Below are 144,179 nucleotides of genomic sequence, written 5' to 3' on the forward strand. Positions count from 1 at the left end.
AACAACTCTCAAATGACCTGAAGACAAAGATTGTTCATCATCATTGTTTAGGGGAAGTATACAGAAAGCTGTCTCAGAGACTTCAGCTGTCTGTTTCCTCAATTAGGAACATATCGTGGAAATGGAAGACCAAAAGCTCAGTTTAAGTTACGGTTTGAAGTGGACCAAGAAAAATCTTGCATAGACAGAAGCGGCAAATGGTGAGAATAGTCAGAGTCAACCCACAGACCAGCATAAAAGACCTACAACGTCATCTTGCTGCATATGGAGTCACTGTGCATCGTTCAACCATTCGGCACACTTTACACAAGGAGATGCTGTATGCAGAGGAAGCCTTTTCTCTGCCCACAGCACAAACAGAGACGTTTGAGGTATGCTAAAGCACATTTGGACAAGCCAGCTTCATTTTGGAATAAGGTGCTGTGGACTGATGAAACTAAAATTGAGTTATTTGGGCATAACAAGAGGTGTTATACATGAAGGAAAAAGAACACAAAATTCCAAGAAAAACACCTGCTACCTAAAGTAAAATATGGTGGTGGTTCCATCATGCTGTGGGGCTGTGTGGCCAGTGCAGGGACTGGGAATCTTGTCAAAGTTGAGGGATGCATGGATTTCACTCAGTATCAGCAGATTCTGGAGACCAATGTCCAGGAATCAGCGACAAAGCTGAAGCGGCACCGGGGCTGGAACTTTCAACAAGACAACGACCCTAAACACTGCTCAAAATCCACTGAAGCATTCATGCAAAGGAACAAGTACAACGTTCTGGAATTGCCCTCTCAGTCCCCAGACCTGAATATAGTTGAAAATCTGTGGTGTGAATTAGAGAGAGCTGTCGATGCTCGGAAGCCATCAAACCTGAATGAACTAGAGATGTTTTGTAAAGAGTAATGGTCCAAAATACCTTCAACCAGAATCCAGACTCTCATTGGAACCTACAGAAAGCGTTTAGAGGTTGTAATTTCTGAAGAAGGAGGCTCTACTAAATATTGATTTCATTTCTTTTTTCCAAATTTATACACCTGCCTAATTTTGTTTAAACAATTACTGCACACTTTCTGTAAATCCAATAAACTTAATTTCACTTCTCAAATATCACTGTGTGTGTCTCCTATATGATATGTTTAAGTGACATTTTTTATCGTAACAACCAACGATTTATAAAGGTAAATCATGACAATTAAAAAGGTTGCCCAAACTTTCGCATCCCACTGTATACTGTATAAGTGCACCTTCATTGGCTAACATTCTCATAGATTTGCAATGCACTGCATGTTCTGCTTTGTAACAATGGACTCAACTGCATCACTGTTCATAGATTTTGAATAAAACTGTATAATGCAAAATAGTGTCCATTACAACACAGCAGTTAGTGTGAACCTTCTTTCAAATTGGTTACTTTGTTTGTTTTTTTTGTTTTGTTTTTTGTTTTGTTTTTTGTGCCAAAGTACACAACCATTCCATAGCGTTCCTAAGATACAAAGGTACATAAGAGTGTCAAAGTTTGCGGCCAATCAGTGGATTTCTACAGATGCTTGAAATTGCCTGCATGTCGCTAACTACTCATACTACACATACAGCCACATCAGAGTACTGTTATGGTTGAAATGTGGTGTAAATTAACCTGTTAGTTTTGTAAATTCGTAGATAGCTGCAATTTTAAATGGAAAGATGATGTTTAATAATGTTGAATTAACGTAAACAGGGACTTGTGCAGCACTGACCTATGCCTATAACAGTTTAATAACAAAAACGTTCAATTCAGGATTGCAATGATTAATGGAAAATGTAATTTTAGATTGCTTAAATACGTATATTGTTATCATGGCCCTTATTCAGTTGACTTTTTCTCCTGAGTTTTCTCCAAGCTTATATTTTCACACTTTATCAATAAATTGCCTTTTAAGCCTCCAGCAAGCAACAAAATACTCAGAATTGACTGTACGTTTTCACCTACTTTCTTGTTATTTCTTTCAATGCAGAGAGCTGAAAAGTTATTTTAAACAGAAGATTAAAAAAAATCATCTCCTAGGAAAAAACTTAGGAGAAAATGTGAATTGAATAATATAAAATTATAGACAACCCCCTTATCCTCTCTGTTAAGAATGCTTACAGTATTTCTTTGTAATGTAGAAAAGTAAGTTGTGCACCAGAAAGATTGTTACCTATGCATGAGGTTAACAAAGTTAAATCAAGTATTTCCCATTTCGGAACATCCCCTACATTCCTAGATTTGCAAATATGGCTCATTGGAATTAATCAAATGGAAGAATTGGATAAAATGATATTTGCCGGCGAAGGTTGGAAACGACCTGTTCATTCAAATTTGCACATAATGGCTGATAATAAGAAGTCAAGTGAATGTAAGAATGAAATTGCCTGAGCTAACTGGTTTGAGATTTTCTTGACAGCTGAAATCTTTGTTGAGGCTCAAGATATTAAATGGCAAAATATCATAAAATGTGTAAGTTGTTGCTCTAACTGTGTTAGTTTCTGATGTATGATCCACTGTATCTGTCCATGTAATTGCGGTGTCCATTGTAACAGACATGTCATAGCTAATATGCCATCTATGACATGTATGTCATGTCTGTGTTCCATGCAGTGTCTGGAAAAGTAGTGCAGCATAGGGACTTTGCCTTCCGGCACTGCAAGGGACGCATTTACAAGGTACATGTCTGGCTCATGACATTGTATAACTGCAAAGTCTGATGAAGCTACTATGAGCTGCTGGGAACTGTTGTCCCACCTTCCCACGCAGCAGGGACACCTCTGGTTCAGCCCCTGCATGATCAGAATCAGAATCAGCTTTATTCGCCAAGTATGCCAGAGACATACCCGGAATTGTTTTTGGAGCACATGGCATGGCATTTGTACATACGGTACATACATAGACTTGCATACATATGGCGTAGTGAGGGCTACATAAACATGAACATCGTGAGGGGCATACAGTCAAGCTGGGGTTATATGCAGAAGGAACAGAAACACAAGTTGTCATGTGGGGTTCGAGTTCAGTTGGAGTACCGTCTGGGGGAAGAAGGTACTCCAGCGTCTGGAGTTTCTGGTGGGGACAGCCCTGTAGCGGCAGCCCAATGGAAGGAGCTTGAAGAACCGACTGCCTGGGTGGGAGGGGTCGGTCGAGATGATTCAATGGCCCTCGTCCTCATTGGCCGTGTGGAGGAGATCGAGGGGTGGCAGTGGCAGTCCGATGATCTTTTCTGCAGTGCTGATTACTCTGTGGAGTTTGTACTTGTCACTAGCAGATGCCCCTGCGTACCAGACGATGAGGGATGAGCAAAGGATGGACTCCACGGTGGCAGTGTAGAAGCTCCTGAGCAGCTCGCGTGGGATGCCAAATTTTTTCAGTTGGCGCAAGAAAAATAACCTCTGCTGAGCCTTTTTCTGGGTAATGGTGGTGTTCTCCCCCCATTTTAGGTCCTTAGTGATGGCTGTACCGAGGAACCGTACGTAGGGGACCCTGGAGACTTCGGTATCCCTTATGAGAATAGGGTGGAGAGGCAGTGGGCGTCTCCTGAAGTCCACAACCAGTTCAACTGTCTTTGCTGCGTTGAGGACTAGGTTATCTGTGCACCAGTTGCATATCCTGTCTATCTCGCTGCGGTAGGCATCCTCATTGTTACCACTGATGAGTCCAATGATTGTGGTGTCATCCGCAAACTTGATGACCTTAACAGAGTCATCAGTTGATGACTGATGCCAGCCACTAAACTGGAAGTAAGGGCTGCCGCAGCCGGACGTTTCTGTGACAGCCAGATTATCTTGACCAGCCCATCTGAATGCTGCCCAGGAGTCGGGACCAACCACAGAAATGAATACTACTGCACCTTTTGAACTGGAACACCTTGGCCAGCACTGCCAGATGCCAAATGTCAGCAATCGGGATTCTCAGCAGTGTCAGCGATCACCGCAGGTTTCTTTCATGAAGAACTGGGCCATCACTGCTGTACTTTTCCCTCCCTCTGTCCCCCTCCACCATATCTCCTTAGGGATGACAGATGATTGCCAAGTGCGACTGATGGCACTGTAGTATGGCAGCCTTGGCTCTTGGCTTTCAGACATAATTCCCCCCCCCCCCCCATCCTTTCAGAACCTGTATGAGCCAAAACCAATTCCGGGTACAACTCCCCATTTGTACTTGGCCAAATAAATGATTCTGATTCTGATTGGTTCCAGCCCCAATAAAGCTTTACCTCTGTCAGTGTGCTCTCACGCGCAATAGTGGATAGTTCGCTAGTGCTATACTGCTGGGTGTGTTCTGGACTATCACTTGTTATGACCCTTGCTTGACCCTTACCTATATTTAGATTGCCACCTGTCTTGAACTCTGCTTTATTTGTCTAATTTTTTGTCTAACCCTTGGATTATTAATTTGGCTGTTGGATTTACCATGTATGATGCCCAGCCTGCCCTTAACCTCAAGTTTACTTGACCCCTGAACTAACAGTCATCTGACCTCCGCTATCGACCTCTTGCCATTTTCTTGGACTTTGTCTCTATTAGACATTCTGGTACTACATTGGTTTCCTCATCCCTCAGATCATATATCTTACACGCAAAAGTCCAAGGAGCAAGTAAAATCAGTAGATGTGTTTAATCTCCCGTTCAAGCGAGTGCTTGACTTTAGGTGAAGAGCATGGTGGCGACCAGCTAGTACAACATACAAATAGCATAACGTTTCACACAGAGGCCCTTTCTCAAGTGCTGTCGACAGCACTTGAGAAAGGGCCTCTGCCCCAAACGTTGTGCTATTTGTATGTTGTATTTCCGCAATATGGAATAAAAACACATTTGTAAATATAAGCTTTCTGGGGTCGAGTTCTATGGACATGTATGCTGACTGTGGACTACTTTTGGAGGAGTGATGGACCTCCCGTTCAATTAGGATTCCCCACGTCATTTATATCCCTGAGGCTGGTGGACTGTGATTGTTTGCTGCTGGAAAACCAGTGGTTGCCAGAGAGGCTTACATGCATATTAAAATAATTGCAGCTGAAAACTTAAAGAAAACCCAAATAAACTGATGAGATAAACAATTGTATCTATCCTACATCTATCTCCTGCACTCAAAAGCTGTTATCTCCCAGGCAAGACATTTTAATGGCTGTATTTCTTTATCAGTGAGGGTTATGTTATAGTCCAACTAGGTCCTGACTGGAGAGAAACTGTCGCTTGCATACCTTAAAGTTGAACTCTTTTAGGCAGAAAAAGAAGAAAAAGAACACAGACTAGTTATTTGTAAACTTGGCACTGTACATTCACATGTCTGTCTCATCTTATCACGTCAATTTGGGTACACTTTAAGCAGTGGCGTAGCTTTGGAGCTGTGGGCCCCGATGCAAGTTTTACATTGGGGCCCCCCAAGCACTCTATACGTAACAATTTATACGGCGCACCAAAACATGCCAAGGACAACTACAGTGTCAGAGGTGCAAGAAGGGGATGGGGAACAGCTTGTTAATGATTACCACTATTCAAAGTGTCTATAGAAGTGATTATTACCAGCACAGGACCAATAGAGAGCTAATACTGCATTCGAGGGAGGGCCCTTTGGGGCCCTTCTGGCCCAAGGGCCCCGATGCGGTCGCTACCGCTGCAACCCCTATTGCTACGCCCCTGACTTTAAGCACAATACGTTGTTAGTAATAGTTACTGATGCAATTCTCATGCAAAGCCCTTTAATTAAACTATTTAATTTCATATTGGGTAAATGAAACATGATTTAGAAGTCTACCTTTAGGTCACAAAAAATAAAACGGATAGCAGCCAAATCCTTTTTATCACTCATTACATTTGTACACGCATTTAACTTATTAAGAATATTTTTGAAACAGGTGTCTTTTAATTATAGTAAGGAATATTGCCTTGAAGGATCTAACACAAATAGCACGCTTTAGCTTATTTAATTCAGCAGGATATTTCAGATATTCAGCTAGTTGTGCTTTCGAACCATTTCCAAAATGCCCTGGCCACATTCCCATGACATTTTCTTTCTTTTTTTCCCACAGTTTCCAGTGACAGGTTTTTCTTGAAGCATATTTATTGTAGCGATGGAAATTAGTTTCAATTATAAAAATGTATACCTTAAAGGATGAATCTTTGTGCCTCTCGCCAAGAATTAATTAGGTATAATTTATAGTATGTTGCTATGCTTCACGACTAATCCTTTAAACAGCATTTTTCTTCCCTCTGGCAAGGTTAATGGCAGCACAGGAGGAATATTTTTCTTGTCGTATTGTTGTGTCCCTGGCATCCAGATTGCACTGCGCCAGGCTCCTGATGTTGCATGTCTGGTGGCATTTCTCCTAGATAAAGTGCTGTGGACAGAATACATTAGGAAAACGGTGCTGCAGCAGGCCATGTACTCGGCATCTAATGCTACATTCTTCTCATGGGATACCCTAACATCAAGCTAATTTGTTTACGATAAAAGACAGTTGGGCTAGTTAAATTGTTAATGTAAACTCAATGAACTAAAAATGTCTTAAAGCCCTGATTAGAGTTGCTATATTGTAGCAGAACACATGGAGAAGTGTGTAGTCTGTTTGATCAGGTGATGGATTTGTGAGGGTCTGATTTGCTGGTCATAATTATGTTTCCTGTGTGGACTCAAGCAGGAAGTGATCACTGCAAACCATAGGAAGCAGGCCAAGACTCGTGAAACGCATTGTCTTAATGTGCATAAATAAATATTTTCCCACATTACACTTGGTTTGTCCTTCTGAGAAGGTAAGACATACACTTCTCACTTATACTTTAGCATATACTTGTTGTTATTCATCAAGGGTGCCTCTATCAGTGTTTTTTAGTATAGACTATACCGTTCTGGGTTAAAATAGTAACAAGGACCTTTTTAGCCTCTAAACTGTTCAAGGAGAGCGACCAACCAGCATCTGCATCAACAAACCTGAGACACCAAGCGGGGATGGTTTAACTCCCTACAGGCTCTAATGTTTCTGCAACCCACCCTTGTGAATATATACACATACACTTATCTCTACCCAGCGATACCGCACAGCTGGGCTCCTAGTTTCTCTCATCTTACAGATACTTGGAGGTTACAGGTAATCATCAAGATTTAGTTAGCTTAGCTTTAGATTTGTAAGCTGGCAAGGGTAGGGCTCTCGCAGCCTTTTGTTTCTTGGCATTTACTATACATTTTAGTTATGACTAGTCGACCTAAGCTCATTTAAAAACAGGCTCTAGGTCTGTCGCCACTGCCGCATGTCAGTGAACTTGCGCGCACGCACACACGACCTCCCACCCGCCCCCCCCTTGCTCGTCTTCGTCCTCTCCCAATGGCTGTCAGTGCTTGACATGCGCAGTAGTGCAAAGCACTGACACAGGGACAGACGCAGGGACACTTGCATTTTATTACATAGGATCATGTTATATCTATCACTTTATTTACTGAGTCTAACAATTCCAGTGTCTGTATTTTGTGTATACCGTAGTCTGTATTATTATGTACCCCATGTTTGTTTCTTACTCTATACAGCACCACAGAATATGTTGGTGCTTTATAAATCTTTATAAATCAATAAAGATAATAATATGAATAATGGTACAATCTTACCACATCTATGTAGTATAAGAGCCAATAGACCCAGATTATCCTGATCGTGGTTAGGCAGGTTCTCATGTAACATGGAAGTGGTACGATTGGTCAATATGGTAGTTAAGATTACACTGTGTGGCAGGTGTCCTATGATGACGTCTTCATTGGGTGGGTCTTGGCAGGAAACGCTAAATAAGCATTGTTAAGTAAAGGGTAATGTTCTTGTTAACAACAAGTTTTAAAAAACACTTTCTATTTTTTCCCTTAAAAACAGGCATTCCCCATTTTTGTTATCCTTTTTACTAAAACCAGATAATCATTTCCAAACTGAGGTCCTCCATCTGGCCAGCCATACACAGGCAGAAGGCTCATCTGTATCAAACGCATGTAAATCTGTGCTATCATTCCTATTTATGCAAAGACATGCTGAGCATATGCTCTTAAATAATTCCTCCCTTTTATACAAGAAAAAGGGATTATCCTGAATGACTGCAGAGATTCCCAGCACGTGGTGACATCTTTGCTACCAATAACATCTTGCTATGCCTGTGCAAGCTTAAAATACTTGACTATTAAAAAGCTGTACTTGGATTGTTGATATTGCTTGTTTGTAGTGGCTTACGTTTGGACAGCAATGGCAATTAATTGCTTCTTCTGCTGTACAACTCAGTAGAGTGAAGTATATTGTACATTATTGCAGGTAAGGCACTGTGGGGAACATTTATCAAGGCGCAAGGAGTACAAAATACAGTGAAGACCTGATTTACTAAGCAAAGCATTGCAAATTGCGATACCTTCAGCTTAGTATGAGTGAATGTAAGTGCTGGGTGGGATGTGATTGCACCCTGCCTCTCTCATGATGCCTCTGCAGAGTCACAACCATTGTCATTAAAATAAAGAGGGATTAGTGAACCTGTATGCATATTTCTCTGCCTGTTGCCCACTGAACAGACAGAGAAATATGTATAAAGCTGCAGTGCATGCTGCTCACATCAGTTATGCAAAAAAGGAAAATGAGGTGGGAATAATGGAATGGAGGGCTTATGATGTTATTTGGTCACTGTCTTAAGGTGCCCAAACACTTATCGCTTTTCCCATTTGATTCCCAACAGATCCAATCACTCTGACATTCCCCCAAATTTCGGATCAATTGAATCACCAAAAATCGCCTGATGGTCGTTCGAGGCAGGATAGGGGGTAGATTGAAGGCCCATAACTTTGCACCGTATCAAACAGTGCAACTCGGCGATTCTATCAGTTTTCAATGTATTATCTGCGAGAAGGTATTCAAAATCGCAAAGCAGCTTATTTCAGTGCTCACTGGCTGCCACGGAGCATGTGATACGGGCGCAGCTATAGATGTGATCCTATAGCTCCACAGCCCACATAAGTGTAATACCGACAATAGTCAGGCCCCAAATTACGTGTTGCTCCAAGTTGCTACAACTCGGAGAGGGGATCGTTTTTTACACCTCCCGGAATTTCAGCAGCAGCAGGGTAAGCCGTTCATTCAACTCACTCTGCGCCCAACTCACTGGGTGATGTAACAATACATACAGCAAAATTGATGTGCTGTGTGTGGTAGGACTCAATCTCTCTCAGAATCCGACTGGATAGGAATCATTTTGCCACATCGAGTGACAATCAATTCGTTTATGGCCAACCTTAATGAGGAGGCATCCCAATAGCCAACCCCACCCATGTGAATATGTAAAAGTGGCCCTAAAATGACCGATTACTTATTCATGAAATATTAAAAAGAAAACTACTACTCAAACATCATGAAAAACTATTTTAATAAAACAAAAACTTACTTTCAAAGTATTTTAATAAAATGAAGAGTCTGTTTTTCTAAAACGTAATTTTTTTTTACTTTTTTTTTCAGGCAGAGAAGGTCGAGGAATAATGTCTGAAATCATTTGATACAAGCAGTAGCTTGATTTGTACTGTTTCAGTTAATAATCCTGCAGTCTTACATGTTAACTGTCCCCCACTATGCCTGTTTTGGAGACATTATAGTGCCTGATGGCACTGGGAGTTGCATCAGGCACAAATAATAAAATGTATCATTGTAGGTGTGTGCAATACTTACCATTCCTTGTCTTCAACGCCTAATGCAGGCCAGAAAACAGACAGCCGACACCCAGATGAACCCATTTTGGCCAAGTACATATAGATTGTTGACCTAAAATACTGTGAATTGAACATTGAATGTTGTATGTTTGCTTTACCACAAGTATTAGGCCCAGTTTACATTAGCATAAAAAATGGTCAGTTTAGCAGAGCTAAACAAACCAAATCCTAATGAAGGTGAATAGATTCGGCCCATTCCATCCAACAGACCGCAAGTTTGGACCAGCTGTGATAATTCCAGAGCAACAGATGCGGCGCATTGACCCACCAGTAATGGAACGGATGGAAAACTGGTACCTTCTAAAATCCATGGATCTGTTTTTCATCCGTGGAGTGTGAATTGGGACTTAGGCTTGCTTGTGTATAGCCCACTGCAGTTCAGTACAAGAAATTAAGAACACTCTCTTTCTCTTCACCTATGAATCGTTGAATATGTGGTAATTAAACAACCTCCAATAGCGATGATGGTGCACCATACATGGAAATAGACTTCACACAGATTGAAAACCCTTCACACATGATGACTCTGGGACTACTCCATATTCACTTGCTTGTGGATGTAATTACCCAGTAAGCCAAAATCTAACATTAGAATTGCAAAAATGTTGCTTGGCTGGTTGACTTAAGACTTTGCCAGGTTTATATTCCAATGAATTCCTCCTTTGTATAAATATCATTGTTGAATAAGCACTCCTGTACATTTTGCCAGGGAGGACATGAATGAAAGTCACGTCTAATGATTTAGTAGTGGGAATTTAGTATACTTGCGCTTGGCTGTCGTATTATATTAATTGAACAGCGTATACTGTATCTGTATAAAATGCAGTGCTAAAAATATTGTCCCTTAAACACGTTTGCAATACAGTGACAGACTACAGTGACAGTTGTGTTTTACAGCTTTGCAATTCTGAGATCAGATTACACTGACTTGTGCTAAATGAAGATGCTGCTTAGGGCTCTTTCACAACTAATAACGCGTGCAGGAGCCATTCTCCACGTCGCAGGCGTTGAATAGCCTGCGACGTGTCGTCGGGATGCTGCAGTGCAACGTAATCAGTGGCAGTAGCGATTAATTCACCCGACGGGAAAACGCCGGCTCCCGACAATTAAAAGCTCCCTGGTGCGTCGAACCGCAACGTACCGAAACGTAGCATAGGGTGTGAAAGGTAAAATGAAAGTCTATGGACTTTCATTTTACCTTGGTTAACGCAAAGTTTTGACTTTGCGTCAAAATGCAGGAAATGGGCTCTGGTGTGAAAGAGCCCTTAGAAAGCTCAGTATCGCTTGCAAATGCAGTAATATGGTGGCACACTCTTATTAACTTTATATTTGTGAAACACACATACATAACAATCTGAACATTCAGATCTACAAATTCAAAATATGTGCAACTATAATTGACCAAAAACAGTATACCTTATATACTCGCATAAAAGCCTAGTTTTTAGCACAAAAAATGTGCTGAAAAGTTACCCCCTTGGCTTATATGTGAGTCAGTGGAGCAGAACGGGTGGTGGAGCATGTTTTGTTACTGGCAGAGGAGTGTAAGGATTGTGCTCTAGTGAACCTGCTCTTGCCATCTGGTTCCCTGCTGTGTCCTTCCGTGCCCCTATCGCCCCCTGCAACATGGTATGCTGCTCAAGACTACCTGTGTCCCCTGGTTTTAGGAGCAGAGCATCCACGCAATGTGTCAGTGGTGCAATGATCGGGCATTCTTGCTGTTTGGCAAGCACTGTGTCTCATATCTATGACCCCATCTAGTGGCGTCTTGAGACACAGCTGTATCATCCTTGGGGCAAATCTGGCTATTGGGAGGGAGGCGTATACACGAGTCCATCAATGTTTCCTAGTTTCTAGGGGAAAAGTGGGTACCTCGGCTTATACGCGGGTCAGTTTGTAAGCGTGTATATGTGGGTAATCCCATGAAACTGAATTTCCAGACCCAATGTTTCTATTTTTTTTTATTGCCGTCTTTATCTTCACTGGCAAACTGCCTTTCATATCGTATTCTCATTGATCTGTCTGAGTTGTGTCAGTGGCCACACAGGCATCTATAAGAATCTCACATTATTATTATTTTTTAAACACAACAACACAGTAAATACAGAACAGTTAACCTATATACAGAATCGGTAAAAAATACAGAATTGGTAAAAAATACAGAATTGGTAATTACAGTGACAAATTGAATATGAATAATGAATAAATGTGTAACAAATTCCAAGACACAGAAGGGTGAGTGAACCCTGCCCTTGCGAGCATACAATGTACTATGGGTTTTTTTTCGTCTTGCTCTCTGTGACCCTTTCGCTGGGACATAAATTAAGGGGAATTCCCCGAACCTAAAACCAAACATTACTAAAGACTTGATTGAGGTTATAATATTACTTCGAACGTGGCAGCTAAGTGACTAGCATTCTTGTCTTGCAGTGATCTTGGCCTGCATGTATAAAATGCAAGTATGAAATCTGTATGTGTTCTCCTTGTGTTTGTATGGATTTTCTCTGGACGCTGCAACATTATACTGATACAGTCCCATATTCCAAAAAATGAAAATGTTGTATAATGTAAATGAAAACAGAATGCAATTATTTGCAAATTAAAATAGCAAAAAGGGCAACATAGCAAATGGTGAAATTGAGAAATAGCTTTTAAAAATTATCTTGAATTTGATGTAAGCGACTCACTTCAAAAAATTTTGGAGCAGGGACGTATTTACCAGTGTATTGCATCACTGCTTCTTTTAAAGACATTCTCAGAATATTTAGGAAACATTAATGTCTCATTCTTACCTAACATAGGAATTCAGCTGCTTGACAGTTTAAGGGTCAACATGGTAGTATTTTTTCAGGTTCATAATGGGCCGAATGTTTTCAGTGGGTGATAGGTCTAGACTGCACCCATACTCTTTTACTGTGGAGCCATGCTGCTGTAATATGTGTAGGATGCACTTTGTTTTGGTCTTTCTTAGATATGTAAGGCCTTTCCTGTGAATTATATAATCTGGCTGGTAGCATTTGTTGCTCCAAAACTTGTACATATTGTTGTTCACCATTGATAGATGAAAAAAAAGGAGGGAGGAGATGTATTTAAATATTTCGTTATAATGTAAATGTGTAAAGAGCCAAATGACCCCACTTATTTCAGAAAAACGGAAATCAGATCAGACCTGTCAGAAATGATTGATTCAACCTCTCGATCTGACAGGAAATTGTAGTCAGGATGGGTGGGAAATGTGATTTTCCATGGAGGGGGAGGTTGGGCTGTGAAAGTGGGCAGGGCAGGGCCTGATGGATATGCCTGTGTGGATGGGAGGGAGATACCCCATTAAATGGGTATAATCTGAAGAGGAGGATCAAATAACTGTTTGCTCTAAAAACCGAATTGCAACACAATGGTGTGAAAAAGTGACATTGACCATTACATGCGCCATGGGATGCAGTGAAGAGTACAGTTAATGAAAATTATGCTTCACAGCAACTGTAAACGTACACATTGGCTTCAATTCACCAGAGAGGATTTACTAAGAGAAAAAAGGTAGGTAGTTTATCTCATGAGGTATTTTAACACTCTGGAGTCAATTCACCAGTGTGAGAGGACAGAGAGAAAAGTGTTCGATAGCAGGGGATAATGGAGAGATATGCATGAGGAAAGTTTGAGAAAGCAGAGAGTTAGGTAATCGGTATTAATGATTTACATGGGATACTTTTCCTCTCTGTAAGCTTGAAAGTGAAGCATTGTAGGTAGGAGGCGGAGTTTTACCACTACCTGACCAGAGTATTCCCGCCTTTTACTGCCGGATCATATCATAAATCATATCACGAGTGAGTCTGAACTTCTTCACCACCTGTGTCTCAGTAAAATTATCAAGAACTGTTCTCTCACGAAAAATACGAGGGGCGATTAAACAGACCCTCCTCCTGCGCCTTCGTCTCTTCATAATAGAAGCAAGCTTTAAGGCCTAGTGCACACCAGAGCGGTTCGGCTGCGTTTTGCGATCCTCTTGCGGCTGCGGATACGCTTGGGTAATGTTTTTCAATGGGCTGGTGCATTTTGCAGAAACGCATACTCCCGGGCTGCTGCAGATTTTGGATTGCGGAGGCGTTTCTGCCTCAATGTTAAGTATAGGAAAAACGCGAACCGCTCTGAAAAACGGCACTTCAGAGCGGTTTGCCAGGCGGTTTTTGTTACAGTAGCTGTTCAGTAACAGCTTTACTGTAACAATACATGAAATCTACTACACCAAAAATGCTTCACAAAACCGCACAATGCTAGCTGAAACGCTGCAGAAAAAGAAGAAAAAGCGTTTCAAAATCTGCTAGCATTTTGCGGATCTGCTAGCGGTTTTTGGTGTGCACCAGGCCTAACAGAGTAAGCTCAAAAGGCTCCATCTTCCACAGCAGCAGCTGCTGTGTGAAAACTACGATATCTCCAGGTTCATTCAGGGGATAAAGAGATGAAAAAATAACGAATGGCCACACCCCCTTTCTTCCCTGGTGAATTGTGATTTGGAGAAAAACTAACTACTAACTATCACTTATTTATCTCATACTTATCTCACATTTATCTCTTGCATTCCTCTCTGTCGATATTTTCCCCTATACTTCTGGAGAATTGATATTTGGAGATATCACAGGAGGTAAATTACCTCCCAAGAGATAAATAGGTTGGTAACCTCTGGTGAATTGACGCCATTGGCCTCAATTCACTAAGCTTATCTCCTGTCTTTAATAACTCTTCTAGAGTTGTTACCATGGTGACAAGGCATGTGGTATTCAGGAAAGATTTTACCTCAGGCAAACCTGAAGTTAACTCTTATGTCTTTAAGTTAACTCTTTAATCCTTAAAATAACTCCAGAGTTAAAGACAGGATGTTCATTAACTGCGTGTAAAAAAAATAACTACAGAGAAGGTAACTTAACTACAGAGGAGGTAAATTTACTACAGAGGAGGTACATTAACTACAGAGGAGGTAAATTAACTACAGAAGAGGTAACGTAAGGAATGAAGAGATAACTCTCTTACTGTGTGGAGGTAAGTTTTCTCTTGCCTTATTATCTCCAGCATGATCTTAGTGAATTGAGGCCATTGGCCTCAGTTCATGTCTTTAATAACTCTTCTAGAGTTGTTACCATGGTGATAAGGCATGTAGTATTCAGGAAACATTTTACCTCAGGCAAACCTAAAGTTAACTCTTCTGTCTTTTAGTTAACTCTTTAATCCTTAAAATAACTCCAGAGTTAAAGACAGGCTGTTCATTAACTGCATGAGAAAATAACTACAGAGGAGGTAACTTAACTACAGAAGAGGTAAATTAACAACAGAAGAGGTAACGTAAGGAATGAAGAGATAAGATAACTCTCTTACTAGTGGAGGTAAGTTTTCTCTTGCCTTATTATCTCCAGCATGATCTTAGTGAATTGAGGCCATTGTCTGGTACCACCTCATGTTATGCAATAGATTCCACTGCACTGCACTGCACTGCTAACATGCCAGTGTGAACGTTACCATCTATATATATAATAGAGTAAGTGCCTCAACCTTCAAGCAAGAAGAAGAATTAGTGCCCTGCCCCCAGGGCCGGTCCAAGCAAGAAGAAGGGGCTGGTCCAAGCAAGAAGAAGAAGTAGTGTCATATCAAACCAAGGGCAAAGAGGGATAATTTGCATATTCAGTAGCAGTGCATTGTGGGTAACCACAAATGTTCACTTATAGCTGAATTATTGCAGATTTGCTTCTGTTTTAAGAAGGAAAATTACACCAAGCTTTGCTTTTTTTAGTAGGAGGGCTTTTTGGTCTCTTTTATCCTCCTATACATTCTTAGTAGTTTGGGTCACCCTGAGCTGCTTGGTTACTCTGTTGTACTGGTCCAAGCCCTATCTCATACAGCCTTATTAATCCCTGCTATGTACTGATGAGGACCAAATGTCTGAAATAGGCTGTCACATGTGGGTTTGATATGACTGTGTAAAACTTAAAGCTATAGGCTAAAGGTGAAAAGGAAAAATGTGCATATTTAGTAGCAGAGCATTGTGGGTAATCACAAATGTTCACTTATAGCTGAATTATTGCAGATTTTCTTCTTTTTTAAGAAGGCAAATTACACCAAGCTTTGAATTTTTTAGTAGAAGATCTTTTTGGTCCTTTATATCCACCTATACATTCCAAGTGGTTTGGGTCACCCTGAGCTGTGTAAAATTTATGCTATACACCAGTGGTTCTGGATGCTTGCTTGGCTTACTAAGGTGAAAAGGAATTATTTGCATATTTAGTAGCAATGCATTCTGAGTGGTTTGGGTCACCTTGAGCTGCTTGGTTCCTCTGTTGTACTGGTCCAAGCCATATCTCATACAGCTGTATCAATTCCTGCCATGTACTGATGAGGACCAAAAGTCTGAAACAGGCTGTCTACATGTGGGTTTGATATGACTGTGTAAAATGTAAAGCTATATGCTTGCTATACACCAGCGGCTCTGGATGCTTGCTTGGTTACCAAGGGGGAAAAGGGGTAATTTGCATATTTAGTAGCAGTGCATTGTGGGTAACCACAAATGTTCACTTATAGCTGAATTATTGCATATTTCCTTCTGTTTCAAAAAGGCAAATTATACCAATAAAGTGTGCGGTATTGCAGGAAGTGACGACAGTGGAACGCACGATGGAACACGGAAGAGGTGAGTCATCCCCGCCCGCTGCCTCTTACTAATAGTGGCGGATGCTACTGTGCTTAAAGGGAAGGTTCAGGGACACCTTGAAAAAAATAAAAATCGATATCCACTTACCTGGGGCTTCCTCCAGCCCGTGGAAGGCAGGAGGTGCCCTCGCCGCCGCTCCAGAGGCTTCCTGGCCAGGTCGGGTCGGCCACCGAAGATGACCGGAAGCCTCTGGAGCGGCGGCGAGGGCACCTCCTGCCTGCCACGGGCTGGAGGAAGCCCCAGGTAGGTGGATATCGATTTTTATTTTTTTCAAGGTGTCCCTGAACCTTCCCTTTAAGCAGGAGGGGGAGCGCACATGGGGGAGCGCACATGGGGGACCCTGGTGAGGGGGTGGGGGTTTCCTGCTGAGCTTAAGCTGGAGGTAGAGCACACATGGGGGACCCTAGTGAGGGGGGGGGGGGGGGTTCCTGCTGAGCTTAAGCTGGAGGTAGAGCACACATGGGGGACCCAGTTGAGGGGGGGTCCAACCCCCCTCCCCGCCGCTGTGCCCAATACCCCCTTTCTGCTCTCTACCCTCTTATGCGGCGTATGCTACGCCGCGGGTCGGCTAGTTACAATATAATTGCATTCCCTTTGCTATTTGATTATATTGTCTGATGCATCGTAATGTGTCAGTGTGACTCCAGCCTTAGCAAATATTTGTTACCGTCAAGGATCATGAGTGCCTGTTGTGCCCATCAGGTATTCAGTACAGTAGGTAACTTTAACTCCTCCCACTTACCCGGCTGCTAAAATGGTTCAGTGGGGCTGGAATAAAAATATCCTTTGGATTTCAAAAACTATTGTGAGGTATCAGTAAGTTTTATTATTTAAAAGTGTTAAAGGATACCCGAGGTGACATGTGACATGATGAGATAGACATGTGTATGTACAGTGTCTAGCATACAAATAACTGTGCTGTGTTCCTTTTTTTCTTTCTCTACCTGAAAGAGTTAATCAGGTATGTAAGTGGCAGTTCCTGTCTGGGTCAGGACTGGGTCAGACTACAGTGTGACCCTCACTGATAAGAAATTACAACTATAAAACACTTTCCTAGCAGAAAAATGGCTTCTGAGAGCAGGAAAGAGATAAAAAGGGTCAATAATTCATAGATTTTAGCTCTGGAATACTTTAATGAATGTGTCATTGAGCAAAAACAATAAAACAGTAAAAACTTTAAAAATAGATTTAAATATAAAATAAAACTCTGGAATATTTTAAAAAGTCATTTTAGGAGAAGGAGGATAGATACAATTGTTTATTTCATTAGTTTATTTTCACCTCGGTGTCCTTTAAAGTGAACCAAATTGGAGGAATGTCAGAAATTTCTATGGGAGATTTTCTAGGCGCCTGGAGTTACTCTTTAACCTTGAACGATGTGTGATCCAAAAGTCAGTTTTACTATGGATGTTATTGTTCTGGCTGTACCTCTTGCTGAAAGTCCTCACACCATCTGCTTCACAGCTTCAAGAAAAGCTGCAAGACACAAGCCGAAGCTGCTAAATCTGATGATGTTTCCATATAAACAATGCCAGAGAGCAGGATCCAGAATATACAACACGCCTCTTTTTTTCCACATCACAGTACACTATATCCCTATTCATTTCCTTTACTATTGTGGATATCCCGTCTAAGCACAATCAGCCACAAGTTTATATAAAGGGTATGTGTAGTAATTTTTCATTTTTGTTTTATTTATTAATTACTGTATACTTTGTACTGAAAACAGATTATTTGCTTTTATTTGCTTTTATTTTGTAATCAAAAATCGGTAATATAACAAATAAAATATATATTTTCTGGTTTAGCATGCTTCTTAAAGGATACCAAATGTCATAAAAAACGAATTTGCAATGGGTAGCAGGGTTACCAGCCTGCTACGTCATTATGCGCGGCCACGGAGGAGCAGAAAGGACATACTGCATATGCGCGGTGCAGTATGTCCGGATTATGAGCAGTAGAGTCGTCTGACTTGCGAGAAGACCGGGATGTATTACAGAAGATCGGCGGCTGACTGAGCGGAATGGAAGGAGTGATAAGTATTAGCTCATACTACCCTACCCACAGCATAATTATTTTCTTTTTTACATAACTTGTATGGTACCCTTTAAGGAAAAAAAAGTCTTGTTTTACTGCTGTGTAGTAAACATACGCGAATAAGGAACAAGAGAATGTGAAATGAAATTACAGTTTTGTTAACGAAAAAAGCAAGCACCTCAGTTAAGTCTATGCATTGTTGCAGAAATTTTTTTCATATTCACATGACTGATAAAACCAGGTGGGTGTATCAGAACTGGCTGATTGCAAATAGTATGTAGGAAAAGCTGTGATGCTTGTTGTCCAGTCAGTTCCTCAAAGAACAGGGAAGACACTGGAGACCCGGTTCACACTGGACGGATCAAAAATGTATCTGTGTAAAAACTGATGCAGGAAACCAGGGAAGGGGGGAATGACCATTCGGGCACTCGAGCATGGACCGAGGGCCTGTGGTCAGTAGGGGCCTGTCCTGTGTAAAAGCAGTGAAGGGGGAGCAGCAGGCACAGCAGCAGGAAAGGGGGGCTGTCTCCTCCCCTTCCCTTGGGGCTCCCCCTTGCTCACTCCCCCCTTCAGAATTTAATATTGTGGGCAGCTGGCAGGGACTTACCTCTTCCTTGTTTCAGACATGGGAGGGAGCTCTGCGTGCCGCTGCTCTGGTCTACTCACTGACTGAGTAGACCAGACCAGCGGCACTCAGAGCTCCCTCTCGTGCCTGGAAGAGAAGAGGTAAATCCTCACCCGCTGCCAGCTGCCCACAATACTAAATTCTGGAGGGGGCAGCGAGGAAGGGGGAGCCCCAAGGTTAGGGAAGGGGGAGATGGCCCCCCTTCCTCGCTGCTGTACCTGCTGCTTCCCCTTCACTGCGCTGCCACCCCTCCTGCTGGGAAGAATATGCTATCTATTCTGGGGACACCTATAGATCTGGCTACCTATTCTGGGGACACCTATAGTGCTGGCTATGTACTGGGGACACCTAAAGACCTGGCTATCTATTCTGGGGACACCTATAGACCTGGCTATCTAAACCGGGCACACTTATAGACCTGGTTACTTATACTGGGGACACCTATAAACCTGGCTATCTATTCTGGGGACACCTATAGACCTGGCTATATAAACTGGGGACACCTATAGACCTGGCTACTTATACTGGGGACACCTATAGACCTGGCTATCTATACTGTGGACAGGGCCAGGCCTAGACTTTTCGCCGCCTGAGGCAAAAAAAAAATTTCCGCCGCCACAGGTGGGGGGGTGCGCTCTGGGGGGCCGCCGAGCTGGAGGGGTAGCTGGCAGGACGGGGGTATTGGGCCTAGCGGCGGGGAGGGGGTCGTACCCCCCCCCTCCCTCGCCTGGGTCCCCCGTCCTCCGCTCCCCTCCAGCCTTACATAGAAGAAGCAGCCGCTATTTGTAAGACGCACGGGCGGGGAGGACTCACCTCTTCCCAGCGTGCGCTCCACTGACATCACTTCCTGCAGCGTTGCAGGAAGTGACGTCAGTGGAGCGCACGCTGGATCGAGGAAGAGGTGAGTCCTCCCCGCCCGTGCCTCTTACAAATAGCGGCTGCTTCTATGTAAGGCTGGAGGGGAGCGGAGGACGGGGGACCCAGGCGAGGGAGGGGGGGGGGTCCGACCCCCCCTCCCCGCCGCTAGGCCCAATACCCCCGTCCTGCCAGCTACCCCTCCAGCTCGGCGGCCGGCTCCCCGCACGGACGGGCGGATGCCGCCCCTGGAAATTTGCCGCCTGAGGCAAAAGTTTCACCCCGCCTCATGAGCGGGCCGGCCCTGACTGTGGACACCTATAGACCTGGATACTTATACTGGGGACACCTATAGACCTGGCTACTTGTACTGGGGACACCTATAGACCTGGCTATTTATACTGGGGACACCTATAGACAGTACAGTATTGTCAGTAAAAAAAAATATCGTTTGTCAGTAAATTTGTATATCTTTGTCAGTAAAAAATAATGTGAAAGGTTGGCAACACTCTTACAGGGCCCCATAATCTCCTATTGCCCGGGGGCCACATGAGTCAGTCCGCCCCTGCATGAAACAGATCAGGTTTTTTTGGCATCAGTTTTTGATCTGTTACTTTGGTCTGTGGTCAATACTACGCATCTGTCGCTCCGGAATTATCGTATCCTCCCCAAACTTGCGGTCCGTTCGGTGGAACGTACCAAACAAATCCACTATAATGGAGCAATGTGAACTGAGTTATTGGTTAACATTGGATCCGTTCGGATCTGTTAGGATCCGGTCCGGTACGGTCCGCTAAACGGACCATTTTGCCTGCTATTGTGAATCGGTCTTTACTGGGTAGTCAGCATGTTAGAGTTTGCATCAAAAAGTACTGATTTTACAGTTAGAAACAAAGTTAGGGATGGTCAATGGGATGCAAATAACTCCAAGTCACTGCTAATTATTATGCTAATTTTATGGAAATGTATGCAGCTTGAAAGTGGACCAATCAAATACAGAATTTTAAGTGCATGTTATTTATATAAGTACATTTGACTCAAAGTAAAAAAGCATTATACTTTTCTTCTATGCTGCTGCCACTTACGTTAGGTAGTAAAAATCTGACAAATCTGGTTTTAGGTTTTAGACTAGTCCATTTCCTCTTAGGACATTCTCAGGGTTTTCTTTATTTTCAAAAGCACTTACTGAGTGGCATTTACTTAGTCCATCTGCTGAAAAAATGTGCATGCAGGTAGATAGGCGGGTTTTGTCGCATTTGTCACTCGTCCCGATATCGCTCGCTGTTACCTCCGCGCACCAAATCGAGCAAGTAGGCCCTACATCTTGCAGCATGTCCAATCGACTAATGCGACCAATTTCAGCCTGAAACTGGTGCATTCTCAGTTGGGCATGCACTTGGCGGTACTGATTTTCATCCGATTTCGATTAATAATCGAGTCGGATGGTCGATCGGCCATCAAGTTTCCTGATGTATGGCCACCTTTACACTATATTACCCATAAATAACAGGAAAGCAGCAATATCCAAAAGTGGCAATGCCTGAAAAGATGTGATCTCTGTGGAAAAGAAAAAAATGCCGTTACAGCAAAGTCCCCGTTATGCGGAACTCAGGCAACCGGAAGTCTAAACTAACTGGCATGCCTGAGGGGATAACAGGGATTGGTTTGTGGGGTTTTTGGGGGGGTTGCAAGCCATAAAATACTAGCCAAACCTCCAGCGAAGTCTTCTAGCCTTCCTGTAGCTACTACTACCTACTGCGCAGGCGCACAACGCTCTTGTCCACGGGAGCGTGATGGAGGAGTGTGTGTAGCTGGGCTTGAGTACCAAGCTGTCCGACAGGAGCAGCCCAGGGAGACGGTGAGGGATGGAGCAGCCTCAAGCGGGCTGGAGGAAACACCAGGTAAGTATAAAACCTGAGACCTCTTTGGCCTTCGGTACTTTAATAACATAGCCATTTATATCATACCAGCAGGTGGCGCTCCTAAACATATGAAACCTTAATTTGTATTTTGTATTTTCCTCTTAAAAAAATAAGAGTTTTTTTGTACTGCTAAACATGACAAGTAAGTAAATAAAATGAATATATTACTGTATAAACATTATACATTCCACTAAAGCTAAATAAGTAATCAAACGGAATAATTATCTCTAAATCTGTAAATGTACCATACATTTTATTTTTCCCTATGACTGTGAAATCTTAATGAGTGATGGTTACCTGTTACTAAGTGTTGTTATCTTGAAAAACCTGTTTATTTATTTTTTGTTGCTTCATCCTTACAGCTTCCTGACGTAAATCCTGATTTTTAAATGCTGCCTTTATCTCAAATGCTAACTGTGCTCTGCATTTTATTGTTGTTCATCCAAGTCACATAAATAGTTTCCAGCATTGGATCACACTGCAAGCACAAACAATGGTTCCAAGGCGGGTCCCCAGGGATCGTGCTGACAATTTTCTCATCGCTGTTTTTACTGCTGTTTTCTATCTTGTCCCCACATCCAAGCTGTCAGTTTCAACTTGAAGGAGAGCTGCTGGAGGAAAGATGATAATTTATAGTTTCACAACACTAATACAAATGTTAAGTGTAGTAAGTTAGCAGCTAGCAGAGATGTTATTATTTTATGACCTCCCTTGCCAGGGCTAGCAGCTCTACATAGAGAACCACATTCGGCTTTGTGTACTCCTTTCTAGTCAAGGGGGGTCCCATTTCTTATGTATAACATTAGATTTTAGGGCTAATGGTTTTTTGTTGTTGTTGTTTTTTTAATTTACTTCTATCACTGTCAACAATGAGCGAACAAAACTGGACGTACAAACACTGGGCAATTATACCAATAATACCATCAGTGGAAGCACTGGTAGATTGAGCAGTCATTGCACTCTGATTTATTACGAGTAGCTTGCTAGCACTCAGTATCTGTAACCACAGTCTGCACAGCAGGAGGCCCTGGCATCTGCTATTTAATCTTCCCACCACAGCCTATATTAGTATTGGCGCCTATGGCAGCACCCAAACTTGGTATCCCATGTGGTATTTGTATACACCTTAGGATGTTTGCCTCTATCTGACCAAATGATAATTTTGTTGAACATGATCTACTATGATCTAATATTTGGAGTATCTTGGTGTATGTTCTTGACTTTGCTTCATAGCCTCTGAGAAAGCAGCCCTGGGCTGTGAAACATGAATCAGGAATTGTTTACCATGTTATGGCAAATTGATAAACACTGGAAGGTTTATGGAGTGGCAATGCATATGAAACTGTTAAAATCTGGACTTTTACACCGTGTGTATCAAATGTGTGTTTTTTTTCAGATAACTGAATTAAAGTGTAACTTTACTGAATGTAACTTAATGATTAAAAGTGGTTATATTTTACATTATCAATTTATAAATGATTTAGTTAATGTTTTCCCATTATAAAACCTTTCTTCTCCCTGATTTACATTCTTAAATCTATCACAGGTATCGACATCTTTACTACTGGCAAGGAGCATCACTGCAAAATGTTTGTTTGTTGTGACTTCCGAAGTAAGCAGAAACAACACTTTGTCTCCCAGAATGCTCTGGGGAGAAGGTTAGATAACTAAATAGCCTAGGCTAGATATTACTGGGAGGGAGGGGGTCACACACCAATATACAGTAATATAAACATATATTTTTCTGATGCTAAAACGAGGATAATTAACGTTCAACTAGGTATCGTGAATGATTTATTACATTCTACTATATGTTGTTGCAGTGTTTCTTTAAGGTTTTAACTTTATTTACATATACAATTTGCATGTCTTATTTTTCTATTATAATCATCTTAAGACATTATTATTAAAGCTGGTGTTTTATTGTTTATGTAATATGTACTCCTGAAGAGCCTTATGTTCTTTTGCTTTGGGACATTTGTTTTTCCCACTTCATGTTTTCATTCTGTAGCCTCTCTGCCTGAATCTGCTTGTTGGAGCCTCACCAGGTTACTTTCCTCACTCATTCCTCTTCTTGTTGGTATAATAACACAGAAAGGAAAAAGCCGGCACCGTCCATTTCTTCTGCTCTTTTATTGCTTACAGCATAGATATACTCCAGCAAATAATTGCAACGTTTCAAGGCTGCACGCCTCTTTGTCAAGCTTAGCTGGGAATTACAATAACACAATGCACATGCTAGGTATTTATACTTATCATGGATGGCAGCAGCCAATGAATTCAAAACATCTTCACACCAATCATAATGGTCCTAAACTCACGGACCTGATGGGTAACTTACATGCTGCTAACCTGATTGATACATCTACTTATCAGAAATTGAAGGGTGATCCATTGATTGAGATTCAGAAACATATAGCTGAGATTATCTCTGTAGCAGTAGAGACCAAAGTCATTGATGAAACGTTGGCTAAATTTCTTATTCAGGAACACTCCATTACTCCTGTACTATTGTAAACTGTTTCAAACAGCCAACTGAAGGAGAACTCCACAAACACCAATGCAGGTTGTAAAATTCAAAAGTTTTATTCAAAATAAAAGATAAAAATACACTTTCTACTCCATGTAACCAATGAGAATTACAAACAACACAATCTCTAATATCACAGTCTTCTTATCATCTTCTGGTCTTCTTTCTATAAAACACTTCCGGAAGCTAGGAGGAAAACAACTGGTTAACAATAACACATAACCTTCCCACCCGGTAAGTATTTTCTCAGCGTTCCCACCCACTTTAATGAAAAATGGACCTTATTTGGATTTCCTAAACCCTGAGTACTAAAGTAATTTCAGTTTAATGCTTCCCTGACAAAACCACTATATAGTACTTTAACCTCTAAGTTTGCTGATCAGCAAAATCTTTCATAACTCAATAGTAAATAGAGTACTCTTGTTTTTTTGTTCTCAGTCTGATCAATTATTCTGGCTATTTTTCTTGTTCAATAGTTCAGCCGTTTCTTAGGAAAAGCCAGAATAATCAATGTATAAGTTAGATGGTTAGAAGTTAATAAATTGGTTGGTTAATAAGTTAATAATAAATAATAAAAGAAATAAAATTGGTTAGTGAATTACTAAATTCTTAGTAAATTAATAAGGTTACTAGAATTAAATAATAAGAAGAAAATAACTCCGTCACTTGTTCCTATGAGCAAAACTACTCAATATGCTTGCCCAAAAAAACAGCAAAAAAATAAAAACACAACAGTTTCTTTATAAATCTCAGCTTCTGCCGCTCCTGTATGTAATCTCTTCTGTTCTTTTGCAGGACCAGTCTATTGCCAGAGAAACAGTCTATTAACAGGTACTTCTTCTATATCTTTCAACACTACTGGTAAATGGACATATTAATCATTTCTCCTTTCTTTTACAGGAATCCAGTCGGACCACTCTTCCCATAGGTAAGTATTTCTTCCAATATAACTTCGCACTATCTTGTGCACCACACATAAAATAACCAAAACAAAATGGCTTCTTGCATTTATTACTTTGGTAAAGTCAGAAAGCTATAAGAGGTTAAGATAGGCCTCTAGCAGACAGGACAGTAGTTCATTTCCTTAAGCAGATTCACTTTCCTCACAATCTCACTATCTCTTAGTCTCAGGCCTAGTATATGGGTAATATGCAGTTTCTGTCTTCCATAACACAACTGTTTTCCCATTACAGCAACCATTCAGGCCACTTATAAAAATCAAAACAAAATACAAGTGAGATTATATTCATCACAGTAGGGAGGATAATTCTGAATTCTCAGCCTCCTAACACTACGCTTCAGAAGTGGGGGATATTACCAGAGCCAAATTTACTGTAATTAAAAATGTTTAAAAATCTTTCTTGTGGCATGCTGATTTATCAGCACATTGATCACATTTCATACGTGTCATCTTAAACGATTTCTTTTCCAACACTTCAGTGTCAAGAATCACTGGCTATCTTCTGTCTGGCTCTCTTTCCTGGCTTTCCCACTCCTTGTCAGCTTTACAGGACTGATGGCTGGCTTATCTTATGGAGGATTGAAGAATCATCATGGCTCAGTAATTTTCTCCCAAAATGTCAGCTATCGCATCGTCTGGCCTGCTGCATCTTTCCCCTTCTCCTGTCTGCTCCAACTGCCAACTCATCCCCTAAAAAAGCTGTTATATCTTCCCTAATGGCTCCCCTGCTTGTGTGTCTGGTTGCTTAGCAACCTTCCCTCAGCCATCAGCTCTGCCTACCCACACATTACACATTACAACTAAGGGAAAAATGCCCTTACTTAACAAACCTGCGTCAGCAGCGCCTCTATTTAAAGCTGCTGACCAGGTAATAATATAAAAATAAATAGATCCCCCCTCTTTCTACCTGCTACAATTTATGTCTGCCCTAAAATTCACAAGCGGTTAGACAACCCCCCTGGCCGCCTGATTGTGGCAGGGGTAGAGTCAGTGTTTTCCCCAGTGGCTAAATATCTGGATCAGGTTTTGAGGCCCTATGTAGCAGGGCTAAAGTCCTATTTAAGAGATACTCAAATGTTTCTGAATATTGTTCGTAATATGGAACCCCTAGGGGGACCCTGTTTGTTGGTTACGCTGGATGTGGAGAGCCTCTACACCTCCATCCCACATGATGGGGGTGTAGAGGCTTTACAATATATAATTGAAACCGCATCAGACTTCACAGGTCCACAGATCAGATTTGTTTGTGATTTGTTGAAAATCGTTCTGCAGTTTACTTATTTCCGTTTTGATGAGATTTTTTATCTACAGGTCAGGGCCACAGCTATGGGGTCAAATGTGGCCCATCCTATGCAAACATCTTTATGGGGGTATACGAAGAAATGTTCGTGTACACCAGTGAATTATTTAAGAAATACGCCAAACAGTGGCATAGATATATAGATGATGTTTTTTGCGTGTGGGCGGGGCCACATTAGACCCTGGTGACCTTTGTTGATGAGTTGATGAGTAAGTGTCCACATATTCGACTTACCATTCACTCCTCTGAGAAAAGAGGTGAGCTTTTTAGATGCAATGATTTTTCGGTGTGGAGACAAGTTGTGTACCGACCTCTATGTAAAGCCCACGGATGTCAACTCCCTTCTCCATTACGGGAGTTTTCATCCGAGGGCTACTAGGGGTTCGGTACCGATTAGCCAATTTCAAAGGATACAGCAAATTGTTGAGGATGAGGAAGTGCGGGTGAGGAGACTTGATGAGATGCAGCATAAATTTGAGAATCGTGGATACCCGACAGATGTTCTTTGTAAAGCACGTACTAGAGCCTTAGGACCACGTGAGGGACAGAGAAATAGACAACAGATGCACAATCGTATCCCTTTTGTTACTAAGTATAATACACATAGCCAGAGCATATCTAGGATTATAAGACGACATTGGCACCTACTGACTGATAGCTTCCCCGATATAGAGCAGTTTAGGAACCCCCCACTAATATCATACAAAAGACCACCCACGCTTAGAGATCGTTTGGTGCATGCTGATACCGGCATAGACGTTGGATCAGCACGCACCAATAGGAAGGGGACTTTCCCCTGCCTTAACTGTGTCCACTGTAGCTCAGTTATTAAGGGCCCTTACTTATTACATCCCCACCAGGGCACAAAAATTACAATTAAGGGATGGCATACATGTGATTCAGATTATGTAGTTTATGCTTTGAAGTGCCCATGTGGCCTATTGTATATTGGTCAGACCACTCAGAAATTAAAGAAACGACTGTCATCCCACAAACATGCTATCAGAGAACGACTAATAGATCAGGCAGTGGCATACCACTTTGTACATGCAGGTCATCATGTTAGTCAACTTAGATTTATAGTTTTAGAGCAAGTGACGCCGCTAAGGAGAGGGGGCGACCGATTAAAAAAATTGCTCTGGAGGGAGGAGTATTGGATTAAAAGGCTGGACACAATGGAGCCGAGGGAACTCAACAGAGAATTGGATCTGTTGCCCTTCTTATAGACAGCTCCATTGTGCCCAGCCTTTACAATACATGTGGTACTGATTGGCTCTGAAAGTATATGGATTTGTATTAATATATATGTGCATCTAGTCCTTTGGGCTAGTACCCTCAATAGGTGGTGCGCCACCATGTCATCTATGCTGCCACTGGGTATTAGATTTTGGGGTACTTCCCCCCCCCCCCCCTTTTTCTTCTTGTATGATGTTCTTTTTTATGATTTTTTATTTTTATTTTTATCTTTCTAGTTTCTTTCTTTTTCCTCTTCTCTCCTTCTATTTTCCCTTTTGTTTCTCTCCCCTTCCTTCTTACTCCTATCATCTATTTTAAGCATATCTATTGCACTATAGATGGCCACATCTATATGAAAGATTGTAATGTCTATGTATATCTATGCAGATCAGCCATGTGTTATGTGATGCTGCGGTTTAGCAGTGTTGGTATATGTCCTATGCGGCGTATATGCAGCATACGTATGGGGATGCCCTGATTGGCCGGCGACTCGGGTCCTCCCAGTTTCCATCTGGTGACGTCAAGCGGCCTTCACCCCGCTAACGTCCCCACAGTATCCACCTCCACGCGCTGATGCGGCGCTGCTTGGCGCCGCCCACGGCGTGATGACATGCAGGGCTCCCATCAGGTCCGCCGTACGTGGAGGAGATGGCGTCACTGCAATGGGAGGCGGGCAAAGGAGGATCTGGGTCGTCTGGCGAGGAGGGGCAAGCTAGATGGGATGTTCTAGGACTTTGCGTCCAATCAGGTTAGCAGCATGTAAGTTACCCATCAGGTCCGTGAGTTTAGGATCATTATGATTGGTGTGAAGATGTTTTGAATTCATTGGCTGCTGCCATCCATGATAAGTATAAATACCTAGCAAGTGCATTGTGTTATTGTAATTCCCAGCTAAGCTTGACAAAGAGGCGTGCAGCCTTGAAACGTTGCAATTATTTGCTGGAATATATCAATGCTGTAAGCTATAAAAGAGCAGAAGAAATAGACGGTGCCGGCTTTTTCCTTTCTGTATTGCTGATTGATCCGGAGTGCTGTTGGATCGTTGGCCGGGCACGTCGATTTAAAGCTACTAACAGAGAGTGCAGTCACATTACTACTAATTTTGTTGGTATAATAACCAAATGAATTACTATGCCATCATGTTTAGAAGAGCATTCCGATGTCCTGACAAAGAGTCTTTCCACTGGAAAGCTTCCAGTAACAAAGCTGCACGACAACACAGATCACACTGTTTACCATTCAGTTTCAGCATAACATTTCTGTATCTAACATTACCAACCAGAAGTTATGAAAGTGTATTCAGCAATGACATTTATATTTCCTGAAGTACTCATGGAAAAATTTACCCTCTTGAGTCTGCTCTACATAATAGTCTAAAGGCAAAATATAAATACACTCAAGCTTAATTCCAGGATTCATTTCATTTTAGCCTTGAATCATGCGGAAAGGAGTTGGAAACGCTTGAGTCTGGTTTCACACCGCTAACGGGTATTAATAAAGCGGTGCAGTGGGATGAATGCATCCAGCCTTCGGGGATTACGAATGCATGGCAATCCCCCTTCTGACTGCAAGCCAAGCAGGAAATGGGGTCTCTAGTGCTCACTTCCTGTGGCCGAAATTCGAATTCCACAGAAGTGTATTGAAAAAATACCCTTCCCTGCATGCGCACTGCAACGCACACGCCAAATAACATTTAATAAGCTGTGTCGCCATAGACTTACATGACTTCTAGTTTGCTGCATGTCGCCACTCATGTTGCCCTACAACGCCCTGTTTTGGTGAATCAGGCACTTCTGGCAAATTGCGTCGCACCTCGCAAGGTATGAAATGCCCCATAGACTTTCATTGATGTAGCGTTACCCTGCGGAAAAACAGGGTAACGCAATGCACCCGTGTGAAAGGGGCCTGAAGTTTTTATTGCCACTAGAGAGGCTTTCCCGCCTCTTCCTTTCCCAGGGACCACTATGGATCTTTGTGGCTATAATGTGAAAGCTGGAAGTTTCAGGGATGGAGGATCAGAGCAGTAAAATCTGGTCAGAGAGTCTAACCTTTCCCTACACACTCACAAACAAATGTGTTTGCCATTGTGGCCTGGCTCTGGGTTGTAGCTCTCCTGTTTCTATGCCATTATTTGTATTAAATGGTATGTCCGTTTGTTGCTCCCTTGTTAAATTGGTAGCTGAATGAAATGTATGTTCTCTTTGAGTAAAGGTTAAGAACTACAAGTATGCTCCCAAAAGAGGTATGATGCCAACATTTCTGCTTGCATGCCATGTAATGTCAGTTACTGAAGGGACTGCTTCCAAGCAGTGTCGGACTGGGAGGTGGAAAAGCTGAGGAAATCAACCTGCTGGCCAAGCAGCAGAAACCATGTGTAATCACTTCCAATAGAAGCCTGGAGCAAGTCTTTGCTGTGAGCAGTAACACATGATTATTGCTGCTTGGCCAGCAAGTGGATATCCTCAGCTTTACCACATCCCAGTAGCAGTTCCAAGGAGGAATGTTGATGATGACTTAAAGCATTATACTGTAGTGCATTGTTAACTAATGTCCTCCATTCCCAACACTTTTAGAGGTTTTTATATTTCTCTGTTTCTCTTGTTGCCCGGTTGCAGGCAGTTGACGATTGTAAGAAAACCTGAGCAGACCCTGTTGTCAAACAGGAGATACTTCCTAATAGGCTTCCTGGGTCCTCCTTGCTACTGTTGCCTCTTGCCAGGACCATCCAGAAGATCTGGGCCACATTCCTCTTCAAGCATGAGCACGCTGCTGGTTGGTGGGTGAAGAAATGAGGGCGTAGGGGGAGGGGTTATTGAGGAACCACTCATCACCTAGCATTTTTATCCGAATCACACAGTACGGCTATGCTCATGCTTGAAGAGGAGCGCGGCCCTGTACAGATTCCGATAAGCCATTGTCAGAAATATTTGGGGATCCACAAGCGTTAATGAGGAACACTGAAGGAAGCCTCTACAGGATCCAGAGGCTTCTATCTTCCTAGGTATTTCCTTTTTCACACAAGCTTCAGCTTGAGTACAGTTTAATTGATGACAGCTTTCAGTTCAGCATACTGACTAGACCACTCAGTGCTATTCTTCTGCAGAACGTATGCTGGGGTTATATGACGTCACCACAAAGACCACCTGACCTCATTCTTGAGACACCATTATAAAATATCAAATACAATACTCTTCTATGTGCAGCACTTTGTGCCACACTGTTCACACCTGATAAATAAAAAGTTTGGCTGTATATAAGTGTGTTCTCTCTAAGTCAATTTAATTCAATCCTTTTCATTTATATTACATTCTACAGCTGTCTTTGTTCACTTTTGGAATCAGTTTTCATTTAATGGCAGATGAAAAAAAAAATCAAAAAACTGATAATGGTGTTTTATATGTTACGCTATTATCATTTTTTTTTTATACCACGCAGCACACTAAAAATGCTAGGTGATGAGTGGTTCCTCAATAACCCCTCCCCCCACCCCCTCATTTCTTCCCCCACCAACCTACCACTGTTATGTGCACAAAGTGTTTTTATATTGGCAAAAATAATGCACATTACAGTCCACATATATCATATCATGGACATGTGATCAGTTACAGACATTAAATATACTTGTACAATTTTAAATATAACACTGTTCTTCTACCCCCATGGGCAATTTGCATATTCAGCAGTAATGCATTGTGGGACATCTCACATGCTCACCCCAACCTGAATAATTATAATAATTATTATTATTATTATTTATTTATGAAGCGCCAACATATTCCGTGGCGCTGTACAATGTAAGAAAACAAACAAGGGGTACATAATGATATACATCAAATATGAACACTGATACAAGATACAGCACTGCTGATTACAATTTGATTTATCTGTATATACTCGAGTATAAGTTATTATTATTATTATTTATTTATTTATAAAGCGCCAACATATTCCGTGGCGCTGTACAATGTAAGAAAACAAACAAGGGATACATAATGATACAGACAATGATATACATGGAAATATGAACACTGATACAAGATACAGCACTGCTGATTACAATTTGATTTAACAGGATGACTAAAATGTATAAATTTCTAACAGTGTGCAAGCAATTGAATTAATAACATTCCATGACACAAAAGGGTGAGAGCCCTGCCCTTGCGAGCTTACAATCTAAAGGAATGGGGTGGAAACAAGAGGTGGGGGAAGTATACAGTATATGTACAGGCAGTGCGTAATTAGGTTATTTAGTGGGTGCATGGCCTAAGCTAGAGAATATGCTTGTCGGAAAAGGTGGGTTTTGAGGGAGCGTTTAAAGATTTCAAAGGTGGGAGAGTGGCGGATGTGTTGTGGAAGGGCATTCCAGAGGAGGGGTGAGGCACGTGAGAAGTCTTGTACACGTGAATGTGAGGAGGTGATTGTAGAAGAGGATAGAAGAAGCTCATGTGCAGATCTGAGATTGCGGTTGGGTTGGTATCTGGAGACTAGTGAGGAGATGTACAGGGGAGAGAGATTGTGGAGAGCTTTGTAGGTTATGGTTAAGAGTTTGAACTGAATCCTCTCATTAATTGGTAGCCAGTGAAGAGCTTGACAGAGAGGGTCAGCAGAGGAAGAGCGAGAGGAGAGATGAATGAGTCGAGCAGCAGAGTTCAGTACAGAATTGAGCGGTGATAGTCGGTTAGTTGGAAGTCCACCAAGCAATATATTGCAATAGTCCAATCGAGATATAATAAGAGCATGTACTAACATTTTGGTTGTGTCATGGGAGAGAAAAGGTCGGATACGTGCTATGTTTTTCAGTTGGAAATGGCAGGAGCTGGTTAGGGAGTTAATGTGAGGAGTAAATGAGAGAGAAGAATCAAATATTACCCCCAGGCACCGTGCTTTGGGAACTGATGTTATAGACGTGTTGTTAACATTTATTGTAATATCAGGCAAAGGGGTGGACAGGGATGGTGGAAAGAGTATTAGTTCAGTTTTATTCATATTGAGTTTTAAGAAGCGAGAGGACATGAAAGAGGAGATAGCGGACAGGCAGTCGGGAACCCGTGTGAGGAGGGAGTTAAGGTCTGGGGCCGAGAGGTACAGTTGTGTATCGTCTGCATATAGGTGGTATTGGAAACCGAATGAGCTGATTAAGTTACCAAGACCGTGCATGTAGATGGAGAAGAGGAGGGGACCGAGGACAGAGCCTTGAGGTACCCCTACAGACAGAGGATGTGAAGAGGAGGCCTGATCTGAATAGGAAACAGTGAAAGACCTTCCAGACAGGTAGGAAGATATCCAGGAGAGAGAGAGGTCCTTTATTCCTATAGATGAAAGGATCTGTAGGAGTAGAGTGTGGTCGACAGTGTCGAATGCTGATGACAGATCTAGAAGGATGAGTATGGAATAATAGCCTTTGGATTTAGCTGTGAGGAGATCATTAGCTACTTTGGTGAGTGCTGTTTCTGTGGAGTGGTTTGGCCGGAAGCCAGATTGGAACTGATCGAGCAAGGAATTTGCAGATAAATACTGACTTAGTTCAGCATGGATGTGGCGTTCAAGTAATTTAGATGCAAATGGAAGAAGTGACACTGGGCGGTAGTTAGCAAGTTCGGTGGGGTCTAGAGATGGTTTTTTAAGTAGTGGTGTTACAACAGCCCTCTTGAGTGAGGATGGAAAAATTCCGGAGGAGAGGGATAGGTTAAACAGCGATGTTAGGGCAGGGATGAGGGATGTGGATAGCTGTGGAATGAGATGTGATGGGATAGGATCCAAAGAACAGGTGGTTAGATGGGATTTGGAGATAAGGGAAGAGAGCGAATGTTCAGAGAGTGGAGAGAAACTGGAAAGAGAGCAGTCAACAAGAGGAGTGGAGATGGAGTTTGATGTCTGCGTGGAAAACACACTACGGATTTTTGCAATTTTATCTGTAAAGTATGTTGCAAATTTTTCAGCTGATAAGCATGAAGAAGGAGGAGGAGGGGGTGGACGGAGAAGGGAGTTGAAAGTACTGAACAGGCGCTTTGGATTGTGCAAGTGGGAGGATATGAGGGAGGAGAAGTATGATTGTTTTGCAGAAGAGAGAGCGGTTTTAAACTTGTTCAACTCTTTTTTGTAAGTAATGAAATCCTCATTAGTATTAGTTTTTCTCCAACGGCGTTCAGCTACCCTAGAGCACCCCTTTAGCTGGTTAGTAGCTTTGGTCAGCCAGGGTTGGCGACTGACACGGTGCGGGCGGACATTGGTGAGGGGTGCGATTTCATCCATGACTTGCGTGATTGAGCAATGATAGTGTGCAGCTGCTGAGTCAGGGTCAGTGAATGGTTGTGTGAGGAGAGGTGCCAAGGCATCAGAGACAGATTGCATGTCTATGTTGCGGTAGTTCCTGCGTGTATATGAGCGTGCTTGAGGCAGGGTGGTAGGAAGAGAGGAGGAGAGAGAGAAGTTTAGTAGGTTATGATCAGAGAGCGGGAGAGGAGAATTAGTGAAATCAGTGATAGAACAGAGACGAGTGAATATGAGGTCAAGTGTATGACCATTAGAGTGAGTTGGAGCAGTGGACCACTGAGATAGGCCGTAGGAGGAAGTAAGTGACAGAAGTTTAGTGGCGGCAGAATTGTTGGTGTCAACATGAATGTTAAAGTCGCCCATAATGATGGTAGGGATATCGGAGGACAGGAACTGGAGGAGCCATGCAGAGAAGTGATCTAGGAAGAAGGAAGGAGGGCCAGGAGGGCGGTAGATTATTGCGATCTGGAGGTTAGAGGGAGAGTATAGACGGACTGCATGGACTTCAAAGGAAGGTAGAGAAAGAGAAGGAATGGGGGTGAGTGGCTTGAAGGAGCATCTATCAGAGAAAAGAATGCCCACACCACCGCCATGTTTATTCCCACTTCTAGGCGTGTGACTAAAGTGGAATCCCCCATAAGAGAGGGCGGCAGGTGAGACCGTGTCAGAAGGCGTCAGCCATGTTTCTGTGACCCCAAAGAAGGTGAAGGCGTTGGAATTGAAAAGGTCATGGATGAAAGGAAGTTTGTTGCAGACTGAGCGGGCATTCCAGAGAGCAGCAGAGATAGGTGGGGGAGGAGGGGGGAGAAGAGGAATATTAATAAGGTTGTGGCAGTTTCGGTGTGCATGTGGTTGGCTGTTAGCAGTGCGATTAGTGTGCAAGAGTGAGGAGCGAACCGGCAGAGAGGGTCCGGGGTTTGGTGAAATGTCACCTGCAGCAAGGAGTAATAGGAGGCAGAGAGAGCGAAGGATAGGGTGGGATTTAGATTTATGGGTAGTTGGAGTATGAAATAGTCTAAAAATGTAGGTCTGTTTCACTTCATAAAAGTATAGGGGTCGACTTATACATGAGTCACAGGCAACTCTGACCACACCAAGTTATGTGTGTACTAATAGTGACGTTCCCATTTTCAGCAATTTACCCTGTAGTAAGTGATACTTTGAGGAAAGGAAATGCACAGAAAACACAGGTCTGAAAGTCCTAGCTACAACAATTAACAAGGAAAGGGGCAGGGGAGAAATACTGGGCTGCATTAGAGTGAATAATTGCAGCATTTGGGGAGCCTGGATGAGGTATTGGCTGCATTTAAGGGACAGGAGGGGTTAATGACTGAAATACTGTAAGCAGTGCAGCCATTAACCCCTCCTGAGCCCCAAGTGCAGCCATTAACTTTGCTGGGTAGACTTATACTTGAGTCAATAAAAAATTCCGGCTTAAGAGGGTTGAATATTGGAGTCGACTTATACACGGGATCGACTTGTACTCGAGTATATACGGTAACATGATGACTAAAATGTATAAATGTCTAACAGTGTGCAAGCAATTAAATTAATAACATTCCATGACACAAAAGGGTGAGAGCCCTGCCCTTGCGAGCTTACAATCTGAAGGAATGGGGTGGAAACAAGAGGTGGGGGAAGTATACAGTATATGTACAGGCAGTGCGTAATTAGGTTATTTAGTGGGTGCATGGCCTAAGCTAGAGAATATGCTTGTCGGAAAAGGTGGGTTTTGAGGGAGCGTTTAAAGATTTCAAAGGTGGAAGAGTGGCGGATGTGTTGTGGAAGGGCATTCCAGAGGAGGGGTGAGGCACGTGAGAAGTCTTGTACACGTGAATGTGAGGAGGTAATTGTAGAAGAGGATAGAAGAAGCTCGTGTGCAGATCTGAGATTGCGGTTGGGTTGGTATCTGGAGACTAGTGAGGAGATGTACAGGGGAGAGAGATTGTGGAAAACTTTGTAGGTTAGAGTTAAGAGTTTGAACTGAATCTTCTCATTAATTGGTAGCCAGTGAAGAGCTTGACAGAGAGGGTCAGCAGAGGAAGAGCGAGAGGAGAGATCAGAGTTCAGTACAGAATTGAGCGGTGCTAGTCGGTTAGTTGGAAGTCCACCAAGCAATATATTGCAATAGTCCAATCGAGATATAATAAGAGCATGTACTAACATTTTGGTTGTGTCATGGGAGAGAAACGGTCAGATACGTGCTATGTTTTTCAGTTGGAAATGGCAGGAGCTGGTTAGGGAGTTAATGTGAGGAGTAAATGAGAGAGAAGAATCAAATATTACCCCCCAGCACCGTGCTTTGGGAACTGATGATATAGAAGTGTTGTTAAGATTTATTGTAATATCAGGCAAAGGGGTGGACAGGGATGGTGGAAAGACTATTATTTCAGTTTTATTCATATTAAGTTTTAAGAAGCGAGAGGACATGAAAGAGGAAATAGCGGACAGGCAGTTGGGAACCCGTGTGAGGAGGGAGTTAAGGTCTGGGGCCGAGAGGTACAATTGTGTATCATCTGCATATAGGTGGTATTGGAAACCAAATGATCTGATTAAGTTACCAAGACCGTGCATGTAGAATAATCACAAAAACCTTCTGGTTTATAATGGAACATTTTGAGTTTCCTCCACGGAGATAATTTTTCATCTTAAGCATAACTTTTTGGCACTTTGCAATTAAAAAAGCTCCAAAAAGTAGATGGAGGAGTAGCATCAAAACTATCAAAAGTACTTTCTTGCTTGCTGGTGATGTAAAAGGAAATATCACTTAGGAGAAAACTCAGGAGAAAAAGTCAATTGCATACGGGCCCAAGTGCAGGACTGAACACTTTCATTTTGGCGTACGCCTAATAAGTAGAGATGTCCCGAACTGTTCGCCAGCTAACGGTTCCCGGCGAATTTCGGTGGTTCGCGTTCGTGGTAAACCGCGAACTTTTCCTGAAGTTCGGTTCGCCCCCATAGTGCATCATTAGGGTCAACTTTGGCCCTCTACATCACAGTCAGCAGGCACATTGTAGCCAATCAGGCTACACTCCGTCCTGGAGCCCCACCCCGCCTTATAATAGGCAGGCAGCATCAGGCATTGGACTCACTCGTGTGCCTGCAGTAATTAGAGAAGGGAGAGCTGCTGTGCAGAGACCTATAGGGAAAGCTTAGTTAGGCTCTTGTAGGCTTCTTAGCTTGCTCCTTGCTGATTCTTATTGCTAAAAAAGCACCCCTCAACAGCTCTTTTGAGAGCTAATCTTGTTCTTCTGATCTTTGGTGTGTGTGTGTGTGTGTGTGTGTGTGTGTGTGTGTGTGTGTGTGTCCCACAGACACTTGTGTTGCATAGACAGCCTTGGTAATTCCTACTGTGTGTGCCACTGCCAGGCCCAGCACATTCAGTGGCTACCTGTATGTGTCACAGGTGCACATTGTAATACCCATCACTGCATATACCTACCTGTTGTTCACTTCAGTACACCCAACTACTTACGTGAGCGCACGCAGTGTCACTGTGCCTGTCCGGTACCTGTCTGTGTGTGACAGGTGCACATTATAATACCCATCACTGCATATACCTACCTGTTTTTCACAGTGCACCCACCTACCTACGTGAGCGCACGCAGTGTCACTGTGCCTATCCGGTACCTGTCTGTGTGTGACAGGTGCACATTGTAATACCCATCACTGCATATACCTACCTGTTGTGTTCAGTGCACCCATCTACCTACGTGAGTGCACGCAGTGTCATATACCCCTCAGTGCATACCTGTTAACTGCACCTGCGTGACTGCACATTGTATTAGTCAATGCTACCTTACGAAGGCACATGATTACAAAGCAAAAACTGCAATGGGATGGCCACCTGAGGAAAAGCAGCACACAAAAGCAAAGCCACACTCCGCAGTGGAAGATACCAGGCCGCAATTTTTTCTCAAAAAAGGCGATACCTAAACTGTACCTTGATGTTGAAAGGCAAGTGGTGACATCTCTGGCACACAGCGTTGGGTCAAGGGTCCATCTGACCACGGATGCCTGGTTTGCAAAGCACGCTCAGGCCTGCCTGAAGACTAAGTCAGTCGCTCCCCACACAGCATCTCTGCCCTCAGGCCGGTTGACTGCCTTCTCCGCCACCACCAACAGGGTCCAGGACTCCAGGTGGATTCCTGAATTTTTCAGGCCGTTGCTAGCAGCGGCCGTTATAATAATTTTTCTGGTGCGTGTACATGCCTGCCTAATTTTTCTGGCTGCACTGCAGCTGCAACAACAAAAGAAAAGGCATGTACATGTGCAAATTCCCCTTCGTGATCATTACCTTGCCGCGGTGGAAGGGGCTTGCATATCACAATGAAGCAATGACCGACGGCTATATGAGTGTCTTGGGGGGGGCACACCCAAGATAATAAGGTCGTTGCTTCATTGTGGACAGACCAAATTCGATCAGCTGGACAGTCACTGTTGTTCTATCATTGAGCTACCACAGCCCGGCGACCATATGGGCTTGAAAACTGCAACGGCCTACACTCTGGCCATGGTGTGCACCAGTCCAGCATGGCCGTCACAACACAAACAGCTGTTTGCGGTGCGTTACACAGTGAGTTTGGTGTGTCAATGTGAAGCAGTACTCTAATTACACTCCCTGATTGATGTATACACATGCAAGATGTTTTAAAGCACTTTAGGCCTGCAATTTAGCATTCAATGTGATTTCTACCATTAAAACGCTGCTTTGCGTCAAATCCAGATTTTTCCCCGGGACTTTTGGCGTCTATCCCACTCATCCATGCAAAAACTCAGATGTTAGACTCCTTGAAACATCTTTTACATCACTTTTGTGGCCAGCATATGTGTTTCTAGTTTTCAAAGTTCGCCTCCCCATTGAAGTCTAATGCGGTTTGCGAAAGTTCGCGCGAACCGGACTTGTGCGGAAGTTCGCAAACCCGGTTCGCGAACCTAAAATTGGAAATTCAGGCCATCTCTACTAATAAACATAAAGCAGGGTCTAACACTGTCCCATTCTGTTATGTAAGAACTGCACAGTTGCCTCTAGTAGAGATGTCGCGATCATAGAATTTTCCATTCGCAAATATCGAATGCGAACTTCCACAAATGGTCGCAAACATGCGAACCGCCATAGACTTCAGTGGGCAGGTAAACTGTAAATCCCACAAAGATTGTTTCAGGCCACAAAAGTGATGGAAAAGTTGTTTCAAGGGGTCTAACACCTGGACAGTGACATGCCAGAGGGGGATCCATGCCAAAAGTCCCACTAAAAATTACGGAGTTGACGCAAAGTTGGATTTTAATCCCTAAAGGGCAGAAATCACATTATGCACAGCTCCGGGTCTCAGTGGGCTGTGAAGTGTCACACACAGAGAAATGCCATAGTACTATCAGAATACAGTGAAATAGTAATGTACTGGAGTGGTACTGTGTGTGCAACTTAATGTAGCAACAGCAGTAGTGTGCACACAGCTCTGGATGTCAGTGGGCTGTTGAGTGTCACACACAGGATACCGATGTGGTAGCCCTCAAAAGGGCTGTTTGGGGTGCTTTCACAGCAAGTGAGGAACAAGAATACAGGCCTAGCTAATGCTTTCCCTACCTATCTGCAGCAAGTCTAACCCTGCTTTCACTAATAGTCAGCAGCCAGCAGAGAATGAATCCAATATGGCCACTGCATCTGCTTTTTAATAGGGGGGTGGGGGTCCAGGAGGGGTTGCTAGCTGATTGACTGCCATGTGTCTGCTGCCGAGAACGCGAACAGCAGGAATTCACTGGGAACTGTCCGCCAGCGAACTGTTCGGGCCATCTCTCTAGCCTCTGATAGTGTGTCACTGGTGTGCAACTCCAGATGAAATGAAAAACATGGCGCTTGGACTATTGCATCCAGAGCAATTTAGGCTTGCCATTCTGATTATATCTCACTACTATGGTTGGTATTAAATAAGACTGATGCAGGAAATACAATTGTATAGCAAGATTCTGTATGCACTGGGGTACTTTTTGACAGCTGATGATGCCTCCTCCCTGTCCCCACTGTTTGGACTCCTGCTTGTTCCTATTTCAAATTAGATATCTCTACGCCCTGCGCTGCCTTGTATGATATCAGCTCCCTGTAGGCTAGACCTATGATTGGTCTCACAGGTCCGTCTTTAATAAGTTTAAGTTTTGGGGAAATATTAAGGTATATCACAGCCTGACCTGTGGCTTGAACTCTGTTCATGTATTTAATAGTTAAACTGAGTGAACTTACCGTAATTGTATATTTATTCAGTTTTGTTAGGGTCAGTAGATCACCAGCAGATTTGCTCTACTGACTACTGTGATGTTTTAACCTGCCATAGCATTCAAAGCTTTGAAAAAAACATGACTTTGTTTTAAAGGATTTTTATCGGTTTCTTTTTCTCAACACTGAAATTAAAATGAAATTCTAATTCTAGAAAGAAGAGAAAGTTATCAGTATAAAGAAGTTTAGACAGTTCTTTTTTAAGCTGTCTTAATAAGTATGATGTATGGGTGATATAAGCGCAGAAACAAATTTATCACACCGGACTTTATAGCAGCTATTTTCTATTGCAATAAGGAAAAGAGGTAAAAGTGTGGATTAAGGATTTGTTCACACCATTACTGCATGCGACAGCACAGCCACATTTAACTGAATGGGGCTGCATATCACATCCCTAGGAAATGTTGACATGTTTAGCTTCCCAGTGTTGGTGTGAATGTGTGGCAATGTCCTGATGGTTACATTTCGGATGCCAAGTGATGTGATAAGCCCTCAGTATTTAGTTTTTAGATTAAAGCAGCACTTTCTTAACAGTTACTGTTCCTCCACTACCATTTCAAGTGCCGGCGGTACAGGATGTATTACCCTTGTAGGTTCGTTATTTTATGTCTGCTTCATAAACAGTGTACATCTCAATACACAATGAAACCAGAAAGCTGTTGTGGTACTTTCACAGATTTTCAAATCTTCATTTTCATGGTAATTTGGTGGAGATTGCTCAGAGCCTGGTAATCGCTCCCTGTCTCTTACATGTTTACTCATGCACTGTCCTATCCTGCACTGCTGTGTCCTCCGGTGTCACCCTCCAAACACTGCATGCATGGCCCCATTGCTGCACTCCTCTTCCAACGCACTCCTGTTAGGTTGCTACCATTTCTGCTGACCATGATGCCCCCAGAGATAGCACCACCTGGAGCATTTCTGCTGACCATGATGCCCCCAGAGATAGCACCACCTGGAACATTTCTGCTGACCATGATCCCCCAGAGATAGCACCACCTGGAACATTTCTGCTGACCATGATGCCCCCAGAGATAGCACCATCTGGAACATTTCTACTGACCATGATGCCCCCAGACATTGCACCACCTGGAACATTTCTGCTGGCCATGATGTCCCAAAAGATAGCACCACTGTAACGATCGGTGTCAGCACACAGAGAATCTGATTATTGGTGATCTGCAGTATCACCAAGAATACAGATTATACCTGATTATTGATGATCTGCAGAATCACCGATAATCCAAGTATAACTAACCTCTGGACACCTATAAAGTGTGAGTGTTTGGTGCAACAGTAATGACTTTGAGTAAGACCACTCGAGGAGCTGGTGGTCTTTGGCAGTATGGGCAATACTGCCCTCTGGGAAGAGCAACAGCCTTCCAGCAGCCTGATACCTCCAAAGGGGTGGGGCCCCAGGCTGCAAGTAGGAAGGACCTGAGAGTGGGTGACACCTGAAGGTGGATGTCACTAGCAAGACTGGAGACTATCTCTTCAATGGAGAGAGATAGCTCTCAAGGCCGGGAAAGTCAGGTCGGCAACACATGGACAGACAAGGTACAGAGACAGAAGGCTGATTCGGTATCCAAAAGCAAGCAGGGTTGGCAACAGATAATCAGATATACGTAGGTACCAAATCAGAAAGCAGAGGGATAGTCAGAAATGCAATAGGTCATAACAGATATCAAAACAATGCCTAGTCTTGGGTGTGAGGTCCATGGTCTCAACACCCTGGAACTAGTCTGGAGTATAATATGATGGTACAGAGTATCCCTAGACTTGGGTGTGAGGTTCGTGGTCTCGACACCCTGGAACTAGTCTGGAGTATAGCACAAGGATAACACAGAGTCCCTAATCTTGGGTGTGAGGTCCGTGGTCTCGACACCCTGGAACTAGTCTGGAGTATAACACAATAATAACACAGAGTCCCTAATCTTGGGTGTGAGGTCCGTGGTCTCGACACCCTGGAACTAGTCTGAAATATAACAGAATGATAACACAGAGTCCCTAATCTTGGGTGTAAGGTCCGTGGTCTCGACACCCTGGAACTAGTCTGAAATATAACAGAATGATAACACAGAGTCCCTAATCTTGGGTGTGAGGTCCGTGGTCTCAACACCATGGAACTAGTCTGAAGTATAACACAATAATACACAGAAGTAATCTGGCTCAGTGTGAATTCCCAGGTCCTCCTGGTTCTAACACACTGTAGGATCTGACTAAGGTCTGAGTGCTTCCACGTAAGTGTTCGCAACGGCAGACAACCTGAGACTGACCAGCAGTAACTATATATAGAGAGGCGCTCTCTGGCGCCACCCATCTGTGATCAACCAATAGTCACTTGCTCTTGAGGTCAGCAGACCAACCTGGTTAGCTGATCCCTCCTTGGTTGTCATAAAGGTTCTGCCTCTCAGCGCGCGTGCGCGTATTCCTCAATCAGTGTGAACTAACAGACCCAGCCACACCAGACGCACGCTGCTGCGTGCAAACCGCCGCGCTGAACGCGGAATTGCTGTCAGTACATGCGGCGGCTTTTCCTCATTCCATTACAACCACCTGGAACATTTCTGCTGACCATGATATCCCCAGAGATAGCACCACCTGGAACATTTCTGCTGACCATGATGCCCCCAGAGATAGCACCACCTGGAACATTTCTGCTGGCCATGATGCCCCCATAGCACCACCTGGAACATTTCTGCTGATCATGATGCCCCCATAGCACCACCTGGAACATTTCTGCTGACCATGATGTCCCCAGAGATAGCACCACCTGGAACATTTCTGCTGACCATGATGTCCCCAGAGATAGCACCACCTAAAACATATCTGCTGACCATGATGCCCCCAGAGATAGCACCACCTGTAACATTTCTCCTGACCATGATGCCCCCAGAGATAGCACCATCTGGAACATTTCTGCTGACCATGATGCCCCCAAAGATAGCACCACCTGGAACATTTCTGCTGACCATGATGTCCCCAGAGATAGCAACACCTGGAACATTTCTGCTGACCATGATGCCCCCAGAGATAGCACCACCTGGAACATTTCTGCTGACCAGGATGCCCCAAGAGATAGCACCACCTGGAACATATTCTACTGATCATGATGCTCCCAGAGATAGCACCACCTGGAACATTTCTGCTGACCACGATGCCCCCAGAGATAGCACCACCTGGAACATTTCTGCTGACCATGATGCCCCCAGAGATAGCACCACCTGGAACATTTCTACTGATCATGATGCCCCCAGAGATAGCACCACCTGGAACATTTCTGCTGACTATGATCCACCAGAGATAGCACCACCTGGAACATTTCAGCTGACCATGATGCCCCCAGAGATAGCACCACCTGGAACATTTCTGCTGCCCATGATCCCCCAGAGATAGCACCACCTGGAACATTTCTGCTGACCATGATGTCCCCAGAGATAGCACCATCTGGAACATTTCTGCTGACCATGATTCTCAGAAAAGATAGCACCACCTGGAACATATTCTGCTGACCATGATGTCCCCAGAGATAGCAACACCTGGAACATTTCTGCTGACCATGATGCCCCCAGAGATAGCACCACCTGGAACGTTTCTGCTGACCATGATCCCCCAGAGATAGCACCACCTGGAACATTTCTGCTGACCATGATGCCCCCAGAGATAACACCACCTGGAACATTTCTCCTGACCATGATGCCCCCAGAGATAGCACCATCTGGAACGTTTCTCCTGACCATGATCCCCCAGAGATAGCACCACCTGGAATATTACTGCTGACCATGATCCCCCAGAGATAGCACTACCTGGAATATTACTGCTGACCATGATCCCCCAGAGATAGCACTACCTGGAACATTTCTGCTGACCACGATCCCCTGCCCCCTCCCCATATAGCTTTTCCACAACTATTGCAATAGGCTTACCCTGCTTTGCCTATAGCTCTGGGCTGTTCTAAGGGTCATAATGACTCTTGTCAATCTTCCAAACCCAACCCACCTCCCCTCAATCACAATAATGCTTATGTGTCTGTATTAACAGTACACTATCATCCCAGTTCCCTTACAGGTAATGCAATTTCTATATTTATCAATGTAGTTAGCAGCCATTTTATAAAAGGAAACATGAATTTCAAGATGTAGTGGTACGTTACACAATGAGTCCCCAGGCTCCATTGTGATTTACTATAAGATTTAATGATAATTAGGTTGACATTCTCCTTTAATTGTTACAAAGATATTCTTCACAATGTGCCATTTGTATTTTCCTGTTTTCATGTGTTATAATTGGGCTGCCAAAATTCTAGTGGCACAAACTGCCAAAGCTATTCTGGCTGAGGGGCTGTGTGATTGATCTCGCAGCTGTCACTATGATCACATCACTGATCTCTCGCTCCATTACCCTGAATGGAAGGAAATGGTTCTCTTTTGCATTGCCAGAATAAAACATAGTGCTGTGCGTGAGACAAATATTACTAATTTGAAAAATGTTCTTTTAAGTGCTGGCCACAGTTTGGAGATATTAATCTGAGGGCTTTTCATGCCAGTTATCAAGTTTGATGAATTATCTGCACTGAGTATATTTCATGGGGACATTGTTTTTTAATAAACAAGTTTTTTTCTTGCTGTGGGTCTTCCATATAGGTCTCTTATGGTAGCTAAGTGATTAGGACTCTGTCCTGGCAGCACTAGAGCTTTGATTGGGTGACTAGTATCACCATGGAGTTTATTTGCTGTACTTGTGTTTGTCTGAGTTTTCACCTACATCTCAGAAACATACTAGTAGGGTAATTGCTTAATTGGTTAATTGCAGCATAAGATTGTGAACTCAGTTGAGGTTCTGTTAAGGTGCTTACATCCAGTAGGGGCAATTATTGTCACCCGTAGCTATCAGGATGTGATAGCTAGAGCAACAGTTTAAAAGAGGAACTTCAGTGAAAATAATGTAATAAAAAAAATGCTTCATTTTTACAATAATTATGTATTAATTATTTAGTTAGTTTTTTCTCTATTGTAAAATCTTTCCTCTCCCTGATTTACATTCTGACATTTATCACGTGGTGACATTTTTACTGCTGGCAGGTGATGTCAGTGGAAGTAGCTGCTGCTTGCTTTTTTGGCAGTTGGAAACAGATGTAAACAGCTGTTATTTCCCATGCAAGCAATGCAACAAGGTTCCCACAGTGTGATGTCAGAACCATGGTCCTGACATCAGACTGTGGGAGGTGTTTCACCACAATATCAGCCATACAGAGCCCCTGTTTGTGAAAAGGAAAAGATTGGGGTTATCAGCTACTGATTGGGATGAAGGTCAATTCTTGGCTATGAGTGTATATAGGCCAGTGGTTTGCAAACCCATTCATCAAAAAAGCCAAAAATCAGCAGTTCAACGATTAAGATTTCTTTGATAGCCAAAAGTCGGTACAGGTACACCTTCAACCTTATATAATAAGAACAGATAGGAACTGTAAAATAAACCATGTAGATCCCTGCTAGTTCTTGTCCCATGCAAGCTGAATAATGGTGACTGTCCAACCGTTCGGCAGTGTACTAGTTATGATGGAACCTGAAGCCCCTAGTAGTGCCCCGCCGCTTACATCCAACACATTAAGAGCTACAGTATATGTACAGACAGCAGCAGCCCGGGTAGCGTGCCATTACATCTCACTGCTGCTGATTCTGCTGGCCGCTGGCGGAGTTTGGGACTGGTCTGGAGGAGGCACTGAACAAGGCTGTGCACTGCAAAGTATGCACAGTGCAGTACAGCCTGGATCACACTTGGGTGGCTAAACACACTTGACTTTACACTCATAGTCACACCGAGCCACTGTGGTTTAGGCCCAGAGGGGAGGAGATAGAGGGTTTTGCAGGGCTCGGCTGCACCAACTGGCAACTACAAGAAGGGGTATGGAGCAGAATGGCAGGTTAGTCCCAGCTGTTAGCAGAGCCATACTAAAGTGTCTAAAGAGCCACATATGGCTCTAGAGCCACAGATTCTGACCCCTGATATAGGCAGATCACTTAGCTACAGCCAAGTGACAAGGAATTATGCTGCTGTGTATCTTTTAGAGCAGAGAGGAAGTTCTGAGTTCAGGTCCGCTTTAACCTGGTTAAAACAACACTGCACTTGTGGCTACCTAAGGGCCCATTTCCACTACATGTGGTGTGATGCGGCTACATAGACGCATCGCACTGCGGCCGAACTGAAGCCATTGCACACTGGTTATGCGGAGCGGTGCGATCCAAAAATGTGCAGCATGCTGCTGATTCTCACATGGCCGTATCCGCCTGCCCTCTCCTCCTCGGGAGATGCGTAAGTGACGTGAACTGGAGCAGAAATGATGCGATGAGACACAGTAGTCGCATCGTATCCCTTCTGCTATTCGAAAGGGGTCCAAAGCCGGATACCATGTAGTTTTAATGTCGCCCACTTCTATGTTTTACCTATTTCCTAATGCCTCCATGGCAGCACCTACGGGTAGTTGCTCCGCCCACTCACCCCCTATAGGACCAGTAACTAGATAAATTAAAGCCACCCCCCTTGCTACCTGTCTGGTTTTTTCGTCCTCACCTCGGACAACAGTAACAAAGGTGCACCCTGCCGGCCGTCTATGGATGGTTTTCTTCCCAGGTTCAGCCTCTCCTGGTGAGCTCCGTGTGTTCCAATGGTTCACCTGTAGCAGACCTCCATTCTGCTTGGTCTTAGGGGGTCACTGGTATGGCTGCTGACGGGGCTGTCAGGTAAAAGCTAATAGCTTTTTTTTTTCTTGCATCATGCTAATCTGTATATACGCGGTTAGGACTAATAGTCCAGAGCGGTGCGGGTCACAGGAACGCGGGCTACGTTCCACACTCTCTCCTCCTCCTCCAGTCCCCTCTAATCCCCTTCCGGATTACGCTGGCCCGATGCGCTCCACCAGCCACTTCCGCAACGTCACTTCCGCCGGCAACGTGATAGGCGCGAGGTGACTGGGGAATGCCCAAGGGGAGACGCCTGGCCGCATATACGGAAGCAAACTCCGGCTTCCGCGTCCTCATAGATCGCAGTGTGCGGTTGATACAGGACGCGACAAGGCAAACTAAGGACTTACGATTAAGGTAGGAATCGTTGTTAACAGATGTGGCAGAGGGTGGCGCGGGCAAAAGACTCTAGCTAGGTAGTTAACCATAGCCATTGTTATGTTTACATACACATAGATGGAGGAGGAAAGAGAGGAAGCTACCTCACAAGGTGAGGAGGCGGAGGACCAAGACGCACAGTTAAAAGACCAGCAATATGTAGAAAGGTAAGAGTGCACTAGGTAAGTATTTAGTATCGGTCTAGAAAAGAGTGCAGAAACTAAAGGACATTTTTTTTGTCCCCTGACAGCCCCAGAAGACAGAATAAGGTCAAGACTACTACAGAAAGAATCGATCACCCGAAAGATCACGTTCATATTACTATGAATATAGATCAAGAAGCAGATCGCCAAGAGATTATGAACGTTATCGATATCACCATCATAGATCCTCAAAACACTGCTGGGCATGTGGAAGGACACCCTTGCCGGGGAAACTTGTATGTCATAGATGCTTTTCACAAATGTCGGCAGAACAGCAGCAACCGATGGAAGTGTCAGAACTGATTAAAAAGGCAGTCCAAGATTCTATGGCAAGCTATGTGGCTAGTATTCCTCACACATCCCAGACAGAGCAAACCCCTTCTACGTCACAGCAGGAATTTGAAGAAGAAGAGGAAGGAGTGACAGGATTTGACTTCGCACTCGTGGAACCTTACATTAAGGCAGTGAGACAGGCCATAGAATGGGAAGAGGAGGAAGAAAACCCAGAGGCCAAGCAGAAAAAAACTTATTACGATCATTTAAAAAAGAGTAGCACATTCTTCCCTTTCATAGAGGAGATCGGAGATATCATCCAGGAAGAATGGAGCAAGGTGGATAGGAAACCCAATATGAACAATCGTCTGAATAAATTATACCCATTACCGGTAGAGAAAGTTAAAAACTTGGAGGAGGTCCCGACAGTAGATGCCTCAGTCATGAGACTGGCTAAACACGTCACGCTGCCAACTGAGGACGCAGTTTCCTTCAAAGACCCTAATGACAGAAAGATGGATAGCGACTTAAAGAAAGTTTACGCGATTACAGGAGGAGCCTTAAAACCAGCGGTAGCGCTAACGTCAGTAAGCAGAGCAGTAAAGGCTTGGACAGAAAATCTACAGACGGCCATAGCAGCAGATACGGATAAGGAAACGCTAATAAAGTCACTTCAGGAATTCAATCTAACAGCCGATTTTATAGGTGAGGCCGCCATTGATATTGTAAGAAGTTCAGCAAGAACAATGATGTATGCAGTCACAGCACGCAGGGCCCTATGGCTCAGATCATGGTCAGCAGATTCCACCTCCAAACAAAATTGGTGTAGGATTCCGTTCGATGGGAAGACGCTATTTGGGGATAAGATGGACTCCGCAATTTCTAAAGTAACAGGGGGAAGATCAGGCCTTATTCCCCAGGATCGGAAGACAAGGAGGTTCTTTCCAGGGCAACAATACAGGTCTCAGCAGGTTAGATTCCGAAATTCAAAATCTTACAAACCTGGCAAAGAATTCAGGAGGAACTGGCAAGGAGGCCAAGCCACACTTCAAAGGCTGAACAAACAAAGATCAACAGCACCTACACCAAGCACATCGAAGAGCTTTTGATGGTGTCTCCGTCCAGCTGTGCCCAGTTGGAGGAAGACTCCGCCACTTCGGACACAGATGGGCGGAACACACCCACAACCCTTGGGTTGTAAACACCATAATCAGGGGTCATCGGTGGAGTTTCAAATCAGATCCACCGGAAGATCTATTTGTTCCAACAAAGATACCATCCTCACAGGACAAACAGGAGATATTGAGAGCGTACATAGAAGATTTAATCTTGAAAAGAGCGGTAGTGCCTGTCCCGCACGAAGAACGAGGAAAAGGCCTATATTCACCCCTATTTTTTGTGAGGAAAAAGACAGGAGACCTAAGACCAGTCCTGGACCTTCGAGAACTGAACAAACACATAAGATTACACAAGTTCAAGATGGAATCACTACATTCAATAATAACATCAATGAAGCGTGCAGATTGGATATTATCAGTCGACCTGGAGGACGCATACCTCCATATACCCATTCATCACAAATTTCAACGTTTCCTAAGATTTTGTGTAGGAGAACTACATCTACAATTTGTATGCCTACCATTCGGTATAAATACGGCTCCTTGAACCTTTACCAAGGTCCTAGTACAAATTATAGCCCTACTACGATTAAGAGGGCTGAGAATACACCATTACTTGGACGACATCACTCTGTTGGCCCAGGACAAGAAGATCATAATACACCAGAGACAAATCCTGCTGGACACTCTGCAGACGTTTGGCTGGATGATAAGCTGGCGAAAGAGTCAACTGATCCCATCACAGGACGCAATATTCCTAGGAGCAAGATTCCAGACTCTCCGCAACTTAGTAGGACTACCAGAGGTCAAAAAAGATACTGTAATACAAAGAGTACGGGAAGCCAAACGAATATATCGATGTCAGGCGAGACAATGTCTGAGCCTGTTGGGAGTCCTAACCTCCACCATCTTCATGGTCCCATGGGCTCAATGGCATACGAGGAGGTTCCAATGGGAATTTCTCACACAATGGGACGGAACCAGCATGAATCAACAAATTCAGATCACGGACAGCATGAAGGCCAGCCTAGACTGGTGGGAGATGAGACACAATCTCTCCAGAACACAGCCCATTGCCCAGGAAACTCCCTTAATCATAACAACAGATGCCAGCACCAGAGGATGGGGGGCTTTTCTTGGTTCCAAAACAGCACAAGGTTACTGGAGTCAGGAGTTCTCCAGACAACCCTCAAATATTCTGGAACTGAGAGCAGCCAGTCAAGCGCTGCAACAGTTTTTACCGAATGTGAAAGGCAGGGCGGTACTTCTCAGAATGGACAACAGGACAGCGGTTGCGTACATCAACAGGCAAGGAGGAACAAGGAGCTTGAGATTACTCCAGGAGACAGCACACATAATGAGATTGGCGGAGGAACACCTTATCAGTCTTCAATCTACTTATATACCAGGAAATCAGAACTTGAAAGCGGACTTTTTGAGTCGCAATCGCTTATCCAACAACGAGTGGGCACTCAACCAGGAGATCTTCAACGACATATGCAAACGATGGGGCCACCCACAGGTAGACCTCATGGCAACGTCCCAGAATTCGAAATGCCACAGATTTTTCTCGAGACATCCGGACCCCTTAGCGGAGGCCACGGATGCAGTAACGACGAAATGGGACTTTCGATTGGGGTATGTTTTTCCCCCTACTCCGATGATCAGCAGAATCCTCGACAGGATATCATCAGAGAGGATAACAGTCATAGCGATAGTGCCATTCTGGCCACATCGACCCTGGTTTCCCCTGTTATGGAATCTAAAGGTGGAGCCTCCCTGGCCACTCCCAGCGACCGACAACATACTTCACCAGGGACCAATATTACACCCGAGTCCACGGAAATTGAATTTGATGGCCTGGTTATTGAAGGGGAAAAGTTAAAGACAGTAGGGTGTTCAGATAAGGTTATAGATACACTGCTAAGAGCCCGTAAGCCATCAACAAACAGAACCTATCACAACATTTGGAACAAATTCATAGAGTTTGCAAGGTTAAAACAATTTGACTCAGCCCATCCACAGGTCCATCAGGTTTTAGATTTTTTACAATCAGGGCTAGATAAGCACTTGAGCTACTCTGCTCTCAAGGTACAGGTTACAGCTATTTCAGCTCTGACAAGTCAAACATGGGCAAAGAACCCTCTCGTTATCCAATTCCTAAGGGGAGCAATGAAGATCAAACCACCTAGGAAAAACATTTTTCCCAAATGGGATCTCCCTGTAGTGCTAGATGCATTAACAAAGGCACCATATGAACCATTGGACGCCTGCTCTCTATGGAATCTGACTCTCAGAACAACCTTTCTCCTAGCAGTGTCATCCGCAAGAAGAGTGTCAGAGATACAGGCCATCGGAATAAAGGAACCTTCGCTAACATTCTTCCCTGATAGGGTAGTCATAAGACCTGTGCAACACTTCTTACCAAAGGTGTCTACCTCATTCCATTTTAACCAGGATTGGACACTACCTACTTTTCATGAAAAGGACTCAGAGGTACTTCACAAACTTGATATGGGTCGTTTACTGAGACACTACTTACAGGTCACCGAGCCTTTCAGGAAATCCGAAAAACTATTAGTAATACCAGCAGGTTACAGGAAAGGTGAACCGGCATCATCAAGGTCCATATCATCCTGGATAATTAAGGCCATCCAATCAGCTTATAGAGAGTCTGGTTTGGAGCCACCCCGAGAAATCTCGGCACACTCCACCAGATCCGTCGCCACATCTTGGGCGGCATATGCAGGAGTCTCAGCAGACAAAATATGTCAGGCTGCCAACTGGAAAACTGTACATACCTTTATGCATCACTATAAGGTAGACCCTGCTGCCAATTCTTCTGTTGAATTTGGGAGAACAGTCTTATCATTGCAAAATTTGCATAAAAATGATTAATTTACTGGCTGTAATGACTATAATTTCTGTCTATTAAAGATTGTGTTTATGCACCGGCAATTTGACCCACCCTTTTATTTCTTGAAGGGGATATTCCTAGTTAGATCCCGTAGATGCTGCCATGGAGGCATTAGGAAAATGGAAAATTGTATACTTACTTATCGGTAATTTTCCTTTCCTGATGCATCCATGGCAGCACATAGGACCCACCCTACTGCTCGGTGAGGTCGAAAAGGAGTAGACAGGTAGCAAGGGGGGTGGCTTTAATTTATCTAGTTACTGGTCCTATAGGGGGTGAGTGGGCGGAGCAACTACCCGTAGGTGCTGCCATGGATGCATCAGGAAAGGAAAATTACCGATAGGTAAGTATACAATTTTCCGTTATTGTAAACAATGCCTTTATACAGTAAATATTTCTTCAAATATATATTGACACTGACTATAAAAATAATAGCATGAGCGATTCAGTTTTTAAAGATGTCAATGCTCAAATTAGTTTATTGAACATAATCCTTGCTTTTGTAATTCCCTTATTTATGACTATGTCTTCATCATTACAACTGCATGTGACAGAGTGAAATAAGCATCAGCGGAAGCATTTGGTACCTTAGGCTGACACATACAATTTATCAGCTCTTGATCTCTGACATTGACTAAAGTAGAAAGGTATGATTGGCAGGGAGCATTCCAGCATGTAACCGCGTGGAGGAACAGTAATTCACCCTCTGGCCTGAAACCCTGTTTTGACACAGTTCACAACCGCTAGAGACTTGCTGCGGCTCTTCCGCTGACATTAAGCTTCTCTTCTGTTACCATGAGTGATGGACTGTCAGGTGAACACTGCCACATCACTACGGGAGCCATGTGAGGAGGAAGACACTGCCTGCCAGGAAAGAAAACACATCACATGCAAGAAGAAAGAAAGTCGATACACACCCTCCCCCAATGACACAACGGTCAGTGTCACTAATGGATTACACTAACAATGTAAGCGTCAGACAGGGAGCTTTAAATTGGTTGTTATTGCTTTTATTGGCATATACATTATATACTATCGATAACTGAGGCTTAGGATTAATACGGATTCAAATACATGAAACAATGCCAGCCAGCTCACAATGTACAAGAAAGGAAAACGTGTACATTTCATTATTTCCTCTTTCTTTTTTGCAGTAAACCTATGAAAGCAACACTAAAATTTTAAGGGACTCTTTCTGTTTCTTTTTAGCATTAATAGTAAACACAGATTTGTGTGACACAAAATTCTGTTTTGTGTTGGATTCAGTTTTCTTGCTCAGTGGTTCAGAAAATGTTATAACAGAGGTAATGGATATAAATCAGTGGCTTAGCAATAGGGGGTGCAGAGGTTGCGACCGCATCGGGGCCCTTGGGCCAGAGGGGCTCACCCTCAACCGCAGTATTAGCTCTTTGTTTGGTCCTTTACTGGTAATTATCAGTTCCATAGATGCTTTGATTAGTAGTGATTATTAATAAACTGTTCCCCATCCCCTTCTTGCACCTCTGACACTATGGTTGTCCTTGGCAGGTTTTGATGAGCCGTATCAATTGTTATGTATGGAATGCTTGGGGGGCCCAATGTAAAACTTGTACTGGGGCCCAGAGCTCCTTAGCTACGCCACTGATATAAATCCATATTAGAAGATGGAAGATATATATTCCAAGGGATGGACAACAACCCCCTTCTACACTATGTGCTCACAATTGGAAAATACAATAGTAGAGCAAAAGAAGAGTGAGAAGCTGATAAGTGTCAGTGCCAGAAGACTAATACAGTTGGATCTCAGTTATCTGACCCAATAGGGGATTACCAGATGCCGGATATGTGTAAATTCCAGTTGCTTGAGAGTTCCATAGGCTTCCATGTGTCACCTGGCCAACAGCTCACATTCACACATCAGAAGCCTACAGAAGATGCTGCAGAACATCTGGAAGCTGTAAGAAGTGAATAGGACGGCACCGGAAGCTCTGGTGTTTTCAGCTGCACACTGCTTTGCATTAGTTGGAGAGAAGCGCGCCCCCAGGGTCCCTGTAAGTGTCGGTTAGTTGAGAATCGCAGGTGCCTGAGTACACATGCACGTTTCTAGGGGCAAGCGGAGGGATGGGGGGAGAGCAGAGGCAAGGTTGAGCTCATGCAGAGTGCGCTCTGTGGCTACCGAAAGAAAGTGGGCTCTCTGGCTACCTAAAGGGAGGGGCTCTCTGGCTACCTAAAGTAAGGGTGTTCTCTGGCTACCTAAAGGAGGGGGAGCCTCTCTGACTACCTAAAGGAGGGGGGATCCCTGACCACCTACATGGGGAGGGGTCTCTCTGGTTAACTACCCTTGGGGTATGGGCTCTCTGACTACCTGTACAGTAGGGGACATCTTACACAGGAGAGTGGGGCTGCATTTGGCTGCCTAATACTGGGGCTCTTGTGGCTACCTATACTGGGAGGGGGGGGGCTGCATCCAACTTCCTAATACTGAGGGCTCCTGTTGCTACCTATGCTGGGGAGGGTTTGCATCTGTTTAATACTGGGGGCTCCTCTGGCTAGTCATACAGGGTGTGGGGGGCTACATCTAGCTAACTAATACCGTGGCCTCTGGTTAGCTATATTGGGGGCTACCTAATACTGTTACGCATTTCTGGCTCCTGCATAGCAATAGTGTGTCAGAGTCTATGGAGGGGGCACACTTGATACACCTTTGCCCTGGGAGCTCTATGGCTTAGAAACTGCCCTCCTTTACTGTATATAGAAATTTGCCTCCCCAGTTCCTCTAGGCAATCACTGGATAATACTTTCCATTGTAACTCCAGTCATGGAAATTAGTGAGTATTGCTTTTATTTTGGCCTGAATGAAATCCAGTAGCTTGTTATCATTACAAATTGTTTTCATTAAATACTGCAATGGCAGTTTACAAACTGTTAGAAGATGGGTTGTATTCTCCCGTCTTTGCTCTATCCTCACTTGGAGAGCTACAATAGCGGTGCACTCCCTCAGGCAGGTTCACCACCCCTGCGCCACAACATGACAACAATAGTATATAAAAGGAGGCACTCCACAGGCTGGAACTTTTGTTCTCGCTCTCTGTAGTTTATAGAAGGAGGCACTCCACAGGCTGGAACTTTTGTTCTCGTTCTCTGTAGTTTATAGAAGGAGGCACTCCACAGGCTGGAACTTTTGTTCTCGTTCTCTGTAGTTTATAGAAGGAGGCACTCCACAGGCTGGAACTTTTGTTCTCGTTCTCTGTAGTTTATAGAAGGAGGCACTCCACAGGCTGGAACTTTTGTTCTCGTTCTCTGTAGTTTATAGAAGGAGGCACTCTACAGGCTGGAACTTTTGTTCTCATTCTCTGTAGTTTATAGAAGGAGGCACTCCACAGGCTGGAACTTTTGTTCTCGTTCTCTGTAGTTTATAGAAGGAGGCACTCTACAGGCTGGAACTTTTGTTCTCATTCTCTGTAGTTTATAGAAGGAGGCACTCCACAGGCTGGAACTTTTGTTCTCGTTCTCTGTAGTTTATAGAAGGAGGCACTCCACAGGCTGGAACTTTCGTTCTCATTAATTGGCAATGTCTGTTCACTACATGTTTCGGGCTCTGCCCTTCATCAGGTGACACTGATGAAGGGCTGAGCCCGAAACATGTTGTGTGCAGACATTGCCAATTAATGAGAATGAAAGTTTCAGCCTGTGGAGTGCCTCCTTCTATATACTAGTTTACAAACTGCTTTACTTAAATGGTTTCCTGTGCTGTCTGACCCTGATTCCTGTATGCATATCAAGTAAATGGAACCAGTCAGAGGAAAGGGTTTTTACCTCTGAATGTCTTATCTCCAGTGAGTTCAGTGTGATATCTTTTCTGAGTTTGATTGCATGGCTGTCCTCTGAATAGAAAGAAAATGGCAACAATCCACAAGGAGTGGGAAAATTGAGTTATGAAGCATCCTCTCAACTAAGTGTAATGTTGTGGTGATTGGTGCATACACTTCAGAGTTTTCTGATTATTAGTGATCCGCAGTATCACTAGTAATACAGATATATTTGATTATATGGTGATCTGCGGCATCACCAATAATACAAATATTTATGCGTACTCTGGAAAACACAAGGAACAGATAACTTGTGGAAAACCCACCACACTGACGTTAACTCAGAGGGAAGGTGACCTCTGGAAGGAAGGGCAGTGTGTGCGATTCTGCGACTAGGATAAGAACGCAGAATTGCGTTCCTCAACAGTAATGATATGCTGAGGAGTTACTGAGTTCCCCGCAAGAAGAACTCAGCAAAGTAAACCCTTTAGTGGAAAACCCACAAAAGGGGGCAAAGTCAAACGGAAAACGGTTCGGTATCAGAACTGGCAGAGAAGTACCGAATCGTCAGACAGAAATCAAGATCAGAGGTCAAGCCAAGGTCAGCAACGGGAAATCAGATGAGCAGAGGTACAGAATCGAGAAACACAAGAGTAGTCAGAAGCCAAGCCAATAGTCGGTAACGGTACGGGCTGGCGAAGTACAAAATCAGGAGACAAGAGAATAAAGAGGTAACAGGCAAAAGGTCATACACAATATACAATGCAATTAGTACTTTAGGCTATCAACAGAATCTGGCTAAGTGTGGATCCCCAGCTCCATCTGGTTCTAGCACACTTTGGGATCTGACTAGGGTCTGAGTGCTAACACACAAGTATTCGCTGACTGCAGACAACTTGCAACTGACAGAATGCCTGCTTTTATACTGTGCTGGACTCAAACAGCCCGCCCAGCCATTCAACCAATCACAACGTGGCTCAAGGACCTTGCAGCACAGCTCAAGGACCTTGCTGAGGTCAGCTGACCAGCTGGTCAGCTGACTCTCTTTCTAAGAGTATAAAAGGCTCTACTGCACACGCGCGCGGCCCCTACGGGGTCCAGACTGTCATGAGAGGTGTCTCGGCGAGCAGCATGCCATGAGGCCTGTGAAGGTGTTCCAGGAGTGCAGCCTCGACGTGGAGTACGCCGAGAGGTCTGCGACTGAACGGTGGATCGTGCTACCGCTGCGGACGTGGACGTTTCTCCGCGTTCCGCATGCGACCATGCGGGCGGTTGCGCTGCTGATGCGGACGCGAACAAACGTCCGCGTTCAGCCTGCTGCTGCCTCATTACACTAAGGAAGAGCTCTGCTGACCTAACATAACAACAGTTGTGAGCGAAAAATAGAATGTGGGAGGTATTTTTTTCATATTTTATGGTCTAAAGGAGGAGTGTGTGGGGAACTGGAAATATATTGTACAGTAATGTAGGTATTACAGTCAGGCTTATATAACATTTGAGTTTTACAAACCTGGGTTTACCTCATTATTTCAGCTGGTTAAAGGTTTACTTTAATCACAAGCGGGTTTATGTAAAGCAGTTTAGCTGGTACTCATGCCAGGGGAAAGTCTGCCGAGGGTCCTTTGGCTGCAGCAATAAAGCCCATCTGTCACGGTGCAATCGGTTTCAATTAGATTCAGTCAATCTGAATTCAGACATTACAACTGTAATGTGCAAAAGAAACAGATTCTCCGTCCTGTTCCACACTTCACAGTCACTGGTCACAAAATTAAGTAAATGTAAATCTGGCCTGAAGGTCCCAAGCAATACAAATGTATATATAGTACATATGTTTTACTATGTAACTGCTATTAATTATAGGTTTGCCCTACTTGTTGATAATCATCATGTATGGTAAACGCACCTGATTTTTTTTTGTTGTTGCAGTTATTTTTATTACTGTTTCGAACAGGTAATCACTGAATCAGAGCTGTTTCTTATGATTTCACCTGGCCCTGGTAACATTTTAGAAAGCCCACTTCCTAGAGTAATTTACGTGTAAAACTTTCCCAGCATGCTCAGTTAGGTAAAAGGGTGAAAGGCACCAACCAATAGAATGTAATTTGATGATATTATCTCAGAATACCCAACATCTTCACTACTGTATAAGACTCAGGCCCATATGCAATACATTTTTTCACCTAGGGGATAATTTTCATCTTCTCTGTAAACTAAATTTTCAGCATTTTACAACTGAAAAAGTACCAAAAAGTTGTTGTTTCTATCAAAATTATTTTGAGCATTTTCATGCTTGCTGGTGGATTAAATAGCATTTTATGACAACTTATGAAAATATCACCTAGGAGAAAACTCAGATGAAAAAGTAAATTGCATATGGGCCTCAGTCTCTGATTTTGGTACCTACACTGTTCAGGGCCAGTTCACACTAGAGTGGATGCAAAATGGACACGTTAAGCACGGCTAGCAGATGTGTTCCGTCCTTTTTTGCATCCACTTGCAGCAATTTCACCGTCTGCTCCATGTCCGCCTTTACCACTTCGACCACATGTCTTGAATTGTTCACATCTGCATCGCCACTCACAAGTCTGCCACCGCTTGGTCCCTCAGTACACAGCCCAGAGGCCAGCAGGAGCATGGGGCTCTCCATAGGCTGCAACAGACCAATTCTCCCTAGCAACAGGTAGAATTTTTATTTTGATTGGTCCACCATGAACCAATGAGAATCATCCCTGTTGTTGAGGATTCCCATTGGTCTTTTGCAACCTAGTGGAGATGCCATGCTTCTGGTTTTCAGCTATCCAGTATGGGATAGAGAGCCCAGTGGGAGCTCTTTTTTATGGTATTATTTTAAAATGAAGCAAGATTACATATATTGAGTTTGGAAAAAAGTATGAAACAAGACTGTAAGTGTGGATACAGCAGTTTAAGGATGTAATAACAAGGTAATAATAGTCTGGCCATCATTAGTAATCAGAGAGGTGATTTAGGGGCTAGCACTGGCGACTTAGTGGCTAGCACTGGTGTCCCAAGTTCAAATTTGGGCCAGGACATTATCTGCATGTACTACGTTCTGCCAGTATTTCTGGGCACTCTGGTCATGGGTGTTTTTAGGCATAGGCAAACTAGGCAGATGCCTAGAGTGACACCTGCATGAAGCACACTGTACTTTATGGAATTCATATACACTACTAGTTTCATTAAGAAAGGGATGGATTGTAACTGGACACCTAAATGGGTACTGCTTATTAACATTATAACAGAGATCGAACTAGCATAACAATGATATGGTAGATGCTATTAATTGCTAATTAAGCTGTAATTGTTTAGATTCAGTCTATTGATTATTGCATTTCCTCAGGATTTCCAGGATAATATTTTGGCCTGTAAAGACTATACAAAAGCAGTATTTGTATATATGTTATTTTTAAGTGAGCACCCACATCACATAACAGTTATAGAAAGAGTGTGGGTTTTGTGAGTTTGGCCTGTTAATACATGTGGCTATGGTCCAAATTAGATTGTGTAGTTAAATGATTATTGTCTATGGACTGTGTAGGTACATAAATAACATGAACTAATTCACTAACTGCTAATTCACTAACCGTTTGGCAACCCTCGATGTAACCCAATTTAAGGGAGAAATGTAAATACATACAACCTAACAGTAGTCAAAGCTATTTATTCAGTAGTTTTTTTTTATTATTAAAGTCTAAACATGTAACAGTATAGGTTGTAAACAATCCCTTGCAGGGAGGAACAAACATAATTTTACACTGTGTAAATCACAGTGATTGATTGGGTGATTTAGGTAATTAAAGCATAAAAGAATGCTTGAAATGCATTCACATACAATTATGGAGTACTTTTAACAAATGTGCATACTTCAAGTGGTACTTGAGATATTGTTATTAGTAGGAGGATCTTGGCAAACACTGTCTTTCACTAAAGGTACATGCTTTAATACTATTAAGAAACACTGGTTTAAAATCTTTATCTTTCTCATGAAAATAGTTTTTCATCACTAATGCTGGGCATACACGGCACTAGAAGTAATATCCGACAGGTCCGATGACCTGCCGAATAGATTTCCTGCTGAAGCGGGAATCGATCCATGCGCACGCGCGGATGAGCAGGGACGCGGCGGGGGTCGATCCAGCGGCTAATCGGCCGCCAGATCGACCCGTGTATGCCCAGCATTAGGCTGTGTTCCCGCTAGAGCGGAGAATGGACATTTTTTTGTCCATTCTCCGCTCATTGCTAAGAGGACAGTGAATGGCTCCTATGTTGTATATAGGAGCTGTTCACACTTGTCACGCTGCAACGGATCTGTGGGATTTATTGTAGTAAGAGGACCGCACTTCTATGCAATCGGCGATAATCCCGGTTAAGCAGATGCGTCTGCATCTGTCCTGGGCTACCAAATCGCCGCAGATCGATCCCTGTATACAGGGTGGAAGCATGGGGATCCCCACTGACCTGCAAAAGGCCAATACAAATCTTGAGCAACAGTGAGAATTCTCAATTATATTAGAAACAGACTTATTCTAGGCTGAAAATAAATGTGCAAATTAAACACCATGGACATCATACCAGCAAAAAAAAAAAAAAAATGTGTGATCCTTGTTCAAACCTCTATCTACAGTTTTGAACCAATGTATAAATTCCATTTCTCCTATTAGTTTTTGAAGCCACCCATTGGTACAGTAAACAGAAGGTCCCTTAACCAATTAAGGATAACAGGCCCTGACTCCTTTAAAGGGAAGGTTCGGGCAGCATGTAAAAAAATAAAAATCCAAATCCACTTACCTGGGGCTTCCTCCAGCCCGTGGCAGCCAGGATGTGCCGTCGGCGCCGCTCCGCAGGCTCCCGGTGGTCTCCGGTGGTGAGCCCGACCAGGCCGGCTGCCAGGTCGGGCTTCTTCTGCGCTCCAACGTGCGGGTCACTGGTGCGCGCTGACGCCATCGGACGTCCTCCGGGTTGTACTGCGCAGGTGCAGTAGTTCTGCGCCTGCACAGTACAGCCTGGAAGACATCGGATGACATCAATGCGCCCCCGTGATGCGCATTTTGGAGTGCAGAAGAAGCCTGACCTAGCAGCCGGCCTGCAAGGTCGGGCTCGCCACCGGAGACCACCGGGAGCCTGCGGAGCGGCGCCGACGTCACATCCTGTCTGCCACGGGCTGGAGGAAGCCCCAGGTAAGTGGATTTGGATTTTTATTTTTTTTACATGCTGCCTGAACCTTCCCTTTAACCACTTGAGGACCACAGTCTTTTCGCCCCTTAAAGAAAACCTGAACTGAAGATTAAAAGTCAAAATAAACATACACAAGTCATACTTACCTCCTGTGTAGTCTACTCCTCAATCTCTTTCTCCTCTCCTGCGTCCTGTGTGTCCACTGTGATTAATGGGATTCTCCGTCCTCCATTTTGAAAATGGCTAGTACCCCATAACAGCTTCCTGGTCAGCACACTGTTAAACTGTAACATCGCCCACTTGAGCCATAGCGAAACATGGACACATCAGTTCTCCTGTCAGCTGTTACTGACAGCAACTGATATATAACTGACAGCAACTGATATATTTCAGTTCTGACAAAATGTTGTCAGAACTGGAAGGGATCACTGTAAGAAGAAAATGGTGAGCTTCTGAGAGGAACTGATGGCAAGGTAACTATGTAATGTTCATTTGAAGTTACCTCATGTGTTTATTTTAAATAATTTTACTCAGTACAGGTTCTCTTTAAGGACCAGAGCCTTTTTTTCCATTCAGACCACTGCAGCTTTCACGGTTTATTGCTCGGTCATACAACCTACCACCTAAATGAATTTTACCTCCTTTTCTTGTCACTAATACAGCTTTCTTTTAGTGCTATTTGATTGCTGCTGCGAGTTTTAGTTTTTATTATATTCATCAAAAAAGACATGAATTTTGTCAAAAAAATGACTTTTTTAACTTTCTGTGCTGTCATTTTTCAAATAAAGTAAAATTTCCTATACATTTGAGCACGAAAGTTATTCTGCCACATGTCTTTGATAAAAAAAAAAAACATTCAGTGTATATTTATTGGATTGGGTAAAAGTTATAGCGTTTACAAACTATGGTGCCAAAAGTGAATTTTCCTATTTTCAAGCATCTCTGACTATTCTGACCCCCTGGAGAAAAGGGGCAGTAGGTACTACCCTCTGGTGCGATCAGACCCCTATAGATGCGCTCAGCTGCTCCCAGAAAAACCGCTGTGGAAAAACATAAGAAGAGAAGGGGCGCTATGAGCCTTCTATACAAGACAATATCCTCATCTGCTGGGCAGGTCTCACCTGTTTGTAGTGTGGCTGGTACAGCGTACACAGCCTCGGTGTGCCTGCGTCCCGCTTGGCCGAGCTGGGGACCGAGCTCTCAGCGTGGGGGCGGATGTGACGTCACGTCCCAGGCTCCTCTGTGGTAGGTAGTGATAGCAACCAGGACGCTCACTCTCTAGAGCGGTGGGGAGAAGTCCTGTCCTATCCAGGAAGCGCAGCCGTGAGTGGAACACACGGCTGTGTATATGATAAAGGAGTAGGGCTAAAATTGTACTGGCAAAGTACAAATTTATTAAAATCAAACAACGCGTTTCGCAGAGGTACGCCCTCCGCTTTTTCAAGTTAATTATATAAACTTTAAAAAACTCCTTCCTTAAATACTCAGTATACACTTTCTAACAGCCAATAGGCTTAACATGGGCAGGGATGTCATTACCATAGTCCACCTAAAAGGTGGTTGATATATATCTCCTATTAAAGGAGCAATACCAATATAATTCGCTATATATATTTAGTAGTTTGCTGTGCACACTTAGAATAATTAGTTACAATTAATATTGAATTTAATAATTAGGCTGCAAAGACACCCTACTGTATGTTAGACCCATAGGCCTCACAAACGGCAATATCCCCCCCATAAACCACCCACAAACCCTACATATACAGTTTTCCCAGATGGCAATAAAATCCACATGAATGGCAAAAAGGAAATAATAAAATACACTAAGGGGAAAGAGGTTATGGCAGAACAAATATATATATATATATATATATATGCTCGAGGATACGCGCGCATCGGCACACGAGCGCGTGCGGGCGAGCACCAGGGTCCATGCCCAGGTACCGCACGCACCCACTCGCGTAGCCCCACCCACGCCATCCCCACAAACGAGCCCCCTGTCAGAACTATCGTACAACCGGCTGGAGGTGGCTCATTTCCTCCAGACACTTGTTGAGGCCCTCTGGCTCCAGGGTCCCTAGCTTTAAAATCCAAAATGACTCACGTCTACATAGGACACGATACCTTTCATATTTATTATGGTGTACTATCTGTTCCATGAGAGTGGCCCTCAAAAGTTTGAAGTCCCTATCATGAACAAGATTGAAGTGTTTAGATACCCCATGGTTTAATTCACCATTTTTAATATTAGACCTGTGTTTGTTCAATCGCGTCTGGAACTTTTGGGTGGTACGCCCCACATAAGAGAGGCCACAAGGGCAGCTTAATAAATAAATTACATAGGTGCTATGACATGTTAAATAGCTTCCTATACTATATTCGATGGAGGAGCTAGTTTTAAATGTGCGCGCCCCGTCATTCAATGTCTTACAAGTTAAGCATCGTGTAGATTTGCATGAGAAGCACCCCAGTCTGCCGCCGCCTCTATTCTGCACTTTCATCTTATCTATATATATATAGCGAATTATATTGGTATTGCTCCTTTAATAGGAGATATATATCAACCACCTTTTAGGTGGACTATGGTAATGACATCCCTGCCCATGTTAAGCCTATTGGCTGTTAGAAAGTGTATACTGAGTATTTAAGGAAGGAGTTTTTTAAAGTTTATATAATTAACTTGAAAAAGCGGAGGGCGTACCTCTGCGAAACGCGTTGTTTGATTTTAATAAATTTGTACTTTGCCAGTACAATTTTAGCCCTACTCCTTTATCATATACACAGCCGTGTGTTCCACTCACGGCTGCGCTTCCTGGATAGGACAGGACTTCTCCCCACCGCTCTAGAGAGTGAGCGTCCTGGTTGCTATCACTACCTACCACAGAGGAGCCTGGGACGTGACGTCACATCCGCCCCCACGCTGAGAGCTCGGTCCCCAGCTCGGCCAAGCGGGACGCAGGCACACCGAGGCTGTGTACGCTGTACCAGCCACACTACAAACAGGTGAGACCTGCCCAGCAGATGAGGATATTGTCTTGTATAGAAGGCTCATAGCGCCCCTTCTCTTCTTATGTTATTCTGACCCCCTGTCATGTTTCATGAGGTGCTAAAATTCCAGGATAGTATAAATACCCCCCAAATGACCCCATTTTGGAAAGAAGACATCCCAAAGTATTCAGTGAGAGGCATGGTGAGTTCATAGAAGATTTTATTTTTTGTCACAAGTTAGCGGAAAATGACACTTTGTGACTAAAAAAAATAAAAATAAATAAATTTCCATTTATTCTAACTTGCGACAAAAAAAAAAAATACAATCTGCCACAGACTCACTATGCTCCTCTCTGAATACCTTGAAGTGTCTACTTTCCAAAATGGGGTCATTTGTGGGGTGTGTTCACTGTCCTGGCATTTTGGGGGGTGCCTAATTGTAAGCACCCCTGTAAAGCCTAAAGATGTTCATTGGACTTTGGGCCCCTTAGCGCAGTTAGGCTGTAAAAAAGTGCCACACATGTGGTATTGCCGTACTCAGGAGAAGTAGTATAATGTGTTTTGGGGTGTATTTTTACACATACCCATGCTGGGTGGGAGAAATATCTCCGTAAATGACAATTTTTTTATTTTTTTTTACACACAATTGTCTATTTACAGAGATATTTCTCCCACTCAGCATGGGTATGTGTAAAAATACACCTCAAAACACATTATGCTACTTCTCCTGAGTACGGCGATACCACATGTGTGGCACTTTTTTGCACCCTAACTGCGCTAAGGGGCCCAAAGTCCAATGAGTACCTTTAGGATTTCACAGGTCATTTTGCGACATTTGGTTTCAAGACTACTCCTCACGGTTTAGGGCCCCTAAAATGCCAGGGCAGTATAGGAACTCCACAAATGACCCCATTTTAGAAAGAAGACACCCCAAGGTATTCCGTTAGGAGTATGGTGAGTTCATAGAAGTTTTTTTTTTGTCACAAGTTAGCGGAAATTAATTTTAATTGTGTTTTTTTCACAAAGTGTCATTTTCCGCTAACTTGTGACAAAAAATAAAATCTTCTATGAACTCACCATACTCCTAACAGAATACCTTGGGGTGTCTTCTTTCTAAAATGGGGTCATTTGTGGGGTTCCTATACTGCCCTGGCATTTTAGGGGCCCTAAACCGTGAGGAGTAGTCTTGAAACCAAATGTCGCAAAATGACCTGTGAAATCCTAAAGGTACTCATTGGACTTTGGGACCCTTAGCGCACTTAGGGTGCAAAAAAATGCCACACATGTGGTACCGCCGTACTCAGGAGAAGTAGTATAATGTGTTTTGTGGTGTATTTTTACACATACCCATGCTGAGTGGGAGAAATATCTCTGTAAATGACAATTGTTTGATTTTTTTTACACACAATTGTCCATTTACAGAGAGATTTCTCCCACCCAGCATGGGTATGTATAAAAATACACCCCAAAACACATTATACTACTTCTTCTGAGTACGGCGATACCACATGTGTGACACTTTTTTACAACCTAGGTGCGCTAAGGGGCCTAACGTCCTATTCACAGGTCATTTTGAGGCATTTGGATTCTAGACTACTCCTCACGGTTTAGGGCCCCTAAAATGCCAGGGCAGTATAGGAACCCTACAAGTGACCCCATTTTAGAAAGAAGACACCCCAAGGTATTCTGTTAGGAGTATGGTGAGTTCATAGAAGATTTTTTTTTTCTCACAAGTTAGCGGAAAATGACACTTTGTGAAAAACAAAAATACAAATCAATTTCCGCTAACTTGTGACAAAAAATAAAATCTTCTATGAACTCATCATACACCTAACAGAATACCTTGGGGTGTCTTCTTTCTAAAATGGGGTCACTTGTGGGGTTCCTATACTGCCCTGGCATTTTAGGGGCCCTAAACCGTGAGGAGTAGTCTGGAAACCAAATGCCGCAAAATGACCCTTGAAATCCTAAAGGACTTTGGGCCCCTTAGCGCAGTTAGGGTGCAAAAAAGTGTCACACATGTGGTATCGCCGTACTCAGGAGAAGTAGTATAATGTGTTTTGTGGTGTATTTTTACATATAACCATGCTGGGTGGGAGAAATATCTCTGTAAATGACACATTTTTGATTTTTTTTAAACACAATTGTCCATTTACAGAGAGATTTCTCCCACCCAGCATGGGTATGTGTAAAAATACACCACAAAACACATTATACTACTTCTCCTGAGTACGGCGATACCACATGCATACCGCATTTGTTTTCTAGACTACTCCTCACGGTTTAGGGCCCCTAAAATGCCAGGGCAGTTTAGGAACCCCACAAGTGACCCCATTTTAGAAAGAAGACACCCCAAGGTAATCCGTTAGGTGTATGGTGAGTTCATAGAAGATTTTATTTTTCAAACCAATTTCCGCTAACTGCTGACAAAAAATAAAATCTTCTATGAACTCGTCATACACCTAACAGAATACCTTGGGGTGTCTTTTTTCTAAAATGGGGTCACTTGTGGGGTTCCTATACTGCCCTGGCATTTTACGGGCCCAAAACCGTGAGTAGTCGGGAAACCAAATTTCTCAAAATGACTGTTCAGGGGTATAAGCATCTGCAAATTTTGATGACAGGTGGTCTATGAGGGGGCAAATTTTGTGGAACCAGTCATAAGCAGGGTGGCCTCTTAGATGACAGGTTGTATTGGGCCTGATCTGATGGATAGGAGTGCTAGGGGGGTGACAGGAGGTGATTGATGGGTGTCTCAGGGGGTGGTTAGAGGGGAAAATAGATACAATCAATGCACTGGGGAGGTGATCGGAAGGGGATCTGAGGGTTTGGCCGAGTGATCAAGAGCCCATACGGGGCAAATTAGGGCCTGATCTGATGGGTAGGTGTGCTAGGGGGTGACAGGTGGTGACAGGAGGTGATTGATGGGTGTCTCAAGGTGTGATTAGAGGGGGGAAATAGATGCAAGCAATGCCCTGGCGAGGTGATCAGGGCTGGGGTCTAAGGGCGTTCTGAGGGTGTGGGCGGGTGATTGGGTGCCCTAGGGGCAGATTACAGGGGGTGATTGATGGGTAATTAGTGGGTGTTTAGGGTAGAGAACAGATGTAAACACTGCACTTGGGAGGTGATCTGACATCGGATCTGCGGGCGATCTATTGGTGTGGGTGGGTGATCAGATTGCCCGCAAGGGGCAGGTTAGGGGCTGATTGATGGGTGGCAGTGACAGGGGGTGATTGATGGGTGGCAGTGACAGGGGGTGACAGTGACAGGGGGTGCTTGATGGGTGATTGACAGATAATCAGTGGGTTATTACAGGGAAGAAGAGATGTAAATATTGCACTGGCGAATTGATAAGGGGGGGGGGGGGGGTCTGAGGGCAATCTGAGCGTGTAGGCGGGTGATTGGGTGCCCGCAAGGGGCAGATTAGGGTCTGATCTGATGGGTAACAGTGACAGGTGGTGATAGGGGGTGATTGATGGGTGATTGATGGGTGATTGATGGGTAATTAGTGGGTGTTTAGAGGAGAGAACAAATGTAAACACTGCACTTGGGAGGTGATCTGATGTCGGATCTGCGGGCGATCTATTGGTGTGGGTGGGTGATCAGATTGCCCGCAAGGGGCAGGTTAGGGGCTGATTGATGGGTGGCAGTGACAGGGGGTGATTGATGGGTGGCAGTGACAGGGGGTGATTGATGGGTGATTGACAGGTGATCAGTGGGTTATTACAGGGAAGAAGAGATGTAAATATTGCACTGGAGAATTGATAAGGGGGGTCTGAGGGCAATCTGAGCGTGTAGGCGGGTGATTGGGTGCCCGCAAGGGGCAGATTAGGGACTAATCTGATGGGTAACAGTGAAAGGTGGTGATAGGGGGTGATTGATGGGTGATTGATGGGTAATTAGTGGGTGTTTAGAGGAGAGAACAGATGTAAACACTGCACTTGGGAGGTGATCTGATGTCGGATCTGCGGGCGATCTATTGGTGTGGGTGGGTGATCATATTGCCCGCAAGGGGCAGGTTAGGGGCTGATTGATGGGTGGCAGTGACAGGGGGTGATTGATGGGTGGCAGTGACAGGGTGTGATTGATGGGTGATTGACAGGTGATTGACAGGTGATCAGTGGGTTATTACAGGGAAGAAGAGATGTAAATATTGCACTGGTGAATTAATAAGGGGGGTCTGAGGGCAATCTGAGCGTGTAGGCGGGTGACTGGGTGCCCGCAAGGGGCAGATTAGGGTCTGATCTGATGGGTAACAGTGAGAGGTGGTGATAGGGGTTGATTGATGGGTAATTAGTGGGTGTTTAAAAGAGAGAACAGATGTAAACACTGCACTTGGGAGGTGATCTGATGTCGGATCTGCGGGCGATCTATTGGTGTGGGTGGGTGATCAGATTGCCCGCAAGGGGCAGGTTAGGGGCTGATTGATGGGTGGCAGTGACAGGGGGTGATTGATGGGTGGCAGTGACAGGGGGTGATTGATGGGTGATTGACAGGTGATTGACAGGTGATCAGTGGGTTATTACAGGGAAGAAGAGATGTAAATATTGCACTGGAGAATTGATAAGGGGGGGGTCTGAGGGCAGTCTGAGCGTGTAGGCGGGTGATTGGGTGCCCGCAAGGGGCAGATTAGGGTCTGATCTGATGAGTAACAGTGACAGGTGGTGATAGGGGGTGATTGATGGGTGATTGATGGGTAATTAGTGGATGTTTAGAGGAGAGAACAGATGTAAACACTGCACTTGGGAGGTGATCTGATGTCGGATCTGTGGGCGATCTATTAGTGTGGGTGGGTGATCAGATTGCCCGCAAGGGGCAGGTTAGGGGCTGATTGATGGGTGGCAGTGACAGGGGGTGATTGATGGGTGATTGATGGGTGATTGACAGGTGATTGACAGGTGATTGGCAGGTGATCAGGGGGGGTAGATGCATACAGTACACAGGGGGGGGGGGGGGGGTTGGGGGGGGGGGTCTGGGGAGAATCTGAGGGGTGGGGGGGTGATCAGGAGGGAGCAGGGGGCAGTTTAGGGTTAAAAAAAATAGCGCTTTTAGATAGTGACAGGGAGTGATTGATGGGTGATTAGGGGGGTGATTGGGTGCAAACAGGGGTCTGGGAGGTGGGCAGGGGGGGGGTCTGAGGGGTGCTGTGGGCGATCAGAGGGAAGGGGGGGCAGGATCAGTGTGCTTGGTGCAGATTAGGGTGGCTGCAGCCTGCCCTGGTGGTCCCTCGGACACTGGGACCACCAGGGCAGGAGGCAGCCAGTATAATAGGCTTTGTATACATTACAAAGCCTATTATACACTATCCGTGCAGCGATCCGGGTGCTAGTAACCCGCCGGCGTTTCCGAACGGCCGGCGGGTTACAGCGCGGGGGGGGCGGAGCCAGTCGCCGGCGGCTGATCGCGTCACAAATGACGCGATCGCCGCATAACCACGCCCGCCGCCGCCACCACCGATGGGCGTATTGCGGTCGTTTGGGCCCAGCCCTTGCCGCCGCCCATCAGCTTAAGGCGGTCGGCAAGTGATTAAGGCAGCAATATACATGGCTGGGGCTCACGATGTATTGCCAGATAAATCAATTTATTAATAATACAATAACTGCACAAATAAGCTTAATTGCATGCAAAAATTAGCCATTTAAAAAAAACAATTTAAAATATTTCTGGAGAATCTATGAGTCACGTATATATATATATATATATATATATATATATATATATATATATATATATATATATATATACTGTATATATATATATATATATATATATGGCAAGACCAGTATCCACCTAATTTAAGCCGGCAAAACACACACTCTACCGCACTCACACACAGCCAGGGCGCCCGCGCATACTTCAGTGGCCACAGTCCAATGTATTTTGAACTTAGACAGCAGTTGCGCACCCCATAGGGGGCAAACAGGGTCCACCTGCGTAGCAGCGATAACGATAGGAGCTTAATGCATAGATCTGGACTTCCAAACCATAACTGGCAAAGCTGTGATTAACATGCATAGAAAGAGGAATAGCCAATCATCCGCATTTCATCTCATCACCTCACCACCTCCGTCGTATGCTCTTCTTCCAGTGGGTACCCACGCTTTTTGCAAGTTGTCAGTTGGGCTCGCTGAATTGGCAGCTTAGAGTCTAACCCCTTTAAGGACCAGAGCCTTTTTTTTTCATTTTGCTCTCTGTGATCACTGTGAGTTGCTCACAGCGATCACCTGATAAGGATCATCAGGGGGCTTTGAATGGATGATATTGTGGTGAAACCACCTAGGTGCTGAAATCACACTGTGGGAGCCTTGTTGCATTGTGGGAAATAACAGCTCAAAAACAAACAGCATCTCCTTCCACAGACAAGACCTGCCAGCAGTAAAGATGTCACCATGGGATACATTTCAGAACGTAAATCAGGGAGAGGAAAGATTTTACAATGGCAAAACACTGACGAAATCATTTATAAATAATTATTGTAAAAATTAGGAACTTTTTTTCATTACATTATTTTCACTGCAGTTCCTTTTTAAGCTTAAGCATGCACCAAAATAAAGGAAAGTAACTGAAGCCATTAAAATGGCCATAGGTGAGGTACAATGATATCTGTATACTGCTGTAGTTCTAGTCCTGAGCTTTAGATGGCCAGTCACTGGGATATCCCCCATCAGTTTACACTGCCTGACAATGTCCAGCAACCTTTGGTTACTTAGTGGTCCAGTAGAAATGGGAGGAGCCTAACAGTCATGGTTACTCCTCTTCCAAAAAGCCACTGAGCAGCGTTGCATCATCACCTTGAGATGCACCAACCCATCTCCAGTGTCAAAAGAAGGAAGAGAGCAGCCTGGGAAAAAAAGTATCTCATCATCCCTTAGGGCCTGCGCCCAATGCTAGTTTTTAAAAACGCATTGGGCTCAGGCCTTGAGGATGAGGAACCTCAACTCTCTCACTAAAGATCTCTTGGCAACCCCCTTCCTAACAGAACTGGTCTTTGCACTGTATGCCACATTTCAGCTTTCATATTCAGTGTCAGACAACAAGAAGCAAGCAAAATTACCCAAAATGCCATAGTTCATTTACAAACTCTGTTTTTCAAATGCTTATTAGTAACAGGTACTCTTTAACCATGACCTTCATGAATGGTCTGTGAAACAATGCCGCAATAGAACATCCTCTGGGTCCAAGCAGCAGGGGGAAAGTAATGGCCTAAGCAGTAAAGTGTCCATCATTGAAGAATTCAAAAAATGGCCCTGGGAAATATTTAATTCTCATTTACCTGCTTATCAGAAATGAGTTCATCTTTAAGATCAGGTTGCAGTTATGATAAACAAGAAATATAAACAGAGGTTTCAGAAGTAGACATGTATAGGCAATGCCTATATGTTAAGTTTGTTTACATTCTTACAGTCTCTTTAGTTGTAATGCATGAATTACCGCCACATATATGTGTAACTGAGGTTTGTTGCTTGAGGGGAAAAAATAATTATACGAACAATCCAGAAAGCCTGTGCCGTGCCCTCCATGTTTCAGATAAAACTCTTCACATTAGACACACTGTAAAATCAGCTTTAATGGCTATTAAATACTAATCCCACAGTGTCGATCCTGACAGAATTAGGGCATGCGTCTAAAATATGTTATTTGTCAAATATCAACTCTGCTATAACTATTGATCCAGACAGGGGAAAATGACATTTCCAGATTGTGTCAGCTACCGACACACTCAGCAAAAAGAAAAAAAAAACACATAAAAACAAGACTTTGTTGATGAGATGAAAGCCAAGAATATTGCTGAGGTAATCGGGAAATGGCAAGAAAAGTTTATTCTCTAAGTGACAAACTCAAAGAAGGTTATTGCAGCAACTATAAACATATATTAAGCACAATTCTCTTGTCCATAAGAACTGTCCCCTCTCTTATTTTTTAAGGACAGCTACAAAGGGATTTATAGACTTCATAGAGGTCAGTTGGATGAAAGAGTAAAATAAGTAACTCTGGAGTTAAAAAAGAGACATTTTCTGTAGACAAAGATCATCTGAAAATAATAAAACAGACATCAAATGGGCATTTGTGATAGTTTAAAGAGAAACCGTGACCAAAAATTGAACTTCATTCCAATCAGTAGCTGATACCCCATTTTACATGAGAAATCTATTCCTTTTCACAAACGGATCATCAGAGGGCTCTGTATGGCTGATATTGTGGTGAAACCCCTCCCACAGGAAACTGTGAGGACCATGGTCCTGGCAATTTCCTGTCTGTGAACCTCGTTGCATTGTGGGAAATAGCTGTTTACAGCTGTTTCCAAGTACTGCCAAAAAAGCAAGCAACAGCTACTTCCGGTGACATCACCTGCCAGCAGTAAAGATGTCACCATGGGATAAATGTCAGAATGTAAATCAGGGAGAGGTAAGATTTTACAATGGGCAAACACTGACGAAACCATTTATACATAATTATTGTAAAAATGAAGCACTTTTTTTTATAACATTATTTTTACTGGAGTTCCTCTTTAACCCTCCTGGCAGTTTATTAAAATCTGCCAGGGGGCAGCAAAGCGTTTTGTTTTTTTTGTTTTTTTCATGTAGCGAGACAAGGTCAGCGGCATCCCCCCAGCCCTCAAAGAACGGGATCTCCTGGAGGGCTTCCCCCGTCGCCATGGTGACAGGCGGGAGGACGTCACCGACGTCCTTGACGTCGTGACGTCAAAGGGGACTCCGATCCACCCCTCAGCGCTGCCTGGCACTGATTGGCCAGGCAGCGCACAGGGTCTTGGGGGGGCGGCTGCGGCGCGACGGATAGCGGCGGATCGGCGGGTAGCGGCGGAGATCAGATTGCACACGCAGCTAGCACTTTGCTTGCTTAGCAAAAAAGAAATTATGCAAATCGGCCCAGCGGGGCCTAAGCGGTGCCTTCCGGCGGCATAGCCCGAGTTCAGCTCGGGCTTACCACCAGGAAGGTTAAATCCCCATAATTTAAAGAGTGTAAATGTAATTATCAGGGTCATTTGTAGGCATAGGCAAGCAGGCAGATGCCTAAGTTGGCACCTGTACAGAGGGGCACCACAGAGCTATGCTTATGCTTTATAGAATTGTATACACATCGTTCCATTAGGAAAGGGATGGACAGTAATCTTAAAACCTAAATTGACCCTGCTGATTAGCATAACAGTGATATGGAAGGTGAGATTAATGTACTAACTAAGCTGTAATTGTTTTCGATTTAGGGCTTGTTTCCACTAGCCACCGCGCGCGGCTTCGAGGCATGTGGCGGCACTTTGAATCCCAGAAGCAGTGCCATGCAGGGCTATGGGATTCGCTGCCTCCCGCATTAAAAAAATGCTGCAATGTCGTCCGAATCACTAAGGCAAGTGATTCGGACGGCGGCAGCATTATCCCCTAAGGCAGAGTCTCCCCGCGCGATTTGCTTGCGGGGAAACTGTGGGTTTGGCCCGATTTCCGCTGCAGTGGAAACTGGCCCTGACTCTGTACTGATTGTTAAAACTGTGTTGCAAATCAATTTATTATTAGTGCCTACAAAATGAATTAAAGTAGGCAACAATCTTCCTATTCACAAGATTGAGAAAGGTAAAATGTGACTTGCCTGGAGCAACAAAATGACCAGAAACAGCTCTGGTGGTCAGACGATCTCTGTTTGTTAGAGAAGTCAACCCTTGATGGGGTTAATTTTTATACAAATATAACGCTGAATTTGTTTGTAACTTGAGTCATATGTTAAACATAGTGAAATGTGGATAAATGATTTACTTTCGGGCAACTATTTGGACTTAAAGTATTAACAATGTTCTCTTATCCAACACTGTAACATGCAACAACAAAATATGTGATATAAACAATACAGTACATTTTGTACTTGAAGACAACTTTGTGTGTATGAAATGTAAGTTTGTAAGTAGGGGACTGTCTTTATTAAAGTGGGATAAAACTGACATAACATTCAATAAAATGAGTTTTCCTACTTTTTATTACCCATGCAGTAATCATATTTGCTTTTGTGCACAAATAATATTTTCTGGCTACAAATTACAAATTCCCAAAGTACAGTTTATCTGCTCTGAAAGCTGCCATTGCATTGTATTGCATAGCTGCTGCATTTATACATTAAAATATATCTAGTGATCACTTCTCAGCTCTTTCTGCTGTATGTTACATGAAGCTATCATGGGTTGCTATCTGTTGCAAGAGACTGTCATAAGGTGCTGTTTGTTAGTGGAGTCTGTCATGGGTTACTGTCTGTTACAGGAAACTGTCATGAGGTGCTGTCTGTTGCAAGAGACTGTCATGAGATGCTGTCTGTTACAGGGGACTGTCATAGAATGTGGTCTGTTACTGGAATCAGTCATAGGGTAGCACAGGCAGCACGGTGGCATAGTGGTTAGTGCTCTTGCCTTGCAGCGCTGGGTTCCCGGTTTGAATCCCAGCCAGGTTAACACCTGAAAGGAGTTTGTATGTTCTCTCCCTGTCTGTGTAGGTTTCCTCCAGGCACTCTGGTTTCCTCCCACATCCCAAAAACATACAGATAAGTTAAGTGGCTTCCCCTAAATTGGCCCTAGACTATGATACGTACACTATACATAGACATACAATTATGGTAGGGACTAGATTGTGAGCCCCTCTGAGGGACAGTTAGTGACAAGACAATATACTGTGCACAGCGCTGCATAATATATCGGTGCTATATAAATACATAAGTAAATAGGGTGCTCTTACTGGAGACTTCATTGTGATGCTGTCTGTTTTTGGAAATTATTGGCATGGGGTGCTGTCTGTTATAGGGTACAGAATGGGATGTGAGGGAAAATGTCATGAGGCGCTGTCTGTTACTGGAGTCTGTCATGAGGTGCTGTCTGCTGCAGGAGACTGTCATTAGGTACTGCCTATTACAGGGGACTGACATAGAATGTTGTCTGTTACAGGGGATTGTCATGTGGTGCTGTCTGTCACTGGAGACTTTAATGTGATGCTGTCTGTTACAGGGGGCTGGTGTGGGGTGATGTCTGTTACAGGGGGCTGGTGTGGGGTGATGTCTGTTACAGGGGGCTGGTGTGGAGTGATGTCTGTTACAGGGGGCTGTTGTGGGGTGATGTATATTACAGGGGGCTGGTGTGGGGTGATGTCTGTTACAGGGGGCTGGTGTGGGGTGATGTCTGTTACAGGGGGCTGGTGTGGAGTGATGTCTGATACAGGGGACTGGTGTGGGGTGATGTCTGTTACAGGGGGCTGGTGTGCGGTGATGTCTGTTACAGGGGGCTGGCGTGGGGTGATGTCTGTTACAGGGGACTGGTGTGGGGTGATATCTGTTACAGGGGGCTGGTGTGGAGTGATGTCTGTTACAGGGGGCTGGTGTGGGGCGATGTCTGTTACAGGGGGCTGGTGTGGGGTGATGTCTGTTACAGGGGGCTGGTGTGGGGTGATGTCTGTTACAGGGGACTGGTGTGGGGTGATGTCTGTTACAGGGGGCTGGTGTGGGGTGATGTCTGTTACAGAGGGCTGTTGTGGGGTGATGTATATTACAGGGGACTGGTGTGGGGTGATATCTGTTACAGGGGGCTGGTGTGGGGTGATGTCTGTTACAGGGGGCTGGTGTGGAGTGATGTCTGTTACAGGGGGCTGGTGTGGGGTGATGTCTGTTACAGGGGGCTGGTGTGGAGTGATGTCTGTTACAGGGGGCTGGTGTGGGGCGATGTCTATTACAGGAGGCTGGTGTGGAGTGATGTCTGATACAGGGGACTGGTGTGGGGTGATGTCTGTTACAGGAGGCTGGTGTGGAGTGATGTCTGATACAGGGGACTGGTGTGGGGTGATGTCTGTTACAGGGGACTGGTGTGGGGTGATGTCTGTTACAGGGGGCTGGTGTGGAGTGATGTCTGTTACAGGTGGCTGGTGTGGAGTGATGTCTGATACAGGGGACTGGTGTGGGGTGATGTCTGTTACAGGAGGCTGGTGTGGAGTGATGTCTGATACAGGGGACTGGTGTGGGGTGATATCTGTTACAGGGGACTGGTGTGGGGTGATATCTGTTACAGGGGACTGGTGTAGGGTGATGTCTGTTACAGGGGGCTGGTGTGGGGTGATGTCTGTTTCAGGGGACTGGTGTGCTGTGATATCTGTTACAGGGGGCTGGTGTGGAGTGATGTCTGTTACAGGGGACTAGTGTGGGGTGATGTCTGTTACAGGGGACTGGTGTGGGGTGATGTCTGTTACAGGGGACTGGTGTGGGGTGATGTCTGTTACAGGGGGCTGTTGTGGGGTGATGTCTATTACAGGGAGCTGGTGTGGGGTGATGTCTATTACAGGGGGCTGGTGTGGGGTGATGTCTGTTACAGGGGACTGGTGTGGGGTGATGTCTGATACAGGGGGCTGGTGTGGGGTGATGTCTATTACAGGGGGCTGGTGTGGAGTAATGTCTGATACAGGGGACTGGTGTGGGGTGATGTCTATTACAGGGGGCTGGTGTGGGGTGATTTCTGTTACAGGGGGCTGGTGTGGGGTAATGTCTGTTACAGGGGGCTGGTGTGGGGTGATGTCTGTTACAGGGGGCTGGTGTGGGGTGATGTCTGTTACAGGGGGCTGGTGTGGGTTGATGTCTGCTACAGGGGGCTGGTGTGGGGTGATGTCTGTTACAGGGGGCTGGTGTGGGGTCTGTTACAGAGGACTGGTGTGGGGTGATGTCTGTTACAGGGGGCTGGTGTGGGGTGATGTCTGTTACAGGGGGCTGGTGTGGAGTGATGTCTGTTACAGGGGGCTGGTGTGGGGTCTGTTACTGAGGACTGGTGTGGGGTGATGTCTATTACAGAGGGCTGGTGTGGGGTGATGTCTGTTACAGGGGGCTGGTGTGGGTTGATGTCTGCTACAGGGGGCTGGTGTGGGGTGATGTCTGTTACAGGGGGCTGGTGTGGGGTGATGTCTGTTACAGGGGACTGGTGTGGGGTGATGTCTGTTACAAGGGGCTGGTGTGGGGAGATTTCTGTTACAGGGGGCTGGTGTGGGGTGAGGTCTGTTACAGGGGGCTGGTGTGGAGTGATGTCTGTTACAGGGGGCTGGTGTGGGGTGATGTCTGTTACAGGGGGCTGGTGTGGGGTGATGTCTGTTACAGGGGACTGGTGTGGGGTGATGTCTGTTACAGGGGGCTGGTGTGGAGTGATGTCTGTTACAGGGGGCTGGTGTGGAGTGATGTCTGTTACAGGGGGCTGGTGTGGGGTGATGTCTGTTACAGGGGGCTGGTGTGGGGTGATGTCTGTTACAGGGGGCTGGTGTGGAGTGATGTCTGTTACAGGGGACTGGTGTGGGGTGATGTCTGTTACAGAGGGCTGGTGTGGAGTGATGTCTGTTACAGGGGGCTGGTGTGGGGTGATGTCTGTTACAGGGGGCTGGTGTGGGGCGATGTCTATTACAGGAGACTGGTGTGGAGTGATGTCTGATACAGGGGACTGGTGTGGGGTGATGTCTGTTACAGGAGGCTGGTGTGGAGTGATGTCTGATACAGGGGACTGGTGTGGGGTGATGTCTGTTACAGGGGACTGGTGTAGGGTGATGTCTGTTACAGGGGGCTGGTGTGGGGTGATGTATGTTACAGGGGACTGGTGTGCTGTGATGTCTGTTACAGGGGGCTGGTGTGGAGTGATGTCTGTTACAGATGGCTGGTGTGGAGTGATGTCTGATACAGGGGACTGGTGTGGGGTGATGTCTGTTACAGGGGACTGGTGTAGGGTGATGTCTGTTACAGGGGGCTGGTGTGGGGTGATGTCTGTTTCAGGGGACTGGTGTGCTGTGATGTCTGTTGCAGGGAGGGGGCTGGTGTGGAGTGATGTCTGTTACAGGGGACTAGTGTGGGGTGATGTCTGTTACAGGAGACTGGTGTGGGGTGATGTCTGTTACAGGGGACTGGTGTGGGGTGATGTCTGTTACAGGGGGCTGTTGTGGGGTGATGTCTATTACAGGGGGCTGGTGTGGGGTGATGTCTATTACAGGGGGCTGGTGTGGGGTGATGTCTGTTACAGGGGACTGGTGTGGGGTGATGTCTGATACAGGGGGCTGGTGTGGGGTGATGTCTATTACAGGGGGCTGGTGTGGAGTAATGTCTGATACAGGGGACTGGTGTGGGGTGATGTCTATTACAGGGGGCTGGTGTGGGGTGATGTCTGTTACAGGGGACTGGTGTGGGGTGATGTCTGTTACAGGGGGCTGTTGTGGGGTGATGTCTATTACAGGGGGCTGGTGTGGGGTGATGTCTGTTACAGGGGACTGGTGTGGAGTGATGTCTGATACAGGGGACTGGTGTGGGGTGATGTCTGTTACAGGGGGCTGGTGTGGGGTGATGTATGTTACAGGGGACTGGTGTGCTGTGATGTCTGTTACAGGGGGCTGGTGTGGAGTGATGTCTGTTACAGATGGCTGGTGTGGAGTGATGTCTGATACAGGGGACTGGTGTGGGGTGATGTCTGTTACAGGGGACTGGTGTAGGGTGATGTCTGTTACAGGGGGCTGGTGTGGGGTGATGTCTGTTTCAGGGGACTGGTGTGCTGTGATGTCTGTTGCAGGGAGGGGGCTGGTGTGGAGTGATGTCTGTTACAGGGGACTAGTGTGGGGTGATGTCTGTTACAGGGGACTGGTGTGGGGTGATGTCTGTTACAGGGGACTGGTGTGGGGTGATGTCTGTTACAGGGGGCTGTTGTGGGGTGATGTCTATTACAGGGGGCTGGTGTGGGGTGATGTCTATTACAGGGGGCTGGTGTGGGGTGATGTCTGTTACAGGGGACTGGTGTGGGGTGATGTCTGATACAGGGGGCTGGTGTGGGGTGATGTCTATTACAGGGGGCTGGTGTGGAGTAATGTCTGATACAGGGGACTGGTGTGGGGTGATGTCTATTACAGGGGGCTGGTGTGGGGTGATGTCTGTTACAGGGGGCTGGTGTGGGGTAATGTCTGTTACAGGGGGCTGGTGTGGGGTGATGTCTGTTACAGGGGGCTGGTGTGGGGTGATGTCTGTTACAGGGGACTGGTGTGGGGTGATTTCTGATACAGGGGGCTGGTGTGGGGTGATGTCTATTACAGGGGGCTGGTGTGGAGTAATGTCTGATACAGGGGGCTGGTGTGGGGTGATGTCTGTTACAGGGGGCTGGTGTGGGGTGATGTCTGTTACAGGGGGCTGGTGTGGGGTGATGTCTGTTACAGGGGGCTGGTGTGGGGTGATGTCTGTTACAGGGGGCTGGTGTGGGTTGATGTCTGCTACAGGGGGCTGGTGTGGAGTGATGTCTGTTACAGGGGGCTGGTGTGGGGTCTGTTACAGGGGACTGGTGTGGGGTGATGTCTATTACAGGGGGCTGGTGTGGGGTGATGTCTGTTACAGGGGGCTGGTGTGGGTTGATGTCTGCTACAGGGGGCTGGTGTGGGGTGATGTCTGTTACAGGGGGCTGGTGTGGGGTGATGTCTGTTACAGGGGACTGGTGTGGGGTGATGTCTGTTACAAGGGGCTGGTGTGGAGTGATGTCTGTTACAGGGGGCTGGTGTGGGGTCTGTTACAGGGGACTGGTGTGGGGTGATGTCTATTACAGGGGGCTGGTGTGGGGTGATGTCTGTTACAGGGGGCTGGTGTGGGTTGATGTCTGCTACAGGGGGCTGGTGTGGGGTGATGTCTGTTACAGGGGGCTGGTGTGGGGTGATGTCTGTTACAGGGGACTGGTGTGGGGTGATGTCTGTTACAAGGGGCTGGTGTGGGGTTATTTCCGTTACAGGGGGCTGGTGTTAGGTGAGGTCTGTTACAGGGGGCTGGTGTGGAGTGATGTCTGTTACAGGGGGCTGGTGTGGGGTGATGTCTGTTACAGGGGACTGGTGTGGAGTGATGTCTGTTACAGGGGACTGGTGTGGGGTGATGTCTATTACAGGGGGCTGGTGTGGGGTGATGTCTGTTACAGGGGGCTGGTGTGGGTTGATGTCTGCTACAGGGGGCTGGTGTGGGGTGATGTCTGTTACAGGGGGCTGGTGTGGGGTGATGTCTGTTACAGGGGACTGGTGTGGGGTGATGTCTGTTACAAGGGGCTGGTGTGGGGTTATTTCTGTTACAGGGGGCTGGTGTGAGGTGAGGTCTGTTACAGGGGGCTGGTGTGGAGTGATGTCTGTTACAGGGGGCTGGTGTGGGGTGATGTCTGTTACAGGGGGCTGGTGTGGAGTGATGTCTGATACAGGGGACTGGTGTGGGGTGATGTCTGTTACAGGGGACTGGTGTGGGGTGATGTATGTTACAGGGGGCTGGTGTGGGGTGCTGTTACAGGGGGATTATCATAGGCTGCTGCTTGCTATTGAAGTCTGTGACGGGGGTCTGGTCTTTCACTGGAATAGGCTACCTACTAATTGAGACATGCTACTTGGATGTTATTTGGGGGATATTTTGTTGCCTGTGTACCCTAAGGGCATGTTCACACAGACATTTGGCGGCGTTTACTGCCAAGCGTTCGGGACTTGTCGGCTAAATGCTCCCATTCAAGTGAATGGTAGCATTTAGCATCGCGTGGCTACAGGCGATTACCATTGATTGCGCAAACGCGGCGTTCCGATCCCGATCTAACGTGTCATTTTGGCCGGCCCTTGAAGCCGCATGCGACGTCCAGGGTCGCCTAGCTGCCGCGGCTTCCTGTCCCAAATCGATGTACCGCTGCCCCCGAACGAGACGTCACAGGACGACGCGGCTTCCGGCCGCCCCAACGCCGCCGGCAGTCTGTGTGAACCAGACCTAACCTAATAACATATTACGGTATGGCTAACCTATGATGAACTACTGGCACACCCCAATTTTACTGGTTATGCACCCCTAGATGCTATTTTCCCTAGATGCACCACTGTGCTCACTTTAAATCAAACTATTTTTTTTTATTAAGAAATACAGAATTTGTTAAATAAAAGTGTTCCCTGCATAATACCAGTTTCTGCAACTAATTTGAATATCTATTTTCCCTTGTTTATAATTAATAGCAGGCTTTCTTGCTGCTCCTGTGTGTCATGTCTTCAGTTTAAATACATTTTAGGAAATTGTTTAATACTTCCTCCTGTGATAAGCAGTTTTTTCCAGGGATTACCCAATCATTCTACCTTCTTGGAAAACAACACTGTTATTCCTCTCTGCTTATCTCTGACTCATTCCAATAGCTGTTGGGCAGCTGTCTACAGAGGAATGTTAAAACTTCATAGCTCACAACTTTTGAAAGACAAAAAATATTTTAAAAGTATAAAGTTACAAATGATTTTCCTATTTAATGCCCAATCCAGTGACACTACTCAAGGTTCTCCTTTAACTACTTACCACACAAGGGTGTTGATTCATCAAAAGCCAATAATACTGCACATTACACTTCTGTACACATAGCGCATGGCAATATCACCTTCACTTTCACCTGCACATACTGCGAGTTACACGATTAGCACACATTAGATGCGGACCAGCTATTGCCGAAGAAAGCTTAAAGGGAACGTGAGGTGACAGCGATATGGAGGCTGCCATACGTATTTAATTGTAAATAATGTATTTTCCGGCATATAAGAAGCACTTTTTCTCCCCTGAAAATGGGGAGAAAAAGTCCCTGCGTCTAATACGGCAAAAGCAGGGAATCCCCAACTTGCAAAGCCCACCAATACGAACCACCGACCCACCACCATGTCGAGGATTCTCTGCCTTTGAGCGCCTGCTCCCCCGCATGCCTTCCTCCCTCCCTCCCCCTTGTATCTCCTGCCCCCCCCCCAGCTTACCTTTGCCATGCTCCTGCACTGATCGCAGACCTCCGCTCCCCCCCCCCCCCCCCGCTAGCCTCCTCCCCCTCCCCCATGTGTCTCCAGACCCTGGAACAAGCATATGGCTAATCCAGTAAAACCTGAGTCAGCTGAGTCAGAGTCCTTGATCTGCTGCATGCCTTTTCAGGGTCTACGGCTAAAAGTAATAGAGACACAGGGTCCGGAGGACTGCCAGGCAACTGGTATTGTTTAAAAGGAAATAAATATGGCAGCCCCCATATCCCTCTCACCTCGGGTATCCTTTAACGGGCCGGAGATGGCGCGCATGTGTGAGTTGCCGAAAAACAGACTTTTGGGGGTCCAAATGCTAGAACGAGAATGCGGAGGAGGACATGGGGAGCCTCTTCAGGATTCAGATGCTTCCCCCTCCCGAGGTGAGTACCCCATAGTAACCCCATAGCACTAATATATTAACATTAAACCTTTCAAAATATCAACCAAGATTCCCCTCCCCATTTTATACACTTTGTAATCGCTCCCTGTACCCTTCCCATTATACTTCTACTACTTGCGCTCAATCCCACTTACAGTTTAGATCCACCACTCACACTGTAAATCTGCTACTCCCCCTCCCTTCATCCCACTCACATTACATATCCATCTCATTCCTTTCCTTGCCTTACTCCTATTGTACTCCTGCTTCCCCATGCATTCCCCTACTGAAAAAAGAAATCACTTTTTAACCATTGGGTCAAAAGCCCATTTGCCAATCATGTCCTGCGCTGAGCTTCAGGCTGTGATCTTCCCAGACAGCTCTCTCTGTTCCTCACCTCTTGACTACACAACCTGCCATTACTGCCTTCCTGCAAGCAAACCGAATGAAGAAGTCAAAGTAAACATACGCAAATCATACATACCTCCAATGTAATCTACTTATCAATCTCTTTCTTCTCTACCACGTCCCTTTTGTTGACTGTGATCGATGGAATTCTCCATACTCTATTTTAAAAATGGCGATAACCCTGTAACAGCTTTTGGGTCAGCACACTGGTAAACTGTATTATCACCCACATGAGCCATGGGAAAACATGGACATTGCCTTGCACATCAGTTGTCCTTTCAGTTATTACTGACAGCAACGGATATATAACTGACAGCAACTGAGATATTTCAGTTCTGACAAATAGCTCTGACAGTAATATTCATCTGTAGGTACAGCATGTGTTTATTTTAAATAATTTTACTCGGTTCAGGTTCCTATTCATTTTGGCCACTTTAAAGAGAGTCTGAAGCGAGAATAAATCTCGCTTCAGACCTCATAGATAAGCAGGGGCATGTGTGCCCCTGCTAAAACGCCACTATCCCGCGGCTTAACGGGGGTCCCTTCACCCCCAAATCCCCTCCGTTATGCGGGGGAGCGCTTCCTGGTTGGGGCAGGGCTAACCACCGCAGCCCTGCCCCACACGCGTCTGTCAGCGCGTATCTCCACCTCTCCCCCGCCCCTCTCAGTCTTCCTTCACTGAGAGGGGCGGGGGAGAGGCGGCGATGCGCCGCTGATAGACGCGACTGGAGGCAGGGCTGCAGCCGTTAGCCCTGCCTCCAGGAGCGACCAAATCTACGACCAAGTCTTGCAGGGGGGGATTTGAGGGTGAAGGGACCCCCCTTTAGCGGCGCGATAGCGGCGGTTTAGCAGGGGTACACATGCCCCTGCTAACTATGAGCTCTGAAGCGAGATTTATTCTCGCTTCAGAGTCTCTTTAAGTCATGAGCCCATTTTTTTCAGCTGAGATCTTTATCAGAAAATATTTATTGACACAAAATGTAACATGTTGTGGGCAGTCTGCCTACTAGGCAGTCAGATGGTATATCCTGATGGTATATCCTGGAGTTAGGCTGTGCTTTATACTTGGCAATGAGGATGCAGTACACTACGACTGTGACATTTTATTCTGCGCTATTGTTTCATGTTATTACCTGCTGCTGGCTTCCGCTGTTCACATTTTACATTTTTTAACAGAAAAAATTCGAAAAATGTGCTGTGCAGAAAAAAAAGGAAGTCGTTTGAAGTGCCCCAAATCTAATTACAATAGCATACTCAGTGTGTTATTTCACAGCTCCGAAAATCAATCAGCAAAGTACATGCTTAAACGCAAATGTGTATTTTTATCAAAAAGAAAATCCAGGTGTCTAGAATTCTATTCCCAGCTGGGATCTTTCTCAGGGATATTTTTATACACTTGCTGTGGTCTAAAATAGACTTTGGCCTTTTGGCCATCTGTTTTGTGAAACCTTAGAAAAAACTGGCCTGTATGCCAGTGTATTAAACTGATTGAAAGCCTAGCACAATGTGGGCGGATACTGTTACTGTATATAGTTAACATAATTAAACGTAACAAATGAAAGGCTTTGCTAAATTAGTGAGGCCCTGTTTGTGCTGCTGCTATGAAGCCAAGAAATGATAACCCTGTCCACAGCCATACTCAGGTTTTCTGGAAGTGACAGTTAATGTCACTTATTATAACACAGATCACGGAGACATTTGTGAAGAATGGTATAATGGGGTGATGATGTACAAAGGATATGTACAGAGAAAAGCAGTGGGCATGCAATGTTTTTTCTTTGCAGGTCTAACTACTGTGTTTCCCCGAAAATAAGACACTGTCTTATATTAATTTCAGCCCCAAATATCATGCTAGGTCTTATTTTCGGGGAGGGCTTACAATTTTTTTCCTAGTGGCAGCAACCAGCCCAGTAAAGCCATTCCCTCCCTCCCTCCCTGATGTGCTGCTGGTACATAGCCGAGGGGACCTTGTCCAGAACGGCAACGGCAGCCCAGTAAAGCCCTTCCCTCCCTCCCTCATGTGCTGCCCTGGACTACCGTAGGTCCCCTCGGCCGCAGAATGGCAGCCCCAGCCCAGTAAAGCCCTTCCCTCCCTCCTTCCCTCTGCAGAGTGGCGAGCGGGCATTACAGCGCAGGATACTCACTGGCTTCCGACGTGCCCGCGTTAGCGTCTTTCCTCAGCAGTGTCCAGCTTCCACTCCCTGGCAACGGCTGCTCACGTCATGTGACGCGGATGTGCGTGCGTCACATGACTAGAGCCGTCGTTGCCAGGGAGAGGAAGCTGGACGCTACTGAGGAAAGACGCTAACGCGGGCACGTCGGAAGCCGGTGAGTTCCTTCTGCTGTAATACGGTAATGCTCCGCTCGCGACTCTGCCAATGGAGGGAGCGAAGGGGACGGGGACACATTGTGCGGCCGAACTAGGCCTTATATTCGGAGAATGTCTTATATTTCAAGCTTGCTTGAAATATAAGACCTGTCTTATTTTCGGGGGATGTTTTATTTTAGGGGAAAGACGGTAGGTGCTACAGAATTAAAAATGAAACAAACTTTATTACTTTATTGGTTATCTCCTTTACCAAAGTGCCCCTTGTACATTTCAGGTATCACTGTAGGGCTGGTTCACACAGGTGATTTACGCAATCACTGGCAATCATTTAGATGAATGCTGCCATTCACCTCAATGCTACCCTGACGTTATACAACAAGGAGGTACGCCGGCAACCATCTGTCTGAGCCATGCCTGTGGATTTGCTGCACACTTATTCACATGGCAATGCATTCGTTGGGCCATTTTACATTAGATGCAAAATTCGAATCCAGGAAAAATCTGGACAGCAGTGCTACAATTCTTTGGACGCCGTCTGCTGTTTTCGCATGCATTTTTGTGTGCATTTTCATGTATGTCAATAGCAACAAAAAACAAAGAATAAACAGCTAAAAAAACAAAATGTGATTGTGCGTGTGAATTCAAATTTGCGCGAGATTGTGCATCTGGAAAATAGCATGCAAATTCACATGCTTCTAGGGCTTGTTCACATTAAGGGCGCTTTTGACTTTTTTTAAGCACCGGCGATTTTCAAAATTGCCCTAAGGGCCCATTCACACTAGATCGTTTTGCCGGCGATTTCGGCAAAATGCTCAAGCGCCAACACTTTTTAAAGTGCTAGTGCAATAATACCATAGGGGTCTGTTCTCACTTGGGCGATTTGCGTTAATCGCCGGCGATTAACGCAAAGTGCCAAACGTAAACGTGTAGCCTGCACTATTTTCAGGCGATTTTCCAGTGATCGCGATTAGTGCTATAGGAGCGCTAAACGCGAATGAGAAAAAAATCGCCAAGTGTGAATGGCGATTTTTTAACATTAATTGCCAAAAAACGCTAGCGTTTTTCATTTTGCAAGAGCGAATGGGCCCTTAAAGCGCTTGTGCAATTATTCCCTATGAGAGTGTTCGCATACAGCGGTTCAATGCCGATCCGCTTACCAAAGCGCTACCTGTACCATTTTGGGGGCGATTTGCCTCAATGGCAGGTATAGGGAAATAGCAAAAGGGTTGAAAAAGCGCTTTTAAGAATAAATACATTGTATTTATTCTTTTCTGGGTCAAAGAGTTCACTTCCTGACTTGCTTCAGGAAGTGAAAAAAACGAATCGCTCTGCAAAAGTGCTTAGAAAAGCGCTTAACAAAAAATCACAATGCGCAGGTAAGCGCCGGTAAGTGCTAAAAATACTCGCGCACAAAATCGCAAAACGCTGCCATCATCGATTTCGATTTTAGATGTGAACAAGGCCTAATGGTGGCCATACATGGTACAATTTTTTCATCCAATCTTACCATTTCTATGTAGTATAAGGGTAAATTAAGTGAATATATTGAAAGGATAATTTAGGCAGTTCCCTTATATTACATAGAAATGGTAAGATTGGATGAAAAAATTGTACCATGTATGGCCACCATAAGTCACTAGAGATTCTCAATGAATAGTATATACTGTATAATGCAAACTATGTGCAGCTTGCAGTTGGGCCAAGTGAGGTTCTAATTAATTTTGTTTGTCTCATTTCTAAGTTGCACACCATTTGCATGAAATGTGCAGGCAAGACAGAATTGTCTGTCTATATCGGGTAAATCAAACTCCTCTGATTAATTATATTTTTTAGGGGATTAGGGGGAGGGGCTACCTAATTATGTTTGGGGATTGGGGAGGGGAACTTTGCCTTATTCTCAGTGGGGGTTTAAGGGGCACTCTTCTAACTGTGATGTTTGCTGCATAGAGATGGCCCAAATGGTTCGAGCGCAAACCGATTCGTGCGAACATCGGTGGTTCGCGTTTGCGGTGAACCGCGAACTATATGCGAGTTCGACCCGCCCACTATACTACATCATTAGGCTCAACTTTGACCCTCTACATCACAGTCACCAGACCCAGGGCAGCCAATCAGGCTACACTCCCTCCTGGAGCCCCCCCCCCCCCTTCCCCCTTTTATATAAGGCAGCTGCGTCGGCCATTTCCCTCACTCAGTGTGGCTGCAGAACTAAGAGAAGGGAGAGGAACCTGCTGTAGACATAGGGAAATCTTAGTTAGGCTCTTGTTAGGCTTGTTAGCTTGCTCCTTGCTCATACTTATTGCTAAAAAGCACCCCACAATAGCTCTTTTGAGAGCTAATGTTGTTCTTGTGATCTGTTGTTTTTTTTTGTGTGTGTGGCCCACTGACATTTGCATATACAGCCCTGTCAGTCAGTCGCAGCTGGTCCTTGGTAATTCCTGTGCCACTGCCAGGCCCAGCACATTTAGTGCCTACCTTTTCACTGCACATGTGTGACAGCTGCACATTTGTAATACCAGTCACTGCATACCTGTTAAGGGTACCTGTGTGTGTGACAGGCAGCTGCACATTGTATTGATACCAGTCACTGCATACCTGTTCAGTGCACCTGCATGACCGCACTCAATGTTATATTATATATCAGTCACTGCATATCTGTTCACGGTACCTGTGTGTGTGACATCCCATATGCTTTCTTCCTGGAGCATGCCGTGCGTAGAGTGGTGGATCAAACTGTGGAGGAGCATGAACAGGAACAGGAGGAAGAGTTGTGGGATCAATTATCAGCAGAACCAGATGTTTCCTCAACACCTGCGGCAGCACAGAGGGGGGAGGAGGAGGAAGAGTCATGTGGGGAAGAGGAGTCAGATGATGAGGAAGGTGGGGGGTTTTTTTTGAGGAGGAGGCGGAAGAACAACTGCAGCAGGCGTCGCAGGTGGATTGTGCTGCTCACCTTTCCTGTGGTATTGCTCGTGGCTGGGGGCAGGAGGAGAACTTACCTGACTTCACTGAGGAAGAGCAAGAGGAGATGGATAGTACATCTGCATCCAAATTTTTGCAGATGGCAGCTTTCATGCTGTCCAGCCTGTTGAGGGACCCCCGTATAAAAAACTCAAGGGGAATGACCTGTACTGGGTGACCACGCTACTAGACCCTCGGTATAAGCACAAAGTGGCGGAGATGTTACCAACTCACCAGAAGGCAGAAAGGATGCAGCACTTGCAGAACAAGCTGGCAACTATGCTTTACAGTGTGTTTAAGGGTGATGTCACAGCACAACGGAATAAAGGTACCACTGCCAGTAATCCTTCTCCCACGTCCACACAGACAAGGACAGACAAGCCTCAGCGATCTCATGGTGATGTTGGACAAGCGGACATTCTTTAGTCCAACGCCTCGCCTTAGCACTTCCGGATCCACCCTTCACCAATGCCTCGACCTTCAGGTAGCCGACTACCTGGCTTTAAGTGTGGATGTAGACACTGTGAGCAGCGATGAACCCATGGAGTACTGGGTGCGCAGGCTTGACCTGTGGGCAGAGCTGTCACAATTTGCCATCCAACTTCTGTTTTGCCCTGCCTCAAGTGCCCTGTCAGAAAGAACCTTCAGCACAGCTGGAGGCATTGTCATTGAGAAGAGAAGTCGGCTAGGTCAAAAAAGTGTTCAGTACCTCACCTTTATCAAAATGAATGAGGCATGGATCCCGGGGGCTACTGCCTGCCCGAAGACTAAGTCAGTCCCCACACACAGCATTTCTGCCTGCACGCTGTAACGATCTGCTAGTGTGTGCAAGCATTAGCAGACAGACAAATATCAGACGTTCCCTAAAAGGGAAATGTCTTACAGACAGTGTCAGTAGAAGGCAGTATAAACACTGAGTACAGATCAAGAGAATGGTCAAACAAATCAGGTCGGCAACAGATCAGATTGGTAAGGTACAAAATCAGCAGGCAAAATCAATGTGAGTAATCAGGCAGAGGTTGGCAACAGATTAGATTGGCAAAGGTACAGAATCGGCAGGCAAAATCAAAGTGAGTAATCAGGCAGAGGTCGGCAACAGATCAGATTGGCAGAGGTACAGAATCGGTAGGCAAAGAGAAGTCATAGAAACAGGCAGAAGTCAAACACAGTATAATCAATATATAATAAGCTGAGCTAGTATGGAATCCCCGGGGTCCTGCCAGTTCAAGCCACACACGGACTGACTAAGGTCTGAAGCCTTCACTGCGAAGTGTTAGCTAGAGCAGACAGTGAGCAAGTGTCAGAAAAGCGCTTAAGAAGCCCGAATAAGCAGGAGAACACGCCCCCAAGCCGCTTGGCCAATCCGGAGGTGGAGCCATGCTGACACGCTTCCTTAGAGCATAAGAGGAGCGACGATGACAGCGCATGTGTCCGCCCTAATTTACAGTCTGAGTATCATGCGGCCAGATCCCCGCAGGAACCCCGCTGACACCATCCCTGCCAATGCGGCCGTCCGCACCGGAAGTCCCAGATGCGCTGCCAGTGGTGGCAGCCGCAACTGACATGGTAAGCGCAGGATTACTGACACGACATGTGACTGCCTGCCCCAAGACTAGAGTTGGTCCCCACACAGCTTCTCTGCCTGCAGGCCGCTTGACTGCCTTCTCCGCCACCACCAACAGGGTCCAGGACTCTGTGAAGGGGCTTGTGTATCACAATGAAGCAATGACCGCCAGCTATATGAGTGTCTCGGGGGGGGGGGGGGCACACCCAAGAAAACAAGGTTGTTGCTTCATTGTGGACAGACCAAATTCGATCAGCTGGACAGTAACTGTTGTTCTGTCATTGAGCTACCTCAGCCCGACCATATGGGCTGGAAAGCCGCCATCACCTGCACTCTCACCATCGTGCGCACCAGTCCAGCACAGCCATCACTACACAAACAGCTGTTTGAAGTCACTGCATACCTTTCACTGTATCTGTGTGACTGCACATTGTATTATTATACCAGTCAGTGCATACCTTTCACTGCATCTGTGACTGCACATTGTATTATACCTGGCAGTCGGTGCATACCTTTCACTTGAATGGATGGCAGACTTGCCCTCCATAACAGATTGTCGTTAAAGGATTTAAAATGGATTCGTCTCATATACAGCAGGGCCTCGAAAGAGTCCTCCTGTATTGTTATTTTTTGTCACTACCTCCCTGAGTCGGGACTTGCGTGCCGTGCCTGCTGCCTTTCATGGATGTGTGGTGGTAGCCGTTCCTGCTCCTTTGCCCACAGCAGCAGCCAGGTGTCTGTTAAGGAAATCTTTGAGTGGAAGAAGCCAATGTCTGCCAGTCACCCCCTTGCCCGGCGTCTGACAGCTGGCTTGGCAGAACTGTTAGCTCGCCAGCTGTTACCATACCAGCTGGTGGACTCTGAGGCCTTCCGAAAATTTATGGCGTTTGGGACACCGCAGTAGAAGATACCAGGCCGCAATTATTTTTCTAAAAAGGCGATACCCAAACTGTACCGTGATGTTAAAAGGCAAATGGTGTCATCTCTGGCATACAGCGTTGGTTCAAGGGTCCATCTGACCACGGATGCCTGGTCTGCAAATCACGGTCAGGGCAGGCACATTACTTATACGGCACATTTGGGTCCTTCCTTGGGTGTGTGGTGGTAGCCGTTTCTCAGGCTCCCACTCCGGCCCGGAATCGAACCCGGATTCCCCGGCCATTACCCGTGGTCACCATGGTACTTAGTGATAAAGTAATATGGAAAGTTTATCAGTCACACATTTGAATGAATGTCAGATTTGACCACCATAACAAATTCTCGTTAAAGGTACTGAACAGCCAGCAGAAAAAGTAATTTAAAAAAATAGAAAGAACCATCGAAAGTTGATAAGGCAGTCAGACATTACCTGACATCACTGACAAAGAGCAATCTCGCCATGGTGCACACCAGTCCAGCACGCCCATCACTACACAAACAGCTGTTTGCGGTGCGTTACGCAGTGAGTTTGGTCTGTCAGTGTGAAGCAGTACACTAATTACACTACCTGATTGATATATACACATGCAAGATGTTTTAAAGCACTTTAGGCCTCCAATTTAGCAATAAAATGTGATTTCTGCCCTTAAACCCTGCTGTGCGTAAAATCCGGATTTTCCCCCGGGACTTTTGGCGTGTATCCCACTCCGCCATGCCCCCCTCCAGGTGTTAGACCCCTTGAAACATCTTTTCCATCACTTTTATGGCCAGTTTTCAAAGTTCGCCTCCCCATTGAGGTCTACGGCGGGTTCGAAAGGTCGCACAAACCCGAACTTTTGCGGAAGTTCGCGTTCGAGGTTCGCGAACCTAAAACCGGCGGTACGAGCCATCTCTATTGCTGCATACACTCTCTGTGTTTTGGGGTAACATGCTGCCTAATTGTTATGTGGGATATCTACCTACTTGATTATAATCAAAGAAGTGGATGTTGTGGAACATGTCTATTTTGTTACATCGGATATGGCTATTTGTATGGTTAATATAGTTTTTGTGCTAGCAGGAAGGTTTGCTAGGAAATTGGATGGAATAGTATTTTACATGAAATTAACTAGGAGTCAGTGAGCCTCAAGAAAATATCACTGTTCCTCACCCAACACTGTCACACATGCTCCTAAAAAAAAGCCAAAAACGTTTTTCAAGCTTCGTACACATGCTAGACTATCATCAGCTGAAGCAATCAATCAATCAATCGTTTGGCATGTGTATAGCTGACATCCACATGTTGCTTAGCGATATTACAGCATGTAGAAAAATTATTAATCACTGTTGCATTACCTACTCTCATATACCAAGGAGAGTAGCAGATGGGGCACCAATCCACTTTGCTTCAGAATATGTATTCAGCATCAGCAACCATCACTGGATTGGTGCCCTGTCTGCTACTCTCCTTAATTTATGTGAATATTTGGTTTAACGGGTGCACACCACAAGAACCGCTACTGTCACAGAGGTCCTGCAGTGCATTTAGTGCCGACGCAGGTTCTCTTCATAAACTGCATTATCTACTCTGTATTGTATTTCAGGATCTCCTTAACCTGCTGAGCGGTCTGGACGAGCTCAGCTCGTCCAACACCGCCAGAGGCTGCCGCTCAGGCCCTGCTGGGCCGATTTTTGTCAAATAAAAAGCAGCACACGCAGCCGGCACTTTGCCAGCCGCGTGTGCTGCCTGATCGCCGCCGCTCTGCGGCGATTCGCCGCGAGCAGCGGCGAAAGAGGGCCCCCCTAGCCGCCTGAGCCCTGCGCAGCCGGAACAAAAAGTTCCGGCCAGCGCTAAGGGCTGGATCGGAGGCGGCTGACGTCAGGACGTCGGCTGACGTCGATGACGTCACTCCGCTCGTCGCTATGGCGACGATATAAGCAAAACAAGGAAGGCCGCTCATTGCGGCCTTCCTTGTTTATTCTGGGCGCCGGAGGCGATCGGAAGATCGCCTCCGGAGCGCCCTCTAGTGGGCTTTCATGCAGCCAACTTTCAGTTGGCTGCATGAAATAGTTTTTTTTTTATTTTAAAAAAACCCTCCCGCAGCCACCCTGGCGATTTAATCAGAACGCCAGGGTGGTTAACGCCATGTGATGTTGTTGTTCTTGGCATTTTATGCTGATAACTGCCTGCCCAATCTCATCTAATAAACACTATAAGAAAAAAAAAACAAATATAGCATTACTGCATTTAAAGCGTTTTATGCCAAAAGTGCATATAAAAATATACAATAACACAATGGCCTCAATTCACTAAGCAGTTTAGACTAGTCTACTGATGGTTTTTAGTCTACTGATGGTTTGGTCAGTTGCATCAAAGAGGAATTCACTATTACCAAATGTTTTAGACCTGTTTTTAGACCTGGTCTAAAACATTTGGTAATCGGTAAAGCAGGGGAAATTATCAAAAGATGCAGTTCACAAATTAGTAGCTATGACTGACATCCTTCTCTTGTGATGAGCTCTCCTCTGCACACAAACTCCTGCATAATTGATTCAAAAGGTCCCATCCTCACATCTAAAATACCTCACAGAATTACTTTACCGATAGAAATCAGATGGTCTAATCTCTGTCAGAAAAGTGGGCGTGGTTACTCCTTGTTTGCCTTTGTGAATTGTGTAATTACTGAATGTTAGACCAGGTCTAAAAACAGGTCTAAAACATTACACCAAACCATCAGTAGACTAAAAACCATCTGTAAACTAGTCTAAACTGCTTAGTTAATTGAGGCCTAATAGTGGAAAATCCATAGTACTATTTATAGTGGCAGTGAGAGAGCTGGTGGCTTCCTATGAGTTTGGTGATCTAACCAATGAAATGTTGATTGACAAAACTCAGAAACCCTGCAAAGTAGATAGATCGCACCTAGCACACAGGTTAATGGCTGGAATACTACATGTCAGACAGATGTGCACCAAGTTACACATTCTGATTTTTGACTTCCACAAACAAAGCCAGCAAGTAAGGTGTACACCAATTAGAAAAAGGGCCAGATGCAATACACTGCGTAAAGGTGCTGTGCATAGGGAGTGCACATCAATTTTACCATTACTAAAGGCTCATACACACATCAGACCATGGTCTTTGGAAAATGAAAGATCACAGACCAGTTTTACCCCCTTCCATGTAGTATGAGAGCCATACTCTACACAGTCTATTCTATGGAGCTGAACTCCCCATCAGAAAAAAAACTTTGCAAGATGCTGCACACAAAGATGCTGTACAGACACAAAAGATCAGTAGCTGCAAAAGATCTGTTCCTGCCAAAAATCCAACCCTGCAAATTGCAATGATAGTCTATGAGATCTGCAGATCATCATACACACATGATTTAACTGACAGATCTGCAGATCTGAAAATCCAACCTGGTGGATCTGATCTGCAGATGAATGTCAGTTAAATCATGTGTGTACGATGATCTGCAGTTCTCATAGACTATCATTGCAATTTGCAGGGTTGGATTTTTGGCAGGAACAGATCTTTTGCAGCTACAGATCTTTTGTGTCTGTACAGCATCTGTGTGTGCAGCATCTTGCAAAGTTTTTTTTCTGATGGGGAGTTCAGCTCCATAGAATAGACTGTGTAGAGTATGGCTCTCATACTACATGGAAGGGGGTAAAACAGATCTGTGATCTTTCATTTTCAAAAGACTATGGTCTGATGTGTGTATGAGCCTTTAGCCTGTGGAGCACTGGCCGTTAAAGGAACACTAAAATGACAATGTACAAATAATGTCTAAGTAGCTGTGTAAACATTTTCCTACTTTTCATGTTTAATATCAGAGGCAAAAGCTGTAATTCATTGTGTGAAGATTTTGGAATGTTTCATTTGCAAAGTAAAACTCTGTTTCAATATGACACTGTTTTTTGCATGTCAGACTGCAGAGTTACTGTATATGAAAAGCCTTTGGTGTCAGGTTTCACACACAATTACAAATGTAAACGTTGAACATAAGAAAAATGTCCTCTGCTCTCTGCAGACCGCTCAGTCAGAGATACAGGCAACTGCCAGTGAGAGCTTTCTCAAACACAGGGTTAACAGATGTAGTGTGAGGGAATCCTCGTCTCCTCATGATTAAGTAGGCCGTCAGAGTTGGTCAGACTTTCCGTCAATGAAGTGTGAAAGGACTTTGATAACAGTAAACAAACAGATAAGCATTTAAATGTATACACCCGCACTTAGCAGCACTTTCCAAACAATTCCTATCTCAATTGAAAAAACATGTTAATCGATAGTGTTCCCTTAAAGAGGAGCTGTCAGCTATACTATCTCAAAAAAAAACAACACATAAATAAGTAGATAAATACTTGCTCTACGCACATAACTTATGTATTGCACTGTCCACATTTTGTTTTCAGTGAATTGTATGTAGTAAATAAAGAGAATTCTGTTTCAGGCATTTGCCATCTTAATTCCCTCTGTCTGAAGCCAATACTGATGTCATTTCCTACCTTACTCTGGGAGGAGGGCGTCCAATGCAAACACAGACAGTCTTTAGATACTCTCACCCAGCTCTACAATAGAAAGTGCATTGTTATTGTGTGACTCTGTAGCTTGAGAATCATGAGAAATATTTTCCAATCAGAGAGGCACAGAAGTGTGGGAAGGGAAAACAGGAGGGAAAGAGGCTTCAACCAATCAGGTTGCATTAGTTAAGTCTGAGGGGATACTAAAGAAGCAAAAAAAGACAACCCAGCATGCCCTGCAACTTCCTTTGTGTGGCAGATGTACCAAATGAGAGCCAGGGAAACTGGGGAAAGATGTTTTATGGAGAAGAAAAATAAGAGTGATTTTAAAATTTTGGATTGTCTGGTTAGCATCTTTATTACTTGTTTGCCAGATAAAAATAAAGAATTGATATTTGATTTTATGCCCGACAGTTACACTTTAACCTGTTAGCGCCACGGGCACGGTAACGTATGCTTTGCTATGGTAATGGGCAGTGCTCCACAGGCTGTAGTAATGATAAAATTGCCACAGTTACGCAGTGCATTGCATCTGGCCCATGGTGTGGAAAGACATACATTTTCAGCCTAGATCTCTGGTTAATGTTAACACATGTGACTTGCTGAAACAGGGACAATTTAACTGTACTACTTCACAAAGCACAAGGCCCCTACAAACATAAACTGTCTGATGGACACATGGAATACTATTCACCTTGCTTCTGTTGGGAAGGACACTTTCAGGAAATATTCCTCCCTACTTACAGTATGATATTCACAACATTAGAGCAGCGATGCGTCGATCACTTTGGCGTCAGCGCTGCGTGCCTGATTTCGGTGCCGCACAAATTAAAGGGTAATCAATAGCTGGTGCCCAAGTTACATGTCCCCCTGAGTTGCTATAACTCAGAAGTGGAATAGTAGCAGCATGGGTCCACAGTTTGTGCAGGAGCAGGGTGAGCCCTTTTTTTTACTTTATATTGCACCTGTCTCGATAAAGTTCTACTGCCTTATATTAATGCTTGATAATAATAATGTCTTGCATTAATGGCCCGCACTGATAATGAATGGACTGTAGAACCTGAAACTATGGTGCTCAGAGAATCAAAAATCCCCTGTGTAGTCGAAATGTCTACGTCAGGCTTTCTCAACCAGGGTTCCTTGAGTACTCTGCAGGGGTTACTTGGCATTTTCCCCCATCGTGGGGGAGAAGTATAATAGAGCACATTATAATAGGGAGTACTGTAAAAATAAGCACTAAATTGTACTAAATGAGTGGCACTGTAATAGGGGGTAGTGAATTAAACAGTCACACATACATTTAAAGACTATGCTTCCTGCAAAATAAATGCAGGGGTTCCTCGAGATCAAAAAATAGTTTGCAGGGGTTCCTTAACCCTCCTGGCGGTCTAATAAATTCTGCCAGGAGGCAGCGCAGCATTTTTTTTTTTTTTTAAATCATGTAGCGAGCCCAAAGAACGGGATTTCCTGGAGGGCTTCCCCCGTCGCCATGGCGACGGGGCGGGATGACGTCACCGACGTCACCGACGTAGTGATGTCATTGGGAGTCCCGATCCACCCCTCAGCGCTGCCTGGTACAGATTGGCCAGGCAGCGCACGGGGTCGGGGGGGGGGGGGGGCGGCGCGGCGTGACGAATAGCGGCGATCGAGCGTGGGGCGGCGGCGATCGGTGTGCTGACGCAGCTAGCAAAGTGCTAGCTGCGTGCAGCAAAAAAAAAATTAAGGCTACGTTCGGGGTTACCGCCAGGAAGGTTAAGATCCAAAAGTTATTTGCAGGGTTCCTCCAGGGTACAAAGGTTGAGAAAGGCTGGTCTATGTTATAAACGTAAGGCATAGTATTGTTTCTTGTTTTATCATCCTGTAGATTATTGCTATTTGTTATAGTGTTGCTTGCAGACTTAAAAAAAAAAAAATTGTACCAGAGAGGATATGTGTGTTCCTCCCTTTGGCCTGTGGTGTCACTGTAGCATTATCTGCATTATACTGTACAATATATCAGGTTCTCTTCTATGTAAGTACAGCTGTAAGTACAGCTACCCTTGAATGCACAGCCTGTGTATATTCAGGGGCAATTCTGGCAATCAGTATCCTGGGAGTGATATATAATTATAGTAGATTCCTCCTCTTCTAGTCAACTTTGACTTTTCGTGATCATATGTACATTTTCATACCAGAGGTATCTGTCAATCACTGCTTCTTTCAGCTGTTTCATAGGCATGTTCATCGCTTCACATATACTGTCCATCCATCTTAGCCTCTGCCATCCTCCTCTTCTTTTGCCCTCCATTTTTCAAAGCATCAAGGATTTCTTAAAGTAGCATACTTCTAGATAAATACAAAAGGTGGACTATTATCATATGAAGCAGCCTTGGTGTTAGGGCTGGTTCAGACGGGCGTTTTTGTGGCGTTTAACGCAGCGTTTCAGACGCAGCGTTTTTTGGGATCTACTGCCATCCCATGCAAGTGAATGGGAGCGTTTAGAGCTGGCTTTTGCAGGCTTTCATGAAAGCCTGGCAGTAGATCCCAGCGTTGCGTCTAGTCTCAAAAGCAACATGCTGCTTTCAGAGGCGGTAAACGCGAGGAAACAATAGCAGACACCAGAACAAAAGCCTTCAAAAGCTAGCTTTTAAACGCTGGCGTTTAAACGCTGGCGTTTGAACGTAATGCCAAGCAAAAGCTCAGCAGACGCCCGTGTGAACCAGCCCTTACTGTAGTCTCCCTGAGCCCTGGTAGTTCCCAAAACAAACAGGGAGTTCATGAGTTTCAACAGCCCCCTGCCACAAATGACCTTGCCCAGACTCCACATCAATACACGTTTGATTTATAGCTGTAGAAAAATAATCCATAAAAAATTTGATGGGAATCCTGTGGGTACATTTTTTTTTTCAATCAGCTCTAACAAAAGACTGGCTATCTCTGGAGAACAATTTGATTTGGATTGTTTAGCTTCCACTTTAATGGCAGGGCGTGATTATTCCTGGAAAGCAAGAGATAGTCACCCTTGATCTCTGTTTTTCAAGTATCAGTAAATGAAACACACGCTCTGTGATCTATAATGACTTGTCTGTCAGACAGCTATTGAACTAAGACAAGGAAACATCATTTGAGAGGAATCATGGCAATTTCCGATACATCATTTGGCATAAGAAGCAATTGTATCTGGATATATAACAATTATACATGCAACATATGTGCAGTATGCTAGAGAATCAACCTTATGCATTCCCTGTAAAATGTAACAATGTAAGCTAGAGGAGAAAAGGCCCTTTATGCAGTTAATTGTAATAGACTGGAATCAATATCTAAATCTAACATAAAACCACCAGTAAAATAACACTTTTCAGCCTGCTGCATTTAGCTGAAGATTACTCCATCTGGACAGATGGATATCAATATTTCAATCAACAGAAGCAGAAAATTGACTTAATCAACGATTCTGGACTCATCCTGCATCCTAATAAATGTCTTAGTTGTATTTCTCCTACAGGAAGGATTTGGCTGAAGATTTACTGTAATCAGTCATTTCTTTCCTTCTTTACAGGACAGATTGGTTTATTTTCTCTGTTACCAAAATACAACAGTGGCTAATACAGGAGCAAAGAAATCTGGGACAACTATGCAGACATCTGTTGCAACCAATCAGATTTCAGATGTAGAATGAAACATTGATTGGTTCTTTTAAAGTACACCTTAATTAAGAGGGGGGGGGGGAGGGGGGAGAGATTTACTTATCTTGGGCTTCTACTGGCCCCCTGCAGACGTCCTGTGCCCACAATCCTCAGGTCCCCTGCATTGAGCCAGTTTCGTTTCCGGAGACTGGCCAGTCATCGAGCCACTGTGAGAAAATCTCATACTGCGCATGTGCAGGACGGAGACAGGAGCGTGATCAAGGATGCACCCAGCCAGGGCCGTGCAGTGACCACCGACTGACCAGAAATGAAACTAGCTCCCTGCAGGGGACCGGAGAATCGGTTTGTCCCGGAGTGGGCTCAGGACATCTGCAGGGGGGCGGTAGAAACTCTTTTTTCCCCCTCAGTTAATGTTCCCTTTAACCACTTACCCACTCCCGGGCAGAGGATCTACGTCCCTGCAAAACATCACTACACACTGCAGGGACATAGATACTAGTCTCTTGCCGTGCACTCCCGCTCGCTCCCGCGTGCGCTCCAGTGCTCAATCTCGTTGCCGATCACAGTTCCCATTCATTAATCTAAGTCCCCGTGTCAATTATAGCTGGCATCAATGAGATGCCTGCGGTCATTGTAACTACCAAAGTAACAGAGCCACGCTGCAATAAACGGAACAACGTTGCAATAAACGGGACAAATGGGCAAATAAATGTGTGGGTTTTATCCACAGTAGAATGTTTTATTTTAAAGCTATAATGGCAGAAAACGGAGAAATAATGCATTTTTTTCCATTTTTTTGGGGAACAATTGGACAGCACTGGAGCTGAAAAGTCACACTGCCACGGTGCAACCCAGGAAGACAAAAATAAATAACATAGAACTCATGGAATTGCTACAGTAACGCAGTGCAGCTTCTGTCTTACCCGGAACACTTCTTTCGCACCACAAGCAGTGTGTCATGTTTCATTGACTGTAATGGCCATTGTGACAGCAACGCAGTAGGTGTTAGCAGTTTTACAATGTATTTAAAGCCAGACTAAAATAAAAACGGAGAAATCAGTGGATGAACACTGTCCATATACAGTGCTTTGGATTCATTGTGTAACCCTTTTGTTTGTTAACTGAAACTTTAATGTATGCTGTATTTGTCACCTAATCCTTGGTTTCCTGTTATTCAGACCTCAGTGAACCACCATTGATTCTGTTAAGAAGTAGTTTTAAAGGACAGCTGTAGTGAGAAGACTGTGGAGGCTTCCATATTTATTTCCAAGTTGCCTGGCAGCCCTGCTGATCTATTTGGCTGCAGTAGTGTCTGAATCACACCAGAAAAAAAACATGCAGCTAATTTTGTCAGATCTGACAATATTGTCAGAAACACCTGATCTGCTGCATGCTTGTTCAGGGCCTATGGCTAAGAGTAGTAGAGTCAGATGATCAGCAGGACAGCCAGGTAACTGTTATTGCTTAAAAGGAAATAAATATGGTAACCTCCATATCACTCTCAGTTAATTTGTCTTTTAACATGAGGACTACAATGTTACACTTTTAGTCAGTTATGATTTGAAGCCACATCCACTATAGTATAAACATAGTTGATAAGGTGGACAGAAAAAGAGCTTATCTTTGTGTGTTAAGACTGAGCCACACTGCTTAGCGCTTTGCGGTGCCATTTTTCCACAATGTTAATGCAAGTCATGGAAGCACTTTTTACAAAACCCAAATACAGCGCGGATGAATCGCCAAACTCTCAGCAGTGTGGCTCAGCTCTAAATAAGCATTGGGTGTATCTGGTGACGTTGTGCCAAAGATATGAGTATAGGCAGTCCCCTACTTGCAATAGCAAACAGGTTCTGGTAGGTTGGTTGTAAGTCAAGTTATATATGCTGGAATTAGTGGGTAAGGGATTTACTTTCAGACACCTCTGTATGGACATACAGTATAGAGAAGATTTTGTGGTTGTTTTCGAGGTGCTTTAATGGGTTTAAACTACTTACAACAATCTATATAATACTGTAACAACAGAATTATATGATAAACAAAAACAGTACAATATATTTTATACATGAGGACATCTTTGTATGCATGAGAAGTTTGTACCTCCCAAAAACTTTCCTCTCTCTGATTTACATTCTGACAATTATCAAATGGTGACATTTTTACTGCTGGCAGGTGATGTCAGTGGAGGGAGATGGTGCTTGCTTTTTTGGTAGTTGGAAACAGCTATAAACCGCTGTTTCCCACAATGCAATGAGATTCAGAGACAGGAAACTGTCAGGACCATAATTCTGAAATCACACTGTGGGAGGGGCTTCACCACAATATTAGCATACAGAGCCCCCCGATTATCCATTTGAGAAAAGGAAAAGATTTCTTATGAGAAAGGGGGTATCAGCTACTGATTGGGATGAAGTTCAATTATTGGTTACAGTCTCTCTTTAGGTGGCCACACACCATACAATTTTTTTTAATTTTGGTTCGATATGAGCATTCCGATCCAATTTTCTAATTGATCACAAGTTTTGATCAGAATCTTCGAGGTACAACACGCATATTTTCGAGATTGCTGCAATTTCGGGATAAATGATTGTACACTCTGAAAAAATTGGTTGGTTAGAAAAATCAAGAGAGAAATGTGAGAAAAGTTTCGTATGTACTGACTAGTTACATACAATCTTTTTCTGGTTGAATACAATTTCGCAATCCATCACTCACCATACAATTCTTGATAATATTAGTCTGGATTTTCCAACATGTCCAATCTCAAAATATAAAAAAAGAAAACAAATGGTAATCCAAAAACAATAAAGGCTTTAGATTTTTCGGGACAACTGATCGTATTTATCAAATTGGTGTAAAATTGGATCTTTTAATTGTATGCTGTGTGGCTACCTTAATGGCTTGTTTGCATAGAGATAACAACTGGAGTTTCTCAACTCTTCCTGTACTGGAAACAATTACACTGATGTATCTGATTAGCTGTGCTACACCTACAAATCATAATATCATCATTTTTTTCGCTTCAGTGTCTCTTTAAGCCTCACATTTTTAAAATGTATGTCTCACAAAAACCCAAGAAGTAATTTACATAATACTTCCAAAATAACATACCGTATTTTTGGAATATAAGATGCACTTTTTTTTCCCCCAAACGGGGAAAAGTGGGTGCATCCTAAATATGACCCCAGCGTGATCCCAGTGGTGCATGTGCTCTGTTATCGCGCATGACATGTGCCGCTGGGGTCACGTAGAATCAGGGAACCACTAATCAGGAAGTATGCAGCACAGACTACCTGCGTAGAAATTTTGCAACAAGATTTTAGTTCCACTTAAAGTACTCATGAGGCGACATTAAAAAGCAATTTCTACTTACCTGGGGCTTCGTCCAGCCCCTAAATGTCTTCTGAGTACCTTGCCGCAGCTTCAGTGGTCCCTGCTGTCCCGCTGGCTGCCCATAAAGCTCACCAACCTGCCAGCAGGTCAGTGCTTCTGCGCATGTACGGGCGCGCGGCTGGCATCGGTGACGTGGGCGCGCTCGCAAGATGCTGGCAGTGTGCCTGCACCTGCGCAGAAGCGCCGACCTGCTGGCGGGTCGGCAAGCTTCATGGGTGGACAGTGGGAAGCTGTGGCGATATCTTGGGCTGGAAGAAGCCCCAGGTAAGTAAAAATTGCTTTTTAATGTCGCCTCGTGAGACCTTTAAAGAAAACCTGTGACATTAATGGAGGGACAAGTTAGATACTTACCCTGGTAGATGGAAGCCTCTGGATCCTATGTTCTCCTCCAGCAGGGGCGTAGCAATAGAGGTTGCAGAGGTTGCGACCGCATTGGGGCCCTTGGGCCAGAGGGGCCCCGGGGGGCCCACCACCCAAACACAGAATTAGCTCTCTATTGTTCCTGTGCTCATAATAATCACTTCTATAAATGCTTTGTATAGTGGTAATCATTAACAAGCTGTTCCCCATCCCCTTCTTGCACATCTGACACTGTAGTTGCCATTGGCAGATTTTGGTATGCCGAATCAATTGTTATGTATAGAGTGCTTGGGGGGCCCCAATGTAAAACTTGCATCAGGGCCCACAGCTCCTTAGCTACGGCACTGTCCTCCAGGCCACCACTTCTTGGCGGGACCCTCTGAAAGCCACGCTCCCATATGTGAATGGGCACAAAGTGCAGGTGCAGGATGGTTCACTCCTACACAGTAGCACAGAGTTTCCTGGGCTTGGCAGAAAAAGCCGAGGCGTGCCTGTGCAGTGCGCCTGTGCTTTGTCCACAAGCCCTAAGGGCTCTTTCACATTAGGGCAGATTTTCTGCGTTTCAACGCAAAGGGTAAAGTTTGCGTTAACCAAGGTGAAATGAAAGTCCATAGACTTTCATTTTAGCTTTCACATATAACGCAGCCTTTTTGTGCGTTGCGTTACACTGCACCCAGGCGCAGTTTTTCGGCCGACGCTAGCTTTATGCGTTACAATGTTAGTCAATGTAAAACGCACACTATGCGCGTTTTTAATCCGTTAACGCAGCCAATCAGTCCCAGAATGCAACAGAGGAACAATGTAGAAAGTTGAAAGCTAAAAGAAAAAAAAACTACCTGCGTTTTTCTATGTGCAGTAACGCATTGAAAACGGATTAAAAACGCACACTCACTGCAGTGCAATGCATATCAAAACGCATTAAAACGCATACAACAAAACTTATGCTTTGAGCGTTCTCCAACGCAAGCTCTGATGTGAAAGAGCCCTTATTGATGAAGTCCGAGGGAACCCTGCACTGGAATGGCCAGATGGAGGGAGATGAGGGAAGCCTATGCATTATCCAGGGACTTCCCGCTACTGAGGTGTTTAAATTAGCACCTTTTTCCTACAGGTAGACTTTAACCGCTTGCCGCCCGCGTCACGCCAGTAGGCGTGGCCGCGGCGGCAGCCCCAGGACCAGCTAACGCCAATTGGCGTAAAGTCCTGGGGCAGCAGTTTACGGGAGATCGCGCGCACGATGCGCGCGCATCTCCCGCTTGGTGGGCGGAGCCGAGCTCCGCCTTCAGTCTCCGAGCGGCGATTGCCGCTCGGGAGACTGTTACACGGCGAAACCGCCGTGTATTTACATGTGCAGCGCTGCGATCAGCAGCAGCGCTGCACTGGGGACAGCCGTGTGACACGGCTGTCCCCATGGGGGACAAGAGAGCGATCGGCTCTCATAGGCAGAAGCCTATGACAGCCGATCGCCGTGATTGGCCGGCTGGGGGGAGGGAGGGGATTTAGAAAAAAAAAATAAAAGAAAATGTCCAAAAATATTTAAAAAACAAACAAACAAATATTTATTTTAAAAAAATAAACACAGGGGGGGCGATCAGACCTCACCAACAGAGAGCTCTGTTGGTGGGGAGAAAAGGGGGGGGAGATCACTTGTGTGCAGAGGTATACGGCCCTGCAGCTTGGCCTTAAAGCTGCAGTGGCCAATTAATGTAAAATTAGGCTGGTCACTAGGGGGGTTTACCACCATGGTCCTCAAGAGGTTAAACTGCATCTCCAGTAGCTAATATAGCTAATTGAATTATTGAAAATATTCAGAAAGCTGTTTATCCCCCTTTTTGTTCAATACACTTTTGCCACGTTACATAAACATTGCTGCAGTCCCATCTGTGCCCCCTCCTCCTCCATTACACTGACCCCCATTACACTGATGGCACTGGCATTGTGCAATCCAATTCATCCTGATGGGCTCAGATTGTAGAGCCTCCCGCTCACTATTGTTTTATGCTGCGGAAGGCATTATATGAGGTTAAATAGATTTCAGGTAACCACACTAGCAGCTTTTAAAATACATTTAATGATTTTGAATTAATTCTTGTTCTGACTAATGGGTGTTTTTTCTGGTTAAATTAATGCAGGAAATGGTTGTACATTCATGACCCCTATAGGTAAATCAACGCAACAGCAGACTTTAAATAAAATAAAGTATGTAAATCATTTTGGAGGAGAAAATATTTCTCATAGAGCCAACAAGAGAAATGACCATTTAGTATGAATCAGTTTCAGCACTATATTACCCATTTACCTTTTAGTTAAAGCTAAACTACATGGAAACATCTAGTTTACTTTTTGATAGTGCGGAAAGTGTTTAAATACAGTAAAAGCCCCATTATACGGCACCAACGGGGATTGGCTGATGCTGGATAAGTGTAGTTTCTGGTTGCTTGAGAGTCAATGTTAAAAATAGGCCTAGCTAAAAAACAGTAATATATCTATATATATAATAGAGTAAGTGCCTCAACCTTCAAGCAAGAAGAAGAAGTAGCGCCCTGCCCCTAGGGCCGGTCCAAGCAAGAAGAAGGGGCTGGTCCAAGCAAGAAGAAGAAGTAGTGTCCTATCAAACCAAGGGCAAAGAGGGATAATTTGCATATTCAGTAGCAGTGCATTGTGGGTAACCACAAATGTTCACTTATAGCTGAATTATTGCAGATTTGCTTCTGTTTTAAGAAGGAAAATTACACCAAGCTTTGTTTTTTTAGTAGGAGGGCTTTTTGGTCTCTTTTATCCTCCTATACATTCTTAGTAGTTTGGGTCACCCTGAGCTGCTTGGTTACTCTGTTGTACTGGTCCAAGCCCTATCTCATACAGCCATAGCAACCTCTGCTATGTACTGATGAGGATTAAATGTCTGAAATAGGCTGTCACATGTGGGTTTGATATGACTGTGTAAAACTTAAAGCTATAGGCTTGCTTGACTTCCCAAGAATGTAGTGGTGCATTGTGGGTAATCACAAATGTTCACTTATAGCTGAATTCTTATTAAGAAGACAATTTACACCAAGCTTTGATTTTTTTAGTAGAAGGTCTTTTTGATCCCTTTTATCCACCTATACATTCCGAGTGGTTTGGGTCACCCTGAGCTGCTTGGTTACTCTGTTGTACTGGTCCAAGCCCTATCTCATACAGCCGTATCAATCCTTGCCAAGTACAGATGAGGACCAAAAGTCTGAAACAGGCTGCCATATGTGGGTTTAATATGGCTGTGTAAAATTTAAAGCTATAGGCTTGCTATACACCAGTGGTTCTGGATGCTTGCTTGGCTTACTAAGGGTGAAAAGGAATTATTTGCATATTTAGTAGAGATGCGAAGTTCTGATCTTTTCAATGATCCGGATGATTTGAATCGGATCATTGAAAAGATCCGGATCTTTGATCCGAATCTCGGATCATTTTACAAGGGAAGCATTCGAGGGTGACATGACTAGCAGGACAGGAGAAGGGGAGGGAGGTGGACACACAGAGAAGGGGAGAAGATGGACAGAGGGCAGGGAGTAGACAGAGAAGGGAGGAGATACGAGCAGAGAGCAGAAATGTTTGTTTGCACACAATACCCACATGCTGCAACCATATGCTTTACATATATTTCCCCTATATGTTCATCTGTATACTCCCAACTCCCATTCCCCAAAGCATTCCCAGAAGTGAAGTGCAGCTGTTTAGTGCGGAGTGCAGGAGGATCATATTGCCCTGCAATCACAGTACCTGCCCTGTCCTAGCCCAGCACACTGCCTGTAACGTTACTGAGCTGTGCCAAAAGTTTCCAATGTGTTCACTATGCACAACTGGAACAGACAGCCTATAATGAGCAGCACATTTCAGCCAGTATGTGTGCTCTACACATATCTGGCAGTGGCACCGATGTCCCCTCTCTCTCATCTACCTGTCCCTGCAAGGCTGCCTCCCCTTCAACAGAGCGATCCATCTCTGCTCTGCTTCCAGGACCCCGCTGCCCGCTGAGAGGGGGGCGTGTCGCTCCTGGCCCCGCCCCCTTTGCGATCCGAATCACTCATTTTGATGATTCGGATGATTCGACTCACAAAATAGATTCGGATCAAAGATCCGAATCGTTCATGATCCGGACAACACTAATATTTAGTAGCAGTGCATTGTGGGTAACCACAAATGTTCACTTATAGCTGAATTATTGCAGATTTCCTTCTGTTTTAGGAAGGCAAATTACACCAAGCTTTGCTTTTTTCAGTAGGAGGTCTTTTTGGTCCCTTTTATCCCCCTATAAATTCCGAGTGGTTTGGGTCACCCTGAGCTGCTTGGTTACTCTGTTGTACTGGTCCAAGCCCTATCTCAAACAGCCATATCAATCCTTGCCATGTACAGATGAGGACCAAAAGTCTGAAACAGACTCTCTATATGTGGATTTGATATGACTGTGTAAAATGTAAAGCTATATGCTTGCTATGCACCAGCAGCTCTGGATGCTTGATTGGCATACCAAGGGCTAAAAGGGGTAATTTGCATATTTAGTAGCAGTGCATTGTGGGTAACCACAAATGTTCACTTATAGCTGAATTATTGCAGATTTTCTTCTGTTTTAAAAAGGCGAATTACACCAATACAGTGTGCAGCATTGCAGGAAGTGACGACAGTGAAACGCACGATGGAACACGGAAGAGGTGAGTCATCCCCGCCCGCTGCCTCTTACTAATAGTGGCAGCTGCTACTGTGCTTAAGCAGGAGGGGGAGCGCACATGGGGGACCCAGGTGAGGGGGGTTCCTGCTGAGCTTAAGCTGGAGGGGGAGTGCACATGGGGGACCCAGGTAAGGGGGGGGGGGTCCTGCTGAGCTTAAGCTGGAGGTAGAGCACACATGGGGGACCCAGTTGAGGGGGGGGGGTCCAACCCCCTCCCCGCCACTGTGCCCAATACCCCCTTCCTGCCCTCCAACCTCTTATGCGGCGTATGCTACGCCGCGGGTCAGCTAGTACTGTATATTTACCATACACTCTGTATTAATAATGAAATACAGTCATTAAAAACAAATTAGGACAAAGGACAGAGTTAATGTAACAAGGGTTTATCACTGTATAAAGATTTATGCATCCTGCAAGGCCAGAATTGTTTCTGGTTGCTTGAGGCTTCTGGTTAAAGGAATACTATTGATTAAATAACTTTTTCTTTTTAATACTGTATGTTAGGGCACATATTACCACAAGTACTAGGAGCAATTTCCTTCCTCACATATCTCTGCCTCTCTGCTGTAAAATCCTCTGTCAGGTTTAGATACAAAAGTGTCGGGCTCTTAAGGTGCTGTCACACTCACCACTCTGGGGTCCTACGACGCTCCCGCGGCCGTCCTGGGGTGCGCACGCACAGGGGGTCCTTAGGGCTGGTGTGTGGGCTTCCTGGTTGGCGGCGCGCGGCATTGGGCGGTGCGCGCATGCGCGCAGGCTGCGGTGCGCGCGCGTGCACGGAGTCTTGTGCGCGCGTCTGCTCGCGATTGTGCGCGCTGCTGCGCGTGCGCGCGCAGGCGCGGTGCGCTGTGCGCGCACTGCGCATGCGCAGGGCGGTAATTTGGCGCCCAAGATCCTGTATAAAAGCAGCACTGGCCATTACTCCAGTGCTGCTCGTTCTGACAGCTTGGCGTAGTCCGTAGGAACTTTGTTACTCTGATCTCTGATTGACTCCTGGAATTGACCCTTGGCTTGTGACCCCGACTCCTGCTGTTTGCCGCCTGCCCCGACTCTTGGATTGTGACCTCGTTTCTGCCTGCCTGCCGCCTGCCCCGACTCTTGGATTGTGACCTCGTTTCTGCCTGCCTGCCGCCTGCCCCGACCTTTTGCCTGTGACCTAACCACGCTGCTCTCTCCTGTCCTGGACCTCTGGAAACTGCCTGACCACGTCTGCTTCTCATCACACATTAGCGTCGCTGTTCTCCTGACCACTTGCTGAGGTTATCCCAGTAGTGACCTGGCTGGGCACTAGGCAGCTAAATCCTGCACTCCCCTCAAGGGAGTGTGGGCGAAGACCCGTGGTCGCTTAGATCCACTACTGGGTAACGCCTCTTCCTTCAGTGGGAAGGTCAACAGTGTCCGAAGACTTCAGGAAGAAGTTAACAGTAACGAGCAGCCAGTATGGACGCTAGTGATAGTCGCTCACCAGTGGAGATTCTTTATGAACTTGTCACACAGCTACGCTTATCGGTGGATGAAGTACAAAAAGGTTATATGGAGATCCGAGACCAACTACGGCCTCCCGCTACTCCGCCTGCAGGACCCGCTGGGCTTGTTCCTGCTGCTGCTCCTGCCCTTGCTCCTCCCGTCAATCCTGATCCCGTTCCAGCGCAAGGTGCTGTGGGTCCGGCACCTGAACCAAGGTTGCCTCTTCCTGAGCGGTTTTCTGGTGACCGCACGAAGTTCCGCTGGTTTCAGAGTGCCTGCCGACTTCACTTCTCTTTACTCCCAAGGACCTATTCCAATGAGGAGATTAAGGTGGGCGCCGTCATCTCTCTGCTACAAGGAGAACCACAGGCCTGGGCACTTCGTATGGTGGAACAGCAGCATCCTGCGTTGAGCAACTTGAATACCTTCTTTACTACCATGGCGGAACTATATGATGACCCAGGAAGAGCCTCATCTGCGGAGTTGGTTCTGGAGACCCTACGGCAGGGAAGAAGGCCAGTAGAGGAGTACGTCACGGATTTTAGACGTTGGGAAGCCGATGTCTCATGGAATGACTCTGCATTAAAGTTCCGGTTTCGGCAAGGCCTGTCGGAGGCAATCAAGGACGAACTCGCCAGGGTGGGAGTTCCGGACACCCTAAAGGAACTCATTCGTCTTGCCATCCAAATAGACAGACGTCTTAGAGAGAGACGAGCAGAGAAGTCCGGAGGTACTCGTCCCTTAGGAAGTCTTCCCACTCCTCCTAGTTCCTTTGGTCCGGTCTTTGACTCTGCTTCCGCGAGCGAAGAGCCTGAACCAATGCAATTGGGGTTGGCCCGACCCGCTATCTCTCCTGAGGAAAGACAACGAAGGAGGGCATCCAACTTGTGCCTATACTGTGGAGCATCTGGCCACTTCCGGTTGAACTGCCCTGTTCGTCCTTCGGGTGAGCCTGATTCTACTGTCTGTATCAGCAGAGTTCCCTGTCTTCCGCCTGCATCTACTCATGTTCCCCTTATGCTCTCGTTGCAGGGTCCCAAAGGAAGGACAATCGAAGTTAGAGCCATCATTGACTCTGGTGCCTGTTCCTGCTTTCTGGACTTGTCTGTGGCCCAAAGACTCCAGCTCCCTACGCGTCCCAGACGCCAACCACTTACCATTCAACTGGCCGACGGATCCAGTCTTGGGTCTGGTCCTATCATCTCTGAGACCTTACCCTTACTCGTGACCATTCAAGGGGAGCATCAGGAGTATCTAACTTTCGATTTGCTCCCATCACCTCTGTTCCCTGTAATTCTGGGCATGCCCTGGCTACGTACCCATGACCCTGCTATCAGTTGGACTACTGGAAAAGTATCCTTCCTCTCCAGATACTGCCTACAATATTGTTTTCCCCGAGCCGGGGCTTTGTTTTGTTTGAGTTCTCCCAAGAAGGACATTATCCCTGCTGTGTACCATGACTTCTTGGATGTCTTTGATAAAGCTGGGGCTGATTCTCTTCCACCTCATCGGCCATACAACTGTCCCATTGATCTTCAGCCAGGGGCGCCCATTCCTTTTGGGCGGACCTATCCTCTCTCGGAACCGGAGACTATGGCCCTAAAGGAGTATATTGAAGAGAACCTCCAAAAAGGCTTTATTCGTCCTTCTACTTCTCCTGCGGGAGCAGGGATTTTCTTTGTGGAGAAGAAGGATGGGTCTCTCCGCCCTTGTGTGGACTATCGGGAACTCAACAACATCACCGTGAAGAACCGTTATCCTCTTCCTCTCATGCCCGACCTGTTCCGCAGACTCCATTCGGCCTGCATCTTCTCCAAGTTGGATCTGCGAGGGGCTTACAATCTGATCCGGATCCGGAAAGGAGATGAATGGAAAACGGCCTTTCGTTCCCGGTTCGGCCACTACGAGTATCTGGTCATGCCGTTTGGTCTCTGCAACGCTCCTGCCACGTTCCAGCACTTCGTGAACGATATCTTCAGGGATTTCATTGACGACTTCCTAGTAGTGTATCTTGACGATATCCTTATCTTCTCTGCCTCTGAGGAAGAACATCATGGGCATGTGAGGAGAGTCCTCGCCCGGCTACGCACTCACAGACTTTATGCTAAACCCGAAAAATGTGAATTCAATAAAGAGAACATTCAGTTCCTAGGCTTGAAAATTTCTCCAGCTGGTGTAGAGATGGACTCTCAGAAGGTCTCTGCCATTCAGGAATGGCCAGTACCCACTGATCGGAAGGCCATCCAGAGATTTGTTGGGTTCGCTAACTTTTATAGAAGATTTATAAAGAACTTCTCATTGATTGTGGCTCCCATCACTCGGTTAACGAGTACCCGCACTCCATTCCGATGGACTCCACAGGCTGAAGAGGCTTTCGAGAGGCTTAAGACCAGTTTCATTTCTGCACCCATCCTCAAACATGCTGAGCCTTCCAAGTCTTTCATCTTAGAGGTGGATGCTTCCGAGATAGCTATCGGGGCTATCCTTTCCCAGCGTTTTGGCCCCAGCTCCATCCTTCATCCAGTGGCCTTTTTCTCCAGGAAACTGAACTCAGCGGAGAGAAACTATGATGTGGCCGATAGGGAATTGTTGGCCATCAAAGCTGCACTGGAGGAATGGCGGTATCTCCTGGAAGGGGCGGAGCATCCCATACTCATACTCACCGATCACAAGAACCTTGAGTACCTTCGTTCAGCAAAAAGACTTAGACCACGACAAGCACGATGGTCCCTCTTTTTCTCCCGTTTTAATTTTCATTTAACCTACCGGCCGGGGTCCAAGAATGTCAAGCCTGATGCCTTGTCCCGGATGTTCCAGTCAGAGAGAACCCCTAGCCCCGAAACAGATAACATCCTGTCGCCTCAGCACTTTCTTGTTCTCCAATCTGATTTCTTGAATTCCCTAAAGCAGTCCGAGGTACCCCAGGATCTGCTCCCAGACCTAACTAATCAAGATGGACTGTACTATTTCCAAGGCAAGTTGTTTGTACCTCCCGAGAAACGCCTCCTTGTCCTTCAGTCCTGTCACGATAATAGACTGGCAGGTCACTTTGGTGGAGACAGGACCCTTGACCTGCTCCGAAGGAACTTCTGGTGGCCTGAAATGTCCAAGGACTGCAGACAGTTTGTGGCCTCATGTGAGGTGTGTGCCCGCTCTAAGACTCCTCGTACAAAACCTTGGGGGCTCCTGAACCCTTTGCCAATACCTGAGAAGCCCTGGGAAAACATTGCCATGGACTTTGTGGTCGAGTTGCCTGCCTCTCAGGGGTTTACCACCATCCTAGTGGTCGTAGACCGCTTCTCAAAAATGGCTCACTTTCTCCCTTGCAAGGGGGTTCCATCTGCCGCTGAGACAGCTGATCTGTTCCTCAGAGAGATTGTAAGGCTACACGGCTTACCCTTGGATGTGGTGTCTGATCGTGGAGTACAATTCACGTCCCGCTTCTGGCAAGAACTTTGCAAATGTCTTGGAATTCATTCCTCATTATCTTCTGGGTATCACCCTCAATCAAATGGTCAGACAGAGAGGACCAACCAGACCCTCGAACAGTACTTAAGGTGTTTCATCTCGGCCTCACAAGATGACTGGGTCCCTCTGTTGGCTACGGCTGAGTTTGCCTATAACAACTCTATCCATTCAGCTACCCACCAATCTCCCTTCTTTGTGAATTATGGATTCCATCCCTCCTTCTTACCTGGCATTAACTTTATGGTCACTGTTCCTGGAGTACAAGAAAGAGTGACGGCGATCAAGGACAACTTCAGCACGGTCCAGAAGATTCTCAAACAGACTTTGGAGAGGGGGAAGAGAGCCGCTGACCGGTTAAGAAGTGAGGGTCCTGAGCTACATCCTGGAGATCTGGTCTGGCTATCTACTGCCAACCTAAGATTACACTGCCCTTCCAAGAAATTAGGGCCCAAATTCATTGGCCCTTTTTCCATACTGACCCGAATTAATCATGTGGCCTTCAAGCTTTCTCTTCCTTCCTCACTGCGAATTCACCCTGTATTTCATATTTCCTGTCTGAAGAAGGTAGTTCCCAGCGATTTCCCTGACCGTACAGTTGCTCCTCCCCCACCAATTGTAGTGGATGGGGCCGAAGAATTTGAAGTTGAAAGAATATTAGACAGCAGAAGAATCAGGAATTCTGTTCAGTACCTGGTAAAATGGAAGGGGTACGGTATGGAGGAGAACACTTGGGAACCTACCCAGAATATTCATGCCCCGAGACTGATCAGACAGTTCCACCAGAGGTTCCCTGAGAAGCCAGCTCCTAGGGGCACCCGGAGGTTGCCCTTAGGGGGGGGGCAATGTCACACTCACCACTCTGGGGTCCTACGACGCTCCCGCGGCCGTCCTGGGGTGCGCACGCACAGGGGGTCCTTAGGGCTGGTGTGTGGGCTTCCTGGTTGGCGGCGTGCGGCATTGGGCGGTGCGCGCATGCGCGCAGGCTGCGGTGCGCGCGCGTGCACGGAGTCTTGTGCGCGCGCGCGTCTGCTCGCGATTGTGCGCGCTGCTGCGCGTGCGCGCGCAGGCGCGGTGCGCTGTGCGCGCACTGCGCATGCGCAGGGCGGTAATTTGGCACCCAAGATCCTGTATAAAAGCAGCACTGGCCATTACTCCAGTGCTGCTCGTTCTGACAGCTTGGCGTAGTCCGTAGGAACTTTGTTACTCTGATCTCTGATTGACTCCTGGAATTGACCCTTGGCTTGTGACCCCGACTCCTGCTGTTTGCCGCCTGCCCCAACTCTTGGATTGTGACCTCGTTTCTGCCTGCCTGCCGCCTGCCCCGACCTTTTGCCTGTGACCTAACCACGCTGCTCTCTCCTGTCCTGGACCTCTGGAAACTGCCTGACCACGTCTGCTTCTCATCACACATTAGCGTCGCTGTTCTCCTGACCACTTGCTGAGGTTATCCCAGTAGTGACCTGGCTGGGCACTAGGCAGCTAAATCCTGCACTCCCCTCAAGGGAGTGTGGGCGAAGACCCGTGGTCGCTTAGATCCACTACTGGGTAACGCCTCTTCCTTCAGTGGGAAGGTCAACAGTGTCCGAAGACTTCAGGAAGAAGTTAACAGGTGCGTACACACACACTACTTCCGCCAATGACGAGTCCTTCAGACCCTCCCGCTGGGCGGACGTTCAGCCGCCAGTAGCCTGTCGGTTGACTGATAAGGCTGTTTCTGAATGATCCGCTGAGCGTACACACGTGCTACTTTTGGCTGAACGTCCACCCAGCGGGAGGGTCTGAAGGACCCAGCGTTGGCGGCGGTAGTGCGTGTGTACGCACCTTTACAGGGGTAGACCATGTTCCTGCACAGGGGGCTTGCTATCAACTCCTCAGTTATAGTTTAATAATCACCTTGCTGAAAGAATCTTATTCAGATGGTGGTAAGGGGTTAAAGCAATGTGTGTTTATTATCTTTGCTTCTCTGACTGATAAAGATCCTAATAATGTCTTTGTAAGCAGCGCCTCTCCCTCTCAGCACTGCACCACATGATAGCAGCCTACAAAGTAGATGCAGCCTGAAGTGAAAAGCCACAAGCTAGTCAGTCAGGAATAGTGTATACACATCTCCATGCTAGTTACATTACAGCAATATTACAGCACATCTAGCTACATGTTACCTCCTCAGATCAGCCTCCCCATGTCACCTGCATGCTGTGACACAGTGAAGTATATTTGTGAGCTGTGTGAGGAATGAAGGATGATTTTAAGCAGGGAGAGAGGGTGGTAATGTGTAACCTAATATAGAGTATTAAAAAAAGTTGTTTTAATTGATAGTGTTCCTTTAACTGAGTTCTGGATAATAGGATTTTACTGTGTTCAGTGTTTAATAGCTGTCTCTGTCCCCATATGGGAGAACTTCCACAGTAACTAAAGAATCCTCTTTGGTGCTGTAGAGGCTCACACACATTTTCTGCTTAGGTCACCCAAAATGATCCCTTATGATTGTCTTGGGTGCCTTTTCCAAGTGTGTCCACGTGCCCCCAACTGCTTGTGAGCAACTAGTTGCTGCTGTAAATCATGCCAGATAGCTATTATTTCGTGCCAGCAGCCCGTTCTTGTGGCAAACCTGTAACATCATTATGCTGTGTCTTCTACAGATTGGTGGTTCTGTAATGCATCATGTTTGTTTTGTGTTTTGTTTAAATGTCACATCAGATTCTAACATCAGATAGATCCCTCTCTGATCAAAATCTGATCAGAGGGGTATCTATTGCTGCTTCCGCCTCTCAAGGACCCCCAGGTCTTCCCCATTTATGTGTAACTGATGGACTGTGCAGAGTGTTACAGGCTCACCTGCACCTCCTCCTGTGTCCTGCATCTTTCTCCATTGCCGCCATGACCCTGCTGCCTGCGGGACAGGTTAGCCTGCAACACTCTGCACAGCTCGGGAAGGGGCGGGGGGGAGGCATGGGGTACAGATTTTACAGGGGGAGAGGGACTTGCCAGGGCCCCGTTGGTTGTCAGGAACTCAAAAGCCACTACCGCTGCCCATACGAGGGAGATTTTTCTAGCATGCCAGATCGATTTTTTTTTGTTATCGGACATAAATTGATCAAAATTACAATCAGGTGGCCACATTGCAGCATTGATCTCTGGCAGATTTGATAGTTACGATCGAATCTGCCAGATATTGATTTCTCAAATCGAGTAATGCATGGACACCTTTACCCGGACTGCTGCCTGCTCGATCTCCCACAGAACAGCCTTTCCCAATCATTGTTCAATCAACAAAGCAGGAGAAGATTGATGGAGATTCCTCCAGTGGGTATTTTCACATTAAATCTGGATGCTAACCCGCTGCTATAGGCTAATAAGACAATTATACAAGGAAAATATGTTCTCTCTGCTTCAGCCAGCAGTATTTTCAACACGATTTCATCTCTAATTGTGAATTCCATCGATCCTCATAAGATGATGGTTGATAGAGTATTACATGAATAATTGTATAAATCATTTTATGAGCATCATTTTTTAGGTGCATAACATTCTGCAGATGCAACTCACTGTGGTGAGAAAACCATAGCAACATAAATTACTATATGAGACACATAATATACACACTACCCTGACAATTCCAGAACATAAATAAAGCTGTCATATTCACATCAGCAATATAGGAACACTATACAGTATACATACCGATGCTTGTATTTCTTCTCCTTGTTATATTTTCACAGAATAAAGAGAGTATTGTCAAAATGCTCTTTTTTATGTTGGAGAAAAAAAACCTCTGTGTGTCACTCATGTTACTTGTGGATGAGACAGAACAGAATAAAAAACATAAGATCAGATTCTTGTGACTTAAAACAACATTTTGCTGATACTCGCCAGGTATTTCTGTATATTATAGAGAAAATAAACAGGACAAGATAATCACAGCTTATACTCCCCCCAATACATATGAACTATACCAGACATACTTGAGAATAAATGAGTTCCCTCAAAATAGGGTTTAATGGAGTAACTCATAATCAGCTACAATTATATAAAATGTAATATTTATTCATGTTCCCTTAGGAAGGTATGCAATGCATCAGTCCATTAAGACATCTTGTAAAAGTAATTCCAACAGACTTTAAAAAACATCAATTTACATTACAGCCACGGTAAAGCAGATGTAATCTTGGCCTAAGGCGCGTTTCGCGGGTTATAGGGCCACTTCATCAGAAGCTAATAATATAGCAATCATTGTTTTGTGAAACCGGATGCATTCATCATATAAATTGTACCATTAGGAAATGAACTAGAATTAATTCATGTAACCATAAAATTCAAAAGCAGGTTGGTAGCTGCTGACAAACAACTCCTATGTGTGACCCATAGATACAAAGCGATAGATAGATAGATAGATAGATAGATAGATAGATAGATACTAGGTATGCAACATAGACTTAAAGACAGCCCAAGGTGGGCGCATATAATTAAAAAAAAAACAGGCTACCTGATCCAGGGGCTGGGCAGATCAGGTAGCCGCCATCCATGCCGCTCTCCACAGCTCCTGAGGCTTGCTATGGCCCACTTTTACTTTCGTGACCTCTGGGTTACGATGCTGGAAGGAGAGAGATCTCTCTCTCTGCATGCAGGGAGGTGGGGGAGCTGCAGTGGGTGTGACCAGGGAGAGCGAGCTGCCCAATGGCAGCTCTGGAAAGCCTGCAGGAACGCCCCTAGTGGATGTTTGAGCAGGGAATCCCTCTCCCATTACCTTCCAAAATAGCGATAAATACTATCGCTAATTTCGGGGGGGGGGGGGCTATAATGCGGCGGTGGGGGCGCTATGGCGCAGTGGTGGGGGGCAGAGAGTGGTGGGGGGGGGGGACACAGAGGCATGCCATAAAGCAGGGAACATGCCTCTGTGTCCCATCTCCCCCCCCCCCCCTCCGCCACCGCACCGCCTCATGCTCACTTTAAGCTACATACACTTACAGATTGCAACCCAATGTGGAAAAGCTATTGATCCCTCTCTGATCTGAATCCAATCAAAGAAAGACTGATTCCTACCAACCACATACAGCACACTTCAATAGACTTCAAAAGGTAATTTATTGAAAATTTGAACCTGAGCATTGCAAGTTCCGATGCAATGCAATGCTATGGCCCATCAGTCAATCATTGTTCCTGCCCTTCTCTACAGAAATGTTCCATCCTGTCCAATACATACATTTGATCAATTTTAGGTAAAAAACAATCAAAATTCCATCGATCAGATCAAGGTTAATAGATTTCTGGCAGATTCGATAAGGGTGATCAAATCTGCAGGGAATTGAATGGGAAAGCGCATGACCAGCCTTATACAACAATTCAATAAGGTGACTTATAGACATTTCTCTATGTGTGTAGGAAGAAGAAGATTTCCTGCTTGGCCCAACTAATTACTCATGTAGGTTAAAGTATTTTGGAAGAGTTCTGAATGCCAAACAGCGTCTTGTTGCCATATTTGCAAAGGAGTGACATTTGAAAACTGGGAATTTACAAAATTGCTTGTGCATACCTCCCAACTTTTTGAGATTCAAAAAAGGGAGACCTTTAAGACATGCCCCTGCCACACCTCTAATCACGCCCCATCACACCTGTACATACTCGTTTACGCATACCACAATGAAGTCATAAGCTAAAAGAATTTGTTTCATAATTCAAACCACACCGGTCCTTTCTGTCATAATTACTTTTCCTTCATATTATACTTTAAGAATAATCAACGTAAGGGACAGAAGTAAAGTTTAGAGTCAATAAAGCACATTTTACAGTAGAAAGATACATATACCGTATATTCTGGCGTATAAGACGACTGGGTGTATAAGACGACCCCCCAACTTTTCCAGTTAAAATATAGCGTTTGGGATATACTTGCCATATAAGACTACCCCTCTTCCAACGCACACCAAATAAAAATAAAAAAATCATATACTGCTGCTATGTATGAACAGATACTGGTGCTGTACTGTATGTGTTACCCAGTATATTACCAGATATAGTCAATTGACTTGTTGCATTGGTCAACTCTCCTTAAGCGGATTTGTCAGCTCTCCTTGTCTACCTGTTTATTAGAGCATTAGAGCGGTATGGAAGAATAGATTGTACTCCCTCAGCAGGGAGATCTGAGAGGCATTAACAGGATAGACCATTCACCCGACTTCAATGACACCCGGCGTATAAGACGACCCCCAACTTTTCAGAAGATTTTCATGGGTTAAAAAGTAGTCTTATACGCAGGAATATACAGTAATTGCATAGATCTGTACATCAGTTTTGAAAGAAGGACTAATGAGGAAGAAAGAGGGACATCAAACCAACAAATGTTGATTCAGCTAATACCATAATGACTAACCGTACATAGTTCATTGCAAGCCTTCAAAACGTATTTTTTTTCTTCAGGCATGATACAGAACTAGATCAGAATCGAAGAAGAAATGTAAAGTTTTACATTTTGAAAACTTGCAGTATACCATGTAGTTAGTCATTAAATTACCTAAATGGATGTTTGTTTGCTTCACCACTAACACCGGACCATACTTCAAGTGATAGATTTGTAAGCCTTTGATTGGCTGGACACAATCAAGTGCCAGTTTTGTTTCCAGTATTGACTAAAAAGGACCTCAAGTCTACTTTTACATGAGCTGCCTGTAATCCTCATTCTCCTGCAGAGCAGTAACAGATAGAGTGTACTAGCATTGCGAGGCAATTAGGATCTATTACAGTAAACAGTGCTGTTCAGTGCTAGTCCACTTGCACACAGCAGAGGTAAGGAAAATGTTTCCAGACAGCCCAACTTCTCTCAAGGGTTTGTCATTGGCTAGCTGCACTATATATAGAATTGCTGCACTCTGCCGAGTGTCTCGTTCTGGAATGCACTCAGGAGAGACACCAGAAGCTCAAGGAGGAAACCGTAGTGACCAAACAAGCCCATCCAGTCTGTACCTTTCCAATTCAACAACACTTGACCACTGCCAAAGCTGTCTGCAGCTAAGGTTGTTGATGTCTGGCTTGAAATGTGAATCCACTGCCCCACTCAGTCAAAGGCCTGTATTTGTTGCCCATCTGTCTGAAAATGCCCAGACAGCCTCATCCAGGGTCGGACTGAGCCTGCGGGAGGTCGAGGAATTTCCCGGTGGGCCTAGGTGCTGGTATGCCCCGCCCACATGCTGTTTTGTTTCAGTGTGGTGGTGAGGAGTTACTGTGAGCAGCATGTGTGCACAGTATATCTCCCCACAGCCGTTCATCTGTCTGGGACACTGAGTGAGTGGTTGATAGCAAAAGCTCTGCCCCTTATTGGTGTAGCCCCGCCCCTGGCAGCCAAAGTCCTGCCCCCCACATGGGACACTGAAGCTAGAGTTTCTGGCTACTGTAATCTGTCCCGCCTAGCTCACTAAGGAGCGTGTCTGGCAGGCAGGAGGAAGACACATCTCCTGTCTAGAGCAATCTCATTGTCTCATCTGTCAGGAGAAGTGCAGTAGCGGTAGAGAGTAGAGGCTGCAGAGGCTGCAATCACATCTAGGCCCTCACTTTAAGCAAACCTGAAGAAACCTGAAATAAAACTTGGATACTCACCTAGGAAGAGGCTTTGGATCCAATAGGATATAGCTGGTTCTTTCTCTCTTGCTGTCCCCCGTTCAAAATCTGCACCTTCGGGACCCCTCAAAGGGCTTCAGAAGCATTTGCATCCCCAAGGAATTCTGCATCCATACTCCGCTCGTCTTTGGAAGTACTTGGGGGCATGAATACTTCTGATGGCTGCCTGAGGATTGCCAAATACATATTTGACCTGCAGGGTGAATAATCTCACTGTGAGGACAGTGCTGGACCAAGGACATGATGAGAGGACCAGGATCCCTCTTTGGGATCCAGAGCCTTCCCTCTCCATCGCTTCAGGGTCAATTTAAAGGATACATTCAGGCTCCAAAAAAACAAAGAAAATCTACTTACCTGGGGCTTCCTCCAGCCCCTGGCAGCCGTCCTGTGCCCTCGCCGCAGCTCCGGTGGCTCCCGTTGTCCTGCGCTGCAGAAGCCTGGTCGGCTTCTTCTGCGTTCCATGGCGCGGGTCACGTGGTCCGGCTGACGTCATCAGGATTGTACTGTGCAGGCGCAGAACTACTTCACCTGCGCAGTACAATCTTGATGATGTCTGCTGAACCACGTGACCCACGCTGTGGAATGCAGAAGAAGCCAACCTGGCGAGATCGGCTTCTGCAGCGCAGGACAACGGGAGCCACTGAACAATTGTATTTATCCTCCTACTCCTAAAAATTACCTTTTTAGATATCCCATGGTTTTATTTTATTTTCCACATTTACAGTAGATTGAATGTTTTGTTGCCTCTGCTCAGTAGCAGCCTAATAAGTTTCCCAGAGTTAGAAAAAGGTCAATAGTTCATGTATTTTATCGCCCTCTGCTCTAGAAAGTTGCATTCTGCCAGGAAAACTTTATGGCTGTAATCAGTGATGTTTACTAAATTTCGGACAAGGTACTAACAAGACAGAAGCTGTCATTTCCATGCCTAGAAATTAACTCTTTCAGGCAGCAAAATAAAACAAGGAAAATAGCCTGGTTATTATTAATATGTTTTGTACTGTACATACACATGTTTATCATGATGTCACACATCGCCTCAGATGCACTTTAATAATCTCTTCCCCACTCCATGCTCAGGCCCTTCTCACTGTGACTGTCCTTGGGATGGAGGTTGTGGGAGGTAGAAATGAAGAGCAGTGCTGGGGGTCTCCAGTGTAAACTTCTGCTCTTCTGACTACCTCCCTGTGTGACATGATATATTGTGCCGGCAGCACAGCCTGCAAGTCTCAGGTCTCATCACCGAGCAGCTTATTTCCAGCATCACAAAGGCAAAATCTGGATGTTTACTAATATGAATCCATCATGTCCATTCAGTTGCATAAAAGTAAGCAAAAGTAGTTGATGGTACTATAAAAGGAGACGCATTTCATTCGGGAACATGGCCACGGTATATTTTTAGGCCATCGCACTGATTGATTAATGTGAGCCACTGTGTGTAATCCTTACAGTGAGAAGCCTGGAAACAAGCTTTATAAATATGCTTCGTCTACAGATATTTCTGCCTTTGAGGTTTGTCCTTTTCATAGAAAGATGTATAATTCTGGCAATTCCCCCGTGAAATATCACTGTCATAGTTACCTAGATGGTACAGTTATTATTCTAGGCATTTTCCTAACTGAATGACCGCAGTAAGAACAGGACGAGCTAAGCCTGTTGTAGGATTTTGTTTCCTTGTAGGCTTTTAGTGAGCTAAGGTGAGCAGTAAAGCACAGTCACTAGGCTGTACTTTTAAAGGACAACTATAGTAAGAGGTATATGGAGGCTGCCATATTATTTCCTTTTAAGCAATACCAGTTGCCTGGCAGTCCTGCTGGTCTATCAGGCTGCAGTATCAGCAGGCTGCACTATCTTGATCTGACAATAATGTCAGATCTGCTGCATGCTTGTTCGGGGGCTAAGGCTAAAAGTATTAGAGGCAGAAGAACACCAGGACAGCCAGGTAACTGGTATTGCTTTAAAGGAACTAAATATGGCAGCCTCCACATAACTCCCACTACAGTTGTCCTTTAAAGAGACTCTGTAACAAAATTTTCATCATTATTTCTTCTATCCTATAAGTTCCTATGCCTGTTCTAATGTGGTCTGGCTTACTGCAACCTTTCCTACTTGCACAGTGACTGTATTATCTCTGTTATATGATCTAATCTTCTCTCCTCTGTCGGCTCTGTCGGGCTGAGGCACTCAGACTGGAATGTGCTGTGCTGCTTGTGATTGGATAGAAGCTATACACACCCACTCCATGCCCCCTGCAGTCAATGTATGACTCACACACTCTGCTTATGTGAGCCTATCACAAGCTGGTTAGTTTGTTTGTAAACACTGCCTAAAACTGGCATTTACAAGCCAGCTTTGCAGCAGAGAGTGGCAGAAACAGCACAGAGGGGCCCAGGAGAACCTAATGAATAGAATGGTATGCTTTTTGTTGTAAGAATTTTAGAGTACAGATTCTCTTTAAGATACAATAAATAAATATGGCAGCCTATGTGGGTATCTATCATTGCTAAACAGAGATTAATGAATTAGTAAACTGACTTGAGAATTAGCCCGGACTAGGAAAATGTGTACTCATGGGAAGGTATAATGTATATTTATAAGATGCTATTTCTTAAAGGCAACCTGAAGTGAGAGGGATATGGAGGCTGCCATATATATTTCCTTTTAAACAATACCAGTTGCCTGGCTGCCCTGTTGATCCTCTTCTTCTAATACTTTTAGCCATAGACCCTGAACAAGCATACAGATCATATGTTTCTGACAAAAATCTGACAAAATTAGACACATGCTTGTTCCAGGTTTATTATTCAGACACAACTGATCTGAAAGATCAGCATGATTGCCTGGCAACTGGTGTAGCTTTAACTTCAGGTGCCCTTTAAGTATTTCTCAGATGCTTAAACCCTCCTCTGGAATTCCCTTCCAAAACACATCCGTTACTCTCCAAACCCTCCAACCTTCAAGTGTACCCTTAGAATGCACCTTTAAAATCAAGCATACACTCTAACCTAGGCCATTCTACTTTCAGCCTTTAGCCAAGCTGCAAGAGGCTGTGAAGATTTTACAGGAGAGTGACCATTGCCATGATACTAAGGTGGAGTAGCCACTACCAATTGAGAGATGCTGAATTATTTGCTCAATAATTGGAAAGCAGACCTAAGAGAGAAACTAATCCTTTTTTATCTATTACTAACCACTACAGTTTTTGAAACAACTAAATCAGCAGGGCAAGTGCCATTACCTCGGAGCCCGGCCAGGCCCCTGCTTCAGAAGCCGAGAGGCAGGGCTTTATCTCTTATTTTACCCCTGTGTTTTTGTACTATCAGCTCTAAGTTGTATAACTGAGCCACCAATAAATGATTGAGGGAAATTTACATTAGGAAGGGAATTATGACTAGGCCATATTTATATTTGCAGATCTTATGTCCCAAAAGTAAGACTGTAATGCATTCGATTGGAACAGTGAGCAAGCCATGCAAACCATTCCTTTTTTTTGCCAAGCATATAGATATATCTTGGTGCCGTGCCAGCAAATACCTAACTGAAACCTCAATATGACCCTCCCCCCACATGACACCTAACTCTAAACCTTATTGATGCCCCTTTTCTGACACTTATCTCCAGCCTTCCTCAAAAAGTTACCCCCCTTAAAGCCTAACACTTACCTCCCTCGCAATATTATCACCCTATTTGATAAACAATTCTCACCTTCACCCTCTGCTCCCAATGCAAACATAAGGGGGAAAGGATATCAGTATCTGGATAGTGTACTGGTTAAGGGCTCTGCCTTTGACATAGGAGAATAGGGTTTGAATCCTGGCTAGGGGTCAGTACCTATTCATTAAGAAGTCTTTGGGCAAGACTCCCTAACACTGCAGGGTGGCCTCCTGAGCGCGTCCAAGTGACTGCAGCTCTTAAGTGCTTTGAGTCCAACAGGAGAAAAGCGCTATACAAATGTTAGGATTATTATTTTTATTATATCTTCTATATCTGACACTTGAGTTGTAGAATAGCCAAAGGCCTGTACCTAAATGAATGAACTCCTCCTTCCTGGGCATAAACAATGGTTTTCTTCATCTACTTTTAGCAGTAGAGTATTGTACCGTGCCAACTATCAGTAAAAGCAAGACCTTTTTACTCAGGATGATACCATTTATTGGTTAACTTAGCAGTAAAGAAGCAAGCTTACTCCTTTACTTCCAAGTTAGCCAATAAATGGAATCATCCCGATTAAAAGATTCTTGCTGTTTCATCTACTTTTAGGATTTGTTTAAAAATCAGATGGTGTTTTTAGGTGACATTCATATACGAATATACGCACAAGATTCACAAATATTCAAGTACCTCAGTACATCCGAACAACAAAAGTGAATCGCAGACAGGTCACAGAAGGAAACAGTGCTACCAGCTGGCGGGCTGTTCTGAGTATCCTGACGGGCAGGTGGGGCCTGCAGGTAACAAGTTGGCCAGCTCCAATGCAGTGTTACATAAAAAAGCAAAACAATAGTTTTTTATTTCTGTCACAGAAATGAGATATCCTCTGATTTGGAAGCTCAGAAAGGCAGGGACCTCCTCCTATTGTATCTTATTTTGCTGTAGTTTACCATATCAACGTGTACTAACTTTAGTGATATTTCAATCCACACATTAACTATGTATGTATGTATGTATTTGTACTTGTATTACTGGATGTCATGATGACTGTACAGTGTCTTGGACTTCTCATTCTCACCAATATTTATTTTGTACTATGTACAGAGCTATGGAAGATGTTGGCACTATATAAATAAAAAAATAATAATAATGTCTTCTAATAACATGAATACAGCTAGCAAAGGCCCAATGAAAAGATAAGTGACAGTTTTAACAATCAGGAAGTGGCGAAAGTGTGCAAAGGGGGATCTAAGCAGTTTGTTTTTTCTGTACACTTTTGTTTTCACATTGTAACACACGTTGCTAATAGCAACCTCTCAGATCCTTGTAGATATTCTTCTGGTGACTGTTGGAATGAACCATAACTTTCTGCAATGTGATAGGGAAGGAAGGAGAGTTTTCCTTTGCACACCTTATCCGTGCTCGTCTAGGGGAAAAAAGACATCTTATTTTGTTTCTATAAACACCAAATACCTGCTTGTATCATTAGGGAAGCTGCAATCCACTTTTATTGGTAAAACTTTGCAGGAGAAAAGGCTTTTCTTTAGCACACAGTTATAAATTCAGCGTGCGGCTTGTTGCTTGGGATTAGACATTTCTTTAATTCTAAATACCTTCGCTATGCCCAGATATTAAATTGCTGATGCACGCGGAGATACAATGAGCTTTCGCCATATTGCAGAATGTAGAACACAGCATGTGAAATCCTTGATGAATTGTTCATGCATTCTTACTGGTGTAAAGACCATGCAGTTCCAAGCTCCACCAAGTTCTTTTCAATCAGATCTGTGCAGATTAATTTATGATAATCAATTACAGCAATTTAATTCTAGGTTCTATGAAATGCAAGAATAGGTACAACATGCGGCACAAACACACAAATCCCATTCTAAAGGCAGCACTGCCATCTTCTGGTAGACTGTTGGAATTGCATCTAGTAGTTAAATGACATCTTTTTTTTTCCTGCTTTGGTAATAGCACTTCTAGGGCTTTTGTGATGGAAATTATTGGATGGAGAGTTGCAAAGATTAAAAAAGGATGGGAGTTATTATTCAGCTGAATATATCATCAGAGAACTGTACACGTAGAGAAAAGGCAACACTTCAGCCATGAATCAGATATAAGGCTACAATGTAGAATATTCCATTGCAGAGGAGTAGGAATTTACAAAGGCGCTAACGTGTACTGTACGTGTCACAGCTTTCCATATAGGCAGGCACATTCTCAATTATTGCAGCAGGCCTGGATGTAAGAAAATGCTATTTGAAAATGATCCCATTACATTTCTGCGTGACTAACTACATTGTATTTCAAGGAAATAATTTCTCCTGTCTTCATTTTTTTCTGTTTTTCTTTTCTTGTGCTAAGTCTGTGCGCCAGGCAGCATCCAGCCTTCTCATTAAATTTCATTTTCACACCTAAGTTCATAGGGATTTGGGAGAGGTGAGGAAAAAAAGCAATTTACAAAATAGTAATCCTTGATGAAAACCTCATTAGAGGTTCCCACTGTGTTTGTACTGTATATTTCTACACTCTAATATTAATTTTTAAAGGGGGTTAACGGAACAAAACGTGAAAACGCTCTCAGGAGATTGATAATAGTACTGCTTGAGATGTTGAACAAAATGATACTTACAAACTTTCATTTGCAGCAGAACTTTTTTTCCAAAATGATGGTAATAAGTACAAATTTCAAGATGGAACATTAGGCAATCCGCTAATGACTAAAAGTGAAATGACTTAAAGTGACCAATTGACTTAAAGTGAAATTAAACTGATGAGATAAACAATTGTATTTATCACCTCAGGGGCATAACAATAGACTCTGCAAGGGGTGCAGATGTAGTGGGGCCCAAATGCCAAAGGGGGATTAGGTAGTTTATTTTCCCTGTCCTGAGAGACTGACAACTAAAGGCACGGAGAGAAAAAACTTTCTGTTCTCTGCACAATTGGTCTAATGACTGTATCTGCTCAGCCACTGATAAGGAATCATACAAAGTTTTGCAGACAAATATTTGTAGGCAATCCCTATCCAGTGTGCAGCAGGGTCTTGTGTACAGCCCCCAGCCCCCAACCTCTCTACCCCTTCCCAAGTGCTCTGTACTGTAGTGATGCTGGAGAAGTCTGCAGAGCCAGTTCTGCTCCATCAGAGATGGACAGAGTGAGTGTAATAAGCTGAAGCTGGGATCACACTCGTCTGTCAGTTTTCTGTATGCGTTTTCTGCACACCGTGTGTGTCTGTATGTGTGAAACATGCACGGCTTATCACGGAAGCTAATGTAATTGGTAGAGAAAGTGCGGGTAGTGCTTCACTGCTGACTGTTTTTATCTGCATGAGGGAAACACATTCAAGTGTGCACCAGCCAATTAAATAACATTGGTTCTCAGTTTACCTTTGCAGAAAGCAAGGGGGGGGGGGGGGGGGGGCATCCAAAGTTTCACAGGGGGGGGGGGGCAGTGATTTCTAGTTATGCCGCTGTATCACCTTATAGAATGACCTTTTTTAGTTATCCCATAATTTTATTTTATATTTAAACAGTTAGAAAGTGTATTGAATGTTTTGTTGTCTTTGCTTAGTGGCAGCCTGTTAAGTGCCCCCAATTAAAATACATGAACTATTGACCTTTTTCTATCTCTCTCTGCTCTCAGTTGTATTCTGCCAGGGAAACTTTTATGGCTGTAATTTGCTTGTCAGTGATGTTTATTATGTTCCCAATAAGGTACAGACAAGACAGCAGTGACTTGCATGCCTAAAAATTAACTCTTTCAGGCAGCAACATAAAACAAGAAAAACAGCCTGGATATTGAAATGTTTTGCACTGTACATACACATGTTTCTCCTCATGTTACGTGTCGCCTCAGGTACACTTTAAAGGAAAAGATGTTGAGCCACCTTCAAACAAATCACAGGGTCAACGAAAGCCCAAAAGGTGTAGTATTAAATGTAGGTTAAAAAAAAAAGGTACTCACAAGGATGGGTTACTTCGTTAGCAACCTCTGGTCATGCATATGGAGAATTCCCATCTCCACTCGGGTAGCATGGTTCTGCTATAGGTGTGGTCACTCTTAGGTTAAAAAAAGATCAGCAGTTGATGGACAGGGTGCTGATGGCCACCCTCTTAGGGAGGGTAATCAGTTAAATGGGAAGTGGACAAAAAAGGAACCCAGAAAATATAATATGATTAAAAATAATAAAAATTAAAGGTTAGAACTTAGAAGTGGCTTACCTCAATAGTTGACACAGATATTTAATCAAAGTAGTAATTACCCAACTCCAGCTAATGTGGTTTTCTATGATCCTTTAATGGATACCTTAACGCTGTTCAAAATTGAAAAACGGGGGAGCAGGCATTTGTAGTAGGCTCTCCTCGTGCCCACGGCTCCCCTGTTCTCCTCCATCCCACTCAGTTATATTCTAATGGGCCTCCGAAGCTACTTCTGGGAGGGTCGGTGAACAGTACGCAGGCGCTGCCCGGCGACACACGTCCTTAATCGTGTGCCCATGGCCAGGAGCGCTCTGTACATGTGCACCAGAGCCGGGACAAGGTCCTCCAGCACCCAAGGCTGAGACACCAAAGTGCGCCCCCCCCCATCCCTCTCAACCCAGCTGTCACACACTGATTGCTATTAGACTAAGAGGCGCCACAGGGCCCACAACCTCCCCAACACCTTAATCTCTAGTTATATGGCTTGCAGTCACTGCCATGTATCCCCTTTTCTTATTTCTTTCTGCTTCAAACACAATTAGGAATGACAGCTGAATGAATTCTGCGCCCCTCTCCTACACTGCGCCCTGAGGCTGGAGCCTCTCCAGCCTATGCCTCGGCCCAGCCCTGATGTGCACTATGTAGTTGTGACCCCGTTTTTAAAATGTGAACAGTGCTAAGATATCCAACAATGAGTGTGTACAGTTAATTCGACAGTAAATACGGTTTCTGGAATTTGTTTATTATCTGTAACTTGCTGAAAGTCGTTAGGGTCCATGTCTCTGAACTTGTGCTTAGACTGCAGCCTAGCTCCACAAACTTATATTTATTAACTTTAGATTTTACATAGGCCAATGTGTAAGGGGTTTCAGGAGAGCCCTGTACACACTAGCTGGAGCAGGGGGCTTATCTGATTGCTGTGATCTTGGGGTGATCAGATAGCACTATAACCCCCACCAGGCACTTTCAAACAATGCCAGTTGCCTGGCTGTCCTGCAGATACTCTGCCTCTAATACTTTTAGCCATACAACCTAAACAGACATGTAGATGTTTCTGACAAAAATCTGTCAAGTTTAGCTGCATGCTTGTTAATTAGACACTACTGCAGCCAAAGAGATTAGCAGGAAAGCCACGCAACTGGTACCATTTGAAAGGAAATAAATATGGCAGCCTTCATAGCCCTCTTACTTCAGGTACCATTTAAGCTGCAATTGCTTAGCAACTATACTCAGACAGCTGCAACACATAGGCCTCGATTCATAAAGCATTACCGCATGCGTTATCGCCCAAGCAGTAAATTACCGCATGGTATGTTGTTGATAGTGAATTCATAAAATTTAACGCATGTTTTACCGCATGCGGTAATAGTGCGGTAATAAAAACGTTGTTTGTGACGGTAAACTGAATGAAGTGTATTCATGAAAAAAAAGGGGGAGTAAGGAAGCGATAAATAACATGTTGTTATCGCCAACAAAGCTGGTTCAGTATGCCTTCAATTTTAAATAAATACCCAACAGTGTCACCAGCAAAGCACCCCCACACCATCACACCATCACACCTCCATGCTTCACGGTGGGAACCAGGCATGTAGAGACCATCCGTTCACCTTTTCTGCGTCACACAAAGACACAGTGATGGGAACCAAAAATCTCAAATTTGGACTCATCAGACCAAAGCACAGATTTCCACTGGTCTAATGTCCATTCCTTGTGTTCTTTAGCCCAAACAAGTCTCTGCTGCTTGTTTCCTGTCCAGGGGCGTAACTAGGCCCCACCGGGCCCCCCTGCAGAATCTTACAGCGGGCCCCCCCTCCTTGGGGCCCGCTCGTGGCTGTTTTGGGGTTTCTGGAGGGGTGGCAGCATGAGGGGAAAGCCTTGGCCACAGTCGGCGGGGAGAGGGGAAGTTCCCCCCCTCTTCCTCACCTCGGGGCTCTCCCCTCTGCGCTCCCCTCCAGCTAGTTACAGTGTGGGCAGCGGGCAGTGGCGGGCAGATACATACCTTCTTCCGTGCGTTCCACCGCATACTCCTCGCTCTAGCGCCTGACGTCATTTCCGGAAGTGACGTCAGCCGCTACAGCGAGGAGTATGCGGTGGAACGCACGGAAGGTATGTATCTGCCCGCCGCTGCCTGCTGACCACACTGTAACTAGCTGGAGGGGAGCGCAGAGGGGAGAGCCCCGAGGTGAGGGAGAGGGGGGGAACTTCCCCTCTCCCCGCCGACTTTGGCCATGGCTTTCCCCTCATGCTGCCACCCCTCCAGCCCCCACAAAACGGCCCCGAGCGGGCCCGGGAGCAGGGGCTGCAGGGCCTATTGTTACGCCAGTGTTCCTGTCCTTAGCATTGGTTTCCTAGCAGATATTCTACCATGAAGGCCTGATTCACACAGTCTCCTCTTACAGTTGTTCTAGAGATGTGTCTGCTGCTAGAACTCTGTGTGGCATTGACTCTAATCTCAGCTGCTGTTAACCTGCGATTTCTGAAGCTGGTGACATGGATGAACTTATCCTCCACAGCAGAGCTGACTCTTGGTCTTCCTTTCCTGGGGCGGTCCGCATGTGAGCCAGTTTCTTTGTAGCGTTTGATGGTTTTTGAGACTGCACTTGGGGACACTTTCAAAGTTTTCCCAATTTTCGGACTGACTGACCTTCATTTCTTAAAGTAATGATGGCCACTCGTTTTTCTTTACTTAGCTGTTTTATTCTTGCTATAATACTAATTCTAACAGTCTATTCAGTAGGACTATCAGCTGTGTATCCACCTGACTTGTCCACAACACAACTGATGGTCCCAACACCATTTATAAGGCAAGAAATCCCACTTATTAAACCTGACAGGGCACACCTGTGAAGTGAAAACCATTTCAGGTGACTACCTCTTGAAGCTCATCAAGAGAATGCCAAGAGTGTGCAGTAATCAAAGCAAAAGGTTGCTACTTTGAAGAACCTAGAATATGAAATATTTTCAGATGTTTCACACTTTTTGGTTATGTACTCTACTTCCACATGTGTTAATTCATAGTTTGGATGCCCTCAGTGTGAATCTACAATGTTCATAGTCATCAGGGCCGGCCCGCTCATGAGGCGGGGTGAAACATTTGCCTCAGGCGGCAAACTTCAAAGGGCGGCACCCGCCCGGGGGGGGGCGGCCGCCGAGCCGTAGGGGTAGCAGGCAGGTCGGGGGTATTGTGCCTAGCGGTGGGGAGGGGGGTCGGACCCCCCCCCTCCCTCGCCTGGGTCCCCTGATCTGCGCTCCCCTCCAGCCTGTAATTAGTAAGCTGCTGCCAGATCGTAAGAGGCACGGGCGGGGAGGACTCACCTTTTCCGCGTTCCAGCGAGCGCTCCACTGACGTCACTTCCTGCATCGCCGCCCACTGTATTGTAAGTGGACGGCGATGCAGGAAGTAACGTCAATGGAGCGCACGATGGAACGCGGAAAAGGTGAGTCCTCCCCGCCCGTGCCTCTTACGATCTGACAGCAGCTTACTAATTACAGGCTGGAGGGGAGCGCAGATCGGGGGACCCAGGCGAGGGAGGTGGGGTCCGACCCCCCTCCCCACCGCTAGGCACAATACCCCCGACCTGCCCGCTACCCCTCCGGCTCGGCGGCCGCCCCCCCCCCCCCCTGGACGGGGGGGGGGGGCGGCGGCGGCAGCAGCTCTGCCACATTTGCCTCAGGCGGCAAAAAGTGACGGGCCGGCCCTGATAGTCATGAAAATAAAGAAAACTCTTTGAATGAGAAGGTGTGTCCAAACTTTTGGTCTGTACTGTATGTTTTGGGAAAGATAGTCAGCTATCAGAAAGAGGTTTAGAGGGATTGTGTGTGTGTGTGTGGGGGGGGGGGGGGGGGGGTAAGTTAGAGTTTAACATCAGTACAGGTTTATGTTTGAAGGAGGTGAGCATTAGACACCAGAAAGTGGTTTACAAAGGGGAGAGGTTTTGGTTAGGCATAAGGAGGAGGTCTATATATAGGAAGAAGTTTAAGTTGGGGAAGGGGTTGAGGGAAGTTTATGTTGGGGAAGGATAGTGCTAGGCATCAGGATGGGGTATACGGTGGGGGAGGTTAGGGTTAAGCATCAGGAAGGAGAATGGTATCCATTAGAGTTACTTGTTCAATACAAGAGACGCACCTACAATCTGACAAAAGGACTGTAGGACCAACAGTATACTATTGGTAAACACAATTTATAGATATTCTAACTTTCAGCTTAAGCTGGAGCAAAACAAAAGCTGCACTGCAAGCAAATGTATTGTTTTATGGGGGAAAGACTTAAAGAGGAACTCCAGTGAAAATAATGTAATAAAAAAAAGTGCTTCATTTTTACAACAATTATGTATAAATGATTTAGTCAATGCTTGCCCATTGTAAAATCTTTTTAAATCCCTGATTTACATTGTGACATTTATCACATGGTGACATTTTTACTGCTGGCAGGTAATGCTTGCTTTTTTCGCAGTTGGAAACAGCTGTAAACAGCTATTTCCCACAATGCAGCAAGGTTAACGGACAGGAAACTGCCAGGACCATGGTCCTCAGAGTTTCTTGTGGGAGGGGTTTCACCACAATATCAGCCATACAGCGCCCCCTGATGGTCCGTTTGTGAAAAGGAATAGATTTATCCAGTAAAAGGGGGTATCAGCTACTGATTGGGATGAAGTTCAATTCTTGGTCACGGTTTCTCTTTAAGTGCACTTTGGGGTACTACTGTGAAAGTAGATACTAGGCAAAAATTGAAAAATCGCACTTAAATTTCCATAAAGCCATCAATTTACTTTACACTTGCTAAACATATTCCTCAACCTGTGCCCTCTCCAACAGGCACACATTTTCTATTAATAATGATAAATATCAGCCCTTATACATATTAAGTTTTTTAGCCAGAGGAAATGACCTTACAGTGTTAATCAACATAAATAAATGAATAGGAAGCTATTGTACACATTCCAAGCGGGTTGATATATAACTGTCAAGTCACTGAACTGCTAACGCTAACAACACAGTCTTCATACACCTTACTTGACAGTTTTCTTTTCTTTCGACAAAATAATTAATCTCTTTTCTGTTCACCACTTAGGTTATGGAGTTATTTATGTGCATCTTGATGAATGACATCTTTTCTCTGTTCTTTGACCAGTCAGCATAAGTATTTTAGTGTATGTCACATCTCTCATTTACATGAGATGAATGGCCTATTAGCTGTGAAGACAATATTTCTCTTGTCTCCGACAATAACAGACTTGTCATCCTCCCATGACCAATGCTACAGAGATTTTGGACACTCTGGACCACAAAAAAAAAGTAATTTTATCAGGAAATTGCTGACTTTTTGGAGTTGTCAGTAAACATGCAGTGAAGTGTAGAAGACTGATTGAACTGCACATCATTCAGACTGACCTATATTTGTCATGTCTTGGAATCTGAGAAAAAAAGCTGAGAAAATGCCTTTGTTATTCTATGATGTCTAATTAACTTTCCATTAACTATTATGGGGCTCATGGGGTGCAATGTGCATTAATGTTCTGTAACCCTTCTGAATAAGGGTAGCTTTTAACTCATGTGTGTATTTTTCACACTATACTACATTAAAAAGCCTTTGATCAGGTTTGTATAAGACACATACAGTACAAGGGACATGCTTTATTAATCTACAGCACCTAATTATAATTGTTATAATTGCTCTGACCTAGTGGAAGGTTAAAATATTACTAAAATTTGATAATCACACTGCTGCCTGCACTGTCTCAATAAAGTATCACTCCATATGATTTGACATAAGTATTGGTAAGTGTGGGCATGCTGAATCTACTACCAGGTTTGTAAATAGCCATTATTCAGTCTCTTATAACATGGTGGTAGTCACTCATCCTCTTGTAATCTTGCAGCCATTATTCAGTCTCTTACAACCTGGTAGTAGTAGTCACCCACCCGCTTTTAATCTGGCAGCCATCACTCAGTCGTATATATTACCTGGCAATAGTCACTCACTCTCTTTTAACCTGGCAGCCATCACTGGGCCGGTTCACATTACAAACGCGGACGGCCACATATGCGGAACGCAACGCATGCGAACGCACGCCATCCGCGTTTGTATGCGTTGCGTGGCTGATCCCATCACTGAAAAGTGAATGGGACAGCCACACGTTTTTGCTAAATCTGCGTGCAGCATGCGTTCCCGGATCGCACAGGTCCGGAACGCATGCAGTGTGAACATCAGACAGTGCACTCTATGCACTGTCTAATGTCGTGCGTGTCGGCCTCCCGCACGCGTTTCCAAAACGCGGCTGGAAACGCGTGCAGTCTGAACGGGCCCTTACACACAAATAATCAATTACTCAATGACCAAGTTTGTGAGCTTTGCGGTCTTTGGCATCAATATCCTGCATTAAAATGAATCAAATCTTATTGGCTGTGGCTTCATCAGTGCCTCAGGTTCTTGCAGTATGGAAGTAGTCACATATACTGTAGTAACAGCAGCAGTAAATAGGGGCTGATTTTTACTCACCCGTTGCATCCCTCAGCCCCCTGAAGCTGTATGGTGCCCTCGCAGCCCCGCTCCGATCGTTCTGTCCCCGCCGGCGGCTACTTCCGGGTTCTGCGACAGCTGCCGCCAGGCTGGGAACACTAGTGATTCTCCGCGTTCCCAGCCGCTATATACCCTCTATGCTGCAATAGCGTATAAACTGTCTGTAATCACTCACTCGCTTGTAACCTGTCAGCCATTTATTAAGTCTCTTATACAGTGGCGTAGCTAAGGAGCTATGGGCCCCGATGCAAGTTTTACAATGGGCCCCCCCAAGCACTCTATACATTACAATTGATACGGCACACCAAAACCTGCCAATGGCAACTACAGTGTCAGAGGGGCAAGAAGGGGAAGGGGTACAGCTTGTTAATGATTAACACTATTCAAAGTATCTATAGAAGTGATTATTATGAGCACAGGACCAATAGAGAGCTAATACTGTAGTTGAGGGAGGGCCCTTCGGGGCCCCTCTAGCTCAAGGGCCCCGATGCGGCCGCAACCTCTGCAACCCCTATTGCTACGCCCCTGCTCTTATAACCTGGTGGTGATATATACGCTATAGCAGCATAGAGGGTGATATAGCGGCTGGGAACGCGGAGAATCACTCACATTCCCAGCCTGTAGGCGGCTGTTGTCGAACCCGGAAGTAGCCGCCGGCGGGGACAGGACGATCGGAGCGGGGCTGCGAGGGCACCATGCAGCTTCAGGGGACTGAGGGATGCAACGGGTGAGTAAAAATCATTTTTTTATCACTTAAGTATTCCTTTAAAATATAATTGTGGTTACATATTGACATCTCACAGCCGTGTTGTAGTTGGTTCTAGGATGAATGAATGACGGAACTAGGAGAAAAATTCAGCATATACCTTTGAATAATTTCCATGTTAGCAGATTTGTGCCATTATACTGCATAAACACCACGCTAACACAGATTGCCTTTATAATAGAGAAGCTGCTGCCTCTTCAATGTAATGGAACCTAGTTATGGCCTCTTGCAGAGGAGAGAGACAGAGAGAGATCTCACAAGTGGCTGAAAGGTAGGAATGATTACTGGGAGCACACCCCCATCAGCGCCCCGAGAAGTCAGGAGAAGACTGGCCTCAAAGCAATAAGTTAAATCAATTAATTGATAATGCTAATTAAGGAAAGCAATAAATATATGGTTATGTGTATCAACATTTTCAAGCAGTTCATTGTAATCTAGGTTTGATATATCCCATGGAACTCATATTCAGAAAGCTGTTACACAAATGACTTATTCTGCTGCCAGTTTTGTACTGCTCAACACAGTGATCATGACCTCCCCCCCTATCAGTTTAACAAAACAACGATCCTTCAAAATCAATATTCCAGCATATTTTGACCAAAATCAATCAAACCTTGATTTAATATTTGGGACTTTTGACCTGTCCTGCAGCCGAAAAACCGGAGCGTGAAGAGGAGGTAAAAAAGGAAATGAGTGTATGACTCTTTGATTAAAGTGGACCTGAACTCAGAACTCCTCTCTACTCTAAGAGATACATAACAGCATAATAACCTTTAAACAAAAACATGTATTTGTTACAGCTGATACAAAGCCTAAAATACATTTGCACAGTTTCTACTTCCTGATTCAGTGCTTTCTAAAGGCCCATACACACGGGGTACGGCCGTCGCCGCAACCACGTGGCACGCGCGTGTTGCGGCGACAGGTCGCCTGTGTGTATTACGCGCGCGCCCCGAACCGTCGCCCGTCGGAGCTGTCGCCAGGCGATTGACATGTTCAATCACCGGCTACAGCTGTCGCCGCAACTTCGCCAGAACTGTCGCTAGTCCCGCGTGAGTACGCGGGCTAGCGACAGGAGACCTACGCAAGTGAATGGAGAATCCGGCCGGGGGATGCTCCATTCACAAACAGCTTCCGCCGCGTCTCTACCTTTCTGGCGAGACGTGTGGACAGCTGTCGCTGGCAGGGAGCTGTCGCTCCCTGTTCACGTGCACGCATGCAACGGGGGACAATTGTCCCACGTGTGTATGTAGCTTTATGGGCTTATCTGCTTATCTGCGGTAGGCAGTGATGTGACACAGTGGAGGATCAAATTACAGTTTGTGATTAGGGATGATCAATGAGCTGTAAATGCTTCCGAAATTATGAAAATTTGTATACAAATGTGTGCAGTTTGAAAATGGACCAATCAATTTCAACCCAGGTTCAAACTGATTGGTCTGTTTTCAAGCTGCATATATTTCAAGCTGCATATATTTGCATACATTTGCATCAACTCAGAAGAATTTGCATATCGGTGATCATCCCTACTTGTGATTAGACACAAATGAACAGGTTAAACTCTCATTCAGGGTACATTTTTCTACTTTTTCCTTCTGTCCTGAGCAAGAGTTCAGGTCCACTTTAACCACTTGAGGATCGTAGGCTTACACCCCCCAGTGACCAGGCTATTTTTTACAATTCAGGCCACTGCAGCTTTAAATGCTCGCTGCAGGGCCATACAACTCAGCACACAAGTGATCCCCCCCCCCTTTTCTGCCCACCAACAGAGCTTTCTGTTAATGGGCTCTGATCCCTGAGCATGTTTGTCTATTTTTTTCGTGTGTGTTTTTTTTCTTATTCCCGGACAACCCTCCCTCCCCCCGCCAGCCAATCACCGCGATCAGCTGTCATAGGCATCAGCCTATGACAGCAGATTGCTCCTGTGCCTCCCCAGGGGACAGCCGAGTGACACGGCTGTCCCCAGTATAGCGCTGCCTTAGATCGCAGCGCTGTACATTGTAAATAGAGATCGCCGCTGGGAGGCTGATAACGCCCGTCATTCAAGCAGAGATGTGCGCGCATCTTGAGCGGTCCTGGGGTTGCAGCCACATTCACGCCAGTCGGTGTGGAGTGGTCGCCAACGCCAAGTAGTTAAGGAGGAACCCAGAGGGAGATTGGTGGCATAGGTAGGATTTTGAGGAAGGGTTTGCCATAAGTGGTGGAGATTTTGATAGAGCAGGAGCACTGTTTGCACAGTTTGACTGGACTTTGCAATGATGAGGGGTAAGTCCATATGAAGAGTTGCTACTACAAAAAAGGTGCCTCTAGGCAAGAGCTCCTGTAGGCATGTGCCTGGTAAAAAAAATCTGGCCTTGTTAAGAGAAAAGCAGCTTTCAGATTCATAGAATGCCAGATCACCAGCTGTAGTTAGCCCTGGTTTACTACAGCCATACACTGAGAAGAAGCATGAGGTCTTTGTGGGTAGTTTACTTGCCCTGAAAGTACTGGTATTTCCAGGATTAACTGTGAATTGCCACAAAAGTGTCATTTTAAAGAACAGAGTTGGATAATAGGGAAAATCGGCTTATAGTTGCACCCCTGTAAAATATAGGTTAAAACGTTTAAGTATGTCTGAAAAATAAGTCTAGAATGGTGTATTTTAGACTACACTAAGAAATGTTAAAGATTTTCGTACATGTTCCAGCCTGGGGTGTGATTTGATTATAGTTCATAAAACCTTTGATGTCGAGCCGTTTGATATTTTTAAACTATTGCAGAGTATGCTAATTTATTCAGGATAAATTCATGTTTTTCTGCTTCACTGTGGCTGTGGAATATCCATTGAAATACATCAGCCATGTACAGCTACTGTATACCGAGGCTGATAAGGTTTCAAAATAAATAAAAATAATGGAAAAATAAACCATGGTCTGTCATTCCTTCTATTTTAATCTGCTGGGATAAGCTACATAGCTGCCAGCATGTCACTGTAATATCCAAGCACACTGATGCCAGCAAGGTATACCTGTAGCATAGTTGTAATGATGCAGCAACCACAATTCTACATCACTTATTTTGCCGCCCACAAGCAACTCAGACACTATATTAAAAGGCATGATCAAAATGCTGTTCTGTTACATTTTATACATTCAGCTGAGAAAACCAAGCCCTGCATAAATAAGAAAATTCAGGAATTAATCTATGGGCTTCAAAAATACTGCACTTCCAAATACTGCACTTCCAAATTGTCATGATTTAACAATAAAAGTCTTTGCCATTCTTATTGTCCTCTGTCTGTAAGTCTGTCAATCAAAGTGCTAGGAGTCAGCATTTATTGTAAACTGAAACTTATTAAAAATTGTAATACTTTTATAACTGAAATGAACCATACACAATATTTTTAACTGTGAACCTTGAAATATTTTTTCTTCTGACTCTACAGGTGTTTTCTCTTGACTCCTTCACAGTTCAATGTGTAGCTCTGTTATTTCCATATTATGAGTAGACTTCACCACAATCCACAATTGCACCAATTCCATCATTTTTGCAGAATTACTGTCTTGGTTCCTATTGTTTTGTAAGGTTGGCTACCTAATACTGATTATCCAGCTCTCTAAAAAGAAGCCTTAGGAAGTAGTAAGGATGCGGAGATCGAAGTCACAGTGTAAAAATCTCAAGCGCACTCTATGCTGCGGTAGTGCAGCATAGCGCCTGCTGCTAACTTATGCACACTTCATTAACATAACAGATGGTTACTTACAACCAGCCTATTGGGCCAATCAAAGTGCAGGGATCTCGTCCTTTGATGCCACTGGACCCGCCAAGGCTCAGGCGGAATCAGTGGAGTGGCGGTTAAGTTAATGGAGCACCTCTTAAGTTAATGAAGTGTGCGTAAGTTAGTAGCGGGCACTACCGCAGCATACCCTGTGCTGGAGATTTTTACCTCGTGCTCCTGTCATTAAGCTGCGCTTACATCTACTAGAACTATTCCTGACCCTATTCTCACACTGAACCCTCCCTCTACCGATGTCTATCCCTAACCACCCCCCTGTCGATGTCTAACCCTAAACCTCCCTAACTCGCCCCCCCCCCCCCCCAGATGCCTAACTTAAACCACAATAGACTACCCCTGAACCCCCCCCCCCCCCTTATACACACACACACACACACACACACCAAAACTGCACCCATACAAGAAAAGCCCTTCATGCCCAAATTTAATTGCAGCTTAATTAGGATGACCCTTGCAAACTGGCTATTGCAGCTTAGAGAGGAACGCAACAAAATGAGAGAATCTCTAACATGCAAAGATGTCTACTGCAAATATGATAACGAGTCAACAATCCAAAAGCCACAGGCAATTTAAAATAGCTGTTTTGAACGGTTTGGTGCAGGTGGTTGGGATATGCTGGATGTCAGATACCTCAAACGTAGTCATTTCATAAGGATAAATCTTTCATTCATGCAATATATAGCAGAGGGTTGCCGCAGCTTGAGCTGTTCCAGGATGGTCCTGCTTCAGTATGGCTCCAGATAAATATGCAGCTTTATCGTCTTTCCTAAACTGTCCTGCTGAGGAGAATGGCTCCTACCAGTTCTTTCTTTCTCATGCATCTACTCCATCCATTTCCTAACAGCACAACAAGGTTTAATCATGCACTTGTGCCAAGCCCTTGACTTTATATGCATCATAGTTTCAGCTACATTTGCTGGTGCTAATTAAAAAGAATTATGGTATCATTCTGTGGTCCTTTACCCCCATTCTTGTTCCATCTCCTCAGCCTTTAAACAAGCTCCCCGACCTAAGAAGAGGACATAGTCTTAACCAAAGTGCATGTGTAACTGTATTGTCAGTTTAAGTTACCTCACCTTAGTGCATCATTCCTATCTGCAGGTAGCCTATTTTGACTCCAAGGGGAAGTTGGAGTGCACATCTTAAAAGTGAACCTGTGCTCTAGTTAGGGCTCTAGTCAGAGCTATTTGTCTGCAACAGCTATTACTTAATTACACAACAATCTGATAATTTGTCCTGCAACTGGCGATGCTTTCAGTTAAATAAGAGACATAATATCAGTCTTTTACTGTTTTCTGCTGTTTTTTTTTTTTACTGTGTTTTATATTTTAGAGCATTTTCATACCACTTTAAGGGGTTTAGACTTGCCTTAAAGGACAACTAAAGCGAGAGGGATATGGAGGCTGCCATATTTCCTTTTAAGCAATACAAGTTGCCTAATTATCCTCCTGATCATCTGCCTCTAATACTTTTAGCCATAGGCCCTGAACAAACATATGCAGCTCAGTTGTTTCTGACATTATTGTCAAATCTGATGAGATTAGCTGCATGCTTGTTTCTGACACAGGAGTCCTGGGTTGAATCTCGGGTATTCTTGTTCAGTAAGCCAGCACCAATTCAGTAGAAGACCTTGGGCTAGACTCCCTAACACTGCAACTGCCTACTGAGCGCACCCTCGTGGCTGCAGCTCAAGCGCTTTGAGCCCGCCTGGAGAAAAGTGCAATATAAATGTTATTTGTCTTCTGTTGTTATTCAGACACAACTTGAGCCAAAAAGATCAGCAGGGTTGCCAGGCAACTGGTATTGTTTAAAAACAAAATAAATATGTCAGCCTCCATGTTCTTATCACTTCAGTTGTCCTTTGAGTGAAAGATCAGGGCTAAGCTTGTGTCACTAGAATACCAGAATTCTAGTGCTAAACCTCTGCTACAATTTTTTTTTCCACCAATAAATGCTGTAAATGTTTCTATTTTTTCCATCTGGAAAAAAGTAACCAGCTAGCAGCTGCTCTATGAAAAGTATTTGTTTGCTGGGTGTAGCTAGTTTGAAACAGTAATTGATTACTGGTGTTTTGTTGGGCATGTGTTGGTCATTCAATAGATGGCCAGCACGCCAAATTTTTTGATTTTTCACAATTATTCAATAAAATGATAAATTGTATATTAACATTGAAACAATGTTAATATACAATTTCAGCCGTGGTAAAGTCCTCTTGTCAGCTGGGGTGCCCACTACTGGTTATGCGCTGATCTGGCGGCGTGTCTCCTTGATAACACTCTTATGACTGGGAGCATTCTGCACATGCTCAGTTACCAGTCTTGGCAAACTGTGCAAGTGCAGAACACTCCCAGCAGCAGGAGAGTGATGAAAGAAGTGTGCGGCCGGGTCAGCGCATGTGCAGTAGTGCTCGACCCAGCCCACTTGTAGACTTTAGCAGGGCTGAAAGTGGATCAACAAAGGGGGCTGGAAGAACAGCAAGGAACCTTCAAGATTTGGGGGGAAGGGCTTCAGTATGACTCAGTATGACTCCAGATAAAGCCACCACAGGTAAGTAAAAGCTAAGTTTTTCATCCCGCCTCGGGCTTTAAGACTGGGTCTAACTGACCCTTCCTCAAGCACAATGAAAAGCCATATAGGATGGTGGCAGGGGCATAACTACAGAGGAGCAGCACCTGCAACTGCAGGAGGGCCCAGAGGTGTGGAGGGCCCCAACTACTAACCTTCTCTCCCTCCGATGCTCTAGATGAGGTGTTTTGTGGCTACACGTTATGGTGTGAAGAGCCTGATGGCCACACTTGTTTTATGGCACAGGGAGATAAGGGAAGGGTTGTGATTATAAAGGGCCCCCCCATCAAAGTTTTGCTGGGGGGGGGGGCAAGATTTTTAGTTACGCGCCTGGATGGTGCCCCCCCCCCCCTGTAGTCAACACATCCACCATCCACACATCCAACACATCCACCATTTGCCCAATCTGGACTCCCTCTGGGTAGTACTGTCACAAGCCGAGGCACATAATTGCCTCAAGTGTTTTAACTGGTTAAAATGTATGCCCCACATGCTTGCCTCAATAATTTTCTCCTGGAATTGCAACATGTACCATTGCATATCTCTGTATATTTATTGTACTATTGGATGTATGTTAGCGTCTATGTATCTTTGTATTGTATATTTACTGTATTATTGGATGTATTGGATGTATGTTAACGTCTATGTATTATTTTGCCTATGCCATGTGAACCACAAGCAATTGATGCATTTGGCGAATAAATGTGATTCTGATTCTAATATGCAAGGATCCTATAGTGAAATATGGCATGATGAAATCTAAATTTACAGATTCTAGGCAGTCCCCTACTTACAAACAAATTCAGTTCTGGGATATAGTTTGTAAGTTGAGTCCTGTGTTTAAAGTGGAAATGTATATAAACGGTTTACTTTAGGACAGCTCTGGATTTGGACAAAACCTATGTTTTTTGGTTGTTTTCAATGTGCTTTTAAAGTGTTTTAAACTACTTATAACAGTTTATACTATTTTGTAACATTTGTCAACAAAAGTATGTAAAAAAAATCATATTATATATTTTGTACATGAAAACAACGTTGTATCTCTGAAACATTGTAACTTGAGTTGTTTATAAGTAGGGGACAGTCTGCAGTCAATCTTACTGGCGACCACTCTTCCTGGGTATGTTGGATGCATTCCTAAATTATGTAACTTTTATTCTCTGCTGTCAGCCAAGTTTCTCATCGTCACACAGATGTTTTATGGCATATTAACAGGGAGAGAATAAGTAATGAATAGCCTGAAGTCCTTCTAAAACAACACTGAGATTTATAGCACTGGGTTACTGTCCAAAAAAAAGGCAGGTTCTAAGCAGGATGATAACTATACATACACAATTGTCTCATCATGCTACAGGTCACTTTAGGGTGACTCTAACTGCAGAACACAAGCATGCTGGGTGAGGATGGGAGGCTGACAATAGGTGAGTACAGGCCCGGATTTACATCACAGGAGCCTATAGGCACAGCACAGATATCCTGGCACCTTAGACTGTCCCCTCCATGAACCTACAAACCCCGCTAAACTGCAACCCAAGTGTGCTTCCTGTCCCAGCCGTCACTTCTCCCTTACCAGTTACAGGTAGCTACAGATGCCCCTTAGCATTAGGTAGCCAGAAGTATGCTATTAAGAAGCTAGATGTGCCCCCAAGTATTAGGTAGCTAGAGCAACCTCAGTATTAAGTAGCTGGTGGTGCCCTGAAGGGAGATCTCATCAGTGGAATGTATAGAGCAGGGTAAGTAACCTTTCATTTACACTCTCATCAGGACTCTGCATAGGGAACGAGGGAGGGAGGCGCTCTGGGAGGGGAGTGAGCCACCTTTCCATCATCAGGCGCCTGTAGGCACGTGCCTACAGTGCCTTATGGTAAATCCGGCCCTGGGTGAGTATCATGCTCGTCTTTAACAAAGTCACTGAAACTGTAGCAACGCACTGCTCTGTGGGTTTTCGTGCAGCACATTCTGCAGAAGGCCAGGTTCAAAATAGGCAATTTTCCAGTGCCCCAAGCTCCTCGGGGGCCCCACAAGTCAAGGTCTGTAGAGGTCACAAGTTTACTGTCAGCACAGTATGAAAATGTAAAGGGGCCCACTTTTTTTCCCAGGTCTCCATTTTACCTCAAAACTATGCTTTGGAGAATGGTCTGAGCTCAAAGCTAGGCTGTCAGATCCTATTCACCATAGAATGAATAGAAGCCGGTCGGATGCTTTGTGGTCTCTACAAGATGGTAAGGACAATTGTCTATGTGGCCATTCTTGCTCCTGTACCACCAATCACCTTTTACCTGTAATGAAAGGACACCAGCTAAATCATAAGACCAGATCAAACAGTTTTGCCTCCTCATCCTCATGTGGTCTCTGTATTGCATCCCATAAATTATGCCTGACTGGTCACTGGACTTTCTTGGCTGCCAGCACAGTTAATAGAAAGCATATAGAAGGAGGTAAACACATAAGATGAAGAAGCACTTCTGTTAGCTGTCAGCTACAGAAACACAAAAGAATAGTTTCCTATCTCCCACCTTTCTGAAATGTAAATGTAAAATATATGACCCCTTCAATTATTTGTCAAGGGACACATTCTTCACACACCTGTTGGACAAATTTCAATAAGAAAAAAAATAAACATTTTTGATTTGTTAAAAGACATGCATTTACAGTTACTACGGTAACAGCAAATGCGAAGTGCAAAACATTTCAGGAATACAGAACACTGGTAATGCTTATACTGTATTGGGGAAGCTGTAGGGACCTGGTACTTGCTGGCACAGTTGTGTGGGAGCAGGTATCTGAGGGTGTGTGGGGGCTGCATTTATTATCTTTCCAAGCACAAGTCATATGAATATCTTGTGTCCTCAACCAAAGGTGGACTGCTGCACCATGCAAGATTACAGAGCCCTATTGTATGAGCTCAGAGGAAGGAAGGAAGGGTGTTTCTTGGACCAGCACAGAATTTTGTGAATTGAGGTCCAGGACTATGAACACACTTGATTGATTGTGGTTCATATGCCTAAAGGTATATATACAAACCTGGGAAAAATTGCTGCCAAATATCATTTTTCTAGGACTGCTGTGAGAGACAGCTTAGCTTTAATCAGTGTACAGATGGAAGCAGGAGTGCCACTGAGGGCCACACCAGGTTCTACAGTTGTTTATCGAGTATTATACAACTTCATGGATTGGTGAAGGGAAGGCTTGTACACATACT

General features: G+C 44.8%; 1 long non-coding RNA gene across 2 annotated transcripts; it reads right to left on the bottom strand.

The window, feature by feature from the left end:
• Positions 1 to 17,624: 17,624 nt before the first annotated feature.
• On the bottom strand, positions 17,625 to 97,194 carry LOC137547035 (uncharacterized). 2 transcript variants are annotated; one of them, XR_011026443.1, is made up of 4 exons: positions 97,046 to 97,194; positions 94,860 to 94,922; positions 22,146 to 22,456; positions 17,625 to 17,885 (listed from the first exon to the last, which is right to left on the bottom strand). It is a non-coding gene; the product is annotated as an uncharacterized lncRNA (long non-coding RNA). The 2 variants fall into 2 exon arrangements; XR_011026442.1 differs by having other exon boundaries at positions 22,146 to 22,459.
• Positions 97,195 to 144,179: the final 46,985 nt, after the last annotated feature.

This window comes from Hyperolius riggenbachi, chromosome 1 (genome assembly GCF_040937935.1).
Source record: "Hyperolius riggenbachi isolate aHypRig1 chromosome 1, aHypRig1.pri, whole genome shotgun sequence".
Taxonomy (NCBI): Eukaryota; Metazoa; Chordata; class Amphibia; order Anura; family Hyperoliidae; genus Hyperolius; species Hyperolius riggenbachi.